The sequence below is a fragment of the Pyrgilauda ruficollis genome, unplaced genomic scaffold (genome assembly GCF_017590135.1).
Source record: "Pyrgilauda ruficollis isolate IOZ18807 unplaced genomic scaffold, ASM1759013v1 scaffold148, whole genome shotgun sequence".
NCBI classification, from domain to species: Eukaryota; Metazoa; Chordata; class Aves; order Passeriformes; family Passeridae; genus Pyrgilauda; species Pyrgilauda ruficollis.
The window spans coordinates 770-139,119 of NW_024513432.1; the positions used below are offsets into that span (position 1 = coordinate 770).

The following is a 138,350-nucleotide window of genomic DNA, read 5'->3' on the forward strand; positions in this document are numbered from 1 at the left end:
AATATATATAGAGAGAAAGAGAGAGAGCAAAATAAAAGTTTTAACGCAGAAACTAATCCTTCATGAGTTTCGGTAGTATTTTGTAATTAGACAGAAAATGCAGGAGTTTGAGTGATTAGTTATTGAGTTAAAAATAAAAACAATTTAAGTGTCATTTCCTAATTAGATAGTTTAACCTTAAAAGACCTCGTGGAGAAAAATAATTTGCCATTTTATAACTCATTAGTAGAATACTATAGAACTCACTACTTGGGAGACTCTTACAGAAATGAAAAAAAAAAAAAACCAAAACATTTAAGCCTGAACACAAAATACCATCTCAAGTACCTTCAATGCCTACCTCAACAGAATGAAAAAAAGGCCAAAACCCCACATTTAGAGGTTTCCTCGTTATTTAATTTTTGTCATTCCCTCCCCGAACGCCGCCCCGACCGCGCCATGCGACCCCGCGTCACCGGCGCCGCGCGCCGTCTCCACAGCGACGGGGCCGTAAAGCGCGGCCGCGCTGGTGTCGCAGCTGTTCCGCGGGCAGTGCGGCGCGGCCCAGCGGGCCGGGGAGCCGCGGCCATGGAGATGCCGCTGCCGCCCGAGGGTGAGGGGCGATCGGGGGCTTCGGGGGGAACGGGGGGCGACCGTGGGAATGGGGGGAGAGCGGGGGATGACGGCGCTGCTTCCCCACAGACCAGGAGCTGCGGAATGTCATCGACAAGCTGGCGCAGTTTGTGGCGCGGAACGGGCCCGAGTTCGAGAAGATGACGATGGAGAAGCAGAAGGAGAACCCCAAATTCTCCTTCCTCTTCGGGGGCGACTTCTACGGCTACTACAAGTACAAGCTGGCCCTGGAGCAGCAGCAGCGTGAGTGGGGCCTGCGGCTCGGGCAGGGCCGGCTCGGGGCTCCTTCCCTCGCCGGCCGCGGGGTCTCGGGGTCGGCCGGCGGAGACACTTTTGTCTCTTGTGCTCTCATCCTGCTCCGCCGGGACCGGTTTGCAGCCTCTTTCTGCGCTCGGGGTTCCCAGTAGTTGGCTCAGCGCTGCCCACGGCTCCTCACGGCCCCGGTTGTGGGTTTGGAGGCGGGCGGGGGGAGCCGCAGGGACGGGCAGCGAGGTGAGACGGAGCTCGGCTTGTCCTGGAGTTGTCCCTCTGGAAGTGCACAGGGAGTTGCTGACTCTCCTCTTTGGCACCATCCACCTGTGATTTTGCGTTAACTGTAGAATCATAGAATATGCTGAGTTGGAAGGGACCCATCAGGATCATCGAGTCCAACTCCTGGCCCTGCGCAGGACACCCCAGGAATCCCACCAAGTGTCAGAGCATTGTCCAAGCAGCTCTGGAAACCACTCTCACCCCCTCAGAGTGAGGGTCTATTTGGAACCAGTGCCATTTTCACCCGTGGGCTGATGGTAGCAGGTTTCTCTGGGAGGTTTACTTTCAAAGTTTACTCTGTCTGATAGTGTTGTGCAAGCAAAGCCAAGATATCGAGGCTTCCGCACAGATCCAACCCCTGCCACAGCCGTCGCTCCCGCCGGCTGCACCCATCCCGGCCCCTCAGGGCACCCCGTCTGTGGAGGAGCTCATCCAGCAGAGTCAGTGGAACCTGCAGCAGCAGGAGCAGCATCTCCTCGCTATGAGACAGGTTGGTTTGAGATGAGCACTCATCTGGTGTATCCTGGCCTGTCAGTGGCTGTAGGAATTAGGAGTAAAGGAGGAGAGGATTGTTCGCTGCTGAGCGGAGCTGGAGGTGAGGAGAAGGGATGTTGCTTTCCTTATTTTTGTTGTGTGGCAAATGCCATCGTTCCCCTAGAATGGATGTATCTGATGTGTAGGTTGCGTTATGATTGCATATGGGTTATATTATTATGGGATGAGTGATCTGTGATTAAAACCTTGAAAAATCTTGTTAGTTTTAGAGCGGAATAGATTGTGACTGCTTTAACCTTGGTTTGATGCTGCAGATTGCTGGGATCTGCAAGATGTTCCAGTTTGTAGTATTCCAACTTAGATTGGAGGGAAACTATGCTATCAACTAGCTGATTTTTGCAGGAGACATTCAGCTGTTAAAGCTGCTGAAAACCAAATTGAAGAGTTCCTTGTGCCTTGGTTATCTTCCTTACGTTTAAGAGCTTCTTGCAATTATTTTTTATTGCATGATAGATTTTAGAAGTAGAAGTAAACTGGACTTCTCCAGAAAAATATGAAGAGTCTTTTCAGAACCAAAGAATTGAAACATTGTCATGAGGTCACAGTGCTTGTAAAAGATTTTGATCCTTGAGATTGCCACTTAGGTCCAAGAGGATAAGGATACAGCAGCTTCATTCTTTAAAATAATTTTTGCTATAATGTAATTCTTTCTCTTTTTTTTTTTTCCTTCTATTTTTTTTGGGTTTTTTTTTATCAGGAACAAGTCACATCAGCAGTAGCCCTGGCAATCGAGCAACAAATGCAAAAGGTTTTGGAGGAAACCCAGTTAGATATGAACGAATTTGACAACTTGTTGCAGCCAATAATTGACACTTGCACAAAAGATGCAATCTCAGTAAGTGATATGAATCTGCACAGGGATTTGGTGGCACTGTGGGTTCGTTTGAATTTGAGATTCTCTGTACATTAACAACAGCCTTATGTTGTGTGGCAGGCAAGATGAAAGCTGTTACCTGAAAACTTCCCTTCCTGCAGTTATTTCAGAACTATTGGAAGCCTATATCGTGGGAACACATTAGACTGACTTAAAATATTTTAAAATTTGCTTTTCTAAGGCTGGCAAGAACTGGATGTTTAGTAATGCCAAGTCTCCTGCACACTGTGAGCTGATGGCCGGGCACCTGCGGAACCGGATAACCGCGGAAGGAGCTCACTTTGAGCTGCGCCTGCACCTCATCTACTTAATCAATGATGTTTTGCATCACTGGTAAGAATTCAGTTCTGGGTTTCAGTTTGCTATTTTGGTTAATTTGATGAAGTTTCTCTCCTAGATACAGTTTTGGTTTGACTAGTCACTTCATATTTTAATGTATTAATTGTTTTTAGCAGCTGTCCTTAGATGTCCGTAGATTTGATCTAGTGCTTTAGTAATCAAATATAGGTAAAACTGTTTTACCTACTTCGTGTATTTTTCCTCCAGACAGGATTTTACAATAAAGTCTTTAGGGAGAGAGCTCTATTTCATGATTCTACTACTTTTAGTATAGCAGAAGTTGAGATGAATTGAATATTCCAATGCACTTAGTGTTATAGGGAAAAAGATAACTCTTCCCATTCCTTTCTTGAAGCCAGAGGAAGCAAGCACGAGATCTTCTAGCTGCTTTACAGAAGGTGGTTGTGCCTATTTATTGTACCAGTTTTCTAGCAGTGGAGGAGGATAAGCAACAGAAAATTGCCAGAGTGAGTATCTGGTTTTGGTTTCACTGTGACTTTTGCTTTGTTGGGTTGGTGCTATGTAAATTCACAAATAGGCAGGTACCAGAAGGTGACTGAGATTTTTCTAGTCTGATTGTCTTTATAAAGTCTGTTATAGAAGGTGCTCTAGTACACATTTAAAATAGAACTTGAAAGTCCTTAGGCTTTATTTAAGAGTTATTGCAATGATAAATGCATCTGAATCTTTAGCCATTCAAAAATAAATAGAAAAATCCTAGGTCTTATGAAAAGCTGAAGACACAAAAATGCTGTGCCTCAGTTTTTCTTTGATTGTTCATAATTTCTAAAACCTTTTCACTCTTATTCATGCAGCTTCTTCAGCTATGGGAGAAAAATGGGTACTTTGATGAGTCCATTATTCAGCAGTTACAAAGCCCAGCTCTTGGACTTGGCCAGTACCAGGTTAGCCACAAAAATACCAGTTTTCTTATTTATGCAAATATTTTGAAAATTATTTTTCTTTTCAAAGGATAATGTTAGTTTTTGTCTCCCCTCCGCTCCCTTGAAGTTGCTTACAAGGGATTACAAAAAATAATGTAAAATATAACCTTGTTATTTCAAACATTGAATAATCCAGCTGCTGATATGGCCCTGGATACAGGATACAGACTGTACATATTTGACAGTGTCTTGCATAACAGGGAGTATTTGGTTAAAAGGAAACAAGCAAACATGGCTTGAAATTGGATACATTGAATGTAAAAATTGTAGTGACAGCAGGAACTTTTCCTTTTTATTATTAATAATGAATGCTGTTGATTTGAGCTGTATTGGAAAGACAGTACTAAAGATGGTGGGTTTCAGGCTGCAGAGAATATTTTGGAAATCTCCACAAAGCTTCGTAATGGGACTGGATGGTTCTGTCACCGTTATCCTGCATTCTCAGGTGTTTTTTGGGAGAGAGGATGAAGGGCAATACAGGGAATTCAGAACAACTGGATAAGGTAGGTATTACAGGTTCAGTGTTCACTTGTTCTTCTTCATTTCTTTTATCAGGCAAATTTGATCACTGAATATGCAACGGTTGTCCAGCCTGTGCAAGTGGCTTTCCAACAGCAGATTCAGAACCTGAAAACTCAACACGAGGAGTTTGTGAACAGTTTAACACAGCAGCAGCAGCAGCAGCAGATCCAAATACCCCCACTGGAGAACGAGGTGAAATCAACACCCCCACCTCAAGCCCCCACAGCAGCCCCAGCCTCAGCTCCACCATCTGTTCCAGTCACACAAGCAGGTACTGAGCTGGCCTGGGACCTGTGCAAAAATCACTGGGTGACAATGTTATGACTTTCTTTTCCCCCCTCTTTTTTTAATAATGAGGCACAATGCACTGCTGGTTTGGTTCAGGCAAAAGTTTGAATCAGTTCAGAGCCTTGCAGCAGGTGCAGGCTGATGCATGAGTATAAAAAGAACAAAAGAGATGAGTGTTAAATGGATCAGAAATCCTGTCTCCCAGTAATTAGATTTCTTCAGAAAGAATTAATCTGGAGCCTGGTGTGCTGATGTTTTATTAACTGCAAGTGACTTTGATGCTGACAATAGTCTCTGAATTGTTCCAGATGATGGTAAATCTCAGCTGCCTCTGGCTGGTTCTACAGAGTATGACACAACTGGGTCTGGAGTGCAGGATCCTGCCTCAGGGGGACCACGTGGGCCTGGATCTCATGATCAGATTCCCCCAAATAAACCACCCTGGTTTGACCAACCTCACCCTGTTGCGCCGTGGGGTCAACAACAAGTAAGAAACGGTTCTAAAAACTGATGTGGAGGTTTAGAATGTCTGTCTTGGTTGTGGAGGTTGGGAGTGATCACCTTGATTGTGGAAGTGCAGTGAAAAGCTAGGAAGATAGAAGCTGTGAAAGTTAGAAATCCAGATTTCAATGCCAAGCTTTGTCATTCTGAGTGCAGTTAAAGGCAAAATGTTAATCCTATTTCAGTTTGTCAACCATTACGCTATTCCTATGAACAAGAGCTGTTTGGTTCAGTAACAGTTTGGTCTTTTTCCATCTTTTTTCTGAAGTTGCAGTCATTCAGACTTATATTTGAAATGTTCTTTCACTTGTGCATGGGCTGTATTTCCTTAAGAAGGTATTTTATTCTGTTCTTCATTCTTGTAACCTAATAACCAGGCTTCTGTACTTCACCTCCAGGGACCACCTCACTGTCCTCCCTGGAATAACAACCATGAAGGAATGTGGAACGAACAGAGAGATCAAGGCTGGAACAATCAGCGAGAGACACCTTGGAACAACCAGCCTGATCCTTCATGGAACAACCAGTTTGAAGCACCGTGGAACAACCAGCATGAACAGCCTCCATGGGGTGGGGGTCAGAGGGAACCTCCATTTCGAATGCAGCGGCCACCTCACTTCAGAGGCCCATTTCCTCCACATCAGCAACATCCCCAATTCAACCAGCCCCCGCATCCGCATAATTTCAACCGCTTTCCACCTCGCTTCATGCAGGATGATTTTCCACCTCGCCATCCCTTTGAAAGGCCTCCTTATCCTCATCGTTTTGATTACCCCCAGGGGGATTTTCCTCAAGGTAAAGTGTGTACCAGGCCAGGTTTTCTTATGTTGTAATGCTGATTGCCATTACAAAATTATTTAGTGATTTGGGATGACAGTTTATCCTTGATGGACTGTTGTGATTTTCCTAAGAAATGCTTCATTTGGGAGTTTGGGAAGCTAAGAACTGCTAAGAACTCAGTAGGAAACACATGCAGAGTTGGATGCTTCCTTGCTTTTTGAGTCTTCCCTAACAAATAATTGTAGAAATTGTAGTCCAAATTCAAGTCAGCATCTCCACAGGCACCTCTTTTGCGACTACTTCGCTTTAAAAGTAGTAGGTTCAAAGGTGAGAAGCAGCATTTTCTTGTAAATTTAATCACCTGCTCATTAGCCTGTAGGTGAGGGTTTATGAGGTCTATGACCTGTGTAGATGGAGGAAGTTAAGAGGAAGGCTGAAAGGATTTGTTCCTGTTTGTACACTCATTTGTTCTTTCTTTTTATTTTGACTGCCAGGCTCTCTAGTTTTCTGCATTTAATGTTGTGTGGCTTGGTAGTGTGTGGTGAAACGATCCCTACCTCCAGTTCTTCTTCCTCATTGGGTTTGTTCTCTTGTTGGAACATGGGAATGTGTGGGAGTGTAATCTGGTGCAGCTTGCCTGGCCAGAGGTAGTTTCCATTTCACCTGCAGGAGTTACTGTTACTCTGGAATGATCCTTGTCAGTGTGACGGCCAAAGATCACCCTGCTTCTGTGTGACAAGTCATTTAGAAAATAGATTATGTTTCTGTGTAGAAGTTGCTATGTTAATCCTAAAAGTTTCTCAATTTTCCAAGTCCAAAAATGGTTAAAAACCAATGGATTTGAGTTTATATATTAAGAATTGAGTTTAACTTCTGTAGTAGAGATTGTCCCTTTTTTTCCCCCTAGGGTTTTATTGTTTGGGTGTTGTTTTTTTTTTAAGAAATGTGCTAGTGAGTAGGGAGAAAGGGAGAATCCCCTCTTGTCTAAGGGAGTTTAGGTTTATGCTCCGAATGAGATGCTCAGTTTTGGATTGTAATGATGAATGGTGATTTAAAATACCTGTTGCTTCATGCAAAGTTTTTGGAGGAAGGGATCTACTAAACCAGATGGTTAAAATTAGGAAAGCAGTGAAGCAATGACAATACAGACTTTGCTTGAGTCCTGATGACAATGAGTCAAATAGTACCAGCTGAAGATTGGGAAGCGGCTATAATGGCTTTTTCTGGAAAAACTGTTAATCCTCTTGCAAATGATGTTGATTTTCAGTCTTGCATTTTTCTCTGTAGACTGCAGAGAGTTCAGCAGGGTCTCCTGGCATTCATGGTGTTTGTCCATCAGTGGCTGGATGAGTGTCACTCACTTCCCTATTTTAGCAGAATTATTATCTCTATCTCTTCTGCAAATTTATTTTTTTCCAAAAGTAATTTCTTGTCACTCACTGATGCAAGTTAATTGCTGTCATATGTATTTCATCTTATATGTTGATTTAACAGGTCCAAGCTGAGCCATGATTGTGTACTTAGCTTCAGAAATAAATCCCACCAGTAGCTGCCCTGCTGCCTCTGAAACATTTTGTTCTTGCATGTGTCTTTGTTGTGGTCCTTTTGACCACAGTATGTCCCAAAGGAAGCAGTGGCTTGGGGCTGAACTATTCTGTTGTCTAGAGAGTGGTTGCTGTGGCCAGGGAGGTAAATGCACTGCAGGGTGTTCTTGAGTGTGGACCTGTAGCCAGCCTCTCGTCCTTCAGCTCTTGTGCTTCGCTGGATCTGCTGAGATTGGGTTTTAGGATAAATGCAGTAATTGAAGTACATCTCTGATTGCCTTCTTTCTTTGATAGCTAAATAAAACATTTTAACCCTCCCGCTCTGCAGAAATTGGACCTCCTCATCATCATCCTGGTCACAGATTGCCTCATCCTGGTATCAGCGAGCATCCTCCCTGGGGAGGGCCACAGCACCCTGATTTTGGGCCTCCCCCACATGGATTTAACGGGCAGCCCCCTCACATGCGGCGCCAAGGGCCCCCTCACATGAACCATGATGATCCCAGCCTAGTGCCAAATGTTCCCTACTTCGATCTTCCTGCTGGCCTGATGGCTCCACTTGTCAAAGTAAGTGCTTGCTATGGGACTGATTCAAACCATGACACTGGTGGGATTAAAAGATCCAAAACCCGTTGTTGTTGTTATTAGGGACAGTTCAACATCGATGTGTATGATTTCAAATCCTTCCATCCCACAACCAGTTATGTAGGGTATAAGAACAGGAGTAGTTTGGGGGACTAGGTAGTGAAAACGGTGAGAATTCTCGTGTGTTGTGTGCTAGAGGAAGCTGGTTGAACTCACAGGGTGAAAGAGTAATTTTTACTTGAAAGTCTGACCCCTCTTTGTAGGAAATGGAAATCCCCAGTGATTTCCAGTGGCCAGAGACACCTCACAGATCTGATGGGGCCACTGTACTAGTTCTTCATAATCAGAATTCTCTTGAAGATGTTTTACAGTATCAATGTTATATATATGAAGAAGGATAGAGAACAGGAAACATACCTGTATCAGCATCTTCAGAGATATTTATATTTATATTTATATTTATATTTATGTATTCTGTATTTGAGATAAACAAATAAGCCTCTTCCATCTCTCTGTGTTATGCACCAGTTTGTGCCAGGCTTCCATCCAGACACATTAGCACAAAGGTGGATGAGATCTGCATTTCATCTACCTGGTGACCCACTTAATTCTTCAACCTGTGCAGTGCAGGCTTTTCTCAGAGAACTCACAATAGTGATAGCACAAGGAACATTGGTTCGTCTGCAAAATCCTTATTTCCAGATCATTTTTTATCCAGTATTGAAATTTGGGATCTCTACACAGCTAAATCTGTATTTAACTCTTCAGGTAGCCACCCCGTGACACATGACACAATGTGTAATTTGTTTTATTTCTGGCAGCTTGAAGATCACGAGTATAAACCTTTAGATCCTAAAGATATACGTCTTCCACCTCCAATGCCCCCCAGTGAGAGACTTCTGGCTGCAGTTGAGGCATTTTATAGTCCACCATCTCATGACAGGCCTAGAAACAGGTAAGAGTAGGTGTAGCCAATAAAATGGTAAGGAAAATGCTCTAAGAAAGTGCCTCAAATCACAAAGTGCTTTCCTCTCTTTTGCCTGTGTCTTGGTTCTCCTAGTTGTATTGCAGCTGCACTTGCTGTTTGATCTTATACTGAGATTTGTGAGACAGTTTTTCCCAGACCCTTTGTTCTGTACAAAATCCTGTGAAAATCCTTAAGGTCACAACTGAAGTGGAATTTACACGTGTGGGTTCTGTGTGGTTGATTTGTTGCAGTGAAGGATGGGAGCAGAACGGACTGTACGAATTCTTCAGAGCTAAAATGAGAGCAAGGCGGAGGAAAGGTCAGGAGAAGAGAAATAGGTGAGAGTTCCTGTGTGCCGCCTTCTGCTCTGTGCTGTTCATCTGGAAGGTGCTTGGGCTAAATGCAGAGGGAAAGTCTGTTCAGCAATATGCTGATGGAACAATGAGTTTCAATGTGCTGGAATTTCTGTCTAATCTGCAGAAAATGGACACAGCACAGGTTGCCCAGAGCAGCTGTGGGTGCCCCATCCAGGAAAGTGCCCAAGGCCAGGTTCAACAGGGCTTGGAGCAGCCTGGTCTTGAGGAGGGTGTCCCTGCCCAATGGCAGGGGTTGGAACTGGATGAGTTTTAAGGTCTCTTCCAACCCAAACTGCTTTGTGATTCTGTGAAACAGTTTTTCACACTCAAGCTTTCACTTTCACTGCAGAAGTAATGCTTGTGTGTAATTTGAATTTGATCAGGAGTAGATTTGTGTTTCTGGTGCTTCTCCATGGAATCTGACTGGAGTTTGTCTGCTCATTTGTGCAGTGGGCCCTCTCGGTCTCGCAGTCGGTCTAAAAGCCGAGGTCGTTCATCTTCTCGGTCTCACTCACGATCTTCAAAATCATCTGGCTCGTACTCGAGATCACGCTCTCGCTCTTGCTCTCGATCGCGATCCTATTCTCGCTCACAGTCCAGGTAGGGCACAGGGGGCTGAACCTTGGGAACTGGGGGAGTGGGAAAACCCCAACCCTGGAGGCTGATCCAAGGATCCACGGGGGCTGCTCTGGTAACTTGTGCGCTCTCCCTTTCAGAAGCCGGAGCAGGTCCCGCTCCTCTCACAGCCGATCGCGGTCTCGGTCACGGTCTCGGTCCAAATCATACTCCCCAGGAAGGCGGCGCCGGTCCCGCTCTCGCAGCCCCACTCCTCCGTAAGCTCTGCTTTGGTCCTGTCTCCTTGTACCTACCTGGGCTGTTTGAACAGAGCGCCTGCAGGGGCACTGCCTCCTTACCAGGGGATAATTAGCATTTCATCAAAGAGCAGAAAAGATGATGGAGGGCAGATCTAGAAACAATTTATCTGCTGTATGGGCTTGTAGAGAGAATATTACTCTATTGTGGTGGCTTTTTATTTTAACAAAACTGCATGCAGAAGTGAAAACTGCAAAACTGTGAAGTCTGTGTATGCCTTCCTTGGGAGCAGGAGTAATTCTCTGTGTGCTCCATTGGGAAGAGCACAGTGTTTGATTTCCCTTGTGCTGAGAAGCAGGTGATATGTTTCTGGCACCTCAATAACTGCATAATCTGATGGCTGTAGTAAAGAATAGCTTAGTAGAGTGGATAGAATTGTGTTGGATGTTAATGCTTAACAGAATAGAACTGGTTTTTGTGTCAGAATAGTATCACTGGTTCTTAATTTGTTCTTACTTTCTTAGTTCTTCTGCTGGTTTGGGCTCCAGTTCTGGGCCTCCTATACCAGAATCGAGACTTGGAGAAGAAAATAAAGGCCATCAAATGCTAGTGAAAATGGGTAAGATGCTGTTCTAGAGTCTTACACAAGCCAGGAAACAAAATTAGACACCAAAGTCTTAAATGTAATTAATTAATGCATGTTCATACGGAATTATTCCTTCGCATTCCAAGGTCAGCATAAGAATATTCAGAGGTGTAAGTATATGGAGCAATGATAGTTGCTTTTCTGAGAAAGATACAGAAGACAGGGATGAGTTTGGCATCAGATGGAACTGACCCTACCTGAAGTATTTATTCTCCCAACAGTGCAGGTCAGCAGAGTGGACAGATTGGACTTGCAGTGCCTTTCTTCTTATCCTCCTAACAGTTTGTAGGAATACTGCTGCTGTCAGCTCCTAGAATCTCTGCATATTAATGCTTGTGAAATAAATGGGATAGTTTATGTGTTGTTTCAGGTTGTCTGTTCCCATCCTGCTTTATCAAACTGATGCTGTCTTTGGTTGTTTCCAAAATGTCCATGTTTGTCTTCACAATTGTAGTCATAAAAAAACAGTGAGAGGATTGCAATGTTGTGTCCTTGCTGCAGGATGGAGTGGATCCGGTGGATTGGGAGCCAAGGAACAAGGAATTCAAGATCCAATTAAAGGAGGTGATATCCGAGACAAATGGGATCAGTACAAAGGAGTGGGAGTTGCATTGGACGACCCTTATGAAAACTACAGAAGAAATAAAAGTTACTCATTTATCGCACGCATGAAGGCCAGGGATGAATGTAAGTGAATGTTTCTCAGCAATTTAGAAACCTCTGTGGACTTGAAAATGATTTTTGTAAACCCAAATCAAAATAGCAGTAGCTCTTAATTTTTTCTAATGTAACCAATACAGTAAAACAACAGGTAAGTGGATGTGTACTCTGATTAACCCAGCAGGTTTTCCTTTTTAGGCATTGTGTTGTGTTTTAATTTCCGAAATGTTAATTAGTAAGTGTGTTTTGTGTAAGTCACTTCCTGGCTGCAATACTGAGCACCTGTATCTTTGAACGTTGCCCCACAAAAACTTGGAACAGTCACAGAGTTAGTGGAGGGGGAGCTATGCCACACAAGGGACAGCTGCCACAGCAGGGAGGTCCTTGTGGTTGGAACCAAGTTAGGCCACACTTACTGTTTACTCCTGCCCTATTCAGTTTCCTACCATTATTATCACATTCTGCCAAAGCCAGTAATGGTAATAAATTCCCTGTAGTGCAGGAAGGGTTCAGAAAAAGACAATTACCCAAATGATAGATTTTTGCAGAGAGTCTGTGATGCACTGAACATTGGCACTTGCCAACAGCTAGAAGGAAAAAGCTGGCATGCTCAATGAAATGTCACTTCTGCCTTCAGATCTGTGCAATCAAATGGGTTCAAATAAAGCCCATAAGGAAAAATTCCTTATTAACAGAACCCTCATTCCACCAAACACTTCAGACAGCTTAGGTAACTGCAGAATGTGTAAGAACTCTTCTCCCTATTGTTTCAGTAAAGCATGAAACACAAGACCCTTCACCACCCAAGTAAGACAAGACTCTCTGAAGAAAGATGTCTGTTATCTTCTGCAAAACATTAAACTTTTAGAAATCCTGATTAAAGTCTGGATGAAGTGACAAATGAATTACTTTAAAAACTATGGTGAAAAATGGAAAGCTATGACATGTACTTCAATACTTGTCAATTAGTGCTTAAAAAAAGCCAGTTGTTACTATGACATGTCTAGCAAGTTTAAAAATTCCCATTTATCTTGCAAAACTTTCTAATTAGTTCCCCATTTTACAGTAGAATTAAACCCCACTCAAGCTGTTCCTGGTGCAGGACTGTGCCTCATTCATTCCTGTGGAATAGACATTATGTGATGTGGTTGTATGTTCTCTAGTTCCATAATGTATATTTATTTCTCTCAAAAGGTTAATTCTATTTGAAGTGGAGGGGTGCTGCCTTGGGATCAAGTCAGACTGATGCTGAGCAGTGTATCCTAATGTCTAAATGGGGAATGAAGCATCTAGTTCCAGTGCAGGTGACCTCTGAGCACTGTGCCAGCTTTTAGAACCTTCCACTCAGCTCCAGGCCCTGCCCAGCAGCTGCTGCAGCCGCCACTCGGGGCAGGACACAAGGGTCAGTTCTCTGGTAGCTTTCCCAGCGTTCTGAGGGATGGGCAATGCTTTGTAATGGAACACAGTCTTTGAGCTTTTTATATTTTTGTATATACCCTTTAATAAAAGCTAATTAGTTCAATAGAAGAGAATCCATTTTCTCTGCTCTACACATTTCTATCAACGAGGTGATCTTGGAAACTTGCTGTAATCTAAACGAAAAAAGAAACAAACCTTTTGTAACTGTTTCCAGAGACCACCAGCTACAGCTGTTAGGCCCTTACACTGCACTTCCACTCCCCAGGTCTGCGTGGCGGTTCCCTTTTCCAGTTGTTTGTTTGTAGAGCAAAAACCCTCATAAAACCATTTAGTTAATATGGTGGAATATCAGTTTGTTCTAGATCTGCTGTAGTTGTGGAACTGTACCTGTCTGTGAATCAGCATACAACACCTGTGTGTTACCAACTTGTGAATGTTGTTGTTTTGCCTTCCAATAAACAATTTTTTTAAAATAAAAATGCAGCTGAGATTTCATGTGCCTGGAGTATTAGCCTTCCTTGTTTTGAATTTATCTTAATAAACACACCCAAGCGTGTGTTTGGGTTTGTTGTAGTCTGACAAGGCTGATTATACAGAAACGTTGTTTGGGTAATGGCACTGAAGTCAGGATATGGTAATTTTCTGCTGTGGTTGTGTTCTTGGGCTGTAGTACAGACTTTCACTTCTACCACCATCATAGATGAGATCACAGATCTCACAATTCACTGGACAAATGTATGAACTGTGATGACTTATCAGAGTCCCATTAGATGGAAGTGTTATCTTGATGTCTCTTTTGCTGACATAGTCTGACTGAAGGTTCCTGTGTATCCCTGTATTGTGTACACAAAACATTCAGGTATAGAAAAGTAAATTATATACAATAATTAGCAACTTGTACTAACTGATTTATACTACCATAGCAGTTTGTATGAATTCTTCCAATACAGTTTATAATCTTCTATCTGTGCAACTTGAAAAGGTTTCTTGTTTCAGCCTTAGACCTGTGAATATAAATGTCACTTGAAGTTCAATAACTGTCCCAGCAGTTATTTCTCCTGGGCTCTCTCCGAATTTCTTCAAGCGCTTGCTCAATTGTTAGAGGTGGGGATTTGTGATTCTTGATGTACTGCAAAAAGAAAAAAAGTTAATAAGCTAATGTCTTCATTATGTAGATTATTATTTATTAAATATTACAGCTAATCTTTGTGTCAAGATACCTGCAGGTTTCTGTACTAGCAACAGAAAGTGACCCTTCTGTTGCAGCATCTGAATGATTCCTACTCATTTGAGGACAGCTAAATGCTACAGCAGAAACCTTAATCTTTAAAAAACTATGGCCTCCTGCAGGACCTCAGTCTTTTTTTCTTTTGAACTTATTAATTATTTATATGCAGAGAAACTAGGTTTGCTGTAAATACCACAAGTGTTTGGAAAGGAATACATGCTCAGTCTCTAGTTTGTCATAAATACCTCTTTAGCCTCTTCCAGGGTATGGTAGCGAAACTTCTCATGCTCTAATGACTCCACGAGGGCTGTGTGAAGGTGGTGAACGTTCTCGACAAACTGCTGGGTCAGCATCAGGTGCTGCTTGCACATGGCGTGTAAGACGAGAACCGAGGGGCTGTACGCGGTCAGGGCTGCAAGGAAGGGACGGGGTGCACTGCGCTGAGGCACGGCTGGCAGCAAGGGCTGAGCAAACCAAGCTGGGCTCAGGTGCAGAAAATAGAGTGAAAAAGAATTAATGTGTTTTTGGTACCTTCTACTGTATCCATGCTGATCACGTGACTGGCAATTGGCACTGGATCAATGTAGCTGGTTCCGACAGGTGGGGTGAGCACTGCAGCGGGGTTTGCTGTGCAGAGGATAGCATCAGAATTACTGGGTGGGGAGAGGGGAAAGGTTCAGTGCCACTGCTTGGTTCTTCTGCAGTTTCTTGGGCCAGCAGCTGCCCTAAAACCACACTACAGCCTAACAGCAGAATTCTGTCAGCCAAAAATATGTTGACATAGTTATACAATTTCCACAGTTTCTTTACTCTTAGGCTCACAACACCATTGCAGAAGGCACCTTTTCTAACCCTAGGCAGAGTCAAAATAGAAGACTTTTGTACTCAATGCTTCTGTTTTCAAGCACGCTCAAGTTTCTCCTTTCTCCTCGAGTGTGGCAAGGAATGGTGGCTCTCAGCACTTTTTCCTTTTAGTAAAGAGATGTAGGCAGGGAGCTATCTCTCAGAATGTGAAAGCTCATATCTGATCCTGTTGGGGGGCTACAATGCTTTCCCGAGAGAAGTACAATGCAAAAGAATTCTATGAATGAGCAATCACTTGAGTAACACTACTAATACCAGCACTAATAATGCTATTTTTTAAGTAGTAAAGATACCAAAATATTGAATTTCATATGAGAGTACTACTTGTGCTATTGTGAGTTCTGTCACTAACACTTGCTCATCCAGCCTCAGGTCCTATGGGGAGTGTTTTTAAGCAAAAAACATTCCTTATTATGATATTCAATCCTAGTCTTTCCTGTAGACAGCAGATTAAAGCACTGGGCTTTAGAAAAATTTTTATTTAGCACTAGTGAGAGGAAGCTGTCACTGAAGTGAAGAAGTGTTACTGTTTAGTAAGAAATTATATAAAGTCATCAGAAGGTTGAGTGATATATGGTGCTCATTTATTCCAGACTGCTCCTTTTTATTCACTGTTCCAATACAGGTGGACTTGATTGGTTATTTAGTTAACACATTTCACCCGACTGCCTAATTAACAAGATGTTCTTTCATAAACAATCTTTGAGAATAACAAGAAAACAGACAGTAGGAAAAGCAACACCTGTAGGTTGTTTTTGATAATCAGTTATCATTGTTTGTCTCCAGCTCCCTAAAGTCTCCCAGGCCAATTCTGGGAAAACTTACCTAGCTTTCTTGCTCTCTGACCAGGCTGTCACATCTACAAAGAAGTCTCTTAAGGCTGACTGCGTGGGCATATATGAAAGTGTAAAACTTGCCTGAGTAGGGCGGTAAGTGGTGAACTCACCCTTTGCCCAGCAGTAGGTGAAGGGAGGCTCTGCTGTCTGGACTGCAGTTTCCATGACGCTCACTTGGTGCCCCCGGCTGTGCTGCTCTGGGGCGACCAGCGGGGATGACCCTGAAGATGGGTGTGCTCCAGAACACCTGCAGCTCTCCGCATGTCCCTCTACAGATTCCCTGTCTGCTGCAGACAGAGACCTTTCAAAGTCTTCAGAATATTCTGAATTAAGAGTACTCTCATTCTGACTAAGATAATCCCGTTTGTGTGGAAGGAAATCTGAGGAAACTCCACTTAAATGTTCAGAGATTTCAGCTTCGGAGACACATTTTTCAACTTCTTCTACAGAAGAATCACTCACGGCAGTTACTGCACTGGTCATTTTTACAGTGGCCTGGTCCTCTTCCACCAGCAATGTATCTTTTTTCACATACTTGTTTGATTCTTGAGTAAACTGAATGTCTTCTCCCTGTAAAAGTATTTATTTTAGAACTTCCACACTCCACCAAAGGCAGACTGGGAATATGTGCTAGTGGGGAATTTCTACTTACTTTCTGTTTTAATTCTGCTGCCTTACTGGTAGTATCTGGTGCCAAATCATCAAGACTCATGATATTCAGTCCAAAGTCTGCAAAAAAATGACACCTACATGAGAATTTGCATGAAAATTACAGTGTACTTTCCTGTAAGTGAGTAAAGTGTGGAAAAAAAAAATCAGTATTACCTTCCTAGTTCACTACTAAAAAGTAATAGCAATGAGTCACTGATTCTTTAACTTCATAGAAACTCCTAAAATTTCCTCCTTTGATCAGCTGATGTTCCTGAAAATCAAGAGATTTTTGCTGCCCCTCATTTCCAGCTGTTCTCACTCTGACCCACTGGTACATTGTGCCACTGATACAGGAAAACTACTTTAGTATTCTAATTGTTTTGACATCATAATGTCACCCAGGTCAGCATGATTAATATGAACCCATTAAGTCAAAAGCTAAGAAAAATACAAACCTATTACACTAGGGAAAAAAAAAAAAAGAAAAAACAACAGATCAAGATAATTACTTTGATCAGGCCTTGGTTTGTGTAAAATGTCACTGATGAATCCTTTCAAAATGACTATTTGCCCATGTTTATTAAGAGAATTTATCAGGAGATCATCAGTACAATTGATACTGAGTCTACTGAGACAATATTTTAGAAAACTTACATTTCAAACTGCTGCTGGATGGATCTTCTGCATCAGCTCCTTCAGAAAATAATTCATCTAATGACTTTATTTCAGTTCTGACACTTTCAATGGATTCTTGGCTTTGCTTGGTGTAGCCTGCTTTAGGCAGAGCACTCTTTACAGTGTTGTCTTTCATGGAAGATGACAGTAGTCGAGATCTTGTGGGATGTCCTGACAGGTTTCTGCTGGTGCGTGGTGCTGGTGAATTAACTCTACCAAACACACTTTTTTCTGAGTCTTTGTTGTGAGAAGAAGATGCTTTAGATAACTCTGCCAATGAAACTTCCTTACGAGGTGGAGGAGCCTTTCCTGATAGAACTGGAGTCTTACTCTTTTTGAAGAACACGAAAAAGAGATTTATGTGTTACTTCATTGTTATACGTAGATTGCTAAAGGGAGAACAAATCATTGTGGGTAAATAGAGCAATTTTAAGATGTGAACCTGAATCCTATTATGAGCTAGACACAAATGCAAATTTAAAATTTAGTTGCTAGTGTTATCTAAATAAAAAGCAATCTACCAATTATCATATGAATCATATGAAAGTATTAATAAAAATACATGATCCAGCAAAGTTTGTATGTACCTTTCTGCTTTACTGAGCATCACTTACCAGAACCTTCTGATTCCCACTTCCACTGGAAAACCCCAAAGAGCTCTCCATCAATTCTCTCATTTCCTCTTCATCACTATCCAGATCAAGCTGTTGTTTAACTGTAACACTCCTTTCAGGGCTTTGCATGCTCTCCTCTTCCCCAGAACAGGCATCCCTGCAGGTCCCATTCCCACTGGTGGTACCATAATTCTTCCAGAACCTCTTGCCCTTGGCACTACCTTCATGCCCAGAGGCGGAGGAGGCGCACCCCTCAGCCAAAGGCTTCAGGCCCGAGTCGGTGTTCTGCAGTTCCAGGTGCTTTTTTTGACCCATGATTTTGCTTTCTAGTTGTGCCACTTTATTCAGGACTGCGTTTAGCCGCGTGTGGGCGGCGCTGCCCGCAGCGCTCGGGGCTGCGCGGCTGCTCCCTGCCCACACGGCGCTTCCCGGCCGCTGGCTCCGCTGCATCCCACCAGCGTTTCCATCGCACAGCTTCAGGAACCGGCCATGGTGGGACGGAGTTCTTCCAGCGTTCTCCAGCTCTGTGTCCACCACCGTTAAGTCACCACGGGTGCCGGTCCTGCGGGGTACATGGCTGTGGCCCTGCCAAGAATCACACAGTTACTGGCCTTAGGAAAGACCCGACATCATCGAGTCCAACTTGCGACTGATCCCCACGTTGTTAACCAGACCAAAGCACTGAGTGCCACATCCAGACTTTCCTTAAACATCTCCAGGGACGGTGACTCCACGGGCAGCCCCTTCCAATGTCCGACCACCCTTTCTGCGAAGACATCCTTTCTGATGTCCAACCTAAACCACCCCGTCACAGCTTAAGATTGTCCCCTCGTCCTGTCGCGGGTTCCCAGGAGCAGAGCTGGTCGCTACCTGGCTGCACCCTTCTGTAGGGAGCTATAGGAAGGGGCTACTACAGATCCCTCCTCACACAAGGCGCAAACACGGGCCCGCTCCGAGGATGCCTAGGTACAGACCGAGATAGGGCGCCGGTGCCTCACCTGCCCTCGGCCCGCGGGTGCCCGAGAGATCGCGGCCATCCGGGACGGGCCGGGCCAGCGCTGAACGGCGCAGGACGGACGGCATGGGGCGGAGCAGGGTCGGGAGAACGCCGCCGAGTCCGCCCAGCCCGAGGCACCGGAGGCTTCTCTGGGCCGGGCTAGAGCGGGCGGTACGCAGCCGGGTCCTGGACTCCGGGACTCCCCAATTTCCCGCCCACTCATTGGCTCCGAGAAGCGATTCGGCGCCGCCAGCCAATCACAAGCAGGTTTGCAGCCGCCGACAGCCAGCGCCCCGACTGCAAGCCCCAGCATGCATCGGGGTCAAGAAATGGGGATTCTTACCGACCCGCGATTTGCTGATTATTGGAGCGAGTTGGGAATTAATCCAGTTGTTCCGCACGATCTGAGTTAAAACCCCTCACTGAAACAACACATTGTAGGTTATTACCTGCTCTTTGTACTTGTGTGGCATTTCCCGGGACTTGGTGAAACTTGTGCTTTGTGTGTCACAGTGAAATTTGGCGTAAGGTATCGAACATCGTTATATAATTGTAATACAATTACATAGCTATTGAGCTTATGACATGGATAATTTTTGTTTTGCCTAGTTTTTTTGTTTTTCTGGGTTAGTTTTCTAGTACTTTCTAGTGATATCGTTCTGCTGTAAGCCAGTTCCTAAGACTTGAGTTTAAGGTTCTTAAAAATGTTTCCTTGCTGTCTCTAAAACCCTGGCTGACAGCTATACACAGCTATATACTCCAATTATATATTTTGATTAAAAGTCCAGATCAGAGTTATGAAATAAAAATTGATACAAAATGCATCTAGCAACCCACAAGATTATTTAGATTGTTTACCACTGAGGAAAATGAATGATCAAAGAAGCCCACAGACTGGGATGATTGAATCCGAATTTATGATCTAAATGACCAAACCGATGATCTAAATCAGACCCGAGGTAAATTGCTCTCCTTACTCTGTGTTAGTGGATTATTTAATTTCTTTTTAATATAGTTGAACTGTGTGCTGGTTTTGCTTTCTTAATTTTCCTGTGCCTTTTAAAGGATTGGGATGAACCTGAACCCATGGTGGAACTAGTGCCGAGGACCTGAATTTTGGGATGAAGAATAATAATAATGCCGAATGGTATGATACTCTAGTCGAGATTCCTCTATACAGTTTATAAATGATTTCCTTCTCCTAACTAGGGGAAAACCTTGAGCCACTTTCTTTGCCTGACTGTATTCCAAATATGTAGTTCATACTAGGGGAAATGGAAACCAAATTGGATGGATAACCCGAGGGCTCTTAAGAGAACAGGAGACTTCCTGGGTTTTTTTCTGTTTTCCTTCCAAAGTGAAGGAGGAAGGCACAATTTTTTTACAAGTTCTGAATAACAGATGCTGAGGTTTATGCAAAATATTTTGGAGATAGAACATGGGGAGGAATGAACATGAAATTCCCATGGGTGTTTTCCTTCTTTATTTCCACATTTTAAAGATTCCTTGTCTAATCTGAATGAGAAACTATTGGTGTATAGAAATGAAATTAGAATTCCATGGTCCTGAAAGGGAAATGAAGTAGGCTGAGGAATAGCAGGAGAGAGAAAGGACTAGGGAGGAAAAGTACTTTGAACAATAGTTTAAGAAAAAAAATTAGAAAGAAAGATGACTCAGGAAGGGACAGAGCAATGGGGAATGATATTTATAATATATCTTATAGAGAGGAATCCTGTCTGTCAGTGTCTGCAGGGAAGGGTCAGAGCATGGACCAGGGGGCCCAGCAATGGGACAAGAAGCAGCAGGCAGAAACCACCTGAATATGAGAAAAACTTCTTTACTGCACAGTGACCGAGCACTGGAACAGACCGCAATCCCTCACTGGAGATATTCCAGAACTGTGGACACAGTCCCGGGCCATGTGCTCTGCGATGGCGGCCCTGTGCGCCATTGAAACCTCGCTCGTTTGGGGTTATGTGACTGCCCAGGGAGCTGGTGCCGAAGTCCTCGTCCCTGGAGGTGTTTAAGGAGTGACAGGATGTGCTTTGATCTGTTTGACAAGGTGGTGATCTGTCAAAGGTTGGACTCGGTGACCTAAGAAGTCTCTTCCGTTCTAAATGACCGGGTGACTCCGTGGAGCGCTGCGGGTGGCGGCAACTGCCGCCGAGGAGCGCCTGCCGGGCCCCGATAAAGCCGCGGCCGCTCGCCGGCGTGCCTCGAGCCCCTCGTCAGCCGCCGCCTCCCCGGCCCGCCCCGGCCCGGCCGCCGCCTCCCGCCCCTCGCTCCGCCCCGGCCGCGGCCCGACCCAGCGGGAGGAAGATGGCGGCGCTCATCCCCCTCAGCCAGCAGGTACCGCGGCTGCTGGGGACGCGCGGCCCTCCGCACCGGCGGCCGGCCGGGCGCGGCGAGTAGCAGCGGGGCTGCATCGTAGCCGGGTGCAGCCGGGCTGGAATTGGCGCTGGGTACAGGCCCTGTGCCGGGAGGGGCTCGGCCCGCGGGGAATAAGGGTCGGGGCGCGGCGGGGAGCGGGATCCGGGCGGGGCAAGGGCGGCGAGCGGCCCCCGCTGTGCCCCGGGCCCGGACGGCGCTGCTGGGGGGCCGCGAGCTGCGCCGGGGCCCTTCCCTCATGGAGGCTCTGGAGCTGCGTCCCTGGGGAGGGGATGAGGGTCTCCCGGCGCTTCCCCACCCCGAGCAGCCGGGATTACCGTGGGCCAGGGGTTTGAAGGCAAGAGGGCTGGTGTTCCGCACGTCACCCCGTTTTCCTGTTGGTACCGGCGCGGTGATGCCCCTGGAACCGCCGAGCTGTTGTGGCGGGGTGCCGTGACCGTGTGCGGTGTTCAGGGGGTGCGTGGTTAGGGGGCACCGGGAAGGCGCTGAGGGATGAGCGGGAGGCGTTCGCCTGTCAGGAGGAGCAGAAGCTTCTGCAGGGCAGGACACGGGGTGCGTATCCCCGACCCTGGGAGAGGCTGTTTTCAGCTCTGGTTGAGTGCTTGGGATCCCTGGGTTCATTTCTGTTGTTACAAGTTTTTTTATTTGATTTCTCACCCAAATAATTCAAGCGTAAGCAGTGTGATTGCTGTTTATTGTTTTCCATAGCCATGTGAAGAGAGTCGGTTTACTTATTTGCTGTAAAGCAAAAGAAAAGCAACACCACCCCACTACCTTCAATGTCTTGAAACCAAAACTTTTCTATACTGTGCCTAGGCCAGTCAGGCATTCTGATTGACTCCTATTAGTAGTTCAGATTAATTAAATACATCCATGTGCGCACAAACTGTTATCAAATTTTCAAGTGATTAATGTGGTGCAAAATATGTAAGTCAAATAAACTTTGGATGTGAAAGGGTTTGTAGTTGTGAAACTTCTGTAATACATTATAGGAAAAGGTAAAAATCAAATAATTACCAAATACTTACTCTAGAAATCCAGTTTCTCTATTGTTTGAATTCTCATTGATCTTTGAGAGACTGGCATCAATGATATTCCATTTGATAGAAAATGTTATGTTTAGGGAGACTAAGACCACATTCTGTAAACATATATGTTATTTTTATATAGTATTTTCCAACTAATTCAGTGGAAGCATTGTAGTTCTAAAACTTGTTTTCATATATTGAACTGTCAAGAGTAATCTAGCTGTAAACAGAATTTCCTTTAAAGTAATAAACTTCCTCTTCTAATAGCCTCAGTTTTGTAATTACTAAGGAGATGTGTGTTAATTAGAGTAAATGCCAGAAGTGGAATTAGACAGAGTAGGAGAGGGTACGTGTGTTGTAACGTTGAGGCATGTCCACTCAGAAAGCTGTAAAATAAGACTATTGATACCAACATATTAAGAGCTGCAAATAGTATGGGTAATTCAAGCAGCTTAAAATATTTTATCATTAATCATTTATCATAATAATAATTTATTTAAAATAATTAATGTGATCCAGAGATCTTTGTGAATCTGAGATGACTTCAGGAAAGAGAATGAATTGTTCTGGTGGCAGGTGCTTACTCATGCCTTTTTGCCAGACATTGCCAGACCTGCACTGAGGGACTTGGAGCAATATCCATGCCACAAACACAGTGTGCAGGCTCAAGACTTCAGCTTCTGAACAGGAGGTCAACTTGGAGGTTAAACAACAAGGCACTAGGGCTCTGGAGGGTCTGTTTGGGTTGGACTAAAGCGTTGGTCAGAGGTGATGTTTTGGGGAGTACAGAGCAGGCATAGGAACCACAGGGTAGATAAACTGTTAGTCAAACTGAACCTCTCTACCAGGTCATGCTTTGACATCGTCAGCAGTGCACTCTTTAAAATTTTTGTCTCTGCCAGTGTTGACAGTCTTGGGTTGGTCCTTCATGAGCAGATGTCACCAAATTACAGAATCCTCTTGAATGGTGGTGATGTCATCACGTGTGGTGACAGGTAGATAGAGAGCTGTGCTATTTTTGTCACTTGAACCCATTTTGTCTGGTCTGCTTCATCACAGAGATGCAGTCATTTAGGTAAATCGGTCAGAAAGACTGAATCTTTGTAAAATTCTGCAAGTAGAGAATTGATCTTGAGGTGCTTTTCAGCAGTGCTTGGGTGAATAATTTGCTATAGAAGAAATTTCACAGCACTGAAGCACATCACCCTGGCTTCCTGCCACCTCTGCCAGGTAAGTCAGCTCCACGTCATGGCTGACAATATCAAATGAGGGTGACAGGAATGTCTGGTGATGGGCTGAGATCATTCAGTCCTGCTGCTGGAGCAGTTTGCTCTGTATCTTGGTAGGAATCCAGTCTCTGCATGTTCTAGGTCACTCACTGCATCAGTTGGAGGAGCTTGGAGTTGGTGGTTGACTCTCTGAGCTCTCTGACAAACAAGAGGTGCATAGTTTGGTGATAGTTGGCTGAAAACATGGTGTTATTCAGAGTGCAACAGGCTATTTCCTACTTCCACCTTTTCTCTGAATGATACGTTTCCTGCTTGAACAGGAACACAATGCTTATATGTGCTGATCGTTTACATGTCAGCACAAAGAATAGTCAGATTTATGAGTTATGTTTGCAGCATCCTTCTGAAATCCTGTCTGCCATCAGGGAGAGCGAGAGCTTCCAGAGAGTGCTGATATTGGAAAATGCAGCAGCTTATTTTGTTGATGGATATAAGTGAAGTACATTTAAGATGCTTAGGAAACTGTTCTGAAAATGCAGGATTTTTCTATTCAACTAGAGCTGTAATCTTCAGAGAGTCAGTGTTTGCTTGTGCTCAGTTCAGAGAAATTAATTATGGATAGCTCCTTAAATGAAGATTTAGAATGTTTATTGTAAACTCACGAGAAGGTTCTCTTGGCATAAAATAAAATTTTCATGTTCTTTATTGGTCTTTTCTTTCATCATGTTCCTGCCTTCCTCTCAGAGTAAGCAGAACACCTGGAAATCTATGAGGATGACAAGGAAGAAGGTGACATTTGGGAGGGGACACAGTAGTGATGTGACTTAGTGTAAAATACTCCTTTTCAGGTGTCTGGCTGCTGTCCTGGAGGTGGAGAGTGGTTATCCCAAGAAGGTTTTGTGACATCTGTGTTTTGCTCATTGACATCTTTATTGGGTTGTGTTGCTTTCTTTTTAAGGCCCTGAGTGGTCTAAGGACTGACCTGGTTTTGACCAGACTGGTTTTGCTGTTGGCATTGAGGCTGAGGAGAACAGAGTGGAGGGATAAGCTGCACAGGGCTAGATCTCCCATGGCAGCTCTAGGAGGTGTGTGAGAAGATAGGTCTTGGGGCTTCTGCAACTTTTGGCATTCCAGCTGCCGTTTTGGTTTGGGGTGTTTTTTGTTGTTGTTTTTTTGGGTTTTTTTGTTTTTTTTTTTTTGTTTACTCTGTTTCAGTTTAAGATCCTAGTCTTGAAAATGTGTTAACACAGGCACTATGTGTGTGTATAATTGTCTGCTGAAAATATTCTGTAAGGATGTATATGGTGCAGTAGGTAGTCAGGTCAGCATTGTGTTGAAAGCTTGACCTTTGCTATCAGTCCTTCTCATACTGAGGTGTGAAATACTTCAGCAAATAATTCAAAGCTGTTCTTCAAAACCTTATCCCTATGTAGTGTCACTAAGTAACAGTGTGAGGAGAGGTAGGAATCCTGATGAATGAGAAGTTCTAAGAGATGACAGTAGTCTGTGGTCTTGGTGGATCACTGTTATCCACACTTAAATTTCAAGTGTCCAGTTTGTAACACAGCAAATTAACACACTATTTTAGGTTCTCGATAGAAGTAATACACAAAGTGCTATACGTTTCTTTTCCTATAAATTCTGATTGTTGTTTATTCTGTTTTCTTACTTGTGTTTCAGTTTTCTACTGGGAATCCAATATATGAAACATATTACAAACAGGTATGTTCTTAAAAAGAAGTAAAAATAAAGCGCAGTTTCTTCTTCCCCAAGATTTCCATCTCTTTCTTTTCTCCAGTGATAAAACTGTGTGAATTCTGAGTGGTGATGCAGTTTCTGTAACTCCTTTTGACCTAGAGGCAAGAGACATTGCATTTCTTAAATCTGCTTTCACAACAGCCATGTTTCAATTAAATGTTAATTTTTCTCCTTCAGGTAGATCCAACATACACAGGGAGAGTTGGGGCAAATGAAGCTGCTCTGTTTCTTAAAAAATCTGGTCTCTCTGATATCATCCTTGGAAAAGTAAGTTGAAGGAATTGGATAATGCAGTACTTGTCTTTACACTTCTTTTAAGTGAAAGGAAAAATTTTAAAAGAAAATTTGTTTTTTGTGTAACATTTCTGTTGTTAACTCAACAACTCGGTAACATTGTGTGTCATTACTTGAAAGCTGAATGAACATTTTAAGAAGACATATAGTAGGAACCGTTGAGCTAAGTTTTGTTTGAAATTCATGGCAGCTTTTATTTTGTATCTCCACAGATATGGGATTTGGCTGACCCAGAGGGTAAAGGATACTTAGATAAACAGGTAAATGAAATGTTCATGTAGACTTCCTGTATTACCTTTCCCAGATTAGCCTTGTTTTGATCAAGCCCTGGTACCACTACTAGTTATCATTATCTTTTTCAGGGTTGAGTTTTTGTTTACAAGATGAGTTTTTTCCCCAGCACTGCTCATATCCAAGTGTATTACTCAGTGAGGCTGCAGGAGAAGTTTGGTTCTAATTTTCTGTATTTCTTTTGTTTTGTAAATAATTGGCGTATGTACTGTGTAGGTACACAGTCATTGAGTCACAAATGAAAACTATGATTTGATTTTAGAAGACTTTTGTGCATGAAAAAATCTAACATTTTTACTAAAAATGGCTTGGAATACCAAATAGCAAGTTACTTGTAGATACAAATGAACTCTTTCAAAACATTACTAATTTTTAAGAAAAATTGTTGTATTTTAATTAGGAGAGAGTTCTTCATAAAAACCAACTTCCAGTTTTCTCCTCTTTGTTTCCTGTCACTGTAAAATTTTTTCCGACTCATCCTTAAAAGCAAAGGGGTAGTTGCCATTATGGGGCTGTACATGTGGGGTTTTCTGAATTGCACATATACAGTGTTAGTAAAAATGGTAAGTGGGTTATTTTTTATGATTGAAACTGGTTTTTAATAGACAACACAATTGTTTGTAGGGTTTCTACGTTGCGTTGCGCCTTGTAGCATGTGCACAGAACGGCCACGATGTAAACCTGAGCAGTCTGAATTTGACTGTGCCACCTCCTAAATTTGTAAGTAGTATCCACTTAAATGCAAGTATGTGTTGTATGAGAATTAAGGCTTCAGTTGGAACATTGGCATGATCTTGTTTTTTCATAAATGTCGTGGTTCTGGGGCTTCAGGCTGCTGTCAAGCAGTTCCTTAGGGCACAGCAGCCAGGGCTGCCACAGCCTTGTCGTGCTGAGTGACAAGAAACCAGCCCCTTCATGGACTGCAAAACCAGAGCGAGTTTAAGTCTGGTCAGCTTGGTCAGGAAGCTGATGTGGCTAAACTCTGAATTCATGAAAACAAAGGAAACAAAAAAGATTACTTTGGGGCTGGCTCAACAGGAATGAGTAGTAGAAGGCATTGCTGCAGCTTTGCCCTGCACTAGCTGCAGCACAACCTCTTTGGCTTGTGTTGGTTCTGTGTTTGGACACTGAATGCATCTACTGGATGCATCTACCTTACTCAAGTGCTGTAATGCTATAAAATGAGTGTGACTTCTATTTAGGTACATATGCAGTCATTTTCCTCAATGTAGTTAAGCTTCATGTCCATAACCATCTCAAACTCAGTGCAATTAATAAGTACTAGAGACAGAAGTATGTATATTATCTATTTATATATATAAATGCATATATATAAAAATAAAACATTTTCTCATTTTTAGCATGACAGTAGCAGTCCTTTGCTGATCACACCACCCGCAACAGAGACTCACTGGGCTGTTAGGGTAAGTGTAAAAGGGAACACATTCCATCAATTTTTTAGAAGTAAATATTTTTCTTGTATGTAATTTTCCCAGTGGGAGAATTTTATATCAAATGTATTTCCCATTTCAGAAGTCCTCCCTTTCTGTGCAAATCTGTGCACAATAGAGAGCACCAAGGTGTAGTTTTAGATATGCAATAAGCATTAAACAACCCTTTGACAACCACTGATGGGATGTTTTTAAGAAAATGAATTTTAATCTGCCTGGATTTCTTCCAGAATCCTACAATTAGGCCCTTTGTTTGTATAAAGGAATCCCACTGGGAGCAGTGAAGTGTTTCACCACATCCAGTCTGAACTGTTAATTTAAAGCTTGAGTTCCTAGTTTCTAATTAGTATTCAATGATACAAGCAATATATATAATTTGGAAAAAATAACTTTTGATGCATACGTGAAGATATTTATATTTAGGTAATTTTCAACTCCAAACATTTTCAAAGGTAAAAATTTAATTTAAAAACTTGTAGTTATATGTTCTTTAAAGAGGGAGGAATAAGTTTTGGTTCTGTAGAGTTTATCAAAGTTACTTTAAAACAGAAGCACACCTTGTCTGCTGCATGGTAAAATCTCCCAGCTGTCATAACCTTTAGATTTAGGAGCCTAATTTGAAAGCTTTCTCTATGGGTTTACATTTAAATACAGTACAGGGGCACTTGCAAGAAAGCTTGGAAATTTAAGATGAGTACATTACTGGCCAGTCTTAATTTCTTGCAAGATTTCATTTTCATTACTCACATAGACACACTTTTTTACTTATTCAGACTATTTCTTACCAACTAGGTGGAAGAAAAAGCAAAGTTTGATGGTATTTTTGAAAGCCTTTTGCCAGTAAACGGTTTACTTTCAGGAGACAAAGTAAAACCAGTACTGATGAATTCAAAGCTACCTCTTGATATCCTCGGAAGGGTAAGTAAGTTGTTTAGATTCAGCTTGTCTCTATTTAGCTTCTTGTAATTGCAATGTTAAAAATGTAATTTATCAACAGAGATCACGTTTTGGCTGAGGCATGCTATAAAGCAGGAACATTAAGACTCTGAAGTCTTCCACTTAGAAATAAGAGTAAGAGTAGTAATTTCAACCCTAGAATAGATAGGCTTCATTGTTGCTCTATTCATTTAAGAGTGGAAATTTGATTTTGGTTGTTTAAAAACAAGAAAAAGCTTTCCTGAATCCTAAGAGCTGTTAGGACATTAGATTCTGCTGTTTTGTCATTTTTACAAATATGAAATATTAGATATACCATTAAATCCGTTCTCTGTTTGTACAGGAGAATACCTTAAAACATCCTCCTTTATTCATAGTGCAAACTGTCAAGTTGGTTTTTCTTTCATGTGTATTTATAAATACTTCCAAGGTCTGAGTTTTATCCATCCATTGTATATTTACAAGGGAAACAGACCTTAAAGTATTTTTCTGCCTCCATTTAAAACACGTTCCTTATTGCTTTACATATTGATATTTCTGAGTACATTCTGTGTCAGAGTTCTATCTGCAGTACATACTTTTATCTCTTCAGGAAAAAGTGCCTCTTGCTCTGTATTATCTACAAAATATAAATATGATTTGTTTCAATTCTGTACTTGAGTATTGTGAAGTCTTGAAAGGCTTCGGATTTTATCTTGTTATTGTCACAAAAGAAATTCAGGAGGCTTTTGCCTCTTCCAGAAAAGTTTGTGGACAAGATAAGGCACTGAGGAAATGGACAAAGGACTAATCAAGGAGCTTAAATTTATCAAGGGTCCAGTGAAAAAAAAGAGTTCTCACAATTGAGCCTCAAGTCTTGGCTTTTTGTGGACTCCACTGTCCCCAGGTCATATTGATGATTAAACAGTGCTGTGTTGGAGTTCACAAAGTTTTGTATCTCTCTAAATCTTCTGCAAGTTTCATTGACTGTGCCTCACCTAATAATGAACTGAAGTTGATAAATGCTTAAATTCTCTCCAACACGAAATTTAGGGGGCCAGAGGGAGCTGCACATAGTTTTAGTTTTTAGTAGAAAACCCTAATCATCTAGGAATGGAATAGGAATTAGAGATGTATCAAATTTTCCGTTGAACTTTCTTGTGAGGAATTTGAATGATCTGCTAGCCCACACCCTCTGGGCAGTTCTGAAAGCCACCTCTGAATGCTTTTACTCAGCTTGATGACTCTGTAATTGCATCACAGAAAGATGAAAAACCTGCCTGAGTTGTAGCCAGAATTTGTTAGAGCCAGTGTTTATTCATGTGGCCAGAAAACTCTAATCCAATCTGTTTCATCAGAGAATTTTTAGATAGGTAGTATAACTAATATGATCTTCACCGAAATCTACGATGAGTCTTTAGAGGGCATGTTGATACAATGAATACATAAAGTGTAACTTGGTCTGCAAATAATTTTTTAATCTTAATTGCTATAGGTCTGGGATCTCAGTGATATTGATAAAGATGGGCACCTGGACAAGGATGAATTTGCTGTGGTAGGTTGCTTTAAATTCTCAAATCACAGTCTAGTCTGTCAGAGCAAATAGCTCATTTCTTTCTCAAGAGCTTTGCAGCTTTCTGTGTTACCGTCAACTGTTCTAATCTAAATTGTTCACATGGAGCTATTTAATGACCTCCTCAAGTCCATCTGCTGACTCTTGCCTGTGTCAAGATTAAACTTGTTGGAATTACATTCAAAATTAATTGCTCTAGTTTACATTTCTAGTCTTACTGTCTTTGTTTTACTAGTATGTAAATGACTGACACAGGAAGATCTTCTGCTTTTTCTAATAATTGTGAATGTTATCTGACCTTTTTGCCTTTCAGGCAATGCATTTGGTTTATAGAGCTCTTGAGAAAGAGTCAGTTCCTTCACAATTGCCCCCCTCTCTCATACCACCTTCTAAAAGAAAGAAGACATCGGTCTTTCCTGGTGCAGTTCCTGTTCTCCCTGCAAGTCCTCCCCCAAAAGACAGCCTCCGTTCCACCCCTTCCCATGGCAGTGTCACCAGTCTGAACAGCATAGGGAGCTTGTCTCCCAAGCACAGCGTCAAACCAGCACAGGTACATGTCTTTCTTTCTTATTTTTGTAGATCTTTGTATTTGTAAGCTGTAGGAAAAATAAATACATTTTTTGATTTCTGCCTTATGTGTTTGGGTGATTTGGGTGGAAAGGGTGAAATGAGAATGGTAAGACTGGAAAAACATTGGGTGAATTTTAAGCAGTGACCACAAGGTAGCAAATCTTAGGGGGAGTTTTCACTTTATGTAGAAAGTGGAACCACAGAAAGGTTTTGTTTGTGTATCTGCTTTAATACCAAAGAAATCATTAACCTGCTTCTATATCTCCTGCTATTAGCATGACTTTTTATGCCTAATTGGGTTTGTATTTCCAAAGAATTAATGCTTTTCAACTGATGAATAGCTGTTTATCAGTGTTTTTATTCAGATAAAAAGTGTGAAGTTAAAACACGCAGTGAAAATACTTATTTACCAGTCAGACTGGAGTATGCAAGATGTTCAGCACATCCAGCTCTGGATAATGTCATATATACTTAGTGTATTCATAAAGACTATTTCTGTTCTTTTGAAATGCCAACCTTTGTTTTGCAGCCAGCTGTTAATTGGGTGGTACCAGTGTCTGAAAAAGTGCGATACGATGAAATTTTCTTAAAAACAGACACAGACATGGATGGGTTTGTGAGTGGCCAAGAAGTAAAGGACATTTTTATGCATTCAGGTCTATCTCAGAATCTCCTAGCACATATATGGTAAGAATTCCGTACTAGCTGCATTTTTATAACTTGCTGATCTGGGAACTCAGATTCAGAATGTGATCCTAACATTAAAAAACCCCAACTTCTTTTACTTGTCCACATACTGCAATATGTGGATTATATGGAAAATTAAGGGAGAAATAAATACTCCCTTTGCTTTTCTGGGAGTGGGGGCAATAGGTCAGTCTGTGAATTGTGATTGTCTTTTGAAGTTCTAGTGCTCTAAATATTTTCTCAGATTAACACTACTCTGTTCAATTAAATATGTGTAATAAAATACTGCACTGTTTATGGAAATCTGACTAGAATAAGTAAGCTCTGATGAGGAAGAAACAAAAAGAAATTTCGTGTATATAATACGTGTATTTCAGGCTTTTTAGTAGAGCAGAAATAAGATTTTCTTGTTTGTATGATCTGTTTTTTATCAGGTCTTTGGCAGACACGAGACAGATGGGAAAGCTCAGCAAAGACCAGTTTGCACTCGCCATGTATCTCATTCAGCAGAAGGTCAGCAAAGGGATTGATCCTCCACAAGTGTTAACTCCAGATATGATCCCTCCCTCAGACAGAAACACACCCATCCAGGTAAGTCAGCAATTTGTTGTAGATTACACTGAACTTATGTGCTTTAAAAGTAATGGGCTTTGAGTATGAATTTTATGTGGGTTTTTTTTTAATATTATGATAAAGAATTGCCAATATTTTTTCTTATCTCCTCTTACAAAATTCTTTTAACATTTGAAAATATAGCTAACTTTTTAACAACCAAGACAGTAAGTAAAGAAAAATGCAGTAAAATATTCCATAAACCGAGGAGTAATAATGCTGGAAAAAGTCTAGCATAAAGAATAATCCTTTGTCATACAGAAGATTGAGTCAGGGAATTTGTAACAGCAAATATTAAAAGCTGGTTGAGCATCATGTCCTTGACTCTGATCAGCACCATATTCCTCCCATGGAAACATAAATTTTTTTAATGGCTAAATGAGGAGTGATGACTTCCTGGTTTGAGGGATTCATCCTTTGTAGCGGTCCACAGTCCTGTATCCATCAGTGCTAATACCACTTTACTGGAGATCTGATCCTTTGCTGACCCTGCTTTGTTCCTTTTCTCGAATTCTGAAACTGAATTGAAGAAATACTTCTGTCATGTTACTACATTCACCTTTTCTATAAATTATACTGTGTTTTTCTTTACTTTTATTTGCTTTCCCTAACCAGAAACCTTTGGAACGCTAAAATATATTTTAATTATTGCTGTTGCTACAGTCCTCCTATGGTTTTTCCTATATCCTTTTCCTATAGACTCTATCAGGTTACTTGACCCCTGTAGGAACTGAGATCTCAGCACTAACAGAAATGCGGCGGGTGAGTAACTGCAGTGTCTGAAGGAATGCACGTTTCTAATGTATGCTGTTTGTAACTTCAAAAAAGTTTTTATTTCTACACCTTTGCCTGCCTTTGCTCTTGAGTTCTGTGCCCCTTGCTCTTGGTGTGGTGATAATGTCACAGCAATGTGAAGTGCCCAGCACTGGCTGCCAGCCTGGTGATGTTCCTTCCTTCAGCAACTGGAGATGTATTGATCTGGCAGGAGGTTCCTGGGACAGGCAGCTCAGTGCTGTTGAAATTACTCCTGGACTAGTTATCTGCAGTTGTGAGCAGTAAATACATCTCGGTGTGAGAACTTTAAGCTTCCTGCTATTTTCAGTTAATTGATTTTTTTTTCCATGTAGTATGTGTTTAGCTGAGCATAAGATAAAATAAACTGTATGCTGCTGTGAGCTTAGTTAAGTGACTCTTATCCTAACCAGTGCAGCAGCTCATTTTAATTTATTTCATGGTTGTGTTGGGTGACACGTGGCTGTGATCCTGTCCAGCATTCAGTACAAGTCTCCCAGCAAATCTGTATCTGGCCTGACAGCATATAAGTGATTTTTGATTTGCTACCTTGAAGAATTTGTCTGTATTGTTGTTGTTATTTGTGATTATTTAATGGCATATTACCAGAAAAATGATCCCCTAAAAGTGAGGACTTAATTAAATTATTTCAACTGTATATTCACCTATTGTTTCCACAAAAATGTCACATCTTACTCTGCTGATCTTGGCTTGTTGATTGGGTTCTTGTTTGTTTTTTAATGTTTAATAAAGCCAAGCTTTCTGTGGTTATCACAGCAGTCTCAAAGTGAGTGAAGCAGGCAAACTCTGCATTCTTCTGTTTGAAATGCTATATAAAAATTGTAGGTCTCCTGGCTTGTCAGACTAGCAGTGAGTTCAGTGCTGCAGCTTTTGCTCAGTTGTGGTGGGCTTTTTTTCAAAAAGCAATCCTTTTTATAGTAACAATAACAACCAGTTTTGTACCTAATGCTTACATCCATTCTTAACTTACCTAGAAGGCAGGGGATGCCCTGTGTAGCTTCCCTGATCTATGCTTGAATGAGTGTAGAAACAACCTACAGGAAATGGGGTATAATTGCAGAAATTGCCATTCATTTGTGACAGGGCTGTAGAAAACTGGAATTACAATCTGATTTTGTTAAGTCTTCTGTAAATTTTATTATTGACTATAGCAGAACTGAGTTTTAGGTTCTGAATTTTAATTCTACCAATTCTGCAATTTCCTTGTTGGCATTGTGCCTGTTCTTTCACTGCTGTGTGTTCAACTGTCCTGTCTGTTAAACAGGCATATTAAGAATTCTCCTGTCTCATGGGTAGAATTGTGTGGCATGTTCCTTGCTTGTTACAGAATAATTTGATGTCTCGTATGGAATTTTGCAAATGCAAATAATGAGGATTTTGTATCCCACCTCTGTCCTCAGCCTTTGTTGAAGGAAGAGCTTCTGTTACTACTTGATATTTTAATAGATTGTTTCATTCTTAACAGGATAGTGCAAGTTCTGTTGGATCAGGAGAATTTACAGGGGTGAAGGAGCTGGATGATATTAGTCAAGAAATTGCACAGCTGCAGAGGTAATAGTTGTGGACTGTTAACAATGTCTTGGTGTAGAATAACTAAGTAAGTCTGTAGTACTGATGTGTCAGTTTATTTTCTCTTAGTCTTTTTGTCATTATTTGTTGCTGTAATTGGTGATGAATTTCTTAGTGGTACCCTACAGGTGACTTCAGAAGATTAATGATGGGCACAGATAGCATTTTGCAAAGAATAATTGATACCTGTGCACCTTTTCTTCTTTAAAGAATACATGAGAATACAGGCTGGCATTTTTGTCTGCATGGTGTTCCCAGAATAATATTTAATTGATTTTTCCATGTGTGTTGTGTTATTTAACTAATCACAAATACATGTTCTTGTTTATCTGACAGAGAAAAATATTCTCTGGAGCAGGATATTAGGGAAAAGGAAGAATCAATCAGACAGAAAACCAATGAAGTTCAGGTAAAAACTGTTTATCATCAGTAGTTTTCATGTTAGTCTAAGTAATATGTAGCATTTTTTCTGTTGTTCTGTCATTCTTTCTGTCGTTCTATCATTCTTTCTGTCATTCTGTCTTTCTTGGGATTCCTCTAACTGGCAGAAAAATATTAATTTTACTGTTCTCCATCAGAAGTGTTTTCATCTGATGCTGGCTAATATAAGCATAGTATATGTGAACAGTTGGAATGTCTTTTTTGTTAGTGTTTAACTAACATGTAATTTAGGAAATCAGTGTTTGGAGAGATTGGTTTTGGTAATTAGGATAACTCAATGCAATGTGCTCTGTGTCACAGTCCCTTTTCCTTCTTGTGAGCAGTGATTTATTTCCTGATGTCTTACACAAGTTCCTGCAGAAACAAAATAGGCCAACGTAGGGTGTAGCCTATATGATATAGAAAATATTCTGAATTTTGCTAAGTTCTTTGTCTGTGGCTGATGCTTCCTTAAGACAACAGCTAAATATGAGTTACAAGTTGTTGAATTTTCTTCAGGAGCTGCAAAATGATTTAGATAGGGAAACGTGTAACTTGCAAGAGCTGGAAGCTCAAAAACAAGATGCCCAAGACCGCCTGGATGAGATGGACCAGCAGAAAGCCAAACTGAAAGATATGCTGAATGATGTAAGGCAGAAATGCCAGGAAGAAACACAGGTGGTAAGTGGATGTTAATTTTGGACCAGCTCAAGAGTAAAATGTCTTCTGTTGAGGGAAATTCTATTTATTTAATAAACAAACTTACTTTCTTTTTACCATAAATAGCAATTTTTACACAAATACAGAGGTCCAAGAAAGGATTTTGCTGTCCTTAATACCTTCCATAAAGGTCATAAAAGAAAGGTTGAACCCGATGATCTCCAGGGGTCCCTTTCTACAGGAATTATTGTTCTGACAATAATTTAAACATTTATTCAGCCTAATAGGGCAGTTGAAAATCAGTAGTCCTAACCCATGAGACAGACCATGGCAGTGGTGCTGGTTTTGATCACTCTGAATGTCATCAGGATTGAGTTTTCAATGGAGTGGATTCAATTGCCAATGGAAATAGGATGTTACCTTAAGGCAGAAACTTCCTGTATAAGGAAGTCACAGAAGAAAGTGTATAAGGAAGGTTATAAGCAACTCTGTAGTTTTAACTCTTAAAATCAACATCAAACTACTTGATAAATGTTTGAATGGGACCAAGTTCTGAAGGTGAACACCTAGGAAACAGCTTTTGATTACCTTTATAAGTAGTGCGGTATTTCTCTGATTTAAAATAGTATTTCTAGGTTTTATTGAATGTGCTTTTATCAAGGATTTTGTGTAACAGCAGAAGCAGCATGCATTTCTTCATATTAAGTTCTAAAGATTTTCCTTAGTAGTTGATAGGTTGCTGTACCACTTTCTATTACTTATTGTAAATTCACCATTTAATAAGTCCCATTTATTCCAAATTTCACTCTGACTTTTCTACTGTGTTGTTTCAGATTTCATCACTAAAAATACAGATTCAGTCTCAGGAATCAGATTTAAAATTACAGGAAGATGACCTTAACAGAGCAAAAACAGAGCTGAATCGCCTCCAGCAAGAAGAGACTCAGCTAGAGCAGAGTATCCAGGCTGGGAAAGTGCAGCTTGAAACAATAATCAAATCTTTAAAATCAACCCAGGAAGAAATAAACCAGGTATTCACTGTACTTTATACAATTTTCTGCTTCTTGAAATGAGTTGAAAAATTATTTTTCAGAGGAGGAAGAAGTCCTGGTTCATGAAATAAGCCTTTTTGATGGGTGTTTAGTAGGGAAATTCCTGGTTTGAGTCAGGAAGCATTCAGTTCTGTTGGGGATAAAATGCAACTGTCAGGCACTAGTGTTTAAGGAGACCGTAAGAATGATGGTGTTCTTGAGCGTGTAACATGCTAAAGCATTTTTCCTTCTCAGGCAAGAAGTAAACTCTCTCAGCTGCAAGAGAGCCATCAGGAAATGAATAAGAACATTGAAGAATACAACGAAGCTCTCAATGGGATTCATGGTGGGAGTCTGACAAACTTAGCAGACATGAGTGAAGGCCTTGGGCAGACAGAAAGAAGCAATTATGGAGCTTTGGTAAAAGAAACCACTGTTATTTAATATATTTTACACTAATTAATCTTCTCACTTGCACCTTATCTGAAGTATTGTTTAGCTGGTATTTGGCACATGGTCTTGTGGATTTGTAACCTGTCACATGTTCACTCTCAGGGCAGAGGTGGGGCTTTATTTCCAGTTTAGTGTTTCATTTTTTCTTGCATTTTTTCTTCTCCAGTTTACCAGGGTGAAACCTTCTTTTGCTGAAAATTTTCCTTTATCATGTATTTCCTTCTTATTTCCAAAGGAAGCTCTACAAATTTCTGCTTTACATTGAGTCATATTTATTCCATATCCCATGTTCCCTTTCCGAAAGGATGGTTCTTTTGCTTAAATAATTTCAGCATCATCTTTCTCATTTATTGCGTTTTTATTTAATCAGCATTTTTTCCCAAATCATAAAATCTTTCAAGTTCTTAAACATTTTTCGAGTCAATTTCTTTTGGGTATCTAATGTTGATTTGGGTATTAAATATTCCTCTAAAACAAGAATTTTCTTTTGTTTTTTAAGCCTGTTTCTTGTCTTAAATATGACAAGATAAAACTTGCATATTTACTTGATTCTGCTTGTGGCCCTTCCTCATTATGGAAACATGTTTACTGTTGTAAGCACAGTATTTGCTATGGGTTTAGTATGAAATTGAATATATAATGTGTTATTAAATATTTACCAGGCATTGCTGCCTTTATGCAGTACTTTACACTTGCTCTGTAAAATCAAACTGCTCAAAAGAAGAACAGTGTAGATAAAAAAGAACATTGAGAAACATGTACTAAAGGTCTTAAAACACTTCAGTGCTTAGTTTCTGTGCTTGCATGGCTTGCATAAGTATATTTAATTTCCAGTGAAAACTTCCAGATGTTTTCTTGCAAAACCTAGGAGCCACTTACTGGCAGAAAACACCAGTCTATGTTCATAGCAATTTTTTTAAACCATTGTGCCACTTTCCTGTTTCTCAATTCTTCCTTCCTTTTCCTTCTCTCCCCACCTCCCTCCCGCTGTTCTGAGAAGTATTAGGATGTTTTCATTTGCATCTTGTAAAGGGATGAAAGAAATCCTGTCTCTTTCTGGTGTTGGGGGCAGTGTAAGTGGGTAGCTGTTTCTGGATCTTCCTTATGCTGGGATGGCTCTCATTGTCCCTGGAATTCTGCTGTGCAGGTGCTGTCTGCACTGGGGGTTTCATCAGAGACCTCCAAACCAGACCCAAGCCTGGGGTATCATTCAAATGAAATGTCATGAAGAGGGTCCATAACTTCAGTTTGCTGCTTGTTCATGCAGGGTATTTTCTGCACTTGACAAATGTAGGTTTGGCCTCTGCTGAGAAAGCTCTTGTCATCAAAATGTTGGGGTGACTCTTCCTGCATGAAGTGCTTTATCATGGGAAATCAGTATTTGGAGCTTTAAGCTCAAAGATGAGTTAAGAAGCAATCTAGTATCTGTCTACTCTGTAGTAATTTGTTGTATTTGCAGTCCACAGATTATTTTTGTATCCTTTATTTTTAAGTAAGTGTCTTACTTGAAGCTGAGCTATAATGGCAGAGAAGAATTTTTTGATAGCGTGATGCTTGGGGTTGGTTTGCTTTTGTTATTTAAGTATTTGAGAGATGAATATATTAGTATGGACAACAGTTTGACATTTAATTGCTATTTATACTGTTATCTTTTGTTGTTCTGTGTAGCCTTGGGGTACACATTTCCTTCTGCCGTGTAATAACTTCTACTTAGAAGTCACATATTCAGTAAGTTCTTTAGGAAGTAATTTTAAAGACTGTTAAACAAGATCCAAGACAGCATGCAATTTCTGCTTAATGGGTAACTGGGCATTTTTATTTTTATCATGACAAGCTGCTGTGATGTTTCTCCTCTTAATTTTTAGGATGATCCGTTCAAGAATAAAGCCTTGATGTTTACCAATAATACACAAGAATTGCATGCAGACCCATTCCAGTCAGAAGATCCTTTCAAGTCTGATCCATTTAAGGGAGCAGACCCCTTCAAAGGCAGTAAGTGACAAGTGCTTATCCTAGGACCTTGAAGATCAGTTGTTGAGTAAATTATATTTTCACAAACTTATCTTGCTAAATAGTACATAAAACAAATTGTTTTTGTCTTCTGCATAGGTGACCCATTCCAGCATGATCCTTTTGCAGAACAGCCACCTGCTCCAGCAGGTAATAGCCCTTTTTAATTACAGGAGAGATGTATGAACAATTTGTAGCCAAACACAAAGATTTACAAACACAGAGGAAGTGTACAGGTTTCCTTGGCTTCAGATTTTTGGTTTGCATGTGGGAACATAGAAACCCAACTGGTGTGCATTCAGAATCAATATTTTTAATGAGAAGTGTGTAACTCTTTATTAAGTCTGAATGCTTCATATAAGTAAATACCCTCTGTAGAGAGATCTCTGGAAGTCTGTCAGATTTATCAAAACATTGTGTTTGTGTAAGAAAAATTGTATCAGTGAGTGTGAGGTCAAATATAGGATGTTCTTTATAGACATAGTAGTGCTACATTGTATTTACTTTTTCATGCTCCTTCTAGATCCCTTTGGAGGAGATCCATTTAAGGAAAGTGACCCATTTCGTAGTTCTGCCCCTGAGGATTTCTTCAAGAAACAGGTGAAGAGTGACCCATTTACCTCAGATCCATTCACAAAAACCCCCACTTTGCCCTCAAAGGTCAGTAATTTTTAAATCTACACTTAATAGATTTCTTTACTATTGACAGGCTTATTGTCTGAAAGCTAAAAGGAGTGAAATAACACAAAATACTTTTTTCCTAACCGATGAAATATCATTAATTGTATTCTTAAAATGTAGCTATGGATTGTTTAGGCAGTCAGCAGTGTTCTCTCTGGTTCCATGATAATGAGGTACATTCACCATGAAGGTAATTTTAGGTGGATATTTTTCCTCTCTGTTGGGAATTTCAAAGCAGCAGCACCCACTCATTCCCACCATTCCCTCTGTCCCATAGATTTCTGCAGTCACATAGTGAATGAGAGGGAGGAGCTGCTCTGGCTAAAGGATGCCTGAGCCCTCAGCAGACTCTGGAGCCAGCACAGTGGAGGGACTGCACAGAACACACTTGTTATAGCCATAGTTGCAGTTCTAAGCTGTCCTGATGTCCATGTGTGTGCTTGTTTGGAGGGAGTATGAATTTTTTGGGGGTTTTTTTATTAATATTTTCCTCATTCTTATGCAATTCATTGAGTGTTGCTACCCAAGACCAATTTCAGACTGTGGGAAGTTAGTTTGTCATGCAGTATAGGATTGTACTTAAAAGCTGACTTGTCAAACTGAAGAGCAGCTGTAAAAACCATATGTTTATAAAGAAGCAGTATACAGACTCTCTGATTTATTAATAATATAAGTGCATGACCCAAATATTCTGTCTGTTGCTTGAAGACAAAACAATTCTGGGTGTATTTTCATATTTTGCCCTAGTAACTAATGTTACATATATTTCAGTGGGATGCGCTTCTCACTTGTAGGTACCTATTAGTGCGCTTGGCTATCAATAACCAAATGCACTAATAATGTAAATTTCATGTAATCCGTTGATTTTATCCTACTCTGTCCACTGAATAGAGTGGTCTGAAACTGGAAACTGTTTGTCTTAAAGCAAGAGATTTTGATAGGCATGAAATGGTAAGTGCACAGTCCAGCAGAAAAATAATTATGTATATCTGTTCTTATTTAGCCTGACCCTTTTGAAAGCACTGATCCTTTTACGTCTTCCAGTATCTCTTCAAAAGGTCCAGGTAAGAAGTAAACATTTTATAATGAGGTATCTTTTTATGAAAGAAGAATCAAATATAAGAGTTGAGAATAAAGAGTCTTGTGAACCATTGGCAAAAAGCGTCATGGTCTTGTTACAGTTCATGAAGACTGTCTTTGTAGCACTATATATGTCACTGTTTTCTTCTCATATTTTCCCTCCAAACAACTGGTAGAAAACCTATTGTTTTCTGGAATTCTCTTTGAACATCTCATGGCAGGTCAAAATGCAGGTGTGTTTTAATCACCTGCCTAGTTTTGTGCTTTATTGGCACCACCAAGCATTCCTTGTAATTCTTAAGTATTATTCAAAATAACTTTTTTTTCTGCACATCTGTTCCAGATCCATTTGGAACACTGGATCCATTTGGAAGTGGTGCTTTCAGTGGCAGTGAAGGATTTGCAGACTTCAGTCAGATGTCAAAGGTAAAAGTTAAAAGGAAAGCAACTGTCCTTTTAAAATGTATGTACAGACACTTCCTGAAAGAGTGTAATATGATTGTAACTTTTTAGCTGACAGTCTGGTTTTGTTGATTTTTTTTCCAGTCAGCCTCACCAGCTAGAATTTTCCAACCATGTCAGATATGGCAAAGTATTACTAAGACTGGTAGATTCAGTAGGGATAAATAAATTTTTCACAAATATTTTCAATTACCAGATCAGGAAAATAAGTTAACTTCTAGTTTTAACTTGTAAGAAGAGGTAGTTGTTGCAGATATTAATATATTTCAGTGTCCAGCCTTCGTCTAAGTCCTGGAATTTCCTTCTTGGTTACTTCATAGTAAGTATCCTGACTTGTTTCTAAGCTTATCATAAAATCCTTAAGGTTGGATAAGGCCTCTAAGATTGAGGCCAACTTTTAACAAATTACTATGCTACTAAATAAATGTAACCTAACCTTACTCGGCTCTTAACAATCAGTCATTCTCTCCCATGTTTTAAGTGTGCAATTTCTGCTCATTTTAAATAGCAGATGAAGAAAAAGGTTCAGAAAAAAAATGGATAATTGGAAAGGTCTTGGTCTGCTTTCCTGAGGTGGAGTTTGGAATTTAGTTAACTCAGTGCCCAACTCCTTACGTTAGTTCTACAGTAACACTTGAACACTGTGGAGTAAATGTTAAAAATAAAACAGGTTATCATTTCACTTTAATTGCATTTCTTGGTGGTTTTTTTTCCCTCCCCTAACTTTTACTGTTTTGGGGAGGGTTTTAGGGGTTTTAGCTCTCCACTAGATGGCAACAGCCTTTACCAATAGACATGGCTGGCTTGAGGTAGAAATTTTAGCAAAGGTTTGACTGCAGTTTTAACCTTTTTCACAAAATTCCTCTTTCTTCATTTCACAATGATAAATTTCCCTACATGGCACAATACTTGTGTGCTTCTTAATCAGTAGGAGAGTCCTTTAGAAAAGCTGTCTGAATATAGGAAGATTTGAACACATGCTTTTGGATATTCCCTAAGGTTTTGACTAAAAAGTCGAATACCTATGTGTAACTTCAGAAAAGTTTGGAATAAAGTTATCCCTTCTGCTTTGTTTTTCCAGGTTCTGTCATGGTTCTTTTTATTAGAGTGAAGGTCAGGCTGTGGTATGACTGTTCATTGCCAAATAGTAAAAAGCAAAGTTTTACTTCCTTTTATTTCCTCATCAACTTTTTTGCTAGGACTAAAAGTTCTAGAAATACTTAAATGATTAAGAGCATAAGGTCTTTGAATGTTTATGGAATGTTAGCACCTCTGTCATTGGGCTTTAGCCTCCTATGCCACAGACAATTCTGTACATCTGCCCTCAGGTTTTGAAGTTAATGCTTTTACTTGACTTAACCTGTAGCTTCATTGAACCACAGGTATTCTCCAGTGTGCTTACATCCCTTTTCTTTTCTTTTCCTCATGTAGTCAGTAGCTTCAGACCCCTTTGCCTCCTCTTTTGGAGGGGCAGGATTCACAGATGACCCTTTCAAAAGCAAATCAGACACACCAGCATTACCACCCAAGAAAAATGTCCCTCCACGACCCAAGCCACCCAGTGGTAAGGAGGTTTTCTTCTTTTAAAAGCTGCTTCTTTCAATTTACAGTGTATTGCTGGATATAAGAGCAAGCTGACAGTCTACTATGTCTTATATTTCAACCATGGAGGAAGATGTGAAGTTATTATTGGTAAATTGACAAAATTATCAGTAAACCAGACTGAAACTCTTCAAATTGGAAAACAGATGGTGAGAGAGTGCTATTACAGATCTATAAAATCACATGTGGCAGGAAAAAAAAACAGGAGGAAAAACCCTGTATTTTCTAAGTAGGCAACATATAAGATTAGTAAATGGCATCTTTAAAGTAAATAGGTTTGTTTTTGTATGGTAATCTAAATTCAGGATTTATTTCTATGTTTGCCAGAGAATATGGTGAATGCAAAAAAGTTTAAATAGTCTTAAAAAAACCTCTAGATAATTCTCAGAAGAAACAGAGACAACAGGGTGTACCAAGAGCCAAAATACTGGCTCCAGCTCCTTTGTAGCTGAGTAGCAAGGCAGTATGACTGTGGCTGCATCTTTATATTGTTTTGATGTTCTTCCTGAGGCATCTGCCACTAGGTACTAACAAGATCAGGGTGCACAGTTAGACCTATCCTGATCTGTCTGTCCAGGTAGGATCATTCTTGCATTTGCACATTACTGTGTGAATTAAACAGAAAACACTTTCTGAATATATATGATTTTGTTCCTGCTTCAAGTCCATTATTTATGGAAATCTGGGAGATTTATATATCTCATTAATTGAAGATAAGGTCTCTCTTAGTGGAGCTTCAATTTCTGTTCTCCTTGTAGCTGTTTTCAAGATACTCAGCTACCAGTGAAACTGTTTAAAGAACTGAAGCCATGTAGTTTCAAGTCTCCTTTTAACAACAATGGCAGAGTTCAGTTGATATCAAGAGGGAACTTTCAGTTGACTCAAAAAAATAATAGAAGCTAGATGCTGCTTATGGATAGGCACAGAATTTTGTACTAAACACATTGATCATCATGTATTTATATATCCACAGACAGTATTAGGAAGCATAGTACAAAAAGAACAGATCCATGATTAATGTCTCCTGCAGTGTGTGGATTCTCTGCCTTTCTGCTGGTGCATTTTGGAGCAGAGCAGGCAGCCTGTTTGTGACAGGTATTGTTGATCTGGCTGGTTTTGCAAACCAGTTATTCTAGAACAAACTCCTTGGATAATGTGAAAAGTGCTTGCTTATTACCAAGGTATCCTTAATGTCATTACCTATCCCATAAATTGATCCAAGATATGAAAGATACAATTTCACACAGTAGACTTACAAGCAGACCATTGCAGCAATATTAGTTTGTTCCTGTTGCTGTGATTTTATTGCTTAAGAGATGATGGTGCACCCTAAAACCCTGAAAGCAACAAATGAGAGGATTTTTGTAGGTGAGTATGGATGCAAAGTTGTCAGGAAATACTCTAGGATTGTGGAAAAGCCTTTGAAGCAGTTTGTTCTATGCTTGCTTCGTGTATTTTCTACTATTTTGTGCTACTCTACTAATGAGTTTTCAGTAATTAAAAAAAAAAAAACCCCACATAATATGCATGTTGACAAATATCAATCACTAGGAGAGACATGAATAAAAGGAGAAATAGAAACACTGAAGGGAATCTTATTTCACATTGTGAATGATGTTATTTTTCTTTATTTGGTTTTCAAGGAAAGAATGCAGGTGGCCATCTTTCAAAAAAATATCTACGTAAAATATTTTAGAGTTAATAGGGCCTCTATAAAGTTGGACAATTCCAATAAATACTAGATATACCCATGTAATCTCTTATATGTGGTTTCTATTTCTTGTTAAAAACATGATTAATCTTAACAAACACAGTGTAATAGTAGCAGGAAAGGTGAGTACTAACTCACCTACATGAGGGTTTTTGGGTTTCTGTGTCCTCATTCCCTCTTTTGTACATATTGAGGAATTTGGGGAATATTCAGCTGTACAAATATGTTTCTAATTTAGGCATGTGCACTCAGCCTTTAATCAGTTGGTTAAAAATTGGTTGGTTTAAGTGTGCCTCTTCCCCCCTTCTAGGGTGATGATAGAATATTTGTGAGGTTCCGCGCTCTACCAAAAGCAAATGTTGTTATGACAAAATAGGCTAAGGAGGAAACAACAGGGTTTTTTTTAAAGCAAATGTGCCTCGTGTGTTTATGCAGTTCTACTCCTCCCTTCCTTCCACAACTAAGGCAATCTTCAGTGACTTAAAGCATGAGAAATTATATGGTAATATAATGTGATTGTAGCAAGAGATACAGGCATAAAATGTGTGTTAGAAGGGGCTCAGCAAACAAACAACAGACAAGAAGCTTCCGTTGTTTCTTGCCTTTCTTATTGGTCTCTTTAATTAAAAAACAAGTAAGTGATAAAGATCTTGCTGAAGAATGAATAAATGCTAATTATTACCAGACAATTTGTAATTTGCCTTTCTGTTCCATGCTCATACTCTTTTTAGTAAAACCGTTCTTTCTGTTGGGGGGGGGGGTTTATATTGAAAAGCACTTTTGTGGTTTGGTTGCATTTTGGTAGGCAGGTGCAAAAGCTCTAAAAGGAAACTTTACTTGTCCTCAAACCTCTGCACTCAAGTAGAAAATAATAAATACTTTTGCAGGGCATTGGAAGCTGATTTCCCAGGCTTTTGATAGTGGAAACTCAAAAGGATCCACCAGGGATTGTTCTTGATTAGCCCTGATTTGGTGCTTTCTTTCTGTGCAGCTTTTGCATGTGACATGCAAGCATTGTGTGATGTCCCACTGAGGGATTGCACAGTGTCCTGGACCAAAGTGTGCCACAGTTCTCACCTTGCCCATGGGTCTCTGTTTTGTCCAGATGAATGAGGTGTTTGGCATCAAGTCTCATCTGTTTGCTCTTTGTTTTCCTTCATGAAAACAAAGAGCAAACAGAGCAAACCCTTGCAGCTGAGTACAGGATCAGGGAACCACTTAAAATCATGGCATGTCCTGAGTTGAAAGGGACCCAAAAGGATCATGGAGCGAAACTGCTGGTCCTGCGCAGGATACCCCAACAGTCTCACCCTCTGAAAAGCTGGAAGCGTTGTCCAAGCACTTCTTGAGCTCTGACAGCCCTTGGGCTGTGACCCCTGCCCTGTGGAGCCTGGGCAGTGCTCAGCACCCTCAGGGTGCTTTCCCCGAGCTCCATGCCAAGCCCTGGCACAGCTCCAGCCCTTCCTGGCCTCCTGTCCCTGTCCCAGAGCAGAGCTCAGCCCCTGCCCCTCTGCCTCCCCTGGGCAGGAGCTGCAGCCCCCGAGGAGCCTCCCCTCAGTCTCCTGTGCTCCAGCTGAACGAGCCAAGTGCCCTCAGCTGCTCCTCAGAGCCTTCCCCAGCTCCGTGCCCCTCCTTTGGGCACTCTGCAACAGCTTTGGATCCTTCTGATCTCGTGGTGCCCAAAGTGCCCCCAGCACTCGAGGTGTGGCCACCACAGTGCAGAGCAGAGCAGGACAATCCCATCCCTTGTCGGGCTGGTGATGCCAGACCCGGTGCCCTCCAGAACATGGTGACACTTTGGCCTGCTGGGGCACACTGGTGACTCAGATCCAACTTGCCACCAGCCAAGGACTCCCAGGTCCCTTTCCACATGACTGGTCCACACCCTCTCATTCCCCAGTCTGTCCCTGCATCCAGGACTGCCCTGGCACAGGGGCAGGATCTGGCACCTGACATGTTAAATTGGTGATTGCCCAGCCCTTTCCTTTGTCAAGATCTCCGTGCAGCACATCTCTGCCTTCAAAGGAGTCAACAGCTCCTCCCAACTGCGTGTCACCACCACACTTACTTAAGTCTGCCTTCCAGTCCCACATCCAAGTCCTTCTTGAGGAAGTTGTAGAGCACAGGTCCTGAAACGGAGCCTTTTGGACACAACCTGTGTTTACCATACAGTGATAGTCAGAGCAAAAGGCCTTCAGATGTACCTGGAAAGACCTCTAAAAGGAGTTTGTGGTTCAGGAGAGCTGCTCTCATATCCAGGTTCTGGACACAGTCTTTGCACAGCGTGTAGAGAAACTTCTCTGCTGCTGCAGGGGTTGTCAGTAGCAGGATTGCTGTAGGTCATCAGGTCTGGTCCTACACATCCTGACCTGTTCTGCTTGTAAAGTGAAAATGGGTTGGTTGTTGTTTTGCTTGGTGTGTTTGGTTTTAGTTGATATTTGGGGTTTTTTTCACAGCTGGAACATTGAGGAACAGCTGTGATCTGAGTGTATTAGCAGATCAGTTCACAACTCTCTCTGGCTGGTACTATCAGGCAGGGATAGGGAAACCCTTATTGTGTGGCATGGGTTAGGCACCCTTGAGATCCATATCTTTCCTTTCTTGAATACTGAGATTAAGAGAGGGTATGACAATCACGAGATTATTTAATTAGATTTGTATCTTGAGTAGAATCTCAGCTTTATGCTAGTTTTGCTCATCATAAATAATTTTCTTTCTTACTCTATTGTTGACCAGTCTGTCAAGATCTTTTAGATGTTTCAGAGTCCTCATCTGATCTTTGCTTGGTCCAAGAGAAATCTCATGTTTGTTTTTATGGTAAAATACTCTATTGAGTATTTATTCAGTAGAACTGTTTGGAGGTTGAGTGCAGAATCTTTAAAGAGAAGTGGAGGAAGGTTAATATTCAGTGAATCCCAGTAGAGAATAGCAAGGAGGTGTTCCAGAAGGAGCAAACCTTGATACTAGTGTACCTCAAAGCTCCAGCTTACTGTTTCATGAAAAGACTTGGAACTATCTCTGTCCCATACCTGGTTTAAGATTCTCTTTAGGTTGAGGAAGATCAGCCAAGAAAAAGTTCTTTAGCTCTTCTGACAAGACTCTTCAAATGAAAATCCCAAGAGAATGTGTGCATGTTCTTCAGTAAGGTGTTAATCTCCTTGAAGGTCCTAATGGACATTAGGTTTCATAGAGCTCCCCTAGGACTTGGCTGGAGTAATTTGATGTTCAGCAGGTGCTACTGGAGTGGAGCATTTTGTAAATTTATTGATGTTATATCTTGAGTAATGCTCAAAATGCACTGAAGAAATGCCACTGCTTTGTGTAATGAGCTGTGATAAACAGAAAGCAAATAACAGTAAAGTATCTCAGCATTCTTAAATGAAGGTGCCCTGTGACAGGAATCTGCATTCCACTGCACGTTATTTTCTCAAACTCCCCTAAAACATTGCTGAGTTTTGTAGATTTATAAGTACATTTTATTTGCTGGCAGAGGACTGCCTGTGGTGTTCAGCACTATCGGACTTCTGGTTGCTTTATATTTCTTATGCAGGTTCTCAAGCTTTACGGGACTTTGGTGTAATTAAGGATAAAAAAATATGAAAGAACTGGTAGACTGAAACTTGTCAGTTAAAAAATGGCTCTCGTAGGTTCTCACAGATTAAAAATTATGTTTTCTGCTGTGAGCTGCAGATTGAAATCAGTCAGAGTTCGCCGCTAACTAGTTTCTAGGTAAAAGTTGTTGATTACAGAAAGAGAGAAACAGATTTTTTTTTTCTTTTTCTTTTTTTTTTTTTTTTTTTTTTTTAAAGTACAGGAAGTTACTGTGTGGGTGTCAGTGATTGGGTTATAAGTAAAATGCTCTAGTGCTTTGATCGTGGGACCTGTTGCTTATGCCCCACCCTTACCACTTCCTTTCAGTGCAGCCCCATGCATTCCACATTGCGGTTATAGCAGCGCTGTTAACCAGTGAGATTAACCACTACTGACAAGCATCTGACACATTACTCTCTATGCTCTGGACTCCTTGTCAGGCCCTTGAGTTCCTGAAGAAAGCCACTCTATCCAGGGAGGATGAGCAACACTTGACCCCTCCTGTTACAGAGAGTTCCTTCCCCATCAAGTTAGCCCCACAACAGGAGTGTGTGTGACCTGGATTCCAAGGGGACAAGGCACACCAGGTTGTAGGATACAATCAGGTCCCAGTGATACCTTGCATTGTCTTGGTTTTTAGCGCCAAGTATTCCCGTAGGCCTCCTTAGGGATGGGAGAGGTAACACACACCCAAGTGTCAGAGAGATAATTTAGTGCCTTTAAGGCTCCTGGTGCATTCAGTGACCCACGCCCCATACCCACCACTCCGTATTCCTGCATGGTGCTGAAATGACAGGATATAGTCAGTGTCACCAGGTGCTAGTTGGCATCCTCCAAACAAGTGTTACTGGCCCTGCTCAACTAATGATGGTTCAGGTGCACATGGTTGCTGGAGAAGCTCAGAGACAACATTTTTTGCCATCAAGAAGTTTGGATGAATGTGATTCTGCCTTAATCGTGATTCCAGGAGTGATGGATGAAGTACCCAAATTTCAGGATGCATGGAGAACCCTAGAACTGGCAGTAGGTTCAAAATGGCTTCTCATGCAAAAGTCACCCTGAAGCCTCCAAACTGGTACCCTCAGTGTTTCCATGACTTGTGCTGGCAGCATTCTTACCTTTAAGATCCTTCCTGTTCAAACCATTCTGAGGTTCTGTGATATTAGTGGAAGAACCTTCACCACAGAGCAGTGTGAAACCTTCAACCTTTCCTAAATTTTTAATGCTTGTTTATAGTGGTTTTCATCTTTTTAACTATGGAAGAATAAAAGTCCTAAAAACACAGGAAGAAAATACACTTTTCAATTTGTGAATTGAAAGCAGCGTGCTGCTTTCTTGCAATGATTATTTAATAAACACAATTATTTTAAGAATTTTTGTTTTTAAAATAGTTTTTCACTTGTGTAAATGTTATAATATATATTATGTTATTGTATATTAGTGAATAATAGAGGTAGTGAATATTATATTAATAGTGAACTTTTAAAATGCTAATGTGCTTAAAAATTTGACTTTTTCTTTGGGGCGTCAATATGTAAATAGAAAAATACAATGTAACTTGGAATGTATAGAATCGTAGCTTCTCAGACTGATAGGTGTTGGGAGGGATATTAAATATCATCCAGTTCTAACCCCCCTGCCTTGGGCAGGAACACCTTCCACTAGACCAGGTTGTTCCAAGTCCTGTCCAGACTGGCCTTGAATAATTCCAGGGATGAGGAGTCCACAGCCACTGTGAGTAAATTTAAAGGAATAACATATTGAATTCATCCTGTATAAGAAATAAATTAGTGGAGTTACTTAGCTGCTATTTGAAATAAAGGTGTTAAAATAAATTCCACTGGTAAATTACTATTCCACACTGCATATGGGGAGGTTGTCAAAAAACTTCAGCTTTGTTTAGTGATCCATTTATTTTTTGTAGCTCTGGTCTATGATGGCAACTGAATATTGGCTTTTCAGAGGTTAGTGGTTAACACCTCTGTATTAACCTTTTTGAGTTAAGGGCTTCAGTTTTGTTCTCACAGTGTTTTTATAACTTGTTACGGTTTGGAAATATTAAAAAAAAATTTACTGAAAAAATACAGGGGACAGTAGCCTGCCTTGGGTTAGAAAGCATGACTGATCCCTCAGAGATGCCTGGTTCTGTGGAGCTCCAAACCTCAGTGCAAACCCAAAGGTTTACAGAGTTTTTGAGTGACTAGAAATTATTGCAAAATAATAGTAATGATGTTACGGATCATAAATTTAATCAGTCAAGGTGTAAGGGTTCAATATTTCACCAAATCACTAATTACTAGACTGCTAGATGTATTTTGCCATCTTACCAAAAAAGACAGAAAAGGCTGATTCAAGCAAAATTTGGCTGATAAACTCCTATTTTTTCATCTTGCCAGTTGGCTGACAAATGATATCTGAACATGCTGGTAGCTTAAAAATGAAAAGGGGTCAGGGGTTTAAGATCTTAACAGGTCTTCAGCATCTTAATATTGTGTTTATTGAACCAATCTGCAAATATGTTGAATGTTGTAATCCATCACCTACAGAAACACTAATTCCCTAATTTGGGATGGCCATCCTTTGCCTGTCCTTTGAAGTGTGGTTGCAGAAGGTTGTTATCAGCCTCAGAGAAGCTAGAAGTGCAAGACAAAATACCAGCAGAGCATCTTTTTCTTCTGTTCCTGTGGTGCAGGGAGCTTGCAAGGGAAATTGCAGATGGATTTGCCCACTCAAGTGCTCATGGTTATGGAGGGATCTAAAAGAGCTGTTCTGATGGCACTTTGACCTCAAAGCTTTAGTGATTAGATACCCAGATAATCACACATATGCAGACATGTTCCAGGTTTCCCTGGACCAGAATTGTCCAAGTGAAAGTTTTAGATTCACTCTTTGGGGCTGTCTTTTGTACCCCTGGGACCATTTCAGAAGCCTCTTGCTCCTTGTGTGTGTAAGCAGCTGCTGGCCCAGCCCAGGGCAGTGCAGGCAATGTTTGTGCAGCTTCTGCTGCTCCCTTCCTTTGTGTTAGATGCTTCCTCCTCCTTCATGCCAACGATAAATATAGTTCTTTTTTGTATGTGTCACTTCTCTAAATTTAAGGCATTTTATGGTTTGACTGTTTTTGCAATTTTAGACTTATTTCTCATCTTTAAGGCAGCCCAAGAGCACTGGCAGTGCACACTGAACTTGTGTTGACACTTTCACTGAGGTAAAGAAGGCTTAGATCTGCTACTTTCTGAGTTGGACATATTAATGGGTTTTAGTAGTTTGTTTGCCTAAGATGTGTCTTCAGTGTGGCAACTAGATAAAAATTCAGACTTTACAATTTGTTCAGTATCTTCCATATAAATGCAGGCCAAAGTCTGAGTGCTTTGCTTGTGCAGTTACTGAGTTCAGTTCTTGAAAGAAAATGATGTCTTGTGAATACTTAGTGTTAAAACACGTCATGGTTTTGTGGACTTTTTTTTGTTTTACTTGCACCATATACAGTGTTCCCATGTAGAAATTTGCTCTATGTATTTAGTCAGATAAATTTTAAAAGAAAGAAGCCACGTTAGGTATATAATGGATATAATTAGGAGTTAGGTACAAAAGAAAGGATTGTGTTAATCAGAAAAAATAATGTAATATAATTCCCTTTATTTAATTTAGATTTAACTCTGAATTATGTGGATTTATTGAAGTTGTGGGTATCAGTCATTTGATCTAGAGCAGGGTATATAGAGTTCTGTTCTTTACTCATTGTGAGATGACAGGAGTGCTGGGATGTTTATTTGTGCATGATGCCACACACCTGTTTCCTTAGAACTTTTTCAACACCCAGAGTTATTCACAAGTACGCTGGTGCCTGTTTACCTTTATTTTTTTCCCCTCATCTGTAGCTGAGAGTGAGAAAGAAAATCAGCCTCAAAGTTGTGATTGACAGGAAAAGTTTTTTTATTTTTCATGCCTTCTAGAAGACCTGACAGTTGCATTAGAGCACAGGCATCCCTTGTTGTGTAGGATAAATGACTCATGGGTGGAGCACCTGCCTGGCCACAAGCTAAAAATTCCATTCACGCTTTGATTCTCTTGTTTATGCTAGCCTCTCAGAGTAAAGATATTTCAGTACTGATGGTTGAAAGAGGTTGTCCAGAAGCTGTTTCAGAGCAGATTGTTAGGCTGAACATGTAACGATTTCTCACCTTTCAAGAAGTTTGTAGATTGTCAGAATGTTTCTCTTAAGCAGAAGTTTTTGGTGAACTCAGGGTGCAAACTCTGCAAATATTAAGCAAAAACAGTTCTGAGGGGGTTTTGCAAGGGAAAACTTCTCCCTTCTGTTACAAAAAATATGTTGTGATTTTTTTGCAAAGAACATTATCAAATAGTTGAGTTTGAAATAGCCCCTGTTGAAGACAAAGACCTCCAAGTATTCCGTAGGAAATTTAGTTTATGTAACTGACATTCAGGCAAAGTTTGAAACCATTTTTTCTGTGAGTTCAGTTTATGAAGGTTTTACTCTGCATCACTGGAGGAGCTGGTTAATCTTAACAGGATGGTGGAAAACATGCTGAGTAAGTTGGGAATGAGATGTAAATTTGGTAAACTGCCAAGAGAAAGATGTGCTGGGAGGCACCTGAGGCTTCTTCTGCCATGTGAAAAAAGAGGAGAGGTGGAAGTCCTGGGATTATATGCTCAGGTATGGACTTAACTCACCTTATTACTCCTTATCCTCTGCTACAAAACTCTGATTTCTTAAAGGCTGTTTTTCAGTTTAGAAAGTATCCTGGAAAAGAGCCCTTGTTTAGTGAAAGTTTAAAGTTGTGTCATTTCCACTCTCTCCTGTTTGCCCATGAGCATGATCCATCTAGGCTCCAAAGGCAGGAAAAATGCTGCTTCTCATCATTTAGCAAGATCCTCTTCTAAGCAGAAAGTCAGGCCCAGCATTGAAACATAGAATATTGAGACAGTTCTAAATATTTTGCTTCGTTGTCAATATCTTGTAATTCAACAAGACAAATTTTGTGTTTGCATCCTCTCAGTGAGGTTATATTTGCTTTGAAATATAGATCTCAGCCCTCCAAACTCAAGTTTGCTGTGGGGTATGAAATTAGATAAGCCCTTTGTATGGGTGGAGTTCACTCTAAGTAACAGCACTTGCTGTGGTAAACCATTTTGTTCATCATCTCTTTTTGCTGAAGTGAGTCCTCGGTGTGGTTTGGGTGCACCACTTGGGTAACTGCTGAAACTGCTGTGGTTTCAGAATAGGACCTGTTTTGCTTTTTTCTGAACTTTTTTCCCTGAAACTATTAGCAGAAAAATCAAATAAGGGTTACAACTGTTTGCTTGCCATACTTCAGAACAATGAGCAGAGTCATGTGCAAATACAACATCTTCCAGCAAATGGAAGATTAGTGCAATCTCAGTTATGACTATATTTTGCAGTATTGCAATTTTACCAGTGTCCATCAGTACAGCTGGTAACCTTTTACTGTGGTTTGGGTACTTTTGCTTTATGTTGTGGAAAGCCCATACCCACATTCTTGACATACTGAACATGGGACTACAAAAATCTTTGTGTAGTTAATATGGGAGACTTACACTTGCTGTAAGTCAGCAAAGATATCAGAAAGATAATGCTGGTGTTGTTCTTACTAATTTGTGACTAAAAAATTAGTAAATTTGAACATCTAACAGAACCAAACAAACTTCTGCCAGGCCTCAAAACCATGTTTGCAGAGTGTGACACTAAAAGGGCACTAAAAGGGAGATTTGGACTTGGAGTTGGATTTGGTGGTCCTCGTGGATCATCAACCTTGTGGTTGATGTATTCAGAGTAGGTGCTGCCCTTAAAATTGCTCTGCAGAAGATAAACCTTATTGCATAAGGTTTCCCCTCTCACTTTTTTTTTTTTTTCAAAATAGAAAAAGTACCACCCTACTCTATTCTTTAACATCTAAAAATCTGAAGAAAATGGCACTCAGTGTGTAAAATGAAAGCTTAATATCATTAGCAGTAACTCTCATTATATGGTGACATTTCCTCTACAACAAAGTGATTCTTTGTGATCTTTTGTGAAGATGAAGCACGAGAAACCCTGATGCTCTGTGCAGGTTCAAAACCACCCAGGGCTTTGTGCAAAAACCTTAAACAGGCCACCCAGAAAAACCAGTCTTGCTGAACAAATACGTTGCAAACCCAGCATTTGTATTAACAGTCACCAATTCCACAAAGTGGTTTCGCTAGCAGAAGGTTTAACCTAAGAAAAAAGCAGCTTAAAATGGGTCAGTTTCACCTCTGTCAATCCAAATTGGTTTTGGGCAATACAGGGTGAGGTTTGAGGGGGAATTTCCTTGCTGGTAACTGGCAATAGAGGAAAGGGAAATAACCTAGAGGGCTCTTGTTTTGCCTTGACCAGAAGTTGGAAATGCAGATACTTTAATTCTCTTGGTAATTCTCCAAGGACAGTTTGGATGGAGCTACCCAGTCTAGTAGAAGGTGTCCCTGCCCCTGGCAGGGGGTTAAAGCTGGATGAGCTTTAAGGCACCTTCCAACCCAAACCATTCTGGAATTCTATGACTCTAATTTAAAACAAGTTAAAATAAGTTGCTCTTTTCTGTGGAGCATTGCATACAAAATGCTGAGTTGCTCATCCCTTGCCAGGCTTGCATGTCCCCTGGCATGGGACGGCTGTGGCAGTGGTGAGATCTGGAGGCCACCAGGATGGGCAGGATGGAAGTGCAACACTCCATTCCAGAGAGCAAAAGGTGCCCTGTGGTAGGGCAGGTGGGGTGAGGGAGGGTCTGTACTTGTGAGGAGAACAATTTCCTCCGTAGTCTTCACTTCCTTCCATGAAGGACAAAGCACTGGCCTGATCTGCCTCTCTTTAGGAGTCACGCGGGCCATTGCTGCCATGGGGATCTGTATATCCATGTCAAATATGTTGTCCAGTACTGAACCTTGGAAAATAGTGCTGGGGTGAGCTTTAAGACATCTCCCTTTATCTTCCAGCTTCAAGGCAGCTGAACCAGTGTTACTTCTAGAAACTTTCTCAAACCTCGTGGATGTGTTGATAGAATGTCTCCCAGAGCGATGGTCGTGGCACCAAGGCTGCCAGGGCTCAAGGAGCATTTGGACAACGCTCTCGGGACAGGGTGGGATTGTTGTGGTGGCTGTGCAGGGCCAGGGGTTGGGCTGGATGATCCCTGAGGGTCTCTTCCAACTCAGCATGTTCTCAGATTCTATGAAAGTTATAAGTTCCCTGGGCAGTCTGGAGTATCCTTAAGTTTTAAAAGTGTTGTGTATTTTCTGATGTGAATCTCTTTCGGTCCAGTCTAAATCCATTCATCTTTTTCCTGATGGAAGACTTGCAGGACTATGATCACGTTCCCCTCCAACACTGTTAGGACTAAACAAATCCAGGTCTATCTCCTACTGCACGTGCCTTGTTTTCCGTGTCTCTCTCTGTCTGCTTCTTCAGCTGGGGACTTGCTTGCTTCGCACTTTGCATGCAGCTCAATGCCTGCCAGTGGTGCCAGTATTGCACCCGAGTCTGACATTGACGCTGCACTGTTGAGAGTCTGTGTGATTCCCTCAGCTCCGTGTAAACCTGATTCCCTCAGCTCCGTGTAAACCTGATTCCCTCAGCTCCCTGGATACCCAGTTCCCTCAGCTCCCTGTCCGCATGAGCCTCTGACTTCGGGGAATAGAGGCCAGCTGAGTACAAGTGAGGATGGCTTTTGGCCGGCCCTGGGGCAGGAGAGGCTGAGCTGGGATTTACTGGAAGTTGCTGAATAGGTCATTTATTCAGTGCAAGTTTGCTGATCTTTATTTCCCTTTGATAAAAATATTTCCACACATCTGAGCATATATTCTGAAGTTCATGAGCATGCACCAAAATACTTTCTGAAAAGCTCCCAGGCCGTGACTTAGATGTGCCAAGAATCTCTGAAATTTGGGGATTGATTCCATTTCTTTGTGCTTTCCTAGTATGTATATCATAACGGGAATGAATGATAAGATTCCTATTAAATTATAGTTCAAATAATTGGATATTTCAAAGCCGCTCTATTGCTACAAATAATGTATGAAATTCAGGTTATTATGCAGAAAGTTGTACGTATTGGTTTATTTTAAGAATGTTTCTAGATTTTCCTGTATCAAGTACATATTGCAATCGAGTGTTCACCCAAGGAATATTTTCCCTGGAAGCTGGACAAATACTTCTCAGGAGCAATCTTTTTTTTTTTTTTTTTTTTTTTTTTTAGGTGGGGCAGGAGGGGAACAAATATATTTGTCTGTTTAGTTGCTTGACCTCACAAAATAGTCTTTTGGTAAGGGGAATTAAAAATCAACCCTTGAGGCTTTAATTGCAACAAATTAAGTATACACATAATATTTATGAGCATACACAATAATTCCTGTGATGCCTGTTGTTGGGGTGGAATATAAGAAGAGTCACCTAAAAAAGGTGGGCTGTGGAGCAAAGACCCCAGAGAGAGGTGATTTCTTAATCAGCCTCCTTTTCTTTGTGTATGTGGTGGTAGAAGGATGAATCAATTCCAGGAAAAAAGCAGAATGCAGGCATTCTGTAAAGTCACAGCTAAGTTACTCTTCAATCCTATTTCACATGACTTATCTTTAGTGATACATGGGTTTTTATTTTGTCTTCTATATAATATCAAGCTTAAATTTAAAATATCTCTAATCCTGGAAAATCAAAGTCATACTTGTCAATTTTTTTTCTGACCAAATGTCTTTATAATGGGTTTCATAATTTAAAATCTTGATGGTATTAATATTTTGGTATGTATAAATAAATAAACTCACTTAAAATAAAACAACTGTTTTAGATGATTTGCACTGAGAAATAAATATCATTATATTGGGTTAAATTTTCACCCACCCCAGGAAGGATGGATGATGCTTAAGTGTATCAGCACAGTTTCCTATTTCAGGGCTTTGCATTGTCCATGGTAAGTAACTTCTCTTTTTCTCCTTTTGTTTTTGTTTTTTTGTTTTTTTTTTTTTTTTTGTTTTTTTGTTTTTTGTTTTTTCCTAAACTTTCCAGGTAAAAGTACTCCTGTAAGCCACCTTGGGTCTGCAGATTTTCCCAAGCCCCATGATCCATTCCAGCCATTTGGGGCTGACAGCAGTGACCTGTTTCAAAGTAAAAAGGGGTTTGGGGACCCATTTAGTGGAAAAGATCCATTTGCTCCCTCCTCTTCAAGTAAAACTTCTAAAGACTCTTCCTTGGGGTTTGCAGACTTCAGCTCTGTAAGTTAAGTTCCTTGTCTCTGAGCAAACCACTTTCTGCTCTGCTTGCAGCAATCTCTGTTGGGTTTTTGTCTTACTGCAAACCTACTGTTCCCTGGCTTCTGTCTCTCAGTACCTTCATGCTGTCCTCATTGTTTTTGTATTAATATTTCTGTAATAAAAAGGTGTTATTTCAATAAAAAAGAAGTTTCCTACTAAATTTTCAAAGTTTTACGTGCATTTAAATTATTTTAGTACAGTGTGCCTTTACTCTCAAATTCTTTGTAGCAGAATCTGTATATTGTTTTTGTTGCATGGAGGCTATTTTGTAAAGGGATTTTTGGGAGCCAGTGATGTAAAGACTCAAAAACAATTGATATTGAACATTTCTCTAGCAATTTCACCATATCCTGAGAAGCAAATCCTTGAAGGGAAAGTTTCTAATAAGTACTTGTAACTGTTTGTGGAGAAAATTCTGACATTTGCTGTATATGATGGAATGTGATCATAGAGAGACACAGAAATTGACAGAGAAATTGAAAATTTAGCTGTTGAATTTTGTTCCTGTTACTGATGTTGTAGAAAAGACAGAGAAAACAAAATGGTTTTGTAGAACCAAATAGAAAGGTCCACACTGCACTCCAGAAGACAGTCCCAGAAGGTTTGAAAACAAAGCCAGGTCCCCATTCAATTAAAAATACTGGGGCTCCCAAAGCCTGGCTTTGGTTTTAGTGCTGGAATTGGGAACCATTGTAAATGCAATGGTGATGTGGTTCTTATTGCTTCCATAAGTGGATAGAATCTGTTCCATCCACAGCCTCAGGCTTCTTCCTCCTTTCACGTTTTTGTTTTCTCATGTTGCCACGCAGTAAAATTGAACTTACTCTGTTCCTTAACTCTGCTGGACACAGGTCAGTGTTCAGCAAAGGGAGATGGTGAAGCTGAATCTTTCAGGTTGTTTCTTTTTAATGTTTTGGGGTTTTTTTTCCCTAGTTATTATTTAATATGAAATGTGTATCACTTTCCTATTTGATACTGTTAGCTGAGGTCATCTGTGCAGACTTTAGTTGGCCTCAGGTCTTTAATTTATCACTTTTGAAACATCCAATTTCAAGATGTGTTGTATGTTTGACTACAGCTAGTTGGATTTGCACAGTTAAATTCTGATTGTGTACAAACTGGTGACATTCTTAATAAAAATAAGACACAAAACCTGCTTTATCTGAAGTTTCTTCAACAACATCTAATTTCTTCCTGCAATCAAAGACAAATGATGGAATGGAATGACTTACCCAGATGTCATCTTACTTTCCAGATTGTATTTCTTAAGTTAAAACGTGGTTTACTCTGAGTGATTGTATTAAATGATTGACCAAAATCTCTGATCCCAGTCCTAGTGGGTGCTCCAGGGTCAAATTTGCTGTGCTATCAGGTTCTCAGCTGAGATTAACTTTAGAAGAAAAGGAACAAGTAGGAAAAATGAGATAATGAGCAGTAGCCACTTAATAATTCCTGTTAAATGGCATTTCATCAAATGAAATAAATTTTTAAATCCGTTTTCTGAATTAATTTCTCCTCCTGTAGGAAAAAAAGAAATGTTGACTGAATTTGGCTGAAAAGACAGATTTGATCCCTTTTCTCCTCAGTTGATGAGGTTTTTTTTCCTTTTCTATGACACAATTATGCTGCTACACTTGACAATTTCTAATCCTGCTGTACAATGTTTTAAATTACCTTGAAATTATTGAGAATATTGTGCTTCTCTTTGCCTCATGGTTGGGAAACTTTGTTCACAATTGAAATGAAAATCAGTTTTACTTACAGAAGGTTTTTGACATCTACTTTGAATCCATGGAATCTGAGAACAGAATCATGTACAAGTGAATAATCAAGCAACCTGATTTTTAATTGAAATCCTGAACTGTTGCAAGAAAGAGCATGAGAACCTTCATTATATTTTAGTAGGAAAATCTGGTGCTTTTTTGACACACTGGCAAATCCATGCACCCAGAGTTTATGTATATTTTCATTGCATCCTTAACTTTGTTGCTGTCATTCAATATGATTCATTGGAACAAAACAGTCTTTTGGTAGCTCAGATTTCAGGTATTTCTGGGTTCCAGCTGCAGTTTACAGAACAACAAGAAAAGCCTTTTTTTCTGCCAAGAAACAGAACACTTAGCACTAAGCTTTTTGCCTCAGTACAAGCTGGAAATTCAGTACGCACAAATCAGTGGAGCTTTTTGTGATTTGATTAGTCTTGCTGCAGTCTGCTGGTTTCATCTATGCCTTGGGTCTGACTATACTTCTGAAAAAGAAAAGGAAATGAAGGGTTTAATGCAATTACACATGTGACACATTTATAGACTTGTTGAAACCTGGACATATGCCAAAAATTGTTATTGTATTAAATTACCTTTTTCTAGACAACCTGTGCAAGAATCTGTGGCATTAATGAACTGTTCTGTATTTATTCCACTACTCAATGGTGAGAGTTATCTCCTGAAAATTGTACTTTGTGCCAACTACTTGTAATAAGGCACATCCAGATTTGTTTCCAATGAATCACTTGCCTATTTTTCCTTTTTTTTTTTCTTTCCACTCAGCGCTTTTAACTGCAAAAATATAACTCGTGTCCCGTAAACAAGTTATAATTGGGACTCTCCTAAACTTTGGAAGCCTTATCCTAGAATAGAAGCCATAGAAGTAAAACTGGTTTCTCAACATTAAAAAAATACCCCAAATAGTTTGACCAAAGTGTCTTATATTTCTGAAAATAGTAACCAGACATTTTCCATCCCAGCTGTTGGATCTGCCTAAATTCCTGGACTAAGCAGAGAATTCCTGCTTCCATTTGTATATGTCTTTACCTTGATTAAAATAGTCTATTTCAAATCATAATGACCTTTTCAATCTTAACCTATCAACTGACATTATTTCAATGAGGAATAGAGTAGAATCTCTCCATTTTAAAAGTGAAATCTCAAAAGGTGTTGTTGCACTTCTATTGTATTTCAGTAACATCAAATGCAAAGATTCTCATCTAAATTTTTATAGCAATGAAAGCAGATACATTGCATGAAGAAAAGTAGGGTTTTTTGCATCAAATCATCTCTAAAGTCATACTAGGAGAAAAAAATGAGGAATGATGGGCATCCAGAGGCATGATCAAATTATGAGTAAATGAGAATTGGGCTTGGGTTAAAAGAAATTCACATAGGTGGATTTATTTCAAAATACATAAAATATAGAAATTACAGGTACACTGCAGAGTGGAGGAGGAGGCTGGGCTGGGACCATCACAGTGTTTATGCATCTAGGCAGGGTTTAGCACTGAAGCTTGCATTTTAACACTCAGTTCAATATTTGGTCTAGGCAGGTGTAGCTGCAGCAGGCTGTGCTCAGAGTCACTGTGTCCTGGGCCACAAGGAATTTTTGCAGTATACATCCAGCTGAAATTTTTCTCCTCAAAAACCCCTCAAATAATATGTTTTCCTGCACGCACACACAAAAAAAAATCCCCAAAAAAACTTCAAAACAAAAACCAAAAAGCAGATTTTAGAAGTGGCCTTTAATGCAAACATTTGCATGCAGCTGTTCCCATCCTCCTTCTCAGCAAATGCTAAAATTAGCTGGGAACAGATTATATTTGAGTTTGAAATTGCTATGATTTCAATTTTAAAAATTCAGATTTTGTTCAAAAAGTTCAAACAAGCAAACTTTTGCATCCTTCAGTGGTAAATACTAGAATATAATTTTGAACAAGTTCTGCTGCCCTGTACTTGTGTCTGGGGGAGCCCAAACAGGTTTAGGAGCTGAATGTTATAAAGTGTGATATTTTCTTAGTGTTCTCTGCTGAAGTAAATTGGATTCTCTCACATTATTTCTTGCTTCTGAAACTGTGTATTTTATGAACAGCAACAGAAGCACTTTGGATAACTTTTGATTTGGTGATAAAACTTCCCACATGTGAGCAGTGTCCAAAATCACTTCTCAGACCCCTCACCCTTAGCAGGAACTACCACAATAAAACTCTCTGTTGTGCAGTTGCACAAGAATAAGTAACTATTAGCTTTACCTGGTATTTATTCTTAAAAATGGTTGTAGTTGCTGTGCTTCCAAACCATTGACTTCCTTTTCTTGTGCTTGTGGAGGGTTTTTTTGGGCAGTTTTCATACCCAGCTGAGCCACAGATGCAGGGCCTTACATCCCATGTGGGTTAATTTCCAGGTGGGAGGAGGAAGTAACTATGGAAATAAACTAAGTAAGGAAGTAAAGGAAGGAGGAATTAAGGAAATAAATCAAGGGACGAAATGAAAGAGGAAGAAATTAAGGAAATAAAGGATGAAGTGAGGAAACCAGTGAGTGAATTTCTGTGTCAATCTAGAACTGCCCTAAGACACAACGCTGTACTTGAGCTGTATAGTTAATAAGTCTAATTCTTTGTATTTTTTGCAAAATTTCTTCCAGCTGGTTGGTAACTTTATTAATTCATTTTCCATTTTCATTTTTTAGTTTGGAAATGAGGAACAGCAGCTGGCCTGGGCGAAGAGGGAGAGTGAAAAAGCAGAGCAGGAAAGACTGGCTCGGTTGAGGAGACAAGAACAAGAAGACCTTGAGTTGGCCATTGCACTCAGTAAGGCTGACATGCCAAACTCTTAAAGAGGGTCTTGGCCTCCACCCTGATCAAGAGAAACCTTGGAACAAAGCTTTTATAAAAATACTAAATTCTTGGTTTATATTTGTGAAAATAATTTAAGTCACCATCAGATCTAAACAGGACTGGCTGGTTGTGTCTGACCAGCTCTGTGTGGCTTCTCAAGTGCATAATCTGCAGGAAACACTGTATAAGCTGTATTATATGTTCTAGATAAAATTTATTGCTTGTAAGAAATTTAATGTGTAATCCTAAGGTACTGAAAGTTTCTTTATCTGAAACACAAATGTTGCATAGAGTAAACTGCAGCTTGTGAATCTGGTTTTTTTATAACCTGAATTCCACTGGGTCTTTGAGGCTGCAGTATGGATTTCAAAGAAAATGTCATAAAAAGAGAATATTTATAGAATTAGCTTTCACTTGTTGCATTTATTTAATAATTCATGGTAGGCTAATTAGTACTTCTTCTGCATCATCTATGTCAAAGCATAAATTCATTAGTATTTTTATCCAGAGGTTGTGGCTTTTACAAAAGAATCTGACAATTTATATATGATGGATACAGTGAACTCTATAAAACAGTACAAATTTGAAGACTCTAGAAATGAGTAGTTCTAATTTAAACTTTTGTTTGCATTGAGTTTTAATAATTGTATATGACTAAAAGTGGGAATTAATTCAGTTATAGTAAATGGGATAAATAATTTAGCAGTTAAATTATGAAGTAAAAATTTGCTTTGTTGTAAGCAAACAGGATTGCGAGGTGGTGATACACATTTGGGTGCTGCTTTAATGTGACATCAAGAAATGAAGTGGTGGAAAAGTTGCCATGTTTGAGGAGTGCTCAGCCCTACCACTCATTGTACCCTCATTTACTCCAACCCCCAGCACAGAGAATAGGTTGTGTTAGCCAGGTGACCCTCTGGGACAGTCTCTACCTCTGCTTCTTGAAGTCCACCTCTTTGGGGTTACAGATCAAGCAGCTTTAGCTGAAATGAAGCCAAGTTGAATCAGATTTTAGTTGCCAAATACACACTCACACATCAGTTCTGGCACTGTCTGGGTTGGCTCTAAAATCCAGTTTGCAGGACCCAGACCAGGCAGGGACAGGTTTTATATGCACTGAATGCTTCCACTTGGAAAAGACAACACAGAATGTGTTTGACATGTCATAGAAAAAAAATAAGTCTGTGAATTTAATTTGCTTACTAGAAATGCCTTTTCTGATTACAGGAATTCTAAACCTTCAGTTGTGTTTGCCTTGGAATTTTCTGTCTCATAGAGTAGGGATCTAGCACAGCATTTTTAAACGTCCGCAGTCCTCTTTCCTGCTCTTCGTTCTCTGGGAATACAAAAGCTTTACATTCTGTGTTTTTGCTGATGTGGCCCTTGTCTTACAATATTTTCTCTTTTTTTGAAATGTGATATTCCTTCATCATCTTCAATGCATTTCTATTTTTTATGTCCTTGCTTCCTTACTTTTATTTTCATACTACAATGACAGTGCCTGCTCAGTGAATGAAAACAATCTTTCCCTGTTCTGTTGGGATTGCCTTATCCTGGATGCTTTTCTTACACAGAGGAGTCAGGCTGGATCTTTTTTAGCATCTTGGTAGCTTTCAGCTCTGAAATGCAGCCAGGACGTGGCATTTGTAGTCTCAGGCTTTTGTGGGGAGGTAGGTGGATGGTGGGTGTGCATACACACAGCTGTTCATGTTTAGGATGTTATAAAACTCCCCTTTTGCCCTGTGTCTCCTCTGCTAATAGTACTACAAATAATGTAAACCTTTTATTCTCCTCAGAAGGAGGGAAGATTTATTTCTAATACCATACTTTCCTCTAATGAGCCCTTTGGGATGCAATAGAAGCTATTTCTAATTTTGAAGAACCTGATTTGAAATCCCTTCCCATTGCAATAATTTTTTCTTTCATATATGTTTGATTATATGATCAAACATACTAAACCACAATAAATTCTCTCTTCTGTTGGTGTATAGAACTTGAAATCTCTGAGAGCTAACTTGTGTCTGTCTTTAAGTAACATGATAAAACTTTTGCAGTGAAAGAGCAATTTTCAAAGGCAGGTGGCTGCAGGATTCTCAGTGCAGTTATACAAACAGTACCCATGTGTAAGATCCTCCTGTTCACTTGGACCCGAGTCCTTGTGGTGTCTCTTCTGCTACAATAAAATTTAGAAAGTAATACCAGTTCTGGATGCGATGATGTCACTCCAGTGGGACAGGTGGATGACTAAAGAGCTTGATGCATTTTGGAAGTTCTGTACCATAACAAGACTTTCTGCTGGTTTGTCAGGGCCCTAAAACACTGACTTTTTAATGCTTCTAGACCAATGAGGTGTTCAAGATGTCCAGCAGGGAGGCAGAAATGTGAATTAATCCAGCATTCTGTATAGTGTTAGGACTCATTTTTTTATTTCCTTATTGACTCTTCCTCATATTTGCTTGGACAGTAACTGCAGATCAACCAATGAACAGGTACAGAACACAATATATTGTCTATGCACAGTATTAGATTTAGGAACCTTAAATTTACTGAAACACTCTTGATTCAAAATGTTGTCACTGCAGTAGAAGAAAACCTAGCTGTGATTTCTCACTTTGTATTTAACACAATTTTCCATATAAAAAGGAAGATTCCCCACATTCTTTCCCTATGCTGTAACTCAGTGTTTGTACAATACCTGCACTTGCTCTTTGAGGCAAAACTTTATTGTAAGACATTGCTCTTCTTCCTCCAGACCAGTGAAATTTAAAGCACAAAGAGGCCTGTTGCTATTTGGGCAGAGAAAATACATACAATGTAAGATATGGAAAATGTGAATACCCCCAGCCCCAGTGCATATACAGTGTACAGTGAGATCCATATTATTTGTGTCTATGTGTATATATACATATATATATAGAGAGGTATTGTATATTGTAATCATAGTGTGTGTGTATATACATGTCCACATGCTATGTCCAGTATATAGTTCCTTGTGCTGTACATAAAATATGTATATACAATGAATATGTAGAATATGCATATATATTCTATATATTAAAGCTGGTGTGTATGTATGAATTCTGTAACTACAGATGGATACAGAACTGAATCTTTACAGAAATTCAGATTAGCTCGTGGCTCTGAGAGTTTCAAAGTCCTGGTTAAAGAAAAGAGGAGAAATTATTTCTAATCAATTTGTATCAAGATTTCTTTCATTGACATGAAAAACTGTGTCCATTAGCTGTGCCAGGTGTAAGAGAACCCTGGCAGAAAGTAGTAATTATCTGCACTGGATGTAATTTCACATTCTTTGTAGTTTTTAAAGTATCTGTTCGGAATGTAGGCTCAGCTGCTGATCTTGCATGTCATCTTTCTTCTCTGGGCTGAGGCAGTGAGTTTTCTTCTATGCTTGCTCGTAGTTTCCCTCTTCCCTCTTTCCTTTCTTTTCCTTTTTAAAAAATTATTTGTGGGGAGCTGTTCCCATACACACACTCCAACAGTCACAGGCAAAGGTGGAAAACATGTTTTTCTTGCTTCATTCCAGTTAGATTGGTCATCTGGATTCCAGTTCTGTGTTTCCTGCATTTCCACCTAAGCTTTTACTTCAGGAGGAACAAATATCCATTGCATATTTGGCTTAGAGGAAAGAGTGGGGGTGATTCTTCTTTCTACTGAGATAAATTATTAGCCTCTGTGGTATCTTGAGTGATCGGTCAGAGTTTAGCAAGGTTTTATGGTGGCACACATGTTTTATATGGAATGTGTGCTACTGGAATGACTCGTGGAAAGCCCTGGATTGCACAGAGCACTGAGGCACAGCAGTTAAACAGGACAGACAGACAATTATTCACATTGAACCTGCACATGCAGACAGTGCACATAGGGCACAGATATTGAATTACCACATTGCCCCTCACAGAACTGTGTGTTCACATTTGCCTTCAGTGGTTTCCCTCAGTTACCTTCAAATTGTCTTGCTGTAAAACCTCCCAGTCACCCTGCAATAAAACCAGATGCTCATAAAAGTCATACCTCCACAATAATGCTGTAGGAAATATTTTTATATGGGCAACTTTTTCTTCATGGAGCCTCTGCCCTGTGAGGGTCATCAGTCCTTCCTGCATCTTGTTCCATGTACTGTGCTCTCAAAGTGTAGGAAGTTCCAAGCTGTGTCTTTATAAGTCTTTTTATTTTTAATTCCCATCTGTGAAGTCTGTTGGCACTATTGTAGAAATCATTTTGTCATCTTATGCTCAAGGATAACACACTTTTCTTGAATTCTTATAATCCTTTTGGGGTTACTATTTCTTCTTTAGTGTTTCTCCATTGAGAAGAATATTTCTTCTGTAGAACCGTGGCCCAAGGAGTTTTGGTCCAAGTAGAATTGTTGCTTTCCCTTGTGTAAGAGTTTGATTTCTCCTTTCTTCTGTATTTTTTTCCTCCCTCTCAGGAATTTAATTTCTGCTTAATCCTCATTTAGAGCTGGAACTCTGTTGATGTGAATTGATCTCTACTGATAATGATCTAATTCAATTACCTTCCTGTACTAGTGGAACAGCCAAGTTATATATTTGGTTATATATTGCATCTATGTAGACTTCACAACAACCATCTTTTCTTAGAAAGGACTTCTGCTTGGAGTATGATGGAATCATAGAAGATTTATTTTTAGAGTAAATATGTTAACTATAATTCATTGACACACCTGTTTGATCAGTTGATATACTGCTCTTTTTACTTGAAAGTTTTATAAATAAAGGCTAATTTGTTATAAAATGGAATTTTCATTTTTCCAACTTCTGCCTCTCCCTTTAAGTTTCAAATGAAAACTCCTAATGACTATGGTTCCTTCTGCTGTTGCAAGTACAGAGTGCTCTTCTGGTGTCCCTTTATTAATATATCATTCTTCAGTCTGACCTGAAAAGGTGGAAACACAAAGTGGAAACTGCAATGTTGACCTGAATCTGACTAATATCTCCAAATATGTACATTATTGTGGTTATATTTATCTTTCAAATGTTATAACAAATTGTAAGGTATTTTAATTTTAACCCATCTCATGTGTTTATTGTTTAATATAATAAGAGAAATGTTATTGTTTAATATAATAAATGAAAGTTACTTTTTGGAGCTCTGAGATTTCAGCACTCTTTCTTTACTTTTTTTTTTTTTTTTTGTCCACAGATTCATGTTTTTCTGTTAAATTTGTGAATCTTGCTTTGAAGAACAGCTCTATTCTCTGCACTGAAATATTTTTCCTGTTGGCTGGTGCCCTCTGCACCGTTTTCCCTCCTGTCCTTCCCTTTCTTCCTTGTCCCAGCCAGATTTGGGCTGAGCAGACCAGTCCCAAAGCCAACACCACACCCTTCCCAAGCAGTCTGTGTGCAGCAGTGCTGGATGTCCTGGCAATCTGCACTGGGAGTGGCTGGGGAGATCACTGGAGACAACCTTTGCCTGGCTGGAAAAACACACCTCACTGTTGGGCTGTTCCATTTACTCACTTGGACTCATTCTTCTCCCAGCTCTTCACTGGCTGCTCCTGCTCACCTGGCCAAAGTGAGCAGCAGGTTGCCAAGGCAGGTTTCCCTCCAATATTTTCAGTACATTCACATTTTGGAGGATTTGAGTGCAGTGTGTCGTAGATCCCTACCCAATTCTCATTGTGTCATGCTTCTCATCTCTCATAAAACCATGAGCCAGCCCTCCATGTGTTGCTCCCACTTGAGTTTCTGGGGTCTGACATACACAGCATTCTCATCCCTATGCTTTGCCGAATTCTTTCCTAATCCACCTTGTCTGGGCTTAATCTGAAAGGACACCCCTGTAGCCAGCATGGCCTAAGAGCCCCTTCACTGGGAAGGGAAGAAAAGCATCACCATTCTATTCAGGATGTGGAAATTTCACCCTAAAGGCTATCCAAGGTCTGAGCCCAACTGTTAAACCTCAAACACAATTGTTGCATTTATTGACTGAACCTAAGTCTGTCCCAGGCCCAGCTCTCCTCTTGGAATCCTGAGCTCCCACGCTGGAAGTGCTTGTCAGGTTTATCTCTAGAACTGCTGAATCTCCCGTCTGCTGTACGTGAGTCAGTGTAGTTACTCTGAGTCCCTTTTCCCTCCTGTCTGGTTTTGTGGGTTTTTTTTTAATGTTATGACCACAATTAAAACTTTTTATTGGTGCTGATGCAGCATCTCATAAAATTGCTGTAGCCTTCCTAATTTATGAAATCTCACAGGACTCTGCCAGCAGCATACACAATATATTTCTGCTGTTTAACTTCCCCTCAAGGTATTTGATCACAATTTTCAGAATGAAAAAGCCCTGTGCTCTCTGCCTATCCCTTGCTTCCACAGAAAGGACATTCAGGCATTCTTTATCCCTTATTTTACAATATAATATAAAATAATTAAGCTAACAAAACTCATGCTGTCATTGCACACAGACTGTAAATATGTGGTTGTTAGAATCTGAGGATATTTTTGTGTTTAAGCCTCAGGCTCAGTAGTTATTCACCTAATGAAAATGATCCAAAAATGATATTCCAGATATTTCTTAGTGACATAATGAGTCAGAACTCCAGGTATGCTCTGAGCTATATGAAGAAACTAAAGTAAAAGTGATTTGAAGCAGTATTCTAGTTATAAACCTGCAGCAGGTAAATTCACCTGCAGTTTCTGTGTTGCTGAATTTATGCTCACAACAACAGGAAGAAAACTTCTGATTTGCTAAAAGGACTTACAATGAGAGCAGGTAAATGAGGTAACTAATGCTAACAGTGGTTACAGAATAAATGAAAACTTGGTTGTTTCTGCTCTCCTTGTGCTTAGAAAGGAGGTTTTGGTAAAGTTAACCCCTTCAGTGCAGTCCTTATGGTTCCTCTTTAGTCTGCAGTAAATACTGTAAGATTAAATAATTGAGGCTGAAATATCAAACCTCAAAAGAGTAGATAAAATATATCTTCTACCTAACAAGTTCAGGATGAATCTATGCATCCTTTGTGTAATGCAAGTGGAAGGTGCTGGCTGGTGGCAGGGGCTGCTCCCAATCTCAGCTGAAATGACAGGGAATGGATTGTTTGGGATCAAATGATACAGAGCTTTGTGGGGTCTCTGGGAATCAAAACATTGCACAAGTTACCTCCAGGGCCTGTGAACTGAGCATGGCCGTGTGCTTTAGGTTAGACTGGTTTAGACTGGTGTTTGGCTTGTAAACCAATTACTCCGCCAGATCGGTGGGAAGTGCTGCCAGAGCCGGGGGCATGGCAGAGGAGCTGCTGCAGTGCCAAAGCTCTGACTGCTTCACTCACAGCATTGAGGACATGTCTTGCACAGGCAGGACCTGGGACAGACGCAGCTGAGAGCAGCTGCTTCGAGGACACCCAGGAATTTTAGTTTGTCGATGCCACCAACTAGGTTTCGGATGCTAGCACTGGGGATGGCTTTCTCCCTGCTAAATTACATGGGGATTGGGTTGAGTTTTTTGCTAGTTACCATAGTGATGGCTACATTACTTTGTTGCAGTTGTTTTTTCTAAATATAGCAAAAGAAATTGCTAGAGCTTGGGATTCTGGCTTCAAAAATTCAATTTAAGCAAAGCCTAACAGCTACTCTGTGTTAGAGGTGCACAAAATAGCTTAAGAAACCACACAGCTTCTACCACAGAAAACCACAGAACCACACGATCCTATAATTTGAAGAGTGGACAAACTTATTTTGGCATTCTTGTGGATGGAAGACCAAAGTTTAGAGCCAGTCAATGTTTTCAGGCAGTTTGTAAATGGCTGTGAGTAACCAAGGGCTCGCACAGGTTGAAATGCCCCATCCTGCCTTAGGTGAGCCATGCCCTGCACTAAAGCTTCAGCTCTTCCAGATGTGATTAGCTACAATACCGAATCAAAAATAAACTTCCAGAAAAGCCAGAGGGTTTCTAGTCCAGCCTTCCACTTCAGGGTTAAAAATGTAGAGATTTGAAAGTGTCCTGCCTGCTGGCTTGCCGGGTGCTGGTTGTGCACAGAGTGCTGGTGTGGTGCTGGGCTGTTTCACAGGCACTGCTGCGCTGCCACGATGCTGCAGCCTGACGTTGGCTGTGCACAGAGTGCTGGGCTGTTCCACAGGGTGCTGGGGTGCTGCTGGATGAGCACAGGGTGCTGGGCTGGTGCTGCTGGGTGTGCACAGGGTGCTGGGGTAGTGCTGGGATGGTGCTGGGTGAGCACAGGGCGCAGTGTCACCTTCAAGACCCAAAAGGGGACCGAGCCACACGGCCCTGCAGCAGCTGGACCTGGTCCTGCTCTGGGCTGTTTCAGAATTACAGTGTGTTCTGACAGTGAGGTCCCATCTCAGAGGAGTCTGACTCTTCTCAAGTCAGTGGGTGAGGAAAAAGCGTTTTTAGCAGAGTGAAACAATGCCCTGAAACTCTACGTGGAATGATCCGACTTTGAGCAGTGACTGCTCTAGATGGTACCTGAGTTTGGCAATATTTACCTAAGTTTTGACTAGGATCATTGTGCATGATTTGCATGTTTCTGCACTTAACCTGCTCTAACTCACCTCACAATCTCTCTTATAACAATAGGGAGCCCATGGCTGTGGTGTCTTACATTAATACATGTGAAAATCTTGTTTTCAATGGACTCTACATTTCCTCCCTTTAGGTTTAACTAAAACTTCTGTAGTTTTTTTCCTTTCCCTGGTATGTTAAAATCAAATCCAGGATAGCTGCAGCTTGTGGTCACTGGATGCTCCCTGGGAGGCAGATGGTTAATTAGAACAAAATTACTTAAGAGATGACAACCTGATGGTCAGTTATGAGAAGATGTAGAACATTAGTGGCTTCCTGCTGACTAGGGGAAGCTGGGTAGATCACTGGAATTACAGCGTATCTTTGGATGTACTCATTTAAAACAATTAAAGAAAGGGGGGAAAAAAAGTTGACAATTACTCATAATAGAATGTGAGAAGAATGAGATCAGCATCTCTTTTTTTTTCTGCTGCAAGATGATCTCAAGATTCAAGAACGTGCAGTTTCCTGTAAAGACCACACAGCTATTATCACAGATGCCCTCCCTTAAACAATGACAAGAAAGTTTCTTGTGAACTTTTATTAGTGCTTTGTCCCCCCATCCCTTCCCACATTCAGAGGACTGGCTTTATATATTTTTACATGAGGTCTTGTATATTTATGTATGAGGATTCCTCTGCTCTATTTTCAGTTGAGTCACTAATCTGAAAACTCAGAGAGCACCACCTGCTCCTCTTTCCGCATCTCCACTGCTCATCAGGGTCTGAGCACTGTTTGGTAACACAAATATCTGCTTGATAGCAGATATCAACTGTCTTACCTGAAGACTTTTTAGTGAGCAGGAGCAGAGGCAGCAGAGGTGATAACCCCCACAGCCAGACTCTCACCTGGAGCAGAGGCAGATTTGGATGCTCCCACACTGAGGCACTGGAGGAGGAGGAGCACCCCGTGTGGTGGGTGCTGCAGAGTAGCCACATGAGGGTTTTTTAAGGGTTGGTGACTGTGGTGACCTTTATTTCTGCACAAAGGCCCTGAGCAGCGCACAATGCCTTCGTGCCATTCACAGGCTGCAGCTGTTCTGGAATCCCAGAATCCCAGAATGGTTTGGGTTGGAAGGGAGCTTAAAATCCATCCTGCTCCACCCCTGCCACAGGCAGGGACACCTTCCACTAGATCAGGTTGCTCCAAGCCCCGTCCAAGCTGGCTTTGAACATTTCCAGGGATGAAGCAGTGACAATTTCTCTGGGAATTCTATTCCAGTCCCTCACCACCCTTACAGGGAAGAATTTTTTCTCTATGTCCCATCTAACCCTGCTCTCTGGCCATGTGAAGGTATTCCCTGTGTCCTGGCACTTGAGCCCTTGTCTAAAGTCTCTCTCCAGCTCTCTTGGAGCCCCTTTAGGCACTGGAAAGGGCTCTGAGCTCTCCTTGGAGCCTTCCCTTCTCCAGGCTGAGGATTTGGAAGGGAAGAAAACCGGTTAGACCAGCCAGAGGTCAGGAGAGGGCTGGGGACAAGCAGAACCAGGTAAGTGTGCTGGGATGTTGTGATGCTTCCAAGATCTCCTCCATGACTGCAAAAGCTCTGGCTGGGCCCTTCCCAAGGCAGACACGGGGCTGAGGTGTCACACCTCTTTGTCTTTTAAGTTGCATCACAAAAAAGGGAATTGTTTAAGCTTGCACCGTGTCACTGAAACCTGGGTTATAACAAAAACTGGGAATGACTATTAACCATTTCCAGTTCTTCAGAAAGAGCAAGGGAAAGCCAGGTGAGTATGAAGAGATGAGGGTAAGAATTTTAAAAGTTGTCTTCTTAAAGTTATAAACACCAAAGGACATGCTGAAATATGAAAATATTCAGCTATGGGGAAAGAGAAGGAAATACCTAGAACTGTTGCAACAATGAATGTGCCAAGTTTAGAACATCTTTAAGTCATCCTCACTTTCTGGAATCAGATTGTGCAATTTTTTTTTTCTAGCAAATAAATGAGTTTTGTTTTTGATGAAGAAATGCTAAAGCTCCCTTATATTTCACTCTGAAAGAACTACAAAAGTGAAATGTGGAACTCGTTCTTCCATGCCAATGATTAGAAGCCCAAAATACATCTGTTCCACATGGTCAGCTTCAGCCTTTGCTTTCACAGAAGAACAGCTATATTTGTAGTTACTATAAATGCATTCCTGTTGATTTCATTCTTGTGTATTCTAACACGTAAAGTTAGAAAAAAGGTCACAGTCTTGATTAAAACCGAGTTCCAAGTACCCATATGTTAAGGAAAAAATGCATCAATATTAAGCTGAATCTGCATATTTGATTAGCAGTGGTACACAAGTATCAAAACTCACCACAACACAGGAGCTGTAAAGACAGAGGATGTCCAGCAGACTGTCAGAACAACTACTTGGATTTACTGTCTGGCTTTCTGAGCTCATTTACAGCTGTGAAGAATTTTCGGGGGGCTCAATTTGACTTTTGTAGCTGTCTTTACTGTTATAGCTGTTGCAGTATCCAGTTTACTTGCAATTAGTTTTCAGAATCTCAATTTCTGACTGATTTTCCCCCCAAATACTTAATAAGTGTCTTAACTCCTGAAATCTAGGTGGCACTACAAATTATTAGGTGAATTTAAGTTGTGGGGAATGAGTTATGAAGGTATTTTAACCTGTGTTGTGAATTCATGCTTGAATTCCACTACTGTTCTATTGGAATTCTGCACTAAAAGTTCTTGAGAACAAGGATAATTTATGTACAAGAATGCCTTAAAATAAGCCCCCATAATTACAAAAATGCAGTGTTTAAATTTATAGTAAAAACCCACACACTGCTGGCAAAACTATAACTGCATCTGGAAAACATTAAGAATGCTATTAAAATAGTCTAGCATAAACTAGAAATGAGACTGAAATTACAGTGTTGCTTACTTAACCATTTTTAGGAAGTATATTTTGAATATGGTCTACTTTCCTATTTTATTTTTTGATAAAGCACTGTACTATATCTTATTTACCACTGAGAATACCTTACTTATTCTGTTATCTATTTAAGACAAATCCATGGCTCAGATTTTTTTAAGTGTCTTGTTACAGTTGTTGATAATTTGAAACACAGTCAGGTGGTTGCTGGTCCACCCATCAGGGAAAAAGTAACAGGGATATCTCAAAGGAGAATAAGAATCACAGCAATTAAAAACTTATTTTATTAAAAAGATGAAATGTTTTCAAACATTGAAAAATTATGTTTTTATAAAAACAGAAATAGGCAAAATACCCATTTGTCTTCTATTTACATATACAATATTTCTCATTGTATAAAACTATTTACAATATATAAAAAAATTACAGTAAATAGGTTATTTTCTTACAAGACATCAAGCCCTGTACTTCTAGTGTAGATCATGGCAAACAAGAATACTATTGCACCTGTGAACCGAACAGTCTAACAAGAGGAGTGTTCTCTTAGCCATGCCTTCAACTGAGATCTAAACTAACATCGTCAGCTACCGTAACATTCATTTTATCTCTTCTAGGGTCAACTTCAGGCAGTTTCCATACAAACATTGTCTTATAAAGCTTAGGAATGGGCAGTTAGAATTGGGGAAAAAAAAACATATTTACAGCTTCTTCTATACAATCTGTATGGAGTCTTACGGAGTTTACCCTTCACAGAAGCTGCATAAATTAACCCCTGTTGTGCTGACCGGGACGGGCGGGTCCGTGCCTGGGGCACGGCAGATTCCCCGCGAGGTGCCGGGCTGAGCCCCCTCTCTCGGAGCCCCCTGTCCGTCCTGGAGCGTCGGGCGGTGCCTCCCTGTGTAGTACCAGCTACAGATTTTTAACCCTTCTGCACCTGAGCAGTTAAGCAAGGTCCACTGGCGGCAGGGCAGGCTCCCGGGGCTACATGTGCCGCTTCATGTGCAGAGCCAGGTGGTCGGACCTGGAGAACGCCCTGTCGCACAGGTGGCACTGGAAGGGCCGGTGCCCCGTGTGCTTGCGGTAGTGCCGGGTCAGCTCGTCCGAGCGCGCGAACTTCCAGCCGCAGCCTTCCCAGTTGCAGTGGTAGGGCTTTTCACCTGTTTGGGGAAACCGGACAGCGTGACTCAGCATGGCATCACACACCAGGCAACCTGCCGAGCTCTGCTCCAGCGTATCCCTTTATTCGCTACCAAGCCCTTCCACAGCAAGACCCAAGTGCTTTTAAGCTAAATTACTAGAAATTCCTTTACCACAAAGCCCTTTCTCCAAAGATTTTCACCTATACCTGCAGTGAAAATCTTTGGAGAAAGGGCTTCAGAAGCCCCTAGAAAAGCTTTGACTACACAGGTAAACACCTAGATGTTACAGACCTGACCACCAGCTGTGAATTTAACAGACTACAGGGTAGAAGCCCCGGCTGCAAACTGTTTTACATGGGGCTATCCCAACCGGCACCCAGCACGTCTCCGCATGAAGGCCACCAGCAATAATTACCTGTGTGCGTCCTGAGGTGAGCCTTCAGGTGTGAGCTCTTGGTGTAGGTCTTCCCACACCCGGCGTAGCTGCACGTGTGAGTGGCCGTCCTCTTCCTCGGCCAGGACCGGCGTCCCCGCTTTGGTTTGGAGTCCAGCAGCTCCAGAGGGGAGGAAGGAGGGGTGAGCATGCCCCTAGGAGCTGAGGGCTGTAAGGGCAGGCTGTCCTCGAAAAGGCCAAACTGGGAGGTGTTCTGGTACTGGAGGTGGGTCTGCGGGTGGTGGAAGCCGGAGGCCGGGTGGTAACTCTGCTGGTAGGACACGGATGAGGGGCACATCATCTGCGAGTGGCAGTCATTCACCATGAGATCGTCGGGGCTCAGCGGGGGCGTCTCTGCCCCGGGGATCTGCGGGGAACTGGCCACCCGGGGCTGCTCGTAGGCCATCATGCAGGTCGCGTTCCCCTCCTGCTTGATCTTTGGGCAAGCCTGGGGCACCAGACCCAGGACCGGTCCATAATTGTCCATGTCGGGCTCGGGCTTAATGTTCTCAACGAACTGCGGACCCCCGAAGGTGGGTGTCACAAAGAAGCGGCCGTGGACGCTTCCAGGAGGGCAGTAGTTGGAGTCCATCTCGGAACGCATCATCTCCGGCACGATGCCGGCGTTGTAGGGCGGGGGGCTGCCTTGCTCCAGGGCATTGTAGCATCCCGGGGACGGGTTCGTCTGGTAAAAGCCACCGCTTTCGCCCTGGGCAGGGGCATAGTCCCCGCCGGCAGCGCCCTGGCCGTAGCCATCGCTGCCCATGGAAAGGATAAAATCCAGCACGTTGTTGAGATCCTCATCCTCTTTGCGTGGGGAGAGGCCGCCCCAGGTGCCGGCGGGGGTCTTGGCCTCCTGCTCACACTTCCACCTCTGGGGAGAGAGAAAAGGGACAGGGTTAGAGCTGCCGTTCGCCTTGGGGGACGCGGGGCGCAGCGGGGCGCGGAGCCGGCGGTGCGGGGCGCGGGGGACACTCACTTCGTGCAGGGCTTTCTCGCGGCAGGGGCTGGCGAAGGTGGCGAAGGAGGGCAGGGCGGTGTCGCTCAGCGCCATGGTGCGGGACGAGCGCGGCCGGCCGCCCTCCGCACCTTATAACGCGGGCGCGGGCGGCCCCAGGCCAATTGCAGGAGCGGAGGAAACGCGTCCCGGACGGGGCGGGCGGGAGGCAGCGGCTCGGGCGCAGCCTAAATTTAGCCCCGGTATAAAAGGACGCGGCGGCGGCGGCGGTCCCAGCCCGAGCGGGGCGGAGCGGAGCGGGGACGGGCCCCGGCCCCTTCGCCGCCTCCCCTCGAGCGGGGCGAGCGGGCGGCCCGGGAGCCGCGACCCCTGGCTGGGGCAGGGCCCGGGAGCCACGACCCCCGGCTGGGGCAGGGCCCGGGAGCCGCGACCCCCGGCTGGGGCTGGGGCCGGTGCCGGGACACTGAGGGGTCTGTGCCACAAGTGAGCTGGGGAATGCCAAGGGATCTCCGTCTCTGCTGCAGGGACTCTGAGGGACCCTGTGCTGTGCTAAGAGACACCGTGAGGGACTTGGGTGGGATGAGGGGCCACAGGGGACCCTCCCCTGGAAACACCTACAGGATCTTTCCCGACACGAGGGGATCGTGCTGTGGGGGTGGAGGCAGCAAGGGCTCCCTGACCTGGAAACACCGAGGGAGCATCCGTGACATGAGGGGACGCTGATAGCTACAGCTTCAACAGAGGCTGTGCTGTGGGATGGGGAGCACTGAGGGGTCCTTGCCCTGGGGACACTAAGAAAGACGCCGTGTATTAGGGTTTTGATCCCCACACCTCTGAGCAGCTGCCCCACAACCCAGCCTCATCCCTGGGGCGTGTGGTGCAGTCAGACAGAAAAAGAAGGTGGAAGAAGAGTGGAGGTGTGGTGGGGGAGGGAGACATGCCCTGCTGCCATGGGTAACTGCTGAGCTGATGTTGGGGTCTCTTGGCACTGGGCACCCTAAAGCTCCCAGATGCATCTTGGTGCTGACAGAAAGGTGTTTGATGCCACTCTTGCGTGGTCCTGGCTGGAGTTTTACATTTCATGGAAGTCCAGATCTGTAGCAGAATTTCCATTTGCTGCACAAAGATTGCCAAAATCAATGTTGCAATGTGACATTATGAGAGAAAAAATGCACGTAGCTTCTGTGATCTCCGCTCATTGTAAGCAATTTATGGTCTTGGGCTTGATTTTTCAGAAGGGAAGATTGTTCTTCTCCCTTACCTTGGCCTCTAGCTCAGATGCTCACTCTGAAGGAGCAATTCTCCAATAGCTTCTGATAACGTGCTCCAGACTCCTGTTTCTGAGGATCCTGGCGGCTTGGCCATCATCCAGGAGCAGAAGTGACAGATCTGAAGGGGGGAAAAGCTATGATCTGTCAAGGGATAGACTGATTCTTTGAGAGCCTGTTCAAAGAAAGCTGTGCTTTCTCCTTTCCTCCTCCATACTTCCTTTGCCGTCACTTCAGAGGGGTTTCTAAGTGAGCTGAAAATTAGGAGGGTGCAGGAGAACAGCTCTTAGGTTTAGAGGAAGGAACAATACCCTTGATGGGCTCTGGCTCTCCCAAGCACTTTGAGCCTGTTCACCAGAGCCCATCCCAGGCTTGTGGCTGTGTTTAACCACCTCGGGAAAACTCAGTTGCTAGGGTGAATAAATGATCGTTTCAATAGCTACACGTGTTTTAAAATCAGGAATATCTCTTGTTTAACTTTCTATAGTTTTCATTCTAAAAGTTCACAGGTTGGCCAGAAGGAGCAGCCAAACTTCTGTGAGTGGAGCAGAATCAATACACTGAATGCATGGTAACGCTGTACACAAAGATGTGTGACTCATGGCTCTGTAATGTCACACTTGTGTAATCTTTCAATGTAAACTCTTTTCCTCTAATAAAACGTCCGTAAGTGAATGATACGTATATATGGGGCTGTGAGTCAGCCAAGAAAATATACTCTGATGAATTCAGAATGAATGTGAATACTCCCTTGATAACACACCCTGAATGTCTGTGTCAGTTTATGTGCTTGTGATTTCAGCAACAGCTATAACAAAATATTTTGTTTCTAGGATATACAACTGGACGTGTAGGTTTCACTGAGAAGCTCCAATCGGATGCTGCCTTCCAGCAGACACTGGAAGGACTTTGTTTATGGCTCCATCTCCAAACTCTGCATTTTCTTTGTGTAACGTTTAGTGGGCAGAGAGGATGAAAGCCAAAACAAAATAATAAATTCACTGCCTTTAGTTTCTTTTTGTTTTCAAGAAAAGCAGTTAGGCTAAAAATTGAGAGCTGCACTAAACCTGGGGAGACAAATGTGAGAATTTATTTACCTTGTGAGTCACTGGTTCTGCGCAAACTGAGAACAACTTTGCCATGACCTTCCACTCGGTCTGTGACAGTTGTGCTGACATTTTCTGTCTTTTTGCTGCTCACAACTCTTATTTTACATACCTAAACGCAAGATCCTGGCAGTGATCTCACTTAGCACAGATCAGGAGTGATGCCACTGGTGTATAAATGTGAAGAATGTGAGATTAGAAAGTATTTGTTAATCTTCTGTGGGTAGAGGAGAGCTAAATGATGTGTGATTTGCCTTCCAGCCAAAGTAAACACGGACTCAGCCATTTTTTATATGGCAAAGTTCATTTTCCTAGGTGTTGCTGCTGCTGTCTTTTGTTGCTTTCAGATCAAGGAGAAACTTTTTAAGGAACTGCAGTCAAGATTTTGCACGTTAATAGAAGAACCCAAGCTGGGGCTGTGCGCACTGGAGCTCGATGCTGGATGGGCTGGTGCAATACCCACGTCACCTGGCTGCCCCAGCTCTGAGTCATTACAGAACTCAAACAAACAAAAAACTCCTTTCTCAGGGATTGTTCCCAGAAAGTCCTGATTGCACCTAGAGCAAACTAGTAATGATAGTAATACCAGGGTAAACGACCTGAAAATGACTCCTCTTAGCGCCTAGATTACCCAGTACAGGTAACACCGTGACCAACCCCTTCATATTGAAATGAGACAGAGGATTTCCTTGCCTGCCTCTCAAATTGCCACAGTTCTGTTGAGTATACTTTTTTTTTTTTCTATTTTAAACTGCAGGTTCTGAGTAGGCACATTTTAGAATCTGCTGTCAAGGAAGTTGATAAAATGATGTAAACAACCACATAAAATGAAATATACAGGTATGTGTCAGAGACACTCATCTTAATTTGGGGACAGTGATTTTATCCTGTAGGTTTTTTGTCTGAATAAAGTAACGTCATGAATTAATTGGAGAAAGGAGCCTTTTTGACCAGACCTTTCATGACTGGAGCTGATTCCCATGCAGGGACTGACAGATGAAGGTGAGCCATCCTTTTGATGAGCTGAAGTGGCTCATTAAGTTTTTAGGAAAACATATTTTCCTTTAATACTTTTTTTCTTAGTGATTCTCCTCTGAGCTATTTCCATAGTCTTTCTTGAGGTTTGAGACTGGAAAAGTGGAGTAGCAGACAAGTATGAGTCACTTCTCTTTAAGGATTTGACTTGTGCCCTTTGTCATGGTCTTCTGCTGAGCAGCTGCTTGGCAAAGGCCTCCTCTGCCCCAGCTCCATGCCATGGAGTGCCAGGACACAGGGAATGGTTTCCCACTGCCAGGGGGCAGGGATGGATGGGATACTGGGAAGGAATTCCTGGCTGTGAGGGTGGGCAGGCCTGGCACAGGTGCCCAGAGCAGCTGGGGATCCCTGGCAGTGCCAAGGCCAGGCTGGATGGGGCTTGGAGTGACCTGGGACAGTGGGAGCTGTCCCTGCCACGGCAGGGGTGGCACTGGGTGGGCCTTGAGGTCCCTTCAAATCCAAACCATCCTGGGATTCCATGGTACTCTCTCAGCTCCCCAGTCCTGGCCAGCACCACCCCCTGCACTCAGTGCTGGCTCCCAGGCTTCCTGAGAAGGTTGAATTTCTGGCAATGTTGAAAGCAGAGCACACAGGACATGGGGAAGACTGGAAGGTGGAGCAAACCTGATGGGAATGCTGATGGCAGGGCTAGGAAGCATCAAGAGAACTGGAACCACTGGGAGAAATCCAGCTGGTTTAGGGTTGCACAGGAAGGTAGAGGCTGTGAAAGATACCATTAACAAGATGTCTGAGAGAAGAGCAATTTTGGTGTCCCAGTTTTTCTGAATAATTCCCTGTTGGCCTATGTAGGAACCTATTTTTGTCCATGCCAAAAAGCAGGGCTGCTTGCATGTTCCATTCCTGGACCTGTGGCTCTGTATTGCCATGAGTGGGGTTTGTATCTGCCCTGACAGTTAAAATAATCCTTGAACAATGACATGTTCTTCAAATTATGTTGCACTTCTGTGATCTTTGTCATCTAGGGCTTTACCAGAAACAATTTCTGTTTTCTTCCAGGTTATTGTTAACAACATTGAATGGCAAGTAATGATAAAAAAAGGTCAAGAACCAATAAACCTGCTTGATAAAATCTAAATTCCATTTCCAGATGTACTGGCCTGTGGTTGGACCAGTTTGCATGTGCACACCATGTTAATTTGTCATGTGCTTATTTCTTACTGTGAAAATCACACTGCACCAAGACACGTACTTATTCAAAACACCATCACAAATGTCATTAACCAAACCATCTTTATTTAGAATTCTTTTTATGTCTCAATCCTCCCTGTCTCTGCCCAGGTTTATGTAACACTGACAGGCATATCTAGGTCATTCTGTTTACCCTGTTGCAATATTGACATAATATTAACATTCTCCAAGTCACCTGGGGCTTCCCCACTGCTCTGAAATGAATTGATAATAAACATTAACCATCTGGATATGTCCTTAGTTGGTTCTTTGGAAACACTCACTTCTAAATTACCCAGACCTGGCAACTTAATACTGTTTGAGATGAGTAGCAGTTGTTTTAACATCCTCCTTAGTTACTGTAATGGAAAGTATTTCAACATCATTATTGTCTGATCTCGATACAGCATCTGGCTTTTTCCCAAAGAGAGAACAGAAATATTTTTTAGCACTTCTGCTTTTTCAACGTGATTATTGGCAGTTCTATCCCTTCAATTCCTTGTGATGGCAATCTTAGTGAAAGCCTTATTAACTTAGCTCCCAAAAGATCAGCAAAGTCAAGCTGTGATGCTTCCAACCTGCTTTAGCAAGGCCGACTCACATCAATGCAGAGGGAAACCAGCTTAAATTCCATTTCAATATGTAAGTCAAACTATATAAATAAAACTTTTCTCAGAAATATGCAGGAAAATATGTTCATGGTTGAATAAATCATGCAAAAATTCAGCTATTTAGTGAATATAATTGAGGCAATTATGTATTGCTACTTGAATTTGCTGTGTGAAGAATGATAGCATTCAGCTGTAAATAATTTTTTTGTAATTTTTGATCTGGGGACTCTTCAAACCTAAATAACATATGCCACTTTTTAAATTATCAGCTTTGATTAGGTATGTAGCTCTGTTTCTGCCAGCTTTTACTGATGTGTGCTGAATGCCCATATGTTGTACTGCAGATGTCCCTTTCAGCTGTCAATTAAAACAGGTTTGAAAAAACTTTCTTTTTTCTTTTTTTTTTTTTTTACAGAAGTGTGAACTGATACCACAGTTTCCAAAACTTGGCAAGCATGTTGAATCATATTAGCAAAACTGCTTGAAATGTCAGTCACTGATCATGACAAGTAGTTTTCAGTTGCTGCCAAATACTTTAGATTACAGAAGCAAATATTTAGTGAAGAAATGGGCAACTGGAGCATGGAATAACAGAAGCATAGGGCAGAAGTACCTATGTGATTTCATTCAGAAAAATTACTCTTATGGTTAACAAATATATCATGGGCTCTACAAGATCAGAAACCCAAGAGGATGAAACTCATTTAATTCTGGAATACAGGAGTGTTCATACTGGTCGTGTCATTCCTGGCCTCCATTTTTAATAGAAAATTTGTATAACTGGTTGGAGATGACAGGAGGAAAAGGGAAATGGTGTCTTATCTGTCATGTCCACTTAGGACAGCAAGTGTTGTCAGATGTGCCAAGCTGACTGGGTTTAGAAGTGAGAACTGTGTTTGGGGTTTAATAAATGTAGGGGGAAAAAGAAATCTGTCTGAGGGGACATCAAAGCCCCAGTCAGCTGCTTTTTTTCCTCTTTTTAATTTGTGAGATCTGTTGCAGTCTGAGTCAGCACAGATGCAGGTGCCCTTCTTAGCAGAGTTTTTTGCCACTTTGAAGTTTACGTGTTTTAACTGGGGGAGTGGGAGAGAAGACTGGACAAAGCTCAAAAAGGAGAGAATTACTGAGGAGTGAGGAAGGCTTTGGGTTTTTTTCCCTTGCTGGCATGTAAAACATGGTTATAGGTTATGGCTGGATCTGATAAGTGGAGCTTTATTCACCAAACACACAAAGTAGGAGTTCATGTAGGGTGTAGGTTGCAAAGCCTTGTTTAACGTGATGAACATGTGGGGTTTAGTTCTCCTTCATAAAATACCATCTTTGTACTGCACCTGTATGATTTATTAGTCATACGTCCCAGAGTAAAGTAATGGGAAATATTGGAGCAAGCATTTCATTAACCATGACGCTGTTAATTGGTATTGCTGGCTGCCTGGAATTACTTTCCCTGTTTGAATACATGGAAGTGTGAATCAGAGGCATGAATTGGCCAGTGAGAGGAAGACAGGACAGGCTGCATATACAGAGCAGCTGATTTCATTTGTCTTCCTGGCCTCTCCAGTCCTTGCAGACTTACATCACTGAAATATTCAATATGGTATATAATTTTTTTCCATGATCACAATTATTTCTCTAATTATGGTTAAGCTTTGAAGCTTCAGTGGGATATTTCGGGATAGACTTTTTTCCAGATGCTTGTGTCCTTTATTGTGATATTTTTTTTTTTCTTGAGCTATTAATGCCTACATTTTAGGATATTTATATATTTAAATTCCTGGCTATGTCTGAGCTTAGGAACAGTGCTTTGTGTTTCATAGAAAATGCTTTCATAGAAAATGCTATTCAGAAACAAAGCTTCAGCTTATTTTGTTCCACACACCTGAACTTTTACTCCAAATTGTTCAGCTGATGCCTGTGAGGAATGTCACACTTACTGCTGAGGGTGGAATCAAGTGCCAGCTGTCAGGGTTAATACTGATCAAAACTATTAATATTTGGTGCTGTAGTATACAAAGCAATTGTAGATGGAGAGAACAACGCTGTTGAAACCCCTTCAACGGTTACAGCTATTCTTGAGCAATAAAATGCTTTTTCAAGGGACAGCCTGATACAATGCAACTTTGTAGAATGAGTTGTGAAATTCTCTTTTCATTTGCCACATAAAGCGCCAAATAAATGTTTGTAATAAAAACATAAGCCTGGGAAGAATGTGTTTTGCCAATTACAGCATAATGTGAGCTACAAAGAAGTGTTCAGCATGGACTGCATGGGGCTGTTAGTGTCAGGTTACAGCAGGGAAAAAGGTGCCTTAATTTACCAAATAACCAGCGCGGGTTTTATCCCACATTTGCAAGGAAAATCACTTCTGTGAGAGAAAAGACGGGCCTAGTTCCATGCAAAATGAATTCGGTGAGGAGGAGCAGGCTGAGGAGCTGAGGCAGAGGGACTGCAGAGCTCTGATTGACGGTGGGTGGCCAATCCTCGGTCTGTGGTTGCCACATGCATCTCCTCCAGCCGGGCCGGGGGGCACAGGGCGCGACCAAAGCTCCTCTGGCAGAAGTGGTCCAAGCCACACTGGGCCTGGTGGTCACAATTCGGGGGGCCCTTTCACCTATTGCTCAAGAACCTTCCACGATTCGCCTTGTTCCCCTTTTCAGGTTTCATATCACAGAAAAAACCGAGGTGTTTTTTTTTTTTTTTCAACATAACTTTTACTTCAGCCCACAGTTAGAGTATCACAGAAAAAACCGAGGTTTTTTTTTTTTTTTTTTTCAACATAACTTTTACTTCAGCCCACAGTTAGACGCTGAAACACTCCGTGTCCGTGGCCCGGCTCAGCCTGACAAGGCTCTCGAAATAAAGCCTGGATCCTGCCTGCTGGAAACTCAATAAGAGCTGCCTTGTGCTCGGCTTCTCCGTGGGCTGTTTTCTGTCTTTTTCTGCTGAAAAACCACCTGCTCCGAGGGGATGGCGAAGCATCTCCTTCCCATGGAGTCAGCGGGAAGCAGCGGCCAAGAGGCAGCGCGAGTGTGAGCGCGAGGGGATCCTTGCAGCCTTTATATACCAGAGTTATTTTTAACCACAGCCTCCATGCTTATTACAGTGTTTCCTCTCTCAGACGCTCAGGAAGCCCACTTGGCTCTGTTTCCTGCTAACATTCAGCCCTGGCTCACAAAATCTTTGAGAACAACAGGCCTGAGACTGCTCGGCTCCATTAAAAAAACTGGCAGCTTTTCAAGCCCTGACAGAAAACCTTTGAAAACTCTGGATTTCCTCCAGCTAACGTATGAGGCTCCTACATCAGTGACAAATTAGACTGAAACAGCACAAAACACTCCTATGTAAATAGCCTTTTTCTGCGTTCACTCTTTTAATAGTTCAAACATTATTTATAGTTATTTCTCTGGGTGGAAAAATATTTTTATATTTTTCCAAAGATGGGTTGTAGTGAAATGTTTTCTTTGTTTGTTTGGATTTTTATGTTTTCTTTTTTCCTTCGAGAATTTCGTGACAGTTTTCTTAGGCTCCAGGAGTAACCTTTTCTTCCTGGAAACCAGGACAAAATGGCTGTTGTGAGTTCTTCACTGAAAGACCTCTGTCCACAAGTCTCTAAATGCTGCCATTCCCCAACTATTAAATAATAGTTGTAACAGGCAAGACTGAGTTCTGATTTCCTGAGAGACAGCAGGAGAGGTCAGCTGCACTTTATCGCCGACTTCCCACATGCCTTCTACATACAACGTAAATTGTATTGAATTTTTCCTTGCAGCGTTTTCACTTCAATTCCAAAGGGACTCCTACTTCCAAAATTGCTTTCAAGTATCAAAATAGATGTGATTTCATGGCTGGGAGTGCTATTTTATTCCTGCGTTGCCATTGTACAGCATCCTAAGAAATCTTAATGTTGTGACTTCTTATATCTGTGAGTAAAAATGACCTGGAATCATACATGGTAAATCCAGATCATTAGACTGGTGGGATTTATTGATTTTCTGGAAGTATTTCTAGTATTTCACATCCTTTTCTGCATCAGCATCACCTTAAAGGTTATTTATTGCCCTGGGCACGAGCAGGAGCCATCAGTAACTTCTCCATGTCCTTTGTAGTCCCAGTGTTTGTCTCAGAGTGGTTGGTGGGAGCAAGCTCAGTGGAGCAGGAGGATTTCCCTGACTTGCCCATTTTCTGGGCAGTCAAAAACACCTCAGTAAGGTGGTTTTGTTCTCACCTCCCAATTTTAATCATCCCCAGCTTGAGCGTATGGGCTCAGAAATGGCAAGGCTCTGTACTTGAAGGAGGAAGTGATGGAGAATTCATCCCTTCCTGGGATGATAAGGCCAATTCTCACCCAGCTAAAGGCAGCTGCAGTTAATGCTATTGCAGCTCTACAAATCCAAGGAATTCTCGTCTATTTTCTCCTTAAAGGATTACCTTCACTCCCTTAGTTGTGCCCTAACCACTGGGTTATGCCTATTACTGTTTTTGAGGCTGTCCAGGTCTGTGGGGTTTGCATGACAGCAGCATTTTTGCCCTCTGCCTTTCCTTTGGAGCTTGGCTGTTGTGTGAGAGCATCTGCAGTGGGAAAGCTCATCTGTACCATGAATATCTGAGCTACACTGCTCAGACAGCTGTGCTTTGCTGTACCAGACACCAGGAAATACCCAACAGGGAGCTGAGTGTATCAAGCATGATCTTGAGCAAGTACCTCCCACCATCTCTCAGCCACCATCCCTACTATGACCCTTATTCTGATTGAAATCACTCTACTCCCTGATTTATCTACATTTCACACAGATGTGGCTAACTTGTGCAGTTGAAAATTACTCTTATGAGAACAGAGAAGTGTAAACAGTTCCTACATGTGAAAGAATTAATTCCACAATTTGTTTAGCTTTTAGTAACTCGTTGTGCAGTTCAGTTGCTGCTTTTTGGGGCTTTTATCTCACATCATGCCCAACAATGAGGTTTTGGCTGTGCCAAGGCTGCTCTTTTGAATAGATCTTGGCAAATGAGGCTTTTAAATCCCGTGTATCATTTTGGCAAAGTGATCCTTATTTTGCAAATGTGAAATGGTTCCAGTCATAGCTCCCAGCATTTGCCCTTGTAGTTTATGGAACAAGTGGTATGGAATAGCAGATTCACGTTTATTTTCAGGCAGGAAGCCAGTAGTGCAAAAATGCCTCATGAACTGAAGGGTCAGGGTGAAGCCTTTTTAAAAAAGAATCAAGGTGGCTGGGCTGCGTTTATCATGCAGAGCCCAGAGGTCTAAAAACAACTTGTTTTGATGCTATTTGGAGCTCACTATAATGAAAAAGTGACTTTGTGCAGATTGACTTTCTGCGTCACAGCCCATCTTGGGACAGTAATACCAACAAGGACAATTAGTTTAACTGTTGTTCACAATTGCTGTTTGTTTGTACTCGGTGGTTTCTGGTAGAAGCTGCAGGGTGACCCTTCCACTCCCACTCCTGCCAGCAGCCTCAGTAATTGCCTACTAGTCACTGAAGGACAGACTCACCAAGGATTTTCAAAGCTCACTTACCCTCCTTGAAATATAACTGAAATTTATAGCTAGCAGCTTCTAAAATAACTCACATCACTACCACCTCCAAAAACAGCTCTGCAACCATGTGGCCTTGTGGTTATGGCTCTGGGGTTGTGGTGGTGAAGTCAGAGATTCAAATCCAGTTGTAGGGAGATAAAAAGCTTCAAAGAAAGTGAAACTGGTTTTGCCTTGATTAGGTGGAAATAATAACACCTCATTTTGCTTACACCTGAAAACCTAAATTCATGGCCAAAAAATCAGGTGCAATGCAGAGTTCCATGTCACAGCAAGAGATGCACTGGGTGCCAAAGCATGTGGTTGCTATGAAGACAGCTCATGCCAGTTGTCATGTCAGAGGGGGTTTGCCCCTCTTAGTACATAACATTGAGGTGTGGGATGACAAAAGTCAAAGTCTGAAGCCTTCACAGCCAACACAGCCAGAGACCAGTGAGGTCCACTCTGGTTTTCAATGTTTCATGCTTTGGGCTGAGTGGCTGTTTCAGATAGGAAGGGATTTTGTTTCCTTACTACCTTAGAGCAGCCCAGACCTCTCTCTCTAAGCATTTAGGCAACAATTGCAGTCCTGCAAGAATCCCATGGATGCTACACTAGAAATTGTTATTATTGTACAATGATTAGTAAATGCAAACACAATAATAGCTTATGATTTTATACTGTACAGGAATTACAATTAGAAGGAGCCAAATAAAAATCAGACAGCTTTATAAGCAGATGGCCTTTGCCCTCAATACCAAAATTATCTAAACCTGAACTAAATGTAAATAGATTTCTGAGTTATTTGGCACAAGAAACATCTGGAAAGCTCTGACTTCCCCCTCAATATGCAGAATTTTCACAAAGCCATTGCTGTCCTGCTGGGTTATTCCTATAGCTACTCAATATGTTTCAAAAACTGGGCCAGTTCTGGCTTTAGGAGGGACCTCCCTTCCTGCCCCAAAAGAACCTCACCCCAAGCCCCACCGAAACTCCAGGCTTGTGGTGTTAGTTTTCAGGTTTTGTATCTCTCACTGACACTGGAACGAATTCCCACTCTTTACACAGGCTATAAGAGGAATTTTAACTTGAGAGTGAAGGTCAGGTTTAAGTCTCACTTCATTGTACACAGGACATAAATGTGAAGGCATATTTCAAGCATAAATGTCTACAAACTCTCTGTTACAGATAACATGAAGAGTCCACGGAACTATTAATCCTAAGAATAGCTGTTCCTGGGTTACGAGGACATCCAGAAGTGAGCATGTCACGTTTTCTGATTTATTTAGTGGCATTCCAATGGGAAAACATAGAGATGATAATGTGCATCAGTGGTACACATCATTGGCTCTGCAGGAAAATCCAGACCTGATTCCCTGGTGGCAAGCTTGGCAGATTATTTCTTGAACTGCATCAAGATTAAGTCTGCAGGAGAGACAGATCTGAAGCATTTACAGAAAGAGATCTGATGTTTCCATTGTTGGAATCCAGTGGATATCAAAGATGTCTTTGAATTTCTACAATTAGAAGGAGCCAAATAAAAACCAAATAATTTTCCAAGCAGATGGCCTTAGCCCTCAACACCAAAATTATCAAGTTCCCTACGTAGTGGTTTTAAGATAGATGTTAATGGATCTTTGAGCAAGAAGCATTAGTGATCTGGAATACAGCAACATTTTAATTAAAAAGTTGTACAATAACAGACTCAAAATGTAAACTTCAAAACATTTAAAGCCTAAATTACGGTGGCTTCAGAACTGGCATTGAGTATGTAATTTTTAACATTCCAGACTGCCTTCATTATAGTTCAAGAAGCCACAGAAATACACCGTTACGAGCCAGGAATAGTTCGTCCTTTTATTTGGAAAGAGAATTACAGAGGGAGCTATTGGGAACTGAAGTTAGGTTCCTAAAGCAGGAGCAGGCTGCAGTATTTTTATACACAACTGCAACCACAGACTCGCACACACTCGAACATGCCGGACTAAACGGTGCCGGCTGTATAAATACTCAACACTGAGTTAAAACACAGGTTCCTTTTTATTTCAGCTTTGAAGGTTTATCATGCTATTTCTACTTTTTCAATATCATTTAAAGTCTAGATGACATATATATGTATACACACATATATATATATATATGGGTGCCAGTAACTTAAACCTACAAATTAAGACCATGGCTCTTCAGTAGGTTTGGAGAAAGGCTGATTCTTTTCTGGACATTGTTGATGGACACAAAGTTTTCTTTCTTTTGTGAACATCCACTTAAAATTACAAAGTGAATCCTTCAGGATTTGTTGTGTTATTATTTTTTTCCAGTGAGTTACTCCACAACTGCATCATAATGCTCATATAATCTTTTTTTCAGAAATTGGACTCGCACAACTTGTTGGTATGCAAAATATGTAAGGCCCCAGTCTGTTCTGAATTACACCCATGCAAACCGTTGAAACTTAAAAGGGAGTTTAAAATATGCATGAGTAAGGAAAACAAATGGAGCCTCACTTTGCAGCGTGCCTTGAGATCTTTAGAAGATTTTCTGGAGAGCTTTACAAGATCACTGCACACTTTGTTACCTGTACCTTCAAGACAGAGAAGGGTTCTCATTCTTAAACCACTGTAGCCCTAAGCAGGTTTTATCAATGCTTTTGATAAATGAAAATGGTAGGAGCAGCAGATGCCCCACACTTAATTCTCTAAACTCACTGTAATTAATTAAAAAGCTCTAATGGAAAACTATCCTAAATCTCATGGCTGATCATAAACCAACTCTGTTTTTTTTTTTACCAAGAGCAGTAAATAAAGTCGACATGAATAGGCATGAAAGGACATTCTGGAAGTGGCTGGTTGTGATAATTCTGCCCAGGAAGCTGCTGACGAGCACCACAGACTGGCTGCCCTCTCCTTTGTTGTCTCTTTTTCCCTGTGTTGTTATAAAATCAGGGGAATTGATTTTTCTTTGTGACGTTGGTTGACTTGGACCATAGAGCTGCACTTCTAAAGCCTGGATTCTGGGAGAGAACACTTTTAACATGCTTTACAAACTGTTTTGGCTATTTTCAGATTGACTATTGAACCACAGTAGAAGTCTATGTATTCAAGATATTTCGGGTGATTGTGTAACTGGAAAAAACTGTCCTGATTTTAAAGTATTTTTGGCCTACAAGTGGAAGTAAATAAGCAATTTTAGAGACTCACTGGAAAGTAATTGCTCCTGCAGGATGCTGGCTGTGCCAGGAGCTCTGGCAGATGCACTGAACCCTCACTATTAAGCTTCAAAAAACCCTATTTTCTGATGCAAAGGATCAAAACCAAGGATATATAATCTAAAATGTAAGGAACTTGGAAAGAATGGATGTCTGTGAAGGGTAATGTCTAAACATATGAACTGCATTAGGAGGCAATGCAAGGGGGAAATGCCTGGTGAAGTCTGGAGACTCCTTGGCTGTCGTGGTGGGAAGCAGGAGCTGTGGTGGCACTGAAAGCCTGGTCTGGGATGGACCCCCAGGGTCATCAGATGTGAGCTGGGCTGACCAAAGACTTGGGCAGAAAGAACTGCTGATGACACTGGCACAAGGGAGAGCAGGAGCAAGAGAAGCACCTTGTTTTGGGTGACACTGAACCACTGGATTACAGCCCTTGGATTAAGGACAGTCTGTCCCTGCACTTCCATCCTGTGACTCATCAGTGACTGGGAAAGAGTCATGAAAGCTCCACTGTCAGCTAATGTGTCATTAAAGGAAGTGTTCTGCTGCCTTTTTTCCTAAACAAGAAGTTAACAAAGTGTTATTTTTCCCTGCTCACGCTGTAAACTGGCATTTCAAAGGCTAGGGTGACTTGCCTTTGCTGTTGCTTTACTTGCATCTCAAGGCTGTAATTGAATTCACCCGGGCTGGTTTGCAGGTCTGCTCTGTCAGCTCTCTCCATGGCTCCTCCATGGAAATCCCTGCTCTTACCTCCAGCAGCCCCAGAGCTGATCTGAAAACCTCAGGGGCTGTGGACAGCCACATGCTCTGTAGTGAAGGACACGAGTAGCTTTGAAACGGAAAGAAAAGTTTTTCACCTGCAGAAAAAATTCAAGATATGTGTATGACCAATTCCCTCCCCAAGTTTACTTTTCTTTTTCCTTTCTTTTTTCTTTAAATTTTCCTTTTCCCTTTTTTATCTTTTTTTTTTTTTTTTCCTCTTTTTTTAAACCAATATTTACTTGAGCTGCCTTTTCCCTATATTCCCAGCCTGGGGGCTGTAGCACAGCAATAGTTTTTTCAATTGTGTAGATTTATCTTTGTAGGTGCTTCTTTCCCAATCCAGCCCAAATGTGCATGTCCAAAGAACTTTAGCCTTCCTGAGGCACCCAGAATAGTTCAATACAGGATGACAACAGAAATAAAGGATTTTTAATGCTTCAGGATGGATGACTTTGTCTTTAGGATTTGTATCTGGGTTCAATCAATGCAGTAGCAGAGTAATAAATCAACCACATGAGCATCAGCTCTCTGTTTAATCTGGTGGGACACTCAATTCCTTTCTGACACACACTGAGAGGAGAGGGGAAAGCCTCCAGAGGGAGAAAAATCTTCCCAATTACAATAAAATGCCAGTGCCATGGAGAAATGTGAATATCTCTGTTTTTCTATAGTGTCTGTAGTTACCCCATGGACATAAACCTCACAAAGCTCATCTGGGTGGTTGTGCCTGACTGGGGTTTTTGCTTACAAGCATCACCCCGCAGTGATGCCTGGCTCAGCTGTGCTGTGGAAGGGCTCTGATGGGATGTGATGCCAATACTGCGCTTTTTCCATCTTGTCACTGCCTCTGGCTGTGTGTGGCAGCACTTCCTGGGTAAACGGGCTTGTGGCAGCAGAGGAGCAGCTTCATTTTTCATCCCAGAAGCTTCTGGAAAGGGATGATCCTGCAGAACATGAGTGCACACCTCCAGGAGTCACCGGCGCTGGGGTTTCGGTGGCAGGAGGGAAACTGGCAGATTTGGGCGTGTAACAGCTTGTTCAGGGACAAGGTGCAGGCCTTGTATGGCTTTTCATTAGTCTGTTTGGCCCGGAGCACAGCTGAGTTTTCAACTCCTCCACAATTTCATATCAACCGAGCAAGTCGTTGGAAACCACCGAAACTCAGCGCTCTACGAAAGCAATGGTGCCACAGCCCTGGGCTGCTGAGCAGCACCTGAGCCAGGGCTGGAGCTGACAGGGTATCAGTTACTCTTACTATTAGCCATGCTCCTTTCTGCCTTTGCAGCTGGTTTGGAGGGAGCTGCTCTGGCAGGGAAGATACTCCTGGAGAAGGACAGGACAGCTCCGCGTGCCAGGCAGTGAGACTTGGAGCTGTCCCCTCCTCCTGTTGGTTTTCTGAGAGCTCAAACAGCCTTTTTGACAGAAAAGCAATGTTTCAAACTTACTGTCGTCTTTGAAACTGCAGCTTGAGCACAAACAAAACTCATTGCATCTCACCAGTGGCATTGCCTGTGTCCTTGAGCTGTCAGCCTGTGCACTGACAGTGGTGTGCAGGGTGGGGAGTGGACCCCTGGCCCTGCAGGAGAGAGACAAACCCAACTAGATTCAAATGTGAATGACAAATGAGATCTCTAGGCAAGGACTGATTTTCTTGCTCAGTCTGTGGTGCAGGGGAGTTTTTTCTGTGCTTGGGGCTTCTCGATCCCACAGCAGGAGCTGGTGCCAATGAAGTGACAGGAATCAGGGCAGGTCAGTCCCAGGAGCAGCAGGTGATGTAACAGCACCCAGAGCAGCCCTGTGTCACTGGGAGCGATGGATTCACTGCAGGAAACGAGGGAGAAACTCTCTGGCCCCTCTGATGTGGGTCAGATGGGGAACCACGTTCTTCTTCCAATTCTCTCTCCCCCTCCAAATGACTCTTGGCTCCTGCAGCAGTGCAGCTGGTAAGGACATGCTGTGAGGCAACCCCTACAGGCTGATTCTGAAATGTGGATTCTGAAATGTGCTGCTCAGTGAAGCAAGTTAGTAGTTGTCATTCCCTCAAAAAAGTCCAGAAATAATATCTTACAGCCAAAGTGAAGCCTGCCAAGGAATGAATGCCCTTGGGTGGAGATTACTGATGCTGTATTTGTTATACTAGGCAGGAGAGATCAGACCATTCTTTAAAATAAGCTACAGTAAACAAGTTGGGTAGCTGAGCCCTTCAAACATTTCATTACTGATGAGTTTTAACGTTAAGAGTTTCTATCGTACAAATCTTGATCGAGGGAAAGATAAGTGTGCTGTTTTTTAGCATTTCACTACAAACATGGTGTTTGTGCCAACTGACACAATGATTAAATATGATCATCTCTTCTGAGAAAAGAGGAGAACTGTAACCGCACCGAGCTCTCCGCCGCCGATTTGAGATAAAAAGAGTCAAATCATGTGTGGTTTCCTTCAGACCAAACTTGTGGTGTAGTGTTTCGTGAATGATGTTGTCCAAAGTCAAAATAATCTGTTTTGCCCCAAGGTATTTTTACAGAAGACTGCAAAAGTGTATTTTTTCAACGGAATAATAGGAAAAGTTAATTTATCCTTTGCACCATGCTCAGTGATGGCTCTTTGTTAGGGCAGAGGTTCAGTGCTGCAGTGTGGGAATTATTATGTGCCCAATTGCTTTCATTCTAACAATGGCTAAAAAGGCAATAGCCTCCAAACAAGCTGAATATATGGTGGGTTTTTTTTAATAAAATCTAAAATGCAGGCCATTTTCCCTCCACTGTGCCTGCTCTTGCTGACTGGTACCCCCAGTGCCCCTGGGGCTCAGCCCAGCTTCATGTAGCATGGTGGGGCTGTCACAGCAGCCCTGGCACTGACGGGTGCTGTTTTACACAGAAAATGAAAAGCAGCTGTTTCTCTCTTTTCAGGAGTATCAGAAAAACAAGAAGATGGTTCCCTCCCTATGTGGGCCAAAGGCTCCTTCAGCCCTTTCACTTTCAGCCACGCTGGTAGCACTAGCTCTCTGCCTTTCTCTGAGGAGGCTTTCCAGTTTATTTCACTGTTGCTCCTTCAGGCCCGTGGGAATTAGCTACAACTGTCCTTCCCCTGTGGCAGACCAAGATAAAAGCAGTGGTGGAGCCACCCAAAAAACCCAGAGAAGCAAAGAGTCGCAGCCCCAGGCAGCTCAGCACCCAAGGGTGCTGCCCACACATGCTTTGCAGCCTCCCCAAGCCCTGCAGAAGGCTTGGTTTGCTCACTCTGGGGAGGGTGCCTCGCCCTCCTCACAGCCAAGGGCAGCTCTGCTCTCGCTTCCTTCACCTCCTTCAGCTCTGAACTGAAGCCTTGTGAAGGCTGAGCTGGAACAGAGACTAGACAGAGCTAAAGAATAAAGTAGGGATTTATGGAAAGTGTCAATGGATCCACCTTGGGCAGCACAAGAGCCCAGCCAGGGCTACACCCAAGGTGAACCCAAAATGAAGCCAAGAATGACCCAAAATGGTCACAAAATTAACCCAAGATGAACCCAAATGGTCCCAAAATGCACGAGCGCTCCCGGGGTCTCTCCCTGGGATCAGCTCTGCTCCATGTGCACATTGCAGTTCAGTGTCCAATTCCAGCTCAGCCCCTGCACTCCCATCCTGCTTGTTTTTCTCTCTGCAGCCCACGGGGTTTGTGCTCCTGGGCTGAGATTTGGATCATTTGTCCTTGGTGCCCAGCTGGAGCAGGAATTGTTTTGTCTCCCTGCTCTGTGCACAGAGCTCACCATCCCCAATGTGAAGCCCAGCCCCACACACTAAAGCAGCACAGAATCTGGAAATATAAAAGCTCAAACCTGAGGCACCAGGTACCTCACTGGTACCTCCAGGAACCAGCAGCCCCTTTTGCCTGGCCCCACCAAGGCATGGATCTTTGCTTGGCACAGCTCAGCCGTGGCCCATTCCCCAGGCTCCAGCAGGTGCATCCCAAGTCCTTTAAGCTCTGCTTTATGGGCTTTACAGGACATGGGCTCGGGGCAGTGCCCTGCTATCCAAATAACCTTCTGGAATAGGATCCTGGAGGAAATTCATTGTGACAGTTGTGATTCATCATGACTGACCTGTTAATTCCTCCTGTGCCCCGAGATGCTCCTGAACCCAAAATGTGGCATTTAAACCTTTCCTCTGTTGATGGGGCTGTTTAAGGGCTCTGAACCAAAGGCTATTGCTGGTGGGAGCTGACATGGGGCACCATTAATGCTGGGCCACAATCAGCAGGCTGAGAGCCTCCCTTCAGAGCTGCAGGGATGCAGGGAAAAGCAGCTGTAACATTTATTTCTCTCTCACTCTGTGGCTATGGGGAGAGCAGATGGTCAGAAGCCAGGAGATGGGAGGCCAACATCCCCCACACAAGCACCAAGCCAGCAGCTCCTAACCCATCTGGCAAAGGACAGGGGAGCCAATGGCCTGGAGGGGAAAGGGAGCAATACCTGGGGCTCAGAATGGGGCAGCGTTCCCAGCTGAGCGTGGGGATGAGGGCAGGCAGCAGAACGCTTTTGGCACCAGGCAGAACGGGACGCACCGTGTGCCACTGTACTTTCCCACAGGCTGGCTTTCCCCTGCCCTCACAGAGACTCTCACCCAGGATTCGTGCAGGAAACGTGGGTGAGAGGTTCCCCGAGAGCAGAGGGGATCCTGCACCCAGCCCAGCCTCCCTGCCTGCTGCGCTCGCCTTGACTCAGCGTGTGGGGAGTCACAGCTGGGGATGTCCCACGGCACCTGCAGGAAACTCGAGCTGAGTGTGGAGGTGGTGGTGCTGTGAGGGCAAGGGCTTTGATGAGCTCAGCAGGGGGAGAAGCCTCTAGGAAGGGTTACGCTGATGTTCTGGAGGTGAGGAGCTCCTACAGTCCTTGAGAGCATCAGCAGAGTCCACGCCTAAGGACAGGACCTGTGGCAGCAGGTCTGGGGCTGCAATTTTTGGAAGAGGTGTGTTTTTTGGTGGAGGCTCCCTCCCATCTTCACACAGGACTCCAAGCTCTCCCCTGCATCAATTCTATCAGCAAATGCTTGCACACAAACAAATGCTCTCCTGGAAACAACCTCCTCTACTTGACTTTGCTTTAACTTCCAGGCATTGCAGCTGCTGTTTCTTTTCTCTGCTGAATTCACGTTCTTACCCCAACTTAAAAAAAAAAAAAATAATCTTGTATTTGCTACAAAAAAATGTCACTTCATTAATCTGAACCCCTCTGGCTTTGCTGTCACAAAATCCTGCTTGGAGAAGAGAAAGCTGCTGCAGTGCTGCTGCCTCAGGGGCTTTGGGCACCCCAAGACTTCAGGCAGGAAGACCAAAACGTTCCCTCCTTGCCACCACCTCCACCAGCATGTTTCAAGAGTGAGCAAGAGGGAGGAAAAAAGCTCTTAGCTCCCCATCTCTGGCTGTGTCACCCCCCCAAAATAACACCTGTCATCATCAGCCCCTGGTATTTTGGGTATTTGACACAATACATGGGAGATAAGTTTGGGGACATATTTTTGCCATCGTGAGCCTCCAAGTGCTGCAGCTCCTGGCTCTGGCTCTGCTGGGAGATGTCAGGATGTTTTGAGCCAGGCAGCAGTGAGGGCCAAATGAAGTTTCTGTGGCCAGTTAAATGCTCAAATGGGCCTGCAAACTTCCAGTTGGGGTTGGGTTTTTTTTTTAGTGTGTACTATATAGAATAAAATGGAAAGAAAATCCTGACTGTTGTCATTGTAGAAGCCAGTTTTATTGGTAACAAAATGATCATTTTGTCCACATTTACCAAAATTTTTCTAAATAAAAGATATCTTTGATTTCTGATGTCAAAAGACATTTAAGAAAAATTGTAATAAGAGTGGAAGTTAGAAAATCTGGCTGTGTGAGCTCTCAAAGGGCAAGATGCAATAGTGCATTAAAGGTTGTGCAGCACTGATTATTCTGAAGGATCAAAATGACCCTCAAGTTGTTAGAATTTCTAATGCACTTTTTAGGAAAAATTTGGGCAATCCTCAGGCTGTGTGTTTGGGGTTGTAGTTTTTCCTTCTTGGTAGTTACAGTTACTTTGGATGAAAACAGTGACGATAGCTGTGGAAAAACCCACTCCAGCTTTATCAAATGGGCCAAGTGAGGCTTGCTATAATCAACGAGTGGTGTAATTCCATACAGAATATTAATTGCAATATTGGCCCCCTTCCAAAAGAGCTCTTTACAGCTCCATTGAAGCACTATTTGCTCTGATCTAACACTAGTTATAGATGTTACTGCACTTTTTTTGTCATTAACTGTGTGAGGCAGAAGGGCTGTTCTGTTCAACACATGGATCATGCAGAACACTGCTCATTTCAGAGCCCAAATATAACATTTTATCATCCAGTGAATCTGAAATTTGCTTGGATAGAGCTCAATCTTGCACCATAGAAGTCTATGAGTATTTAATGAAAGCTAAACATGGCCTGCATTGATATGATTTATGGATTTGTTGTTTATATGCTAAAGGCTTCTTTACAAGGCTTATATCACCATATTAATTCCTTTAAACATGTCCATCTGCACTCAAATAATAAAAATACACATATGGACTGTAATGAAATACCATCCTGAACCATGCAGGGCAAGAAAATTCATGCTGCAACTATAGCAACTACTAAAATAGCAAAGCACACTGATTTCTGACATGAACCTGTTCCTAATGTCCAAGAGACACTGTGTGCTGCAAGCTTTATATACCAGTTCCCAAAATATCCGAGTCCTGATAGGATGAGAAAATACTGTCATGTTCTTGCACCAGGCCAATTACAAAGCTGTAGTTCCTGTGCTGGTAAAGATGTTTCCTGTTGATAACACAACAGGACAACACGGCACTTAGCTGCTAATGTTATCTGGCACCCTTGTGACCTCTTGGAAACTTTAACAATTGTAGAGTCCACCACACGCAGAAGCCTCTCTTCTTGTGCTTTTGTTTGAATAAATAAGCAAGAAAATAAACACTTGTTCTGCAGCCATGTGCTCGTTATTGGTCCGGGAGTAATTAGAGGTGGCTGAAACACAGAGGAGAGCTCAGCTCAAGGAGCAACAGGTTCCTACCTCTGATGCAGGGCAGTGCTTGACTGATAAGTCCTTTTCTAAACAAATACAGTGCAAAGGTGGAATTCTACACTGATAATGCTTTTTGTCCATTTAAAACATGCTCCTTTTCAACTTTATAGGCTGCTTGTTTGTGTTTGAAGATGAAAAAGCAGACTTAATTTGTTTATAATGTCAGCATTTCTGAACAATCCTCCTTCATTATCCTTTCCCTCAAGATTTCCCCCTCAACTTTTTTACTGAAATCTCTTCAAACCCTTCCTGTCTGTGCAGTTTTGCCCCATTTCCTTGGCCAGACAGCAGCAGTGACAGGTACAGCTTGGAGCAGCATTCCACGAGTTTTAAGAAAAGATTTCTTGAAAATATAAAGCACCACCTGAATTTGGGTGTATTACCTCCCAATAACTGGCTGATTCTAACACACATTTGAGATCTTCTACACCCACCATCCAATAGATATTTGCCACAGTTTATGTAAAACCCCCATAAATCGTGATACTACAGGAAACCCAGTGCCCCTACTTGCTCCTGGACTTGGTGGAATAGTTGAATTCTTCATTCTCTGCTGGGGAGGAGCCAGCAGCTTCTGTGACCTCTTTAACTCCTTAAAGTGGAGAAACCCAGATCAAGTTTTGCCCTCTTTCTGATTTGGAGCAACACCCAGTTCTCATCAGTGCAATCCAGTCTGTCCATGAAGAATCACTCTGCAAAGCTTTTCCTGAAATCCAGCAGGTTCATTAGTGACCTGTAACCCAGTGGCTTGAAGATCCATAAATAACAAATGGATGGATTTATCCTATGTGCCTGATTTCCCTAGATATTCTTCTATCCCTCAAAATCTGTGGTGCAACCACCATGCTGCCTTAGCTGATCTAAGAAATTCTCAGGTGAGGACATTCCTTGAGAAGGATGGAAAAGGGCTTTTCCTAACTTACTATAAAAAAAAAATTAAAGCCTTATAATTGAATAGAAAACCTATATATTGAATATTTGGGCTTCAGTTCAGTGCAAAGAGTGAGTCCTTTCAGTGGTGTTTTAAATATCCCATTGCTCTTCACCTGCACCTGCCCAACTGGAATAGCAGAGGTAAAGCTAGTCAGCATTCTTCCTTGCTCCATTGTTATTCCTGCTGGAAAGAGGCAGAATTCTTGCAGTGGTTTCCTTTGAGTGGTGCTTATTCACAGCAAGCCACAGTGGGAGTGGGTGGGAGGCAGAGTTCATTCATTTTTGAAGCATAACATAGAGCAGATTGTGTTTGGATTTCACTAGATATTTGTTGTTTTATGTTTCTTTGCTTTATATTGGAGAAGGGCCTGCAACAAAACTTTGATCCAAGGTACAAATCCACAGCCAAGATTTGAACTAAGCCTACAAAACTTTCTCCAGGACGGGCTGCAGCCCAGCATGCTGACTCTAGGAGCGTCTTGTTCTTCACGTTGCTGATCATTTGATTCAGGCCTGTTTCTGTTTATTTATTTAACCATCAGCCCACAAACAAACTTGGAGGGTCCATGATCTAGACCAACAATTTGTTGAGAGTAACTCAGAGTAATTCCACCTACAGCAAAATGAAGTTTCATTGATGCAATGCTGCACCCTCAAAACCAAATTTCTTTCCTCCTACCCAATCTAAACCCTCTCTCTGTCAGTGTGGTGCCATTCCCCCTTCTCCTGTCACTCCAGGCTCTTGTGAATTGTCTCTTTCCATCTTTCTTGTGGGCTCCTGTCAGATGCTGGAAGGTCACAGTTAGGTCACCCCAAAGTTTTGGAACTGGGATTCTCCCAGCCTTTCCTCACAGCAGAGCTGCTTCATCCCTCTGATCATCCTGGTGGCCTCCTCTGAACTTGTTCCAACAGGTCTGCGTCCTTCCTATGCTGGAGCTGCCAAAGACCCAAAGTTTTCACTAATTCCCTAATGTGCAACAGCTACAGAAGGGAATCTCCTGCATCTGCCTGCAGAGAGCTGTAACTGTGCTTTAACAAATGCTGAGTCAAGACAACGTGCTGTAACTACAGGAGAAACAGCTTTTATCTGTTTGTAGGGAGGGCATGACTTAGAGAACACAGTGAACTGCACAAAATTCTGTGGAAAAAAGTTTTACAATTGTTTGTTTACATTTTGACTTTTCCTGTAGCGTAAATAACATTGTATAGTTAATTACCGTGGCAATTAAGATTATTCATATTGCCCCTTAACTTTGCTCTCTCACGCTGTTTTCTGCAAGGCCATCAACCATGCCAGGGCTGCTGAAATGACAACAGCAGTGGGTGTCAACCACAGAGAGGAAAAAAAAGCACTGAACATATTGCAACACTGCCTTTGGCACAAGATAAAGACAGAGGTGCCAAGGTTTAGCCTTTTTATTTTCACAGAATAAAGTCAGAAATAAACAGGTGCAATCTCCTAACCAGAGACAAACCCACTCCAGATAAAGTCTGATGATCTCTCTTTACGTGTAAGGATGTTTTATAGACAAAACCAGCTCAGACTAGAACTGGGAAGCAAATATAAGCAGTCCAAAGAGTATTTCAGCAGAAAAAGTTGCCAAGAGAGAAGGAAGAGCAGGAAAACCTTAAAAACACATAACAGAAGATTCTTCAGCTGGAAGACCAAGGTGGAATGAAGCTTTTCTAAGGCACTCATTTTACTAGATTGGGAAGTAAGTTCTGGCTTAATTTATCGAGACAAAACCAGTTTTCTCTAGAGCTAATCAAGTGTGTGGGGGTGAAAAGGTCCTCTTTTTTTTTTAAATTATTCTATTACATGAGAGCTTTCAGACCACCAGCTGAGGTTTAATTTGTGGCAATGTCCAGCACCAGTGTACAACCCCGAGTAGCTGCTCCCGCGGTTCTGCCCCAGGTCATCCCTTCCCTTGGCACCTGCACTTTGCAGGAGTACCAGCATCAGCCACATGAGAGAAAAGGCGAGAAATAAGAATGCTAAAACCATCCAGATGAATTGCGAAGTTGCTCAACTCCAAAAACATCACGCTGCAAAAGGCTAAAGACAATAACTTAATTGCATGTTTTGGGTGGTGATTAATGCCCTCGGAGTCACTGCAGTAGTCACTGCAGTAGTCACTGCAACAGTCACTGCAACAGTCACTGCAATAGTCACTGCAGTAGGCACTGCAACAGTCACTGCAACAGTCACTGCAATAGTCACTGCAGTAGGCACTGCAACAGTCACTGCAACAGTCACTGCAACAGTCACTGCAACAGTCACTGCAACAGTCACTGCAACAGTCACTGCAACAGTCACTGCAACAGTCACTGCAACAGTCACTGCAACAGTCACTGCAACAGTCACTGCAACAGTCACTGCAACAGTCACTGCAGTAGTCACTGCAACAGTCACTGCAATAGTCACTGCAGTAGTCACTGCAGTAGGCACTGCAACAGTCGCTGCAACAGTCGCTGCAGTAGTCGCTGCAACAGTCGCTGCAGTAGTCGCTGCAGTAGTCGCTGCAATAGCTGCGCCCCCGAAGCGCCGGCAGGCCGGTACCCGCTGCGCACGGAGCAGCGGGCTGGGAATGCCATCTGCCGGCAGAGCCGCAAATCAAACTGCCCGGACAGGGAGCGCCGCTGAGGCACCGGGAGAGACAATTATCTAATCAAGGAGCAATTAAACGGCGCGTAACGAAGTGACAGTCGGCACCGGGGGAGGGGCAGGGAACGATGCTGCGAGGATCTCCAGCCAGCTGCCAACACAACTATGAAACCACAGTGAGCTGGAAACGCAGATTGGACATTTCAAACGTGCAAACTGTCTTTCAAAAGTCGTTTATATTAGGCACTTACCTATAACATGGTGGCAAACCAAGATATTTACATTTTACCACATTAAGCAGAGAACAAAGTTCAGTGAGATAAAGATTTAGCAGCTGGTTTAAGAACAAAACTTGTGGGAAAAAAAATTACTCATAGGATCACATAGTTTGTGTTGGAAGAGATACTACAGCCCATCTCGTTCAGAATGGGACAGCTCCCACTGCCCCAGGCGCTCCCAGCCCTGTCCAGCCTGGCCTTGGACACTGCAGGGATCCAGGGGCCTCCCCACCCGCCCAGGGAAGTTTCTTCTCAGTGTCCCACCCAAACCTGCCCTCCCTGTAGGAGACCAAGTGCTGGAATAACATCCCTTGTTTGTGTCTTTTCACCTGTGCACTCACACTGTAATGGATGGATGAAAAGGAGGGGGGGGAATTTTGCTGAGTACCAGTTTTATGGTGCATGGGTGGATTTTGCTGAGAATAGAAAAGTGAAATTTTTTTCAGAATTTGGTGAATGAATCAGGAATATCAGTGCTTCCTGCTTTTATAAAGTTCTGTTCCACTTACACAGGCTTCACATTCTAAGAGCTGAGCATACTCTGAGATCAGACCTGACGTAGATCAAACTGAAAAAGAATCAGGCAAAGTACAACTGAGTCAAAGAGGACTTTCTGCCCTTTATTACCTTCTGGACAAGCATGGCTGATGCCCCATCATCAAAACAGTTAAACTGCAACAAAACAGGAGAAAACATGGTTCTGGTCCACAAGATCCAAACTTCAAGAGGAAAACAAAGCTATGGAGAGTCACATTTTACAGGCATAATTAGAGCAAACACTTGGAAAAATAAAGTCAGCAGAAAGTGATTTGTCAACCAGTTACAGTTTTAATATAAAAAGTTTTAGTCCAGTCATAAGCTTAATTGTTCAAATGAAAATGAGTAGTGGAACTGAAATCTTGAACAAGACGATTCTGTTTCAACATCAAGCTTTTTGGGTGACAGACAGAGTCAGAATACACCTGTCCACACCACGGCTGCCAAAAACTGGGTGTGTGGTTGTTGCCAAACACCACCAGACATTAGATTTCCTGAGGCATATCTTCTGTGAGTCACAGCAGCTGCAGCCTGGGGGGAGTTGAGCTGATTTTGGCTAACTGCACACACAGGTGTATCTATGTACAACAAGGATTCAGTGAGGACAGTGACTGAAATACCTTCTCACTCTTTGTGGACACTCCTGGACTCTCCCACCAGTGGAGAATTTTGCACACAGTGTATTATCACATCACATCTGCAGACATAGATATTTAGATTTTGATGGTGTAAGTTTAGCACCTCTCAGGAGCACTAAATTCAAGCTAAAACGTCCTAAAAGTTGTGTAAAGAAAATACTGATAACCGTCACAATTTTCCTGAAAAAAAAAACCTCACCAAAACCCAAAATAACTATGTACACCCGTGCCAATTGTAGCTTCTGAGAAAAAAATGAAATGGCATGTAAAAAAATAATACCTTTAAGAATAACATTGCAAACTGTTATTCATTCTGCCAGGAAGATACAGTAATAGCTGTTTACAAATGGAAAAGACTGAGAAAGAAAACATCTCTCCTTAGGGCAAATGAAGTTAAACAATTCTAGCAAACTACAGCAAAAAAAGGGGAAGTATTTGCCCTAAATTAACACAAAAGGCAAGCTGGAAGAAAGATGGCAACTGTATTTTTGTACTCTTCTTATGCAGTAACTTCCAGGAAGAACTTGGAGTATATTACTATTATCTGGAAAAATAATCATAAACACCCAATCTTCCTACCAAATTACATTACCTCTAGAAGTGTTCTGGTCTTCTAATACCTAATCTAAAGCTTTGTGCCTACATATGACAATTGGGAATTTGTTTGATGAACAGAAGTTTGAAAAAGCAAATACTGGTCAGTTGGCAGAGGGTTTCCAGGCCCTGGGGTCACAAAGTTGGAACTCTTTCATCTGCATTTTGACTGACTGGAGGCAGCAATCCTGCTTCCAGGAACTCCCACAGGCATTTACTCCTGTCACCTCTTGTTCTCAGCTAACTTAGTCTTTAGCAAACCCCTATTTTTGTTTCCAAACCTTTCACTTGAAGCTCTTCTCTCAGATTAATTCCTTTGAAACCATGCAAAAAAAGCTAATGGTATTTTTTGACTTCAGATAATTTCAACTCATATTCTGCAATTTTTTTAAGTTAACAGAGATATGAATGAGTTAAGGCACCCAAATGCCCAGAAAAAAATAAAATAAATACCTTGGGCTAAATACAACGAAGTGTTCAGCAGTCATTTAATTGCACAATCATCTCCCTAATTTGTAGCATAATGCTGCCAATGTCTTTAGGGATCCTAAAATACAAATACTAGAAACTCTGTGACTGTAACGGACAAGGCATTGACAAGACATTCCCAAGGTTCATTCTGGATTCCTGGCTCCTCCATGTAACTGCTACTCCTAATGTAATTAGCATTTAGCAGCAAGATCAGCATGTTCTAAGAATGAAATAAATATTCACACAATCAATACTAATGGTTCAAAAGCTCAAACACATTATTGAAATCAGTAAATTTCCAATCTTTCTTCTGTCAATCCAAGATTGCAGAAACGAGACCCTTGGCAACAACATTCACAGCTCTCAGGACCACAGCAGCTTCTGCAAACGAATTGTAGGCCTGAAGGTTTGTTGTCTGTGGTGCCTGTGAGGTGTTTTACTGTGTTCGGAGCTGGTAGTCTGCAAAGGGGAAAAAAACCAACAAAAACACAATTTTAATAATTTGTCTCATTCAAAGGAGTAAAGCAGAACAGCATCTTAGGATAAAGTGATAAAATACATTCTTGCATTAATATGTATTAATAAAAGAAGATGCAAATAAAACACTGAGAGGGGGAATAGCCTTCAACTGAACGAGGGGAGGGTTAGATGGGACATGAGGAATAAATTCTTTGCTGTGCAGGGGGTGAGGCCCTGGCACAGGTGCCCAGAGCAGCTGGGGCTGCCCCTGGATCCCTGGCAGTGCCCAGGCCAGGCTGGGCAGGGCTGGGAGCACCTGGGACAGTGGGAGGTGTCCCTGCCATGGCAGGGGTGGAACCCGAGCTTTAAGGTTCCTTCCCACCCAAACCAGTCTGGGACTCAACAATTCTATAAAATAAACTCAAATCTTTGCTTAGAATGGCCATGAGAAGCAAGGCAATTGTGGGCAGTCATGCTTAAATGCCAGAAAAAAATTACTTAGAAAAACAGAAACAAAAAAAAAGTTAAAAACAAATTAATTAAACAAAAACAAACAAACAGAAAAAACCCAAAAAACCAAAATCCCGAAAATGACAAGAACAATACCACCACAGCAACAAAAAAACCCCAACAAAACCAAACCCCACCATTTTTGCTTGCTAAAAATCAAGTATTTTGTACTAGACAGTGTCTTATACATTTTAAAGCTGGCAGAATGATATGTATGAGCATACTGCTAATGACTGGTTTGTTTTTAAATGTACCAAATTCCAGCTCAATTAGAAAACACCTGAACAGCATTACCACTCTACCCCATTGGGTCTTTCATGAAGACACCAAAAAGGGGACTAGAAAAGAAACAGTGTGTATCTAAAGCAGACAGTTCCATACTCAAAAGAGCAGCTTCAATTTGTAGGTGTATTCTGGAGAAACAAAACTGCTCTCACCTCCATTCTGGGTGATGTACCGGACCCAGGGCAAAGCCTGGTAGCCACTCTTCTCAATTATCTTTAAGTAACGAACCTGGAAAGAAAGATCTGTAAGACACAAAACCTCCCATGCTGGCAAACCTGTGCTCAGCAAAAAAGAAAAGCAAAAAACCCAACCCTTCTGGGGGTAAAAATCTGTCTTGTGGATAAAACTGAACAGGAATCATGGAGATGAGAAACACCTCGTGTGTTAGAGCCCAGCATGTGAATTTACCAGCACTTCTGTTTTCAAACACTGACCTGGATTCCTGAAGTGGTGAAATAGGGAATCTCAAACTTTACACTAATGGGAGGTTTTCCTTCCTTGTCTTCAGCTTCAACACTTGGAAGTCCAAAGTGAGCTCTCATCAGGTATTCTTTTCCACCCTATCCAAAAGGGACAATTTTTTTTTCTTGAAACAAAGAAAATAATAAAAAACTTGCAATGATACAAGTAGTTTTCTAAACATCAAACTGCTGAACTCCACTATTTATTCCAGCTCTTCTCCAAGGCTTCAAAGTGACATATATTTTTATTTTAAAAATCCTTAAAAAAACAAAAAAGCAGATCCAGCCTGAGGCATAATTCATTTTCTTCCAGCCTCATACTCAAAAATTCGGATTAAATAGTGACACACAGCTGCACCATCACACCATTAGCAGTGGACAGGGCTCATGTTCATGGAACCACCCAAGAAGCAGAGCCTGACAAAACTCAAACAGCTGCTGCTAAAGCCAGGCCAAGGATTACACCACCCAGAGACATCACTCAAAAATCTGCTCTCTACCCGGGTTCTGAAAAAATATCCAAGTGAAACAAATATAAACAACATCTATTAGCAAGCTCCAATCTTTCATCCATGGAAAAAGAGGAAGAGTCCACTGCTGCTTGTCTGATACCAACAGGATTTGCTCTAGGCAGAGTCTAAATGTGAATGAAATATTAGTGTTAAGTAATTATTACACTCTTTGGTGGTAAGAGTAAAAAATAACACTTACTGGAAAAGACTTAATGGACCAGACAATTTCACTGTTCTCTGGAACCCATTTGACACTTCCAACAGTGGTTTTAAACTTTGGCGAGTCTGCATCATTTGGAACTGGGATGTGAATCTCCACATTGTTGGCAGTTGATCTACGCTTAAATTGACTCTTTGCCTAAAGAGGAAAAACAATCAAGCAGAAAAGCAGGGTCTAAGTATTTCCAGGATGCTGGTGAGCTCAGAGAGCTGTGACACACAGCTCCCCTCCACCCCAACCTGTATCCTGAGAACCAGAACTGGAACTGAGATCATAACTGACACAAGAAGTCTTCAAAGGTATCCAAGTCCCACAGAAATCCTGAATACTTGTACAAAAATGCATATACAGCTCCTCAAGCTTAGCAAACAAAAGAAGACTACAATTAGCCATAATTATTTAAGGATGCCTGACCTTGATCATGTACTCGATGCGGCTGTGGGAATGTTTCTCAATCACAGACTCAATCCAGATCAGGGGCTTTACCTGGTGGTGAAAAAACACATCACAGCCCTGAGTTTTACTCTGACAGAGGCACTAAAACATTTCTTTCCCTTAAAACTACACTCAATGTGTGAACCACACAGAAAAAGAAGCCTGGGGTATTCAAAATGACAGAACTGTGTTTTTTTAATAAATAATTATAAAAATGAGCAAGCACTGAGATATCAATGAGCAAATGTACAAGAATTATAGGCTTAAAAATGTATGTCTCAGATTAATCTCTAATAACAAACACTTGCATCAGAAAATATTTGATAGTTTTACATACGAGGGACTGAACTATTTCTTTGCTATAGACCTTCTCTAGATTGAATTTTTTGACTTTCTTTATCATCACGTCTGGCATACTCTAAGAAAACCAAGTAACATAAATACTGTTGTTAACAAGCACAATGAATTGTTACACTGCATTATGTAGTTAGATTAAAAACATAGTATTTCAAAACCAGTTTCAATAGCAGTTGAAAATACAGAGACTTATTGCTAAGTGAAGTCTAAACTTCCTTCTTCCTCCAGAAGGAGTGAGCACCAAGTTTTGCTATTAACAGTTGATTCAAAAACCCATGTGCTGCCCATGTTTTAAGAGAAAAAGAAGAAGGGAAAGTTATTGTGGCTACAATCTAAACCAGTTTTAATTTTAAAAAGGCAAAGACCCAGACTCACGTGGGTATTGAGACGATATGACATGAGCTCAAACTCTCCATCAGGTGGAATGAAGGAGATTGTCCTGTCATTCTCAAAGCGAGAGAGACGAACGCACTGGTGGAACTTCACATCTTCCAGTTCTACTGATTTGCTTTTCCCACCTAGCAGAAAACACACAGGTCACACAAACCACAGCCCAAGGCTCATCACAGCACAGCTGCTGCCTGCTGACATTGCTTCCTTTTAGCCAAATTCCTAGGATCAGGGCAGTGACCGTCCCCCTGTGCTGGGCACTGCTGAGGCACCTCAAATCCTGTGATCAGTTTGGGCCCCTCCCAACAAGGACAACATTGAGGGGCTGGACTGTGTCCAGAAAAGAAAACAGAGCTGGGGAAGGGGCTGGAGCACAAGGAGCAGCTGAGGGGACTGAGCCTGGAGAAAAGGAGGTTGTGGGGGAGCCTTCTCACTCTCCACAACTCCCTGACAGGAGGATGGAGCCAGGTGGGGGTCTCAGGCAACACAGGACAGGACAAGAGGAAATGGCCTCAAGTTGTGCCACTGGAGGTTTAGGTTATATTTCAGGAAAGTTTCTTCACTGAAAGGATGGCCATGCATTGGCACAGGCTGCCCAGGGCAGTGGTGGGGTCACCACCCTGGAAGTGTTCAAAAGGCCTGTGGATGTGGCACCTGGGGACATTGGCTAGTGGTGACCACGGCGTTGCTCAGCAGTTGCACCCTTAGAGGGCTTTTCCAACCTTCATGATTCTGTGATTACCATGCTACCCAGGCATCCCAAAACTCAAGACTCCAACAGCATCTGTGATGATTGTCATGGCAGTGCAACACTCACGGCCTGTGTTATCAAAGAGAACTTTGTCATTCAGCCCAAGGCGCAGCTCTGGCATTCCTGAGAGGAAGACTCTCATTTTAATGGATCCAACTATCTCACTCCGTAACACGTTTCCGTTGGCACTGACCTGAACAAAGGTGAAGAGGAAGGTAAGACATCTCTGATGTGACATCAAGAAACACTCCCACCCTATCCCCATGCCCTGGGTTTTCTTGGAAGTGTTTCTCATGAGGAATTAATCCAGCAGAGTGAATTAAATCAGGGACGTGAAGCAGTACAGACAGAGGATCAAAGGACATATCCAAAAATCAGCAATACACACAATTAAAGCATTATTTGCACTGAATTTCCTTGTGGGAACTTAATGATTACATTGCTCTGGGTGTCACAGCACACCATCCACAGTCAGACTTTCTACTGCAGGTTTTCATACAAAAAGCCCTTTTTAACACTCCCTCTACAATTCTCACACACAAGTTGAAGCACAAGGTACCCACCAAAAGGTTAACTGACTCTATGACATCCAGGAACACCTCGTTTTTCCTGTATTTTATCCCTTCTGATCTCCATGAAACAGCATTGGTAACAGTGGCAGGCGGGCGTGGGGCTCCAGTTTCAAGTTTGTGGCCTTCCTGAGTGATGTACCTTCACAACCAGAGAATTGGCATGGAAAAAAAATAAAATTAATATTTTTGATAATTAGAACACACTGAAACATTTGTTTGCCTATGGAAAAAGGCTCAAAACATTCCAAGGGCTTTGTCACTGTTGAGTGATACTTACTCTTGTAAAATTTTACTATCAGTGGTCTGTGGATAACCAAAATCCATAAGCTCATCTAACAACTCATAAATAATAACAAAATTATCCCTAATGCTCTCTTCTTCCAACTCCTTGAAATATTCAGAAAAAACCTGAAATGCAACAAGAGGAGGGAGAGGGAGAAGAAGGACATTAGCTGAGGCAGCACAGCACACGCAGAAGGAATTCCTGCATCTAAAATAATAAACTTGTAAAGTTCCAACCCAAACCCCACACTTCCCAAACAGCATCCTGCTCACATCAGCCCCAGGAAACCCACCACAGTTAAAACACATACAGAGAATCCTAGAAGGAACTACCATGAAAAATATTTATTCTGGAGAAAACATTTTTCTCAGCAGGCACAGATGAACCAAGCACAGGATCTGTGTGAGGCACCACAACACAAGCACCAATTCACAACCTCCTGCAGGGGCTCAGGTCTTGTGCAACCACGTACAGCCCCATCCTCTGCCTGCACAGCTACAAAATATCAGTGCCCTTATTAGTGGTTAAGAAGATAGTTCTACAAAACAACCAAATATAAAGTTAAAATGCTATTACTGAAGTTCCTAAGAAATGTGAAAGCTCTGTGCAGTTCTGTTTAGACAGAAAAAACCACAAAGGTTACTTTTGAAATATACTCACCTGAACTACTTTATATAAAAATGAAAACACCAGTGATACACAAGCATTTTTCTTAGAAGTTGCAACAACTGATAAAGGATGTTCAGGAATGTGCATTTTAAAATAAGTTTACTAAGTGTATTTTAAAAAGCCTAATTTTAGGCAAATAGAATTGCCTAGAAGAATTATGCATTAACTACTTAAGAGCACATACGGTCTAATGAGATATGAAGATAAACAATCAGGAAGTCATTAATTAGAGTAAAATTAAAACACTTTTCTGGACCTTATGCTGCTGGTGCACATTACACTATGTAAAGGACAAAACCCCTTATTTTATATAACCAACTGTACTGAATACAGCCTCTTTGCACCACTTCACCCATTCTCCACTTGCATTTTGACATTAAGAAAGCCAAACCAGCAACCCTTGGCACATCTGTAGCACAAAGGATACGATACAGGTTGTTATGCTTAATCCACATGAAACGAACTCCTCCATGTGCTAGGATAGGAGAAAGTGTCCCCTCTTCTTCCTTTTCCATAAGGATTGGCATAAAGTGTTCCACCTCTGACATGTCCACATCTCCACGGTAATTGCGACAGATCAGAACCTACAAAGAAAGCAACCAAATCCTTCTTTTTTCTCTTCCACAAGGACATTATCATGCAAGGCACAGAAATGCTTGTAAGGCCCATCCAAAACCATCCAGCTTCCCTCGAGCCTCCCTGCATTTATACCTGCAAATCACAATGCCAAAATACTTTGCAGATTAGAACGCGAATACCAACATTTAATTGCAAAGTCATGTATTAGCATTTTCCAGAGCTACCCTTCCCGTATTCCTTCTCGCGCTCTAAGAACGATTTTAGGAGAGGAAAACACGCAGCTCCTCTGAGGCAAAGCAGCTACAATACCGGCAGAGGTGAATTACCGCGGGGATGCCGCCCCACTCAACATCCCCACCGGCGAGGGGCTACAGGCCACAGCTCCGCTGTCCCCGCCCGGCCAGCCCGGGGCTGGCAGCCTGGGAAACGGAACGCGGCCCCCGGAGCCCCCCAGAGCAGCGGAACCCCGCGGCCGGGCCTCACCTTCCCCTTCAGGTCCAGCACATAGACGGCGCTGGCCGACATCGCCCCGGCCGGGCCGCGTCCCGCCCGCCTTCCGCTTCCGCGGGAAGTGACGCCACGGGCCGCAGCACCGGCCGCGCGCAGCGATACGCGCGGCGCGGCGGAAGGACACCGCGGCGAACAGCGCCGTTAAGGAGTCCCGGTAGCGCGGGCCCGACCCCGGGCGGACCGAGGGGCTCCGGCACGCGCCGAGTACCGGGGCTAAGAACAGTATCCCGACTTAAGAGGCGCGTTAGGACTTCGAACATCGAGATACATGTCATCCCCCAGAGGGGGAAGAATCACACTCCACACTCCCGATTTCATGCGAGTATCAGCACCAAAAAAGGGATGGAAGCAGCGTTTTAATAAATTACATCGAATTTACAAGTTGCAGCAGACCCCTCTGACAGAGCTCAAGATAGAAATGACACTGTTGATAAGACAGAAATAATACTGTTTTCCACAAAAATCGGATTCAGTAGCCGGTGCACAGCAAGCCAGTAATTACACACTCGAGAGACACACTGATGATTTATTTCAGAGTTGCACAAGCCTGGATGCTCGGTGGGATCCCAGAAATCCAGCACATCAGCTATCAAAACTTGGACATCACCCACAGCTGTTGGCTGCTCTCTATTTCATGGATTAAATCTCCCTTCTTGCTGGGTAGGCTTGAAAGTATACAAAGATCAAATATAAAAGAATATCCTTTCGTAAAACAATTTTACATATTTCAACGTGGCCTCTGACAGAACTTAATAGAAAGTAATTATACAATTCACATAACTTACAAGAGAAACTTAAATGCGAGCCCGTCAGACTCTTCACCTCAACCAAAGAAACAAAGGAAAGTTTTCCATCTGGCTCATAGCTATTAGTTTTGCCCTTAATCTCACTATAAACACTAAAAAAACCCAGCCCTCTGCATCGACGTAAACCAGAGCTCCTCAGCCCAGAGGAGACATTGCTGCATGTTTGGTTTTAAAAAACAAGTCTATAAAATAAGACAGTATAAAGTCATAAAAGCTGAGAAGATGTATTAGACAATATGGAGAAAAGACAGATTTACATGGCAACCCTGCTTGATACAAACAAAACACAACTCCAGCTCCAGAGCCGTGAAAAGCAGCCTGGTCATTTAGTCCAGCTGACTTTGGGAATGTCATAAAGCTCAGTCAGAGTATCCAAGTGCCTGTTGAAGTCCTGGGGGAGGGAAAGAGAAAGAAAACCGGTGCTGACATCACCGAGTTGAACCACAAGCCCCCCTGCGTCCCGGCTTGTGTCTGACAAGGCGGAACGCTTCCTTCAGCCCAGCAATGAACACGCTGGCCTGAGGGACTCGGGATGGTTTTGCTCACCTCCACTCGCTGCTTGTGGGTTTTTGATGCTTTCTTCAGGATCCGCTCCATTTGCTGTGGGAGACACAGAAGGGCCGGTTACTCCCGACATTCGCAGCCCCCTCAGCACCCCAGGGCTGACGGGGTTTTTAAAGCCTTACCCGCTTCTCCTGCATCTTCTCGTAGGCCACCTGCGCGGGGGTCCGCTTGTCCAGCCCGCGCTTCTTCTCCTCCTCCTGCTTCTTGCTGCTCACGATCTGCTCCAGGATCTGGGCCTTGTCTTTCGCCTTCTTCTTCTTCCTGCGGGGAACGCCCGGTCAGCGCTCATCCCCGGGGCTGTGTGTCCCCTCCTCGCCGCCCATTCTCCCAGCCCCTCCTCACTGCCCCCCGTTCTCCCCGGTTCTCCCCGACGCCCCTCACCGCTTGCCGGCCCCCAGGGCCCCGCCGCTGCCCTTCAGCCGCAGCGGACCGCGCTGCACCGCCTCGTAATCCGCCATGGCGGAACGGCCGTGCCCGCGCCCCCTGCCGGCACCGCCGCAACGGCGCGGCCGGGGCCGGGAGCCGCGCTCGAGCTCCGCCCGGCCTCCGTGAGGGGAACCGGGGCGCCCTGCACCGCCTGAGGGGAACGGGCCCCTCCGTGAGGGGAACCGGGGCGCCTTGCACCGCCGTGAGGGGAACCGGCCCCTCCGTGAGGGGAACCGGGGCGCCTTGCACCGCCGTGAGGGGAACAGAGAACGAGCCCCGCCCGGCCCCTCCGTGAGGGGATCCGGCAGCGAGCCCAGTACGGAATTCTCTCCATGAGGGGAACCGAAGCGGGACTTGCAAAATGTGGAATATATAAAGGTTATTTTAAATTAGAATTTTGGTTTTTTGATGTAAAATCTTTGTATACTTTCGAACCTAATCAGCAAGAAAGGAAACATAATGGGTGGGAAGACAGCAGCTAGCAGCCCTTAGTCAAGGCATATGGAAACTAACAAGCTTTAGGGATGTAGTAAATCAAAATGTTGATGTATGTGTGTGTATACATTGATAATTTAGCACAGGACTCAAGGCCTGTATATCCTACAGCTGAACTATCTTCATTATAATACTTAGGATCATGCCTAAGGGTCAAAAAGACCTTGCCCAGGTGCAGACCCTTCCCCATTGCATGTGGAGAAGTTAGCTAGGGATTGGCTAACTTGTATGGAAATTACTAAATAATCTTAATAGAGGGGCTGACCTTGGAAAAAGACTAACTCTGAACTTCTGTAAATAATGACGTGGAAAGTCCAGTGAGGCATGTTGGATTTGTGGAAACCCACCAAGCATCCAGGCTTGTGCAAATAATGTCTCTCTCAAGCATGTAATTATTGGCTTGTTGCACACCACATAATAAATCTGATTTTGAGGACAACAGGATGGAATCACCTTGAGGAGAACACCTGGATATCCAGGCTACACCAGGAGAAACCAGCCCCATCCCTCCTCACACTTCTTGTTCCACTCTGAACAGAACTATTCCAGATCCTTTTTGCTACGTGAAGATGCCCTGAGGAGCAAGCCTGCCCCAGGACCAGATCTTCCACCAGCCGGAGGGAACCAGTGACCCAGAAAGAGAAACTTTACAGATCCATGAAAAAGCAGCCTGCCACATGCTCTGCATGTTCCTCCTTTTTTTTTCCTCATTTTTCATCTTTCATACAGCCTTTCATACCATCACATTTCTGTTCATGTGTATGAACTATACGCTCACACATCTTTTCAGTGTAAAGGCCATATATGTATCAGAATGGATGGATGTCATGCTAATAACCATTAATTAGTAGTAACATACATCAGCAGATGATGCAGAAGAAAGGGAGAGAGCAAACTTGATGGAAGCAGACCACCTCCAGTACAAGCTACATCAGCATGATGTATTTTAACAGTGTGCATTAAAGGAAAATACTGGCACGGGCTGCCAGGACAGTGGTGAAGTCACCATCCCTGGAAGTGTTCAGAAAACTTGTGGATGTGGCACTTGGGGCACATGGTATAGTGGTGACCTTGGCAGTGCTGCATGAATGATCTAAAGGGGCTTTTCCAACCTTTATAATTCTGACCCTATAAAACGTGAGAAGGAAAGGAGGAGGGGATATCTTTGGTGTTAAATTTTAAAGAAAGAAAACACTACTAACACTTTTCAGTTAATTCACCATATCTGAAGGCATGAGAAAGCAGGGTCCACTGGGTCTACCTGCAGCTGAAGGGCACTAATGAGCAGCTATTACTTGTTTGGCTAAATCCTGTAACCCGAGTCTTCGTGGTGCACACAGGAGACGGGTGAATGCTGCTGGAGAAGAGCCTCAAGCAGCCAGACTAAAGATTTGATGAAATGCTCCTATTATGATACTTTGCAGCCTGTACAAGTTGGTTACCTGATCTTCTGCTGTACCTGAGCCTCATTGTTGCAGCTTTTAATAACTGAATATCCAGACGACCGTTAAGGTGCCTTTGAGGAAAGAACTGACAAGAGTCAGTATTCCCAGCTCAAAATGGGCAACAAGCAAACCATTTTCACTCAGGAGCAACTGGATGCATATCAGGTATAAAGCAAGCTAAATGGCTGTTTGGGCAGGACATTGAATAATGGCAAAGGTGGTGTTGGGTTTTTTAAAACAACATCTTTTAAAAATTAGTAAGCAGAAGAACTGAATTGCAGCAAAGATTTTAGGAACGTAGTTTGATTTTTACATCAAAAGAAAAGGTTATAAGATATGCCTAATTTTATGCCAAAAAGAAGTCTTTAATATTTACACATATACTACAGTATAACTTCTTTTAAGTCACTGCATGGGAAAAGTTTGGGCCAGTGCATACTAAAAACTGTCATTTCATGTTATACTTTTTCTTATTTCATAGGACTGCACATTTTTCACAAGGAAAGAAATTTTGAGGTGAGTCTTCTGTATGCATGTTGTGAATAAAGAGCAGAGATTGCTGTAAAGGCAGGTTACATATGGGGTAAGGTATCTAAAAAATAATTTTAAATTTATTTACTCAAATGTAAAGTAATACTTTGGGGCAATCTGAGCATTTTTGTTGCCTTTTTTTCATTTACAAACCCTATCCTAAACTGAGTCAGAATTCTAAATTTTGTATTAATGTACTAGTCTCTCTTTATTTATTAGAAATAAATGTAATGAATTACATCTTAGTGACAGCAACATCCACGGTTCTCTCACATGGTTTTCGGGCAGATGCTTCAAAGTGTGCTGTTATTCTCTGGAATACTTTGCTGGTTTATGAAAACTTTAATGATTGTGTCAAGTTTTCTTCCTGTTGTCTTGTAAACAATTACACTGCTGCTCCAAGCAGCATTTTTCCCCAGCCTCATTGAACTCCCTATTTAATCTCTGGCCAAAGGATCTGATACAGGCAGGATCAGGTGGGACTGAGAGTCCTCACTGAACACATGAACTTGTTCTCCTTTCGTAAGGGTTTGGGTGCATGTCCTGTGTAAGCATTTTCACCCAACAGTTTATAATGAAGCTTTGTATTTTTCACCATTACACTATGTTGCTTGTTTTAACAACAGTTGCTCCAACAAAAACATTCTAACTGTTTCTTAGTGACTGATCTCTGTCTGGTAATGGATGCAAAGCGTGAAAAATGAGGTGGAAAAGCAAACCACCTTGTTCTCAGAAGTCTCAAGAGCCAACAAGCCTTTCTCTCTGTCTCAGGCTGTTTCACAGGTACCGGGATCTGGCCCCGCAGCTCGTTCCCCTTGACTACGCGCACAAACCGGCCGTGACACTCCCCTACGAGCTCATCGGCAGCATGCCAGAGCTCAAGGTACCGAGCACACGACTCCAGTGGCACATTTCATCTACCCTTTCTGAATAATTCATCCACGACTAATTGCTGGGTGGCTGCCAGAGAAATAAATTTGGGCTATCAAAGTAAAAAGTCTTTCTGGAAGCTTCTAGTAATTCCCAGAAAACGCGCTGAACCAGCACAAAGGTTAAACAGGGTGCGGCTGTGTCTGCTTGTGACACAGCATTAGACAAGAACTTAAAGGCAGAAAGGGAAGAAATTGCCAAAAAGGTGTTTCAACAAAAATAATCTCACTCCACTTGCCTTAGCTGCACTGATATCAGTGCTAGCAAGGATGACCTTCCCTTGCTCCTGTGCTGTTTCCCAGGACAACCCATTCCGCCAGCGGATAGCAGAGGTGTTCTCAGAGCACGGCGACGGCAATATGACTTTGGATGATTTTTTGGACATGTTTTCTGTGCTAAGTGAAATGGCTCCCCGAGACTTGAAAGCTTATTATGCTTTTAAAATCTATGGTGAGTGAGACATGCATAAAAATAAGTGGGGAAATCCTGCAGCTTCATGTAGGGCTGCAAAATCCTCACTTTGCCGGCATAATGAATTCTAGTTACCATTTAACTGCACTTGAATGTTTGATCTCCCTCCTCTAAAAACTTCTGGTTTTCTTTATCCTTTTGTCTCTAATTTATCTGGTGTTAAGATTTACTACCAAATTTACAACTTGAAATTATCTGCAATTTTCAAGAGCTGATAAACATTTAAAAATATTTCTGTCTGAGGGGCTGCTTGGAAAAGTACAGCACAGGGGATTTGGCTCCCCATGAATCTGTAGGGTGGATTTGGGAGTGGGAGGCAGGGAAGCACATTGCAGGCTTTTTTTCTCCAAGGACAAATGTAAAATTTTTTTTAAATGTATCATTTACAGTTACTTTCTTTATGATCAGCTAAAGACAATGTATCAAACCAATAGTCTTGCTGGAGTGATTTAATGATGGCTAGGCTATGTTTAGCCATTAAACTACTTACAGTTGTTACACTTATGTATGAACAGGAGAAATTAAAAGATTTTTATTTTGTAACTCATTTCTTTTACAAATAGATAGAGGTAACTTCATTTCTGATTTGAGAGTTCTACTGGTGAAAATCCATCACAAACTCTTCTATTGAGTCTTGGCAAACTACCATGTAAGATGCTGACTTTAATCACTTTAAATTAACTTTGTCTCCTTTGTCAGACTTCAACAATGATGATTACATATGCAAATCAGATCTAGAGAAAACTGTTAACAAATTAACCCGAAATGAACTGACCCCGGAAGAAGTCAGCCTGGTGTGTGAAAAGGTGATTTACGAGGCTGATGTGGACAACGATGGCAAGCTGTCCCTGGCAGACTTCCAGCATATGATCGTACGAGCTCCAGATTTCCTCAGGTAATATTTGCTTTTAATTTCTAGCACAGAATTCTGTTAGTTTCCTTGTCAGAAGCCTCTGAAGTATGTGTTTACATCTCCTCAGCGTTTGCAGATCACCGCTCTTCTGTGGCAGGTTTGAATAGAGCTGCCCACTGCAAACACAAAAATAGATGCTTAAAAAACCCTGGAGGCTTCTTGACTTGCTTTTGAACTTCCAAAGTACTTTTTACATGATAGAAGGTCCTTGTAACTTAAAAAGTTAGTATTGGCACTTAGGCTGCATTGATAAATGTATGAGATTTGCTCACTCAATGCTTAACATAGTGTTAATGTCGTTTCTGATGTACATCTTACACACTCAAAACAGCATTCAAATCTTGCAAAATGTATTTAATGTACCCCATCTATGCAAATGCTTTGAAAAATGAAGTTTCTAATTTATCAGAGTCCTACAATTAACTGTAGTAAATCCTTTAAACAGTGATGCGTGATTATGGCTTCCTTTTTTTAACAGCACCTTTCATATTCGAATCTGAATCTAGTCAGCCACGGGGACAGGAGTGCTTCTGGGACTTTCAACAACTGTTACTTCACCTGAGATTACCAGCCATGAGAGCACAAGATGAGAGGGGCAAAGAGGACAACTTCTGGTAACTGAACCATTCAGAGAACTGTCTTTTGTTTATCTCTTTAAAAGGAACAATTAAGCTCTTCATCAGGATTTCCCTGTAATTTAGCAAAATGTCTACTCCCTCAGGTAGAGCAAACCTGGCCTGGACAGTCAGAAGGGAAGTAAAGAAACTTGTATCAAACTATAACCTCTAAAAATTCACCCCAAAATGCCTTAATCAGTAAAAAAATCCCTTTAGTTTCAAAAACATAAGTAATAATAAATAATCCTCTGATTGTTTATGGTTTTAATAAATGGTCCAATGAATCAATTACTGAATTATTCTCCCCCAGTGCAGGATTTACAATTAAAAAGTCAGCATAGTTTAGAGACAAAAGAGTCTACCCCAGGTCCTGTCCCTCTTCTCCATTTTCAGAAATCCCCTATCTTCCACACCCACCAGGGTCCCTACACACAAATGATGAATAGGACTGAAAACTCAAGTTTGTAAAATTCTCTTTTCGTAAGAAGTTTATTTATGCAGTGCTTAGGGTCCTGTACAAGAGAGTAAAAACAGACATACTGTAACAAACAACAGTTTTGTTTTAATACAAACATGAAAATCAACGAGAAGTGTTTAAGAAAGCAGTTGTAATGTGGGAAGGGTGGCAGCCAAAAGTGATAATTTGAAAAATACAATTTACAGTTATTTTTACAAATGTTAGGATGCATTAAATTCCCTTCAAAACAAAGCCGCAAGTCCCAACTCACACGCAGTGTAGAGCAGATGCTTCCTGCAGAAAGGCTGGAGAGACCAGCCAGCCAGTTACCTTTATTAACCACAGAAACTTCGCATCAGTGAAGGATGGGTCAGGGAATAAGGCAGCCTGGAACACTCAGACTGCAGTTACCATTCACATTCCTTTGAACAGATCTTTAGTTAAGCTGGAAATGAAGACACAAGTTAGTCATCATTCTTCCCCAAGCCCTACAACTTCTACAAGTACAAAGGAGCCCATCCTCACACAGCTGTTTGTGCATTCCTCTGGCAAGTCCAAGAGAACCAGAAATCATGGCAGTTTTGAGCATGATCAGCCAAACACACCACCACAATAACCCTTAGCAATCATCAGGGAGATGATCTGCATCTCACAGGAAAGGAGAGACCTAATAATTTTCAGCAGCAGTAAAGAGACTTACAATAATCCATAGGATTTATAAATCTGAGGCTGGAAGTCTGATGCTGGCATAAGGTTCTGATGTCAGGAAACATGAGCTGTGCCTGTCAGCACAGGACAAAGATAACACAGGTGTTAATAAGTGTTAGAACAGCAGCTCCACCATTACTCAGAGACTGACAGGTCTCCACCTCAAGGAGTGACAACGATGCAATGTACTGCAACCAGCCTCAAAAATAAGGTCAACCACAGAATTCCATGATACTCACTAAAATAAGGGAATTTGAGGACATGCTCAAAAATGGGTTTGTTTCTCTACAAAACAAATGTTAATCAATTACTTGACATTTTAGTGGTATTTAGACACTGAGAATGTGTAGTAAGCACAGTTAGTTTTGCAGACCTATTTCAATTCCTCAGTTTTATAGGTTTTGTACCAAATTTCTGATTTTTCCCTCCTTAGTTCAAGAAAGCTTAGACACAAGTAGATTATGTAAGTATTTACAGAGTACCTCTCTGACAATTGCATTTTCCATTACATTCATACTTAATAAACACAGTAATTGAATGATGTGATGGAAACATACTGTACTTCTCTAGATTTGATGCCTGTGTTTAGTGACACATAGCTAAGCCCACGTGCAGTGCAGTGTCTTTAACCTTTTCCTCTCTTACACTTGCATTTTAGGTTCCATGTTGCTTACACAGATTTAGTATCTGTGTAGAGCCTTCATACCCAGAAGTACAGTGATGACTGCAGTCACAGTAACTGCATGAGACTTCCTGAGATCAAGCAATAACGTTGTTGTTCGTAAACCCAACCATTTCAAAGGAAATAATGTTATAATTAGGTACATAAACACATGCAACAACCAGCGTAAGTTTAAACAGAAGGTATTCACATACAAAGAATTCTGAATGCAAGAGTAACTTCAGATTTAGAAAATGAGTGAAAAAATCACAATACCATCCTTCACGTTTTACCCACTTGTAAATGAATATAGTTTGCTTTCCCATCTTGGGATGAGTTATTGATAAAGTCCACAGGCAAGAACCAGCATCATGGCAGACCCATGGTATCAAGTCAGATAAACACCAATTTTTCCAGTCTCTCTGAAAAATAAATCTGGCTCAGCATCTGGCTGTATGATGCACAATATAGATGCAAGACAATCCACAGTTATTACTAAGCCAGAAGCAAATTGTTACAGAGTTATGTAGGAAATTCAGCCTGTCTTATCACCGCCCCAGCTGTGCCTCAGTCATTTCTTGAAGCACCCACAAACTCTTCAAAAACATCCTTAGCTCAAGACAGAGGTGCTGCTTGTCCAGTCTACAGGCCTGTGTTAACTACACTCTGTCTAGAAGCCTCCTCAGTAACTTAACATGGTTTTATCCTACAATTACAGCTATGTATAAATCCACTACAGAGCGTGTTCATCAAGTCCTCAAGCTAAAAAGCCACAAGTAAACAAAGAACCAAACCATCATAAGGTTCTGGTTAGAGGAAAGCTTTAATCAGGACAGAGATAATCTAAATGCATCTAAAATGCATTTCTATAAACCAGCAACTTACAGAGTGAAATCTTTTTCCATTCTGGAACAGGCAATATTCTTGTTGGGCCCAATTGCATGCTGCAGATTTATACAGTTTAATTGTGAATCCAACAGATGTTTAACCACAGCAACACTTACTAGCGCTACTCTGAGGCCCAGAGTTCAATACCATAAACTTGAAGAAAACAAAACTGGTGAGTAAATTCCACAACTTCAAAATCAACTTTGATTTTGCCCTTAATTGCAGCTGTCAGTGTAAACAAAGCATGTTTCAGTTGCAGCCAGCTGCAGGGCACAGCTGGTGCGTTCTCTGGGTCAGGTACAGCATCAATCGCTGCAATCCCCGCGCAGCAGCCTCGGAGGCTGACACTCCTTCTGTCAGTGTAACCCAGTCAGGCCTGCAGCCCTGCCCTGTGACAGCACCCACCGAGGAGCTGTGCTTGGCTCTGGCCTGGCACAAGCGGCCCTGGGGTTGTGGGAATGAGTAACAGCCTGTTGTGGGAGGCATGCCAGGCACAAGCTGTGAGCAGGCTGATGCTGCAGTGATCTACACCAGCAAGGCCAGCCCCAGCCCAGGAGTCTCTTCTCACAAAGTGTTCTGATGTGCAACATTTATCTGCATATGTGAGCAAGTGTGCTTGGGAACACACGACTGGGAGCAGTGCAATACTTTTCCTTGTCATGATTTAAAACTACCTACTCTGTCATGATGGGTCTGGAGTCATTCCCAGCTGGAGAGTGGTAAAGCCACCCATTGTAAGGTGACAGGTTTTGTGTAAGTGTCCCTGCCTGACCCTGGTTCTCCAAGAACAAATGACAGATCATCTGTACAGGACTTCGTGTAGCCATCAGCTCCTGTTAAACACGTCTGAGTGTCTGGAGTACTTAATTAACCACAGTCAAGTCTAACGTGGATGAATTACCAATGGTAAGGACCCATTCTATGTACAGCACACATTCTTTTTTTAAAAAAATAGATTCCTTTGAGGAGATTTTTTTTAAAACATCAATTGTACTTGTGGATTGTCTAGAGTAACACCGCTGAGTATGAGACAGGCAGATGAAGGAGCTTCTCTGTAGTATTTAAAAGGTGGAGCAGCAGAAAGCTCCTTTGTACCTCCTGGGAAGGCATCAGCCTGCACTGCTCACCTTGGTGCGTTTCTAGGATGGTCTCATGCCACTATTCAGTGTGCAGCTACACACTGGATATGCACATGTACCATCTATGCATACCTGTACTTCATTAACAGTGGCATTTACGTTTCTTATTTTGATCACAACTTCATCTTTCTAAACTGGATACGTGACAGATACGAATGAAGACCGAAGCAATGGTGCTGCGTCCCAGGTCACATGTGATCTGTTCTTCCTCTGCTAGACAATACACATGCCCAGTGGCAATCTGACAAAAATAAACTTGTTTCATCTCCAAAATTGAAGAGTCAGACAATTACCAAAATAAGCCATTTCTTATTCAGATGGTCACAGAGTGACAAGGTATGTTGGGAGCACTAAGTCCACAGAAAGAGGAAACCTCACTTAGCACAGGCACAGTCCAGCTCAGATTAAGGCCGTGTCCCTCACAGAAGAACACATCGGAAAAAGCTGCTTTTCTTTTGCTGGTCTTGTGTGATTTTGACTCCCTGGTTGCTGCCTTGAGGGCTATTGCCTTCCTGAAGATGGAAAGAATATCCAGTTACTTATTTATACTTAACAGATTATTCCATCCATACTTCATCTGGTGACTCTTAACCAAGCCTGACATACACAAGAACTTTGCCAAAATCACTAAGAGGCTTCACTCATTTATCTCGGTCTTACACCAGCCATGACAAAAACTGCAGAACTGCATCTGCAGCTTTTGGCTCCAACCAGATCACACTGTGCCTATGCCTCAGCTTCCATCAACTCAAAAACAGCTGAGAATAAAAACCAATAAATTACATGTATGGCTCTTGCTGGAAGGCTTAGGAATCATCAGCAAGATCCAAAATATCCCACTGCATCAGTTCCTATCTGGTCACATGATTTTCAGACTGCAAGAGTGAGAGGTATCATTAAACTGCTCTACCACCCAACTGACTTTTGATAAAACAAATAACAGATAATTTTATTTAGAAAACTTCAACCATTGCAGCTAATTCCTGAAATGCAGAGACAGCAAACATCAGAGCACAGCCTGGACAAACTAAAAATACATTTCTAGAACTTTCAGGGATCCTTCCTAAAAGAGACTGTGACACATTTTTTATACACTGTGAAACAGTTCTTGCAATAGGCTTTTGGTTTGCTTTTTTTTTTTCTATTTAAGTCCAGCATGGAGGAAATCAAAGTTACTCACCAACTTCTTGTCCATTTTTGCTTTGATATCTCTTGCAAGAGTGAAAAATGCCTGTGGCAAGTCAAACAGTTCAGTGTTACAGGGTATAAAATGTTTTGTACAGCAGTAAGCTGCCTTCCCAAGTTTTGACATGCTATACAAAAACGTTAGGTTTTCAGTATTTTCCCCTCTGCTCCAAGTTTTAATGCTCCTTCTTTCTGAGCCCCAAAGCCACACTGCCACCCCCAGCCAGGGTCTGTGCTGCAGGGCAGTGCTGAACATCCCATCTGTGGCACCCAGCAGTGCAGTTCTGCATCCCACCAGCATGGGCCCACACTGCTGGTTTGCACAAGAGGACAATAGATACAAGAGAAAGGCATCAGTACTTACATTCTCTATGTTTATATTTGCTTTTGCACTGGTCTCCATGAATTTAATCCCGAAGCTTGCAGCGAGCTGAACAAAAGCAGATTGCACATGAGTTGAACAATTGCAGGAACAGCTCCAAACACAGCCCTGGGCAAAGCATCTGTCCCTGCTGCCACCAGTCAGTGGAGCTGGGGATTTACTCATGCAGGACAGTTTGTAAAAATTAGGAACTAAATCCCACTGCAACTGGCATCTGTTCTCACTGGCTTTGTCTGCTTTTACACTCTGCCCACATTTTAACTTGCTCTTTTTTATTTGTTTCTTGCATAGATACCTTGTCAGTGTCATAACAACCACAGCACAGAAAAAAACTCGGCCTCGACTCAGTAACATCTGAGATCAGGAAAGACAACCCCATCTACCTTGTCTCAGTGGCTTTCAGCCAAAACAGACATTTTCTCCATGTCCAACTCTAGCATCCTTTTAGAGCAGTCCCGCTCGTTGCCTTGCATCTGTTAGATAATTGACAAGAATCCTTACACAGGTTCTGCTGTTGATCCCAGGGGGGAAAAGCATTGCCATGGCAGCCTGGGGAATGTTCAGTCATCCACTCAGGAACACCACTGGGGTACCACGTGCACACAATCAGCAGGGCAGGTTTTAGACTCTGAAAAGCCTAAATCCACCAAAGCCACGGCACTTACCTTCTCCCCTTGCTCTCTAGAGACTTGTCTTTTGTCATTTGCATCACATTTGTTCCCCAGGATCATTTTTTCAACATCTGGAGAGGCGTGCTGAGACAAACACAGACAGAAACTTGGGCTTGGCTTTGGTAGATAAACATTGTCAGACAGGTGAGGCACCCGCTGAGTGCCCAACACAGAGATGCCAGTCCTGAGAATCTTCCACAGATTTCCAGGCTCCCCCAGCCCTCCTTCCCAGCACATAACCTGCACCATGGCACTTCTTGGATCAATTATTGTGCCAGGGAATTGTCTGAGGTGCCCTCAGAAGCACAGGGGCTACAGCCCTCACCACAAATCACCATCAGCCAAGGCATTCCAGAAGCTATTACTGATTTCCATCCACTTATCTTCCAAGTACCCTGCACCACATGACAAAATGTAACGCTCCTGAAGCAATTCAGCTTCAATTACTTTCAGAGGAAGAAATGACACCTTTAACAGTCAGTAATGAGTAAAGAGAGAAATTACCTCCTCGATATTCCTCACCCAGTTCCGAATATTTTCAAAAGACTTTTCATTGGTGATGTCATACACTAGCATAATACCCTAAAGATAAAGAAAGACTGTTTCAGCAGGAGTTAAAGGTTTATCCATAGCAGAGAGGAGCAGCTCAACAGTGGCTGTTTTTAACAACTGGTTCCCAGCTAATGGCAGTGAGATAAGGCGTGCAGGACATGTATCACAGAGTGAACTTGCCTTTGCAAAGTCCCAATGTGGGAAATGGATTTGTAGAGTTCTCAGGGCCTGACAGAAGGCCCACACAGTGTGCAACTGTATGTAAACTCTGAGACAAGAAATGCTGACTTAGAAATGCTATAGAATAGAACAGATATTGAGACAGAAATGGAGCAAGAGAAAGTTTCAAAAGATGGTCTTGTAAATAAGACTAGATACTTTGGAGAAATAGAACTGTGAAAGATGCATTGTAGTGGGACCTGTGAGGGGTAGTTTTAGGTGATTGCTTTTAAGGTATCTACAGCATGGTGTGGCAAAAAAATTGATAAGCCAAGAAACACTTATAGTGTATTGTAATTGGGAAATAGTTGGCTTCTGATTGTGATGGCGTGATCTATAGCATCTGTATTGTCTCACCCTTCTCATGAGACTGGAAATGGAACAGAAGTTTTTAAAACGCCTCTCAGTTACCCCATCTCTAGGTCAAGAAAATCCAACATCCCAGCAGAGCTCCAGCAGCACGTGGAGCAGGAGCAGAGCTGAGTGTGCAGCCCGGCAGAGCCCCAGGCTGTGCGTGTTCCACTCAGAGCCAGCTGCGTTTGTCAGGCCCCTACCATGGCTCCCCGGTAGTAGGCGGTGGTGATGGTCCGGAACCGCTCCTGCCCGGCCGTGTCCCTGCAACACACACAACACGGGGCTCACGAAGCCAGCTCCAGTTAACACCGCCACAAGCCTTACACAAATGTGAACCAGTCTTCAGAGCACTAGAAACTGCCTTTTGGGTTCTGAAACACCGTAAACCACCGAGCAGCAAACCGCAGAGAAGCGGCTGATCCCCACGCACAGCCCCAGCGATCAGCCGCGCACTGCGGCAGAGGAGCCTCACCAGATCTGCAGCTTGATTCTCTTGCCATCGAGTTCTATCGTTCTGATCTTGAAGTCGATTCCTGAAAGGAGAACCAATGCCTTTACTCTCAGCCGGCCGAAAGGCCCAGTCCAGCGGCTCTGCCCTCAAATCCGCTGCCCGGTGTCTCGTGCCCAGAGCTCGCTCCCAGCCGCGGCCGCTCCCGGGGCTGCGGGCCGGGCGGAGCAGCCGCTCCGGGCCCCGTGCGCAAACCCGCCCCGGAGCGCGGCCGAGCCCGCGGTGCGGCCCGGCGGCGCTCACCGATGGTGGAGATGAAGGTGGCGTTGAAGGCGTCCTCGGAGAAGCGGAACAGCGCGCAGGTCTTGCCCACGCCCGAGTCGCCGATCAGCAGCAGCTTGAACAGGTAGTCGTAGGTCTTCGCCATGTTGGTGGGCAGCGGCCCCGCCCACCACACGCTCATTGGCCCAGCCCGGCGGAGAGCGCACGGAGCCGGCACGCCATTGGCGGGCGGCGCCGACACGGGGGCAAGCGGCGCTGCGATTGGCTATCGGCCCCACCGCCGGTGTTCCGTCATTTCCGGTACGGAGGGGCGAGGCCGGGCGGTGGCAGTGACGTCACTCCCGTACCTGCCCGCACCGTGACGTCACGCCCCCCGAGCGGAACAAAAACCCGCAGAGGCCTCGGTTCTGTGAGAAATCGTTTAATGAGGAACGGCAGCGCCGCTCGGGTGCAGCTGCCACCGGGTTTATACCAAAGGATAAGGAACCGTGAGAGCGGCGCGGCGCGGCGGGGGCTCCTCAGGGCTCCCCTCAGGCGCTGTGGCTGTGCCGCTCATAACTTAATTGGCTTTTCCGGGATACAGAGAGAGAAAGGAGCGAGGCAGGGCTGCTGCAGCTGGCTGCGCCCCTCATATACAGTTCAGCTCGTTCAGCGTCTGGTCCAGTGTCTGGTGCAAGCCCAGGTTCTCCTCTTTGGCTTGAGCGAGTTTTTCTGGTGAGAAAGAAAACCACAAGATTTAAATCACATTCTTTTATAGCCTTTTCCCTTTAAATAAAACCTGGGGTAGCTTACCTTTGTATTTAAGACACCTTTACATCGGTGTCATCAAAACGGGGCCAACTTTTTGTAATTGCTGTCTTTAAGGGAGGTTTTTGGACACGTCTCGTGGAATGTGGAAAGCCTGTGTTTTAATGTGTCACTGTGTCATTTACAGGTCACATCCTGCTGGGTTTTCCTTGGACTGAGAGGTTTTAACTAGGCTGGTGGAGCAGGAGTAGACACTGAGTGCACTCAAAGCTTCTCGCTGACTAAAGGGAACACTAACATTCAGTTTTTTGCCAGAGCCAGGTCCTGCCCCATCCTGACCCTGTCTTGCCCAGCCCCACATGAGGAGCTGAATGTGTTTTTGGTGTATTTGAGCTGATCTATGCAGAAGTAAACCCTGCAAGATGAAAGGTAGAGGTATCACGTTTTATTGAGCTCAGTTCCCACAGAGGTGGAAGTGGCACAGGAGTGACAGGGATTACAGGCAAGGAAAGCTTGAGAAACACAGTGAGTGGGAGCCCCGTGTCCCCACACAGGGGCAGGTCACAAAGAGGTCATGTCGTTGAGGGCATGGTCGAGCTCCTCACTGATGGCTTTGTACTTCAGCTTCTGGGCATAGAGCTCATCTGTCAGCAGCACAGGCCAGCAAGAAATGCAGGAAGAGAAGAGGCCACAGGAGGAGAACGGAGACAGCAAAGGGCAACAGCAGCCAAAGCAGTTGGGGAGGAAAACAAAAGAAGAAAACAGAGGTGTAGTTGAGTATCAGAAGGAAAGCACAACACCCACAAAGCTGCCTGGTCAGCTTTTCATGTGAACTTTTTCTCTTTTTGTAATCTCACAATTATTTTCCAGTAAGCAGATTAAGTAGGGTGGGGATCTTGAGCCCTTGAGTCCCTCCATCTGTTAGTTGGCCAAAATCAGGTAATTGTTACCAACTTCATGGAACAAAACCTTTTTCAGGAGAACTTCTACCACACAGGGCAGGTGCCCAGTGGACACATCACACCCATCTACCAACATGCTGCTGTTCTTTCCCATTAAATCCATCACCCCTCCTCGAATTTGTTATCTGATTTGAAACTGACCACTTTTAAAGAAACTTGACTCATTCCATACCTTCCAGGTCATCAATAGACTTTTCCAGTTTGGCAACAGTTCTCTCTGCAAATTCTGCACGAGTTTCAGCCTAGAAAAGTTGAAATTGCATCACTGGATGCTCCTAGAAAGATTATGCCCAAAGATGCATCCAGCGTGGGGATAGCCAAACTTACTTCTTTCAGCTTGTCAGAGAGAATCTTGATTTCTTCCTCATATTTATCTTCTTTTTCCGAGTACTGTGAAAACAATAAACACTCTTTAAGGGAAGTTGTAGCAACAATAATAAATGTTTATGAAACTGTGACCTATTTATAAGCACTCTTCCTTTTACAACAGCTGCAAACAGCATTTCCGTGCTCTTCTGCTCTCCTGCAGACCTTCAGGATTGTTTGGGCAGAACTGATGGAGTGGTATCCACAGGCAGGCAGGTAAAACCTCTCATTTGCTTTGTATTTCTGGTTTGTTTCTATGAATTCTATTTGCAAGTTTTGGCTTTGCCCATATCCTTTAGTTTACTGAAAGAACCAACCTTTTCAGATTGAGCTTCCAAAGATTTCAGGTTGTTTGTGACGTTCTTCAACTCCTCTTCCAGGTCACTACACTTACTAGAAGGGGAAAATAGAAGTATGAATTACCAGCCTTCCTGTTATGATTTGGAGGAGCGTAAAAAACACAAGGGAGGAAGTAATTAAGTCTGAAAGAAGAAAACCAGGTATACAGTGTACAAACAAACTTTTCTACAAGTACTAACTACATGCCTGCCTACCAGGAGATTTTTAAAATGAGATGTGTTGATCTTTCCTGTATTCTAAAAAGTTACTCACACTTCAGACACCTCTGCACGCTCCTCAGCTCTTTCCAGTTCACCCTCCAAAATAACCAGTTTACGGGCAACCTGTAAAAAGACAACAGCCAGCTCTCAGGCCAGTGTGCACTCCACAGAATCACAGCAGGCTTGGTTGGGAGGGACCTCAAAAATCATCTATTTCCACCCTGTCACAGGCTGGGGCACTTTCTTTACAGATTTCAAAAGGCACTCAGAAGTACTCTGTTCCTGCTTCCTCCGGAGTAAGGGAATTAGGTTGAAGCATACACCCACAGATGGAACAGCCCAATTAGTCAGATTTTGCAGTATTTTTAGCATTAGGTACCTAAGATGCTGCAAATCACTATTCAAATTCCTCCTTGTTGGCAATGTTCCAAGGCTGAAGCATCACCCAGTGCCAACTGAACAGAGGGACTACACTGAAGAGCAATGTTTTTGTTCATGGCTCTCCTGTACATGTCACCATTTCCTTCTCCCTTTTACCTCCTCATACTTGCGGTCGGCTTCTTCAGCAATGTGCTTGGCCTCCTTCAACTGCATTTCCTGAATTTCCATTTTCTCCTCATCTTTCATTGCTCTGTTCTCAATAACCTTCATTCCTCTGCAGAAGTCAAAGCATGTTTAATGTAGAAGCATTACGGGACTTGTACCTCAACTTCACAAAGTGAATTTGATATTTGTAACCTAAAAGTGGCCCATTATGACCACTGTGTTCATCAAGGCTAATGCAATTACCCAATCAATCTCGTAAGAAAGTTTCAAGTCTGTGACTTGCAGTAGCACATGCAGATACTAAATCACACAGGAATATTTTATTCACACATATTCATTTTTTTAACACCAGCAAATAAAAAAGGAGCGTACCTCTCGCTCTCATCTGCTGCTTTCTCAGCCTCCTCCAGTTTCTGCAGGGCTGTGGCCAGTCGTTCCTGGGCACGATCCAGCTCCTCTTCCACGAGCTGGATGCGTCTGTTCAGAGCTGCCACCTCGCCCTCGGCCTGCGTGGACAGGGGCCAGTGTGGGTTACACAGGACTTGCTGCTGGCCAGTGCTCCCAGCTCATCATTTCCCTACAGCTACAACAGCATCTCCCCGGGACAGCTCCGTGCAGGGCAGCTCAGGGGCCCTTCTGCCTCTGCTTTTTTGTTTGCTTAAACTCTGGCATCTCAGGAATGTCAAGGTATGGAGTGCGTGCTTGTCCTTTCTTTTTTTTAATGGCACTTACCACTCCTGCCACACAAAAAGGAGCTCTACAGGACTTCGAATGGATTGGGGTATTTTTGGAGCACTTCACAGAGCTGCATCTATCCAAACTTTAAAAACGAACCGTTTCCATGATGGCTTAGTTCCAAACCCTTCACCGCTGGTTGCTCTGCCCTTGGTTTCAGTGACACCCTGCCACAGCTCACTGTGGAGCTGCAGCCAGCTCCTGATCCAGCCTGGCTCCCCAGCCTGCAGATGGGCACAGACAGTGGCCTCAGCATGGCACAGTCAGGCTTTTTTGGGACAAAATTAGATGTATTCTTAAAATAAGTTAACTTTGCTTCCTGCGGTACTTAAGGAATTAGGCAGGATGCATTTCTCAGTAATAAGATCTGTTTGTGTATTACTGAACAAACTGCACAGTAAGTGGAACACATTAATGTATAAAAAATAGACTAGTTAATAAATGGAAGAGATTGCTGGGAGAAATGCTCGATACAGACAACATGGACAAACTGGTGTCCATAAATATGTGTTTATTAAGATTCAGCTCCTTTAATTGCTTGCTTTTGAAGGAAAATAGAGCCCTGCTTTAGTAGCTGCCAGGCTTCTGCACTGCATTGTCCCCCAACCTGAGGAGGATTGCCATATACAAGATTCACTTTTTTTTCCCCCAAAACACTTTTACACAATATAGACCATGGAGGGGCGACTGTTTTATGCTTTATGTTAAAATACTTTGGAAAAAAAAAAAAAAAAAGGCGTTTTGCTGCAGCTTAGCAAATTTGGTCACTGACCACTCCTAAGCTGGAGGAAGTGGTTTCCATTCACTTCTGAGCCATCTTGGAAAGGAGTTCAGTGGCTGATCCAAATGGAAGCTGACCCAGGATTCCTCTAGTCATAAATTATCCAACATTTCGTCTGTTTTTACCCAGTGCAGTGTTTAACTTCCCGATTTATACACAAGGCATCGATCACGTACAAAACTGGCATCTGTTCTGTGGCAGCAACTCCTTCCACTAGACAGGGCACTTTTAAGTCATATTTTAATTCAGCAAGATTCCAAAGTTATGGAGCCGGGGCCACTGGGAATCTGGGGTGAGCCTGGCTCCACCTCTCCCAGCAGCAGCCCGCAGTCCTTATACGGTAAAACTAACTCGCTGACATGTGATAAAATAGCAGGAAGATGCCGGGAAGGCTGATCGCACACAAATCTAAGTGAAACCAGCTGTCCAACCCCGGGAGAGCCGCACGCTAGCGAAGAATTCGCATTTCGCTGTGAAAACCAGGACGGAAAGTTATTTTTCAGCAGTTCGGACATTTCCCAGCTGTGCTGAAGCCAGCGGTGCGGCGCCGAGCGGCGGGAACTCCCCGCTCCGTGTCATGCAGCACTTTTGCCTAATTAAACAGCCATTTCCCACTGAACTCTCAGCCGCTCCCCAGTGCCTATCGGTGCTCGAGCGCCTTTTCCGCAGGAATGGGCCCCAAAGCGCGACAAGCGGCGGGCGAGCAGCCGCCGCCGCGCCCGGCTCCCCGCGGGCCGGGCCGGGCGCGGCGCTGCGGCAGCGCCCGCGGGCGGGGAGTGCGGAGCGGAGCGGGGACAGCCGAGGGATGGAGGCAGCCGGCGGCCAAGCCGTCCTCCCGCAGCGGGGAAGAGCCGGGCGCGCCCCAGCGAGAGAGAGCCAGAGACAGGAAGGAAGGAGCAGCCCGGGAGAGAGCGACCGAGAGAGGCGAGCAGGCAGCCCGGGCGGTCTCACTTTCTCCCGCAGGTCCCGTTCCAGGTCCAGCTCCCGCTGGAGGACCTGCGCGCGGTCCTCCGCCTCATCGGCCTGTTGCTGCAGGCACTGGATCTTCCTCTTGACGGCCTCCAGGGAGCTCGGCGCGGCCATGGGCGCGGCGCGGGCGGCGGGCAGCGCGCGGGGCTGCTGCACGTGGCGGGCCCGCGCCTTTCAATGGCCCGCTGACGTCACGCGGCTGGAGGTGGAGGTGGTGACGTAGCGCTGAGGAGCGGCGCGGGCTCGGCCGGGACGGGCGCGCCCGGAGCCGCCCCGCCCGCTCCGGCCCGGCCCGGCTCGGTTCGGCCCGGCCCGGCCCGGCACGGGGGATGCTGCCCCGCAGCCGCGCTCCCCGCGCCCCCCGGCCCCCAAAGGAGAGGCTTTCCTCCGGCTGCTGCCGGGCCCTGCCCGCGCTCCGCCACTGCCACGACGGGGCGGGTGTGGCGGGCAGCCTGCACTGGCCTTTAGCCCCGGCGCGGGGATGAAGGCAAAGGGCATCCTCATGCCACGGCATCGTCCTGCTGCCGTCCCACTCTCCTTCAAAAGGCACCATTTTGTTTAGTTCTGTTAAAGGAGATTCCTCCTTTCCCAGAGAACCCCCAGCAGGTCCCCCCGGTACCGGGCACCCACCGAGCCTCAAGTGGCGCGGGCTCCCGGGGGCAGCTGCGGGTGCCACGCTCGGGTGCGCACCAGCCCCGCTCCCGTGAGCAGGGGGGAGAGGAGATTAAAACCCTGCAGCCCCGCCTTTCTGTCCCCCGGCTAAATGCATGCAACCAACGAAGTGCACACAAAATACACTGAGCACAGGTACAGGCAAGCGTTAGCCATGGATACGTACATCAGTCGCCTTCTTCTCAGCCTGCTCCAGTTTTTCCTGGGCATCTTTAAGAGCCTCTGAGTATTTATCCAGCTCATCTTCAGTTCCTTTCAGCTTCTTCTGCAGAGCGACCAGCTCATCCTCTACCTTTCAAGAGAAAAAATCCCCGAAGTGAGCATACTGATGTAGTGTCAGTTTGATATATGATAAAACTACTCTTTACTATTAGTTTTAACCCATTATAACATACAAAAAGCCACAAAAGACCAGGTCAAAGTTCTGCTAGTGACAGTAGTCTGTGAATGGCTGGTAGCAATTGCCAGGGAAGGACCATTAAAAACACGTCATCCTTGAACAACACTGCCTGCCACCACACAGAATCTGGTTTACTGGTATAAGCACTTTCTCACCTCACTTTTTTTCTTTTTTTTTTTGACACCCTGCAGCAGTTTTGCAGCATAATTATAGATGCTTTTAAATTATGTCCTTTTAGTGTTTGTTGTAACACTATTACCTGGTGATTTTTCAGGAAACTATTCAATTCCTGTACAGCTGAAAAAAATTAGTGGTCCTTCCTTAATGATCTTTGTGTGTGCTTCAGCACACTTCAACCCAAGCGAGGTACTCTGGACGTGGGAGGGAACAGGGCTGGCCTTGCTCTAGGCGGGACTCGCTGACCTCGGAGGTCCCTTCCATCCTGGATTATTCTCCAACCGTGGCCCAACACGATAAGCTCCCCTGTACGATGAGGCTCAGACTCCTCCATACCATATAAATCCATATTGTTCACTAGAATGGTGCTATTTATAACCTGCTGGGAGGCTGTTCAGTGACAAACTGTCTCATGCTCCCTGAAGAATTCATGTTATCAAAGGCCTGCTGCTGATAAGGGTGGCCCTGCAAGCCCATCTGCTTCATCCTTTGATTTGCAACACAAAACAGCTCAGTCTGTTGAGACAGTGATTTATCCACTTAGCTCCACCTTCACAGAAATTTACTCCATGAAAACAGTTTGTATTTTGGTGTACTTCCTTCATTTTAGGTTCACTGATAGTTTTACAGACATTTTTGGTAGCGTGCTATTCTGGAATGTTGTCATGTTGCAGAGAATAACCAGACAGTGTGAGAGAACTGCAAACCTTGCTGGGATGTTCTAACAGAGGGACACTGAGCTGCATGAAGCAGATGCTGGCTTTGTGTATGAATATTAAAGCAACTATTTGAGTACTGTGCCCACATTAAAAAAAGAAGCTGAAAATTTTGAGACAATTCAGAAAAGAGGAGTAAGATCAAAGATTTATTTTTCTAAAGAAGAAGAAATATTAGGCCAGATGAATGCTTATAACATATTAGAGCAGTGTGGAAGATGTAGAAGCAGCCAAATTTAGAAAACGTAAAAAGGAAATATGTGGTACTTTTACAAGAAGTGCTGTAAAAACTTGAATGCACTCAGCTAACATTTCAAGATCATTCTGGAAATACTGAAGCTCAAATAGGAGAGAGACACCCGGAATAAAGACATTGAAAAGCAAAACAATATGAAAATGTTATAGTTAGAATTCAGTTAAAAGAACAGCATTCAAATTAAGATACTTTCCATTATTCTTGACACAAAAAATAAGAGAACATCTCTCCTGTTGAGTCTCAGCTGGTACCTCTAAGGGGCACTCTCTGCACCAAGAACTTGAAGTGAACTTTATTAATTCATTTCAAGGAGAGGCTTAATTAATGTTTAGACACAGCCGACTCTATTAGCACTAGTCCTACAGGTGTCAGGGTTTACAGCTTTGATTTTAAATATGTAAAGGCCTTTTGCATGGAATCAAAGCATGAGAAATTTAGGACAATTACGTAAGATTCAAGAAAACTTAGACAAAGTACTGTTAATAATCTGTGGATGATGTTAATTTTGGAAAGACTGAGATGGCTGAAAAGTTACAGCCTAGTCGTGGCTGCAGAAGCGTGACAAAAAGGCAAAAAACTTCAAAAGAAGATTACCAGAAAACTGACTTCAAATTATTTTGCTTTCTGAATCAGAACATTGCCACACAGTATTTTGTTACACTTATTTCCACAGCACACACACAGCCAGTGATTTTATTTCCACTTACCTGCTTGCATTTGTCCTCAGCTGCCTTCTTATCCGTCTCAGCCTGCTCTGCTCTGTCAATGGCATTCTCCTTGTCTAACTTCAACATCTGCATCTTTTTCTTGATAGCTTCCATTTTTGCTCAAGGACAGGCTGGATCTGTCACACAACTAAAGGAATCTTATTATTAAAATTTTAGACTTTTAACAGCTTGGACAGAGAAAGAAGTGGTACCCAGGCAAGTCACAGGGAAAATGAGCTACAAGTGGTTTTAGAGAGCTTTAAACCCAGAGCCCCCTGGACAAAACCCAGATCTATTGGCCTCTTCTCCAGTGCTCCATCCACAGCCTTTCTAAGGAATGAGCTGGAACAGACTCACTAGAGGAATCTTCCCCACTCCATCTCCTTATTTGGGTCCTGTTTTCTTAAAGAGAAAACTGTTTCCATTTTTAAGCTTCTGACAGAAGCAAAAGTGTTGACATATGAACACATGCTTGAAGAAAAGCTGATTAGCTCCCCTTTGTGTGTGCAGAGCAATTAACCAATCCAGCAGATCTTGGGGATGGCCTGCCTTCCTGGAATAAAGGCGTAAGGCTGATGAAGGGAAGGATCTCTTTACGTTACTCCAAAATAAATCCAGACATAAAATAAATAATTTTTTAAAAATCTATGCTTAAGAGGTGGCTAAATTTAAGTTATAAAAAGATGCAGGATAGGAGACAGCAGAGGTTTTTGCTGTAAAAATAAGCACTGGTGTTAAGGAACTAGCTATAATGTGTGATAGTATAACACATAACAGAACTCAAATTTAGATGTTAAGTTCAGGCTCAAGGCAAACTCAGTGAGTTTGAGTGCCTGTCCTTGAAATTTCCCTCACTAAATATTTGGGGAACCGAACAACACCTGAAGTTGCAGTCTGATGAGCACTGTAAATGATTCTTTCTGCTGTATGAAGCAGTCACCTTCACTCTGTCAGGGAAGAGCAGGCTCTGGGGAGGACAGGAGTATCTCCACTGACAGAGGACACCAAGCAGATCATCCAACAGCCCCAGAACGAGCTCTGCTTCCTTTTGCAGCTCTATTAAACGTGTGCCCAAAACCATTCCATCCCTTCACCAGCTCTTGCTGAGCCTCACAGCCCCACACAGCCTTGTCCTGACTGCTCTGATGTTCTGATATTCAGATGTATGGCACCTTCCAGGGCAGCCTGGCAGCACTGACTTTGCTACCCTGGCACCTGCACAAAGCCATGGAATATACTGGGACGGGTCCCACAGGGGTCATCAAGTCCAACTCCTGGCTCTGCACAGATAGCCCAACAATCCCACCCTGTGCCTGAGAGCGTTGCCCAAACACTCCTGGAGCTCTGGGGCCTTGGGTCCGTTCCCTGGGCAATATGGCCCAACCACCCTCTGGGGAAGAGCCTTTTCCTGATATCCACCCTTCGCATTCCCCGGTTCTTTCCCCAGTCCAGGTCCCGCTGGGCACACGCTGCCCCTTCCCCGCTCAGTTCTGCCGTGCTCTGCTCTCTGCAGCCCCATCACTCACAGCCCGCAGCCCCTCCGCCCAAGCATCCCAGCCATGAGGGCACCAGAACCTCCCCATCCTCTGGGGCTGAGCTGGCACAGCACTGAAAGGCCTTTGGGAGAGACTTCTAAGGAAAAATCTGCGCTTTATTGATCTAAACATGATGGTAGAGTGTCGACACGAAGTCGACACCAGCACAATGCCGGTGGCTGGGATAGAGTTAATTTCCTTCCCAGTGGCTGGTACGGGGCTGTATTTTGGATTTGTTGTGAATATAGTGATGCTTGTGTTATTGCTGAGCTTGCGCAGAGCCAAGGCCTTTCCTGCCACTTACGGGACCATGCTGGGGAGGGGCTGGGGGTGCCCGAGAGACTGGGAGGGGACACAGGCAGGATATTCCAGACAGTCTGATATCACTCAGGATATAAACAGGGAGAAGGAGGAACAAATGGGGGACTTTTGGAGTGATGGCATTTGTTTTCCCATGTCACCATTCCATGGGATGGGACCCTGTTCTCCTTTGTTTTCCCTATTAAACTTTCTTTCAACCCAGTTCTCCAGCTTTTACCCTTCTGATTCTGATTCTGCTCGTGGGCGAGCAAGTGAGTGGCTACGTGGTGCTTGGCAGCCAGCTGGGGTTAAAGCACGACAAGGATCTTTGTTGTTGTTTAAATCAAAATGAATTAATTTTACGAAAACGCAGCCCGCCCCGCACCCCAAGATGGCTGCCGGGAGCCCTCAGGGGCGGTGCTGAGGCGGTGCCAAGATGGCGGCGCCGCGGACTGCGGCTCCCGGCGGGCTGTGGGGATGGGCCCGCCCCGCCCGGCCGGGCACCGCCAGCGGCGGGGCTGCTTCTTTTGTGTACCTATTTTACCCGTTCTTCTTCTTCTTCTTCTTTTTTTGTTTGTTTGTTTTTGTTTTAGTATTTTAAAAAATCTGAATTGTTAACAGCTCTAGGTTCAGTGTTAGCTTGGAAACCAGTGCTGGCACTTGGTATGCGCCTGCATCCCTCTGAACGCCTCACAAAATTAAATGTGCTTTTTCCAGGTACCTCTGCAGCAAGGTGGCCCCAGGGCATTTTTTTTTTTTTTTTTAAGTCCAATTCCAATGACTTTTAAGCTATTCTGTGATTTGAACAGTGGAAGGTAAAATCACATAGGACCTCAGTCTGGAGCGGGTTTAAGGCGTAGGGGTGAAGCACTGTGTTATCAGTGTTTCCAGACCTTGAGAAATGTCATGACAACCAACAAACCACGCAAATCACAGTTACTTGCGCTTCTCCTCACCCTCCTGCGTGGGGTTTGCTGGTGGAGGGCAGCAGAGGTTTGGGGGTGAAAACCCAGGGAGCCGAGCGTGGCCCTGTGCTGTGAGCACAGGGTGAGCGCAGGACCCCACCAGATTTCCTGGGGACAAATTACACCTTTAATAACTTTCCTCAGCTGGCTGCAGCCCCGTGGTCCAGCTCACACTGCTGCTGGCTGTGTTTTGTGGCTCCTTCAGGGCTTCCTTCCCTCGGTCATGCCGCTGCTGCCATCCTGCCTTCAGAGGCTGTTTTGCCTCTGGTCCTGCATGCCACGAGGCTGGATGTGCCACAGGCTCTCTGACTCACAGGAGCAAGTTTTGGGGTGTTGTTTGAAGAGACAAGGGAGGGCAGCGGAGTGGGAAAAGGACTGTGTTAGCCCTGTTTGACCCAGCCCGTGTAGGAACTTGTGGAGTGGAGGCTGAATAAGGCTGTGCGTGCTGCTCCTTGGGACAACAGCTGCTTGTACCCTTAGGTGTGCATTTTGAGCTGTTCCTGTGGCTGCTCTCACAGCCTCTTCATAATTTCTATGATTGAGAGAAGCACAAGTGGTTTTCCAGTCAGCTCACCAGCCCCCTTCCTGCCACAGGCTCAGGCAGGCTTGGATTCAGGGCTGGGGAAGCAAACACCAAACAAGATTCTTTTTCCTTTCTACTTCAACTGCAGGAAGGTAATTTTTCTAATCAACACTGTTGCATGACTCAGAGCCACATTTAGAAAGGAACATCAAGAAACATGTCACCCTCTGTAGCCCTTCAACCAAGTACATGCCCTTCTTCCTTTCCCTGCTTCACAAACTGGAGAGAAACACCTGGAGAATTCAGTGATGATAATCCTGTCAGTCCCACAGCCTCTGGTTTTCATTAGCTTGGGAAACAGTGAGCAACCAAGAGAGAAAGAAGAGCACTCTAAACCATTTCTCTTTTTTTTTTTTTTTTGGTTTGTTTCAGGCAGGCAGGAAGGTGCTTTACAGGCTGTAAGAATTCCTTTGTTTTTCCTTTTCTTTCTGAGGGATTGTTTGGGCTGAGCAAAGCTTGGCAAGGTTGGTGTGTAAATATGAGAGGATACCAGAAGGAAATGAAGTTGGATTGCTGGAGAGTGTGCTCATTCCTTTGGCAGCAGGCTGCATGGGAAGCTTGTCACAGCAGGCATCTGAGCAGACTGGGGTGGTCGGACCTGTGGCCTGCAGTCTGGCAGGTCTCAACATCTTCTCTGCCGTCAATCCCTACTCCTTTTTTTGTGGCCCAGCAGTTAACTGAGACCTAAAACATGGCCCATTTCTCTAACTGGGAAAAACAGACACTTTATATTCCCCAGTTTCTCCTGCAGCTCCTTCTCTGCTCCAAACTTTGGTCATAAAAGATCTCCTTCCTCTCTTTCACACTGATTGAGCTCCAGCTCCTCATATACAAAGCTGCATGTATCAAGGCTAGAAGCAATTCAAA

At 42.9% G+C, this 138,350-nt stretch overlaps 9 protein-coding genes across 19 annotated transcripts; 3 read left to right on the top strand and 6 right to left on the bottom strand.

Annotated features, from left to right (window-relative positions):
* The first annotated feature begins 493 nt into the window (after nt 1-493).
* Nucleotides 494-13,405, top strand: LOC121349917 (calcium homeostasis endoplasmic reticulum protein). Of its 3 annotated transcripts, none has more exons than XM_041460759.1 (18): nt 494-592; nt 682-855; nt 1,452-1,633; nt 2,396-2,533; nt 2,754-2,905; nt 3,267-3,378; nt 3,727-3,816; nt 4,411-4,648; nt 4,974-5,152; nt 5,565-5,961; nt 7,819-8,057; nt 8,897-9,030; nt 9,294-9,380; nt 9,849-9,998; nt 10,115-10,231; nt 10,736-10,830; nt 11,359-11,544; nt 12,712-13,405. In XM_041460759.1, exons 1-18 carry the CDS (start codon nt 568-570, stop codon nt 12,714-12,716), a joined length of 2,700 nt encoding a protein of 899 aa, XP_041316693.1. In that variant the 5' UTR covers nt 494-567; the 3' UTR covers nt 12,717-13,405. The 3 variants fall into 3 exon arrangements, with proteins under 3 accessions (XP_041316693.1, XP_041316694.1, XP_041316691.1); XM_041460760.1 differs by having other exon boundaries at nt 10,118-10,231; XM_041460757.1 differs by lacking the exon at nt 12,712-13,405 and having other exon boundaries at nt 11,359-11,552.
* Nucleotides 13,406-13,558: 153 nt separating this feature from the next.
* CUNH19orf44 (chromosome unknown C19orf44 homolog) lies at nt 13,559-18,970 on the bottom strand. The gene is made up of 8 exons (XM_041460761.1): nt 18,803-18,970; nt 17,805-18,389; nt 17,170-17,521; nt 16,517-16,593; nt 15,975-16,434; nt 14,696-14,791; nt 14,410-14,576; nt 13,559-14,065 (listed from the first exon to the last, which is right to left on the bottom strand). Exons 1-8 carry the CDS (start codon nt 18,839-18,841, stop codon nt 13,967-13,969), a joined length of 1,875 nt encoding a protein of 624 aa, XP_041316695.1. The 5' UTR covers nt 18,842-18,970; the 3' UTR covers nt 13,559-13,966.
* A 932-nt stretch (nt 18,971-19,902) lies between these two features.
* EPS15L1 (epidermal growth factor receptor pathway substrate 15 like 1) lies at nt 19,903-66,696 on the top strand. 6 transcript variants are annotated; one of them, XM_041460763.1, is made up of 25 exons: nt 19,903-19,948; nt 25,127-25,168; nt 25,382-25,471; nt 25,711-25,758; nt 26,414-26,509; nt 27,151-27,213; nt 28,033-28,158; nt 29,651-29,710; nt 30,042-30,278; nt 30,828-30,985; nt 31,420-31,576; nt 32,297-32,359; nt 33,876-33,961; nt 34,316-34,388; nt 34,919-35,080; nt 35,893-36,090; nt 36,346-36,510; nt 38,409-38,535; nt 38,653-38,703; nt 39,077-39,213; nt 40,238-40,298; nt 40,658-40,740; nt 42,208-42,340; nt 56,727-56,932; nt 61,427-66,696. In XM_041460763.1, exons 1-25 carry the CDS (start codon nt 19,946-19,948, stop codon nt 61,571-61,573), a joined length of 2,772 nt encoding a protein of 923 aa, XP_041316697.1. In that variant the 5' UTR covers nt 19,903-19,945; the 3' UTR covers nt 61,574-66,696. The 6 variants fall into 6 exon arrangements, with proteins under 6 accessions (XP_041316697.1, XP_041316696.1, XP_041316698.1 ...); XM_041460762.1 differs by lacking the exon at nt 19,903-19,948 and adding an exon at nt 20,875-21,150; XM_041460764.1 differs by lacking the exon at nt 19,903-19,948 and adding an exon at nt 20,875-21,150 and having other exon boundaries at nt 39,077-39,153.
* Nucleotides 66,697-73,267: 6,571 nt separating this feature from the next.
* On the bottom strand, nt 73,268-75,698 carry KLF2 (Kruppel like factor 2). The gene is made up of 3 exons (XM_041460752.1): nt 75,553-75,698; nt 74,556-75,447; nt 73,268-74,158 (listed from the first exon to the last, which is right to left on the bottom strand). The coding sequence occupies exons 1-3, from the start codon at nt 75,625-75,627 to the stop codon at nt 73,983-73,985; spliced, it is 1,143 nt and encodes a 380-aa protein (XP_041316686.1). The 5' UTR covers nt 75,628-75,698; the 3' UTR covers nt 73,268-73,982.
* A 26,030-nt stretch (nt 75,699-101,728) lies between these two features.
* AP1M1 (adaptor related protein complex 1 subunit mu 1) lies at nt 101,729-110,405 on the bottom strand. Its single transcript, XM_041460744.1, has 12 exons — nt 110,336-110,405; nt 109,701-109,857; nt 109,265-109,332; nt 108,599-108,729; nt 108,313-108,460; nt 107,816-107,942; nt 106,984-107,126; nt 106,231-106,302; nt 105,796-105,954; nt 105,058-105,183; nt 104,776-104,851; nt 101,729-103,828 (listed from the first exon to the last, which is right to left on the bottom strand). The coding sequence occupies exons 1-12, from the start codon at nt 110,375-110,377 to the stop codon at nt 103,806-103,808; spliced, it is 1,272 nt and encodes a 423-aa protein (XP_041316678.1). The 5' UTR covers nt 110,378-110,405; the 3' UTR covers nt 101,729-103,805.
* Nucleotides 110,406-110,705: 300 nt separating this feature from the next.
* FAM32A (family with sequence similarity 32 member A) lies at nt 110,706-112,256 on the bottom strand. The gene is made up of 4 exons (XM_041460711.1): nt 112,114-112,256; nt 111,855-111,993; nt 111,715-111,768; nt 110,706-111,559 (listed from the first exon to the last, which is right to left on the bottom strand). The coding sequence occupies exons 1-4, from the start codon at nt 112,188-112,190 to the stop codon at nt 111,491-111,493; spliced, it is 339 nt and encodes a 112-aa protein (XP_041316645.1). The 5' UTR covers nt 112,191-112,256; the 3' UTR covers nt 110,706-111,490.
* A 1,705-nt stretch (nt 112,257-113,961) lies between these two features.
* On the top strand, nt 113,962-117,882 carry CIB3 (calcium and integrin binding family member 3). Its single transcript, XM_041460710.1, has 6 exons — nt 113,962-114,263; nt 114,580-114,614; nt 115,401-115,512; nt 115,862-116,009; nt 116,730-116,925; nt 117,422-117,882. Exons 1-6 carry the CDS (start codon nt 114,213-114,215, stop codon nt 117,441-117,443), a joined length of 564 nt encoding a protein of 187 aa, XP_041316644.1. The 5' UTR covers nt 113,962-114,212; the 3' UTR covers nt 117,444-117,882.
* A 3,008-nt stretch (nt 117,883-120,890) lies between these two features.
* RAB8A (RAB8A, member RAS oncogene family) lies at nt 120,891-125,666 on the bottom strand. Its single transcript, XM_041460709.1, has 8 exons — nt 125,528-125,666; nt 125,249-125,309; nt 124,977-125,037; nt 124,156-124,233; nt 123,646-123,735; nt 122,963-123,028; nt 122,594-122,644; nt 120,891-121,925 (listed from the first exon to the last, which is right to left on the bottom strand). Exons 1-8 carry the CDS (start codon nt 125,649-125,651, stop codon nt 121,833-121,835), a joined length of 624 nt encoding a protein of 207 aa, XP_041316643.1. The 5' UTR covers nt 125,652-125,666; the 3' UTR covers nt 120,891-121,832.
* A 245-nt stretch (nt 125,667-125,911) lies between these two features.
* On the bottom strand, nt 125,912-134,462 carry TPM4 (tropomyosin 4). 4 transcript variants are annotated; one of them, XM_041460721.1, is made up of 9 exons: nt 134,101-134,462; nt 132,011-132,136; nt 129,060-129,193; nt 128,679-128,796; nt 128,194-128,264; nt 127,899-127,974; nt 127,543-127,605; nt 127,388-127,457; nt 125,912-126,217 (listed from the first exon to the last, which is right to left on the bottom strand). In XM_041460721.1, exons 1-9 carry the CDS (start codon nt 134,212-134,214, stop codon nt 126,135-126,137), a joined length of 855 nt encoding a protein of 284 aa, XP_041316655.1. In that variant the 5' UTR covers nt 134,215-134,462; the 3' UTR covers nt 125,912-126,134. The 4 variants fall into 4 exon arrangements, with proteins under 4 accessions (XP_041316655.1, XP_041316657.1, XP_041316654.1 ...); XM_041460720.1 differs by lacking the exon at nt 125,912-126,217 and adding an exon at nt 126,684-126,897; XM_041460723.1 differs by lacking the exons at nt 132,011-132,136; nt 134,101-134,462 and adding an exon at nt 131,155-131,336.
* Nucleotides 134,463-138,350: the final 3,888 nt, after the last annotated feature.

What these genes read in the sequence shown, in the direction of transcription:
- CIB3 (XM_041460710.1), top strand. Translation starts at nt 114,213, where the DNA reads ATGGGCAACAAGCAAACCATTTTCACTCAGGAGCAACTGGATGCATAT. An exon ending in AGCAACTGGATGCATATCAG is followed by an intron (nt 114,264 to 114,579) that starts GTATAAAGCAAG and finishes CTTATTTCATAG; the next exon opens with GACTGCACATTTTTCACAAG. An exon ending in GCAGCATGCCAGAGCTCAAG is followed by an intron (nt 115,513 to 115,861) that starts GTACCGAGCACA and finishes GCTGTTTCCCAG; the next exon opens with GACAACCCATTCCGCCAGCG.
- TPM4 (XM_041460721.1), bottom strand. Translation starts at nt 134,214, where the DNA reads ATGGAAGCTATCAAGAAAAAGATGCAGATGTTGAAGTTAGACAAGGAG. An exon ending in CTGAGGACAAATGCAAGCAG is followed by an intron (nt 132,137 to 134,100) that starts GTAAGTGGAAAT and finishes TTCTCTTGAAAG; the next exon opens with GTAGAGGATGAGCTGGTCGC. An exon ending in CTGAGAAGAAGGCGACTGAT is followed by an intron (nt 129,194 to 132,010) that starts GTACGTATCCAT and finishes CTGTCCACGCAG; the next exon opens with GCCGAGGGCGAGGTGGCAGC.
- KLF2 (XM_041460752.1), bottom strand. Translation starts at nt 75,627, where the DNA reads ATGGCGCTGAGCGACACCGCCCTGCCCTCCTTCGCCACCTTCGCCAGC. An exon ending in GCGAGAAAGCCCTGCACGAA is followed by an intron (nt 75,448 to 75,552) that starts GTGAGTGTCCCC and finishes CTCTCTCCCCAG; the next exon opens with AGGTGGAAGTGTGAGCAGGA. An exon ending in TCACCTCAGGACGCACACAG is followed by an intron (nt 74,159 to 74,555) that starts GTAATTATTGCT and finishes TTCCCCAAACAG; the next exon opens with GTGAAAAGCCCTACCACTGC.
- AP1M1 (XM_041460744.1), bottom strand. Translation starts at nt 110,377, where the DNA reads ATGTCGGCCAGCGCCGTCTATGTGCTGGACCTGAAGGGGAAG. An exon ending in GATAGTAAAATTTTACAAGA is followed by an intron (nt 108,461 to 108,598) that starts GTAAGTATCACT and finishes CTGGTTGTGAAG; the next exon opens with GTACATCACTCAGGAAGGCC. An exon ending in GGTCCATTAAGTCTTTTCCA is followed by an intron (nt 105,184 to 105,795) that starts GTAAGTGTTATT and finishes CCTTTTGGATAG; the next exon opens with GGTGGAAAAGAATACCTGAT.
- CUNH19orf44 (XM_041460761.1), bottom strand. Translation starts at nt 18,841, where the DNA reads ATGGCCGCGATCTCTCGGGCACCCGCGGGCCGAGGGCAG. An exon ending in CAGCAGAATTAAAACAGAAA is followed by an intron (nt 16,435 to 16,516) that starts GTAAGTAGAAAT and finishes ATACTTTTACAG; the next exon opens with GGAGAAGACATTCAGTTTAC. An exon ending in CACCTACTGCTGGGCAAAGG is followed by an intron (nt 14,792 to 15,974) that starts GTGAGTTCACCA and finishes TCCTCTGCACAG; the next exon opens with CAAACCCCGCTGCAGTGCTC.
- FAM32A (XM_041460711.1), bottom strand. Translation starts at nt 112,190, where the DNA reads ATGGCGGATTACGAGGCGGTGCAGCGCGGTCCGCTGCGGCTGAAGGGC. An exon ending in GCCCTGGGGGCCGGCAAGCG is followed by an intron (nt 111,994 to 112,113) that starts GTGAGGGGCGTC and finishes CGTTCCCCGCAG; the next exon opens with GAAGAAGAAGAAGGCGAAAG. An exon ending in AGAAGATGCAGGAGAAGCGG is followed by an intron (nt 111,769 to 111,854) that starts GTAAGGCTTTAA and finishes TGTCTCCCACAG; the next exon opens with CAAATGGAGCGGATCCTGAA.
- RAB8A (XM_041460709.1), bottom strand. Translation starts at nt 125,651, where the DNA reads ATGGCGAAGACCTACGACTACCTGTTCAAGCTGCTGCTGATCGGCGAC. An exon ending in CACCTTCATCTCCACCATCG is followed by an intron (nt 125,310 to 125,527) that starts GTGAGCGCCGCC and finishes TTCTCCTTTCAG; the next exon opens with GAATCGACTTCAAGATCAGA. An exon ending in CTAGAGAGCAAGGGGAGAAG is followed by an intron (nt 123,029 to 123,645) that starts GTAAGTGCCGTG and finishes GCTTTTGTTCAG; the next exon opens with CTCGCTGCAAGCTTCGGGAT.
- LOC121349917 (XM_041460757.1), top strand. Translation starts at nt 568, where the DNA reads ATGGAGATGCCGCTGCCGCCCGAGG. An exon ending in TGATGGCTCCACTTGTCAAA is followed by an intron (nt 8,058 to 8,896) that starts GTAAGTGCTTGC and finishes TATTTCTGGCAG; the next exon opens with CTTGAAGATCACGAGTATAA. An exon ending in TATTCTCGCTCACAGTCCAG is followed by an intron (nt 9,999 to 10,114) that starts GTAGGGCACAGG and finishes TCTCCCTTTCAG; the next exon opens with AAGCCGGAGCAGGTCCCGCT.
- EPS15L1 (XM_041460762.1), top strand. Translation starts at nt 21,121, where the DNA reads ATGGCGGCGCTCATCCCCCTCAGCCAGCAG. An exon ending in AATCTCCTAGCACATATATG is followed by an intron (nt 30,986 to 31,419) that starts GTAAGAATTCCG and finishes GTTTTTTATCAG; the next exon opens with GTCTTTGGCAGACACGAGAC. An exon ending in GAAGCAATTATGGAGCTTTG is followed by an intron (nt 36,511 to 38,408) that starts GTAAAAGAAACC and finishes CTTAATTTTTAG; the next exon opens with GATGATCCGTTCAAGAATAA.